This window comes from Phascolarctos cinereus, unplaced genomic scaffold (genome assembly GCF_003287225.1).
Source record: "Phascolarctos cinereus isolate Bilbo 61053 unplaced genomic scaffold, phaCin_HiC Scaffold_726;HRSCAF=1367, whole genome shotgun sequence".
NCBI classification, from domain to species: domain Eukaryota; kingdom Metazoa; phylum Chordata; class Mammalia; order Diprotodontia; family Phascolarctidae; genus Phascolarctos; species Phascolarctos cinereus.
In genome coordinates this window covers 385679755-385809722 of record NW_027556098.1, presented here as the reverse complement: position 1 = coordinate 385809722, position 129968 = coordinate 385679755, and the positions used below count along the sequence as shown (strand labels likewise).

Here is a 129968-nt window from a genome sequence, read left to right as displayed (position 1 = left end):
GTGTGGATACGAAAAACTCCCCAAATCAACCAAAGGCAGTCAACAACTTTTTCCCCCTCCAAAACATTTAGCAAATTTCTTTTCTTTGTGTTGACCCTTTGAAACACAAAAAAAATACTACTATGGAAAGAAGAAGGAGTTGGAGACTTAAGAAAATAGTTATCCACCTGAACATGCTGATTTTGGCAAAGGCGACTTGTTTCCAGTAATACAAAAAGAACACACAATTTCCACCCCCTCTTTCTACCCTCTCACTCCCTTTTAAGTGCACATTGAAAATTCAGTCAGATTGAATTTATTCATAGATTACAAAAATGTTTCTTTCTCGGATTCTCCTCTAAAAAAAAACACAATGAGTTCTTTCATTAGTAGTCACAAAACAAAGAGAAAAATGGCTCAGAGAGGTCCTGCTTAAATGGTACTTCAGAAGAAAACCAAGGGGGCTGAGGGAGGACAGAGCAGAAAGAACAGTGGGGTGGTGGTGGGGGCAGGAGGAGCATTCCTCTATTTCAGCAGGGCACTGGGAAGAAGGCCAGTTTCAAGAGCGGAAGGGGGGGGCAGCCATACCCTTGGCATTGTGACTGAGCGGCCCCTTGCAGAGTGAGGATTTACAGCAGCTGATACCAATCGAATTCTGTTTTTGCCAATTAGTCAACTCTTCTGGTGTGTTTTCCTAAAATGATTAATATCCCTTTGCTCTTAGAGTACTTCAATATTTGTCATGAAGAGACACCAGATTGTTGGAAATTCCTGGATCAGGGCAAGAAGGGAACTTAGAAATCATCGAGTGCAATCCCTTCATTTTACAGAAGAGGAAACAGACTCAGAGAGGAGAAAGGATTTGCTCAAGGTTACACAGCTAGGAAGGAAACAAGTATTTATTAAAAATGCCTACTATGTGGCAGACATTACGCCTAGCACATAATTATCTCCTTTGAGAAAATAATAAAAATATCTTGGATTGTCCTCACGACAATGCTGGGAGGTAATTGCTACTGTGATTCCCATTTTACAGTTGAGGAAATGGAGGCAGACAGAGGTTAAGTGACTTGCCCGGGGTCATACAGCTAGTAAGTATCCGAGTCCAGATTTGAATTCAAGTCTATCCCAATTTCATGTCTAGTGCTTTATCTACTATACCACCTAGCTGCTTCTGAGCTAGTAAGGAATAGCTGGAATTCAAACTCCAAAGACAGTAAGTCTATTTTCTATTTGCCTGTGTTACAGTAAGGTTCATACTGGAATTAGCAGTGACCTGGGTTCCATTCCTGCCTTTGACACTAGCCATATGAGCACTGGAAAGAAATCTAATCTCTTTAAGCCTCAGTTTTCTTCTGCATAAAATGGGGATGATAATACCTGTGCACTAGGTGGGTGAAATAATGTTAGCCTTAAAGTGTTTTGGAAATGTTAGCTACTTTTAGAGGCAGCTAAGTGGTGTGGTGGAGTCAGGAAGACCCAAGTAAATTCAAATGCTGCCTTCTGTATTTATTTATCAGTGGTGCACCAATCACTTAACCTCTGCTCAGCCTCAGTTTCTTCAGCTGTAAAATGATGGGGTTAGACTCAGTGGTCTTCTAAGGTCCTCTGCAGTTCTAAATCTCCTATCCTGTGATTAGTACAGTGTTTAATGAATAAGTGTCAAACACCTACAGTGAGCCAAGTACTCTACTTCTTAGGGCTGGGAATACAGAGACAAACATTAAACAGCCCAGGCCTTTAAAAGTGAAGCAGTTGGGGGCGGCTAGGTGGCGCAGTGGATAGAGCACCGGCCCTGGAGTCAGGAGGACCTGAGTTCAAATACTGCCTCAGACACATAACACTTACTAGCTATGTGACCCTGGGCAAGTCACTTAACCCAGTGCCTAGACCCCCCCCCAAAAAAAGCAAAGGAGTCTCTGCCCTCAAGGACCTTCTGGGAGAGGGGGGAGAGGAGAGACAGCAGCCTATACACATATAAGTATGCACAAAATCAATGCAGTTGATTTGAAATGAGTGCCTACTGTTTGCCCAGTTCTGGGTTAAGTGAGGGGGAAATAAAGTCATAAAAGATGTGGCCATTTTTCTCCAAGAGCTTATATATTCATTTGTGTTGCCATAGAAGGAATTCCTACACCCCACAGTGGGTTAGACTTGACTAGGGGTGGGGAACCTGGGGCCTTAAGGCCACATGTGGCCTTCTAAATCCTTAAGTGCGGCCTTTTGATTGAATCCAAATTTCATAGTCTGTGAATTCTGTAAGGTCTGTAAATTGACTGGATTCAGGTTCCCCACCCCTGATTGACCTTTGAGATTCTTTCCCACCCCGAGGGCCTGCCATTCCTTTTCTATGTCTTCCTGTAGTCATGCCAAATGATACTGTAAGCCCTTCAGTGGCAGGAGCCACGCTTTGTGATTCTTGTGTCTCTGTCCCCCAGAACCTAGCACAGCGCTGGGCCCATTGTAGTCCCTCGATGAACACATAAAACTACTGTTATGGATGCCTTCTTTTTACGACCTAAGTCATTTTGAGATACATTGTCTCCTTTCCCCCATTCCCATACCAAGCCCCTCTCAGTTAAGAAAATCAAACAGTGACCCTGTCTGACAGTTTGTATAACATTCTGGGTTGGGTTTTTTTTTAAAGTTTTATTGATGCCCTTTGCTTACTGTTGGCCCCAGATGACTCACTCTCCCCCAACAGAACTTTTATTTGTAATAAATAAGCTGTTGTTGTTGTTCAGTCATGTCTGACTGTCCGTGACCTCATTTTGGGGTTTTCTTGGCTAAGATACTAGAGTGGTTTGCCATTTCCTTCTCCAACTCATTTTTTAGATGAGGAAACTGAGGCGAACAGGGTGAAGTGACTTGCCCAGGGTCACACAGCTAGTGTCTGAGGCCAGATTAGGAAGCTGAGTCTTCCTGACTTCAGGCCTGGAACTATCCACTACGCCACCCAGCTACCCCATAAATAAGCACACTCACGAATGGTTGACTCAAGTCAAGCAAAACAAAGCAGCGCACTGGTCATGGCTGAAAGTGTATGTCTCATTACAAACCTGGGGTCCACCACATTTCTGCTAACAATTGGTAGACATGTTCCAGTTCCAGTCCTCTGAAGTTATATGATTATGGAACTCCCATCTGGTCATACCCTCTTATCCCAGAGATTCTAAACCCCAGTAGGTCATTTTCAAATCTCATTCTCAATCCCCCGCCACCCATTTTTTTATTTCCATCCTCCTCAATCGACCCACCCATGCCCAAAGACCCATACCCAGTCTTTCCACTGAGCCCTCTGGAAAGCCTACTCTATAGACAACAAATTTATTTTCATCTTAAGGCCTTTCCTTTCCCACTCCTTCAGTCCTCACATTGGGACCTGGCTCCCTCCTAATGACACAGTCTCCCTGGCCACCTTTTCCAGCAGTGGCTGCACTTTCACTTATTTCCCTTGATTGACTGGTCAAGGCAGAGGAGTTGGAATACTTTTTGCTCCCCATTGCCACTTTCAGGTTCTCCCTCTACCATTATCATTCAGTAACCTCTTCTTTGTGGACCATTCAGTTCACATCTACCACCTACTCAAAACCTTGAAATCCTATTATCTATAGACCTCCTGAACAGCTCCCTTCTTTCCTCAATGAGTTCAATGACTGGCTCACAATCTTCTCCCCAGTTCCTTCAAAGCAAGGAAAAGGTCTCTCTCCCCTCTCTATCCCCTCTCTCCTCTCTCTCTCTCTCTGTGTCTCTCTCTCTCTGTCTCTCTTTCTCTCTCTCCTCTCTCTCTCTCTCTGTCTCTCTATCTCTCTGTATCTGTCTCTCTCTCTCTGTCTCTCTGTCTCTGTCTCTCTCTGTCTCTGTCTCTCTCTCTCTCTGTCTGTCTCTCTCACTCTCTCTCTCTCTCTCTCTCTCTCTCTCTCTCTCTCTCTCTCTCTCTCTCTGTCATTGCTGGCAAGATTCTTTCCAGAGTCCTCCTTAATAGGCTGATCCTTCACCTGGAAGATGATCATCTACCCAAGAGCCAGCATGACTTCAGTAGGGCTAAGGAATGGTCAATATGATGTTTGCTTCCCAACAACTTAAGGAGAAATGCCAGGAGCAGAACAGAGGTCTGTACACATTCATTGATCTAACAAAGGCCTTTGACATTGCCAGTTGTGAGGGCTTGTGGGAAATTATTGCAAAATTTGGTTGCCCAGAGAAGCTGTACATCACTTTCATTACAGCATGCTTGCCTGGGTTCTGGATAATGGACAATGCTTTTGAGCTTTCCCAGTCACCAATGGAGTGAAGCAGGGCTGTATGCTTGCTTCCATGCATGTTTTCAGCAATGTTGTCAGAAGCCTTCAATGAGGATGAAAATGGTATCAAGGTCAGCTACTGAACTGATGGTAAATCATTTAACTTGAAAAGGCTACAAGTAAAGACGAAAGTGAAGAGAGAGTTAGTGTGTGACTTTTTGTTTGGAGATGACTGTGCAGTCAATGAAGCCTCTGAAGCCAAGATACAAAAGAGTATGGATCTATTCTCTGCTGCTTATGTTAATTTTCAGCTTTGGCCTAACAATAAATACAGAAAACATAGACACTCCCATCATCTAGCACCATAGTATCCACGTAGAACTATCGGTTATAGAAAATGAAGAAATTTTGAATGCTATGGCTAAGTTCACTTACCTTGGCAATATAATTTCCAGGGGTGTAAACATTGATAATGAGGTTGATGCACACATTGCCAGAGCTAGCTCAGTGTTTGGAAGGCTCCAAAGGAAAGTATGGAAGAAAAAAGGTATTAGACTGACTACCAAACTGAAGGTCTACAGAGCTGTTCTGCTGACCTCATTGTTGTATGCCTGTGAAACCTGGACAGTCTACCAGTACCTTGCCAGGAAACTGAATCACTTCCATTTGAATTGTCTTAGGAAGATTCTGAAGATCACCTTGCAAGATAGGGTACTGGACACTGAGGTCCTTTCTTGGTTAAACTGCCAAGCATTCAAACTCTGCTGCAGAGAGCGCAGCTCTGATGGTCATGTTAGTCAAATGCCAAATACATGTTTGCCTAAAAGACTATTTTATGGAGGACTCACACAAGAAAAGTGCTCACAGGGTGGACAGAAGAAGTGATACAAGGACACACTCAAGGTCTCTCTGGAGAACTTTGGAATCGATTGTGTGACATGGGAGACACTTGCATAGGATCACTCAGCATGGTGTACCCACAACAAAAAAGGTGTTGTCCTCTATGAACAAAGCAGAATTGCAGTAGCTCAAAAGGAATGTGAGACATGCAAACTTAGAGACATCTCCATCCCAAATGTTCCTATGGACTATTTGTGCCCTACCTGTGGTAGAGCCTTTTGGGCTCGTATTGGTCTGATCAACTACATTTGCTGTACCTTGACCCTTTCTTATTTACTAGCATCTTTCTTTCTTTCCTTTCTCATAGAGAACCTAACAAATCATTGATTTCAGTGCAGAGCACACTGACTTTTGTGTCTCCGGACCAGGGTTCACCGCTGTCATCTGACCCTCACTAGATTGGGGTCCTTAGATAAATCACTTCACCTCACTGGCCTCACTTTTGCCATTTGTAAAACAAGGTGGTTGATGGCCCTGAGGTTCCTTCTAGCCCTGTTCTTAGGATCCTTTATCCTTTGATGTACCACAGTGGTTGCTTTGGTCCAGTGGTGCTTTGGGGTGGGTGGGTGGGGAATAGGTCTATGTTTATTTTTAAATTAAATTTCCTTTTTTTTAAATTGTGATATTAACAAACATCACAAACATGAACCTTTCCATATGCAAAGAATGGGGGAAAATTGATTGTCTATGAAACTTTGAGTCTCAGAAATAGGCCTTTTTTCAGAAATGAATGAACAGCTTCTCTTCCAGGTATGAAGCTTCCCACGAGATCACTGGTCCCAGGCTCCCACACCAGCAAGAAAGAAGACCCAGGGGCAGGTTGTAGCACAGGGTATGTATGGCTCAGTTCTTACCTGTGCTCAGTGTAACTTCTCTGTGTCATTAAAATTAATGTTCTTTTTAAAGCATCAAAAGTTTGTTACTCTGGATGAAAATCTTTTCCAACAGATGCCATAATTCCTGGTCTCCTGCTCTGCCTTCTTCTAAAGTTGGCTTTTGTTTTTACATCAGTTTCTGGATGTACTCCTGCTACCCTTCCTCACTAAGCCCCACTTGTAATCAAGGAAAAACACCACAACTAACAGCTTTCTTCACTTTCCTGGCATTTCCTGAGGGAACCTGGGAGTTAGCCTCTTGTCCTGACTTATTCACTTTTGTGGAAGAAAAACTGCACTCTTCATTTTAGCCAAAGTTGGTCAGAGATAATTTATTAATGAATCAGCATTCCTGCTTGGAGAGTGATGCCTACAGACAGTGACCCTGCTAACCGGAATTCTTTTTTTTTTTTAACATGTTTTTAAAACTTTGGGTTACAAATTTTTTCCCTTCCTCCCTCCCCACCCACCCTCATTGAAAAGGCTAGCATTGAGATACAGGTTATGTATGTGTAGTCATGCAAAACACTTCCATAGCAGTCATGTTGTGAAAAATTAAGTATATTTCCCTTCATCCTATCCTTCCCCCCATTTATTCTATTCTCTCTTTTGACCCTGTCCCTCCTCAGAAGTGTTTGCTTCTGTTTATCCCCTCCCCCAATCTGTCCTCCCCTCTATCAACCCCTAGCTCTCCTGTCCTCTTCCCCCCTTATTTTCCTGTAGGGTAAAATAGATTTCCATACCCCATTGTGTATGTTATTCCCTCCTTAAGCCAAATCCTATGAGAAAAAGATTTACTAATTCCCTCTCACCTTCCCCCATTTCCCCTCTACTGTAAAAGCCTTTTCTTTTCTGTTTCATGTGAGATAATTTACCCCATTCTACCTCTCCCTTTTTCCTTCTCCCAGTATAATCCTCTTTTCACCCCTTAATTTTATTTTCCAGATATCACCCCTTCATCTTCAACTCACCCTGTGCCTCTCTATCTATCTATCTATCTATCCATACATGCATATTATTTTTTTCCCTCCACTACCCTAATACCAACAGAGGACTCATGAGTTACAAATACCATCTTTCCATGCAGGAATGTAAACAGTTCAACCTTAATATGTCTCTTATGATTTCTCTTTCCTGTTTACCTCTTCCATGTTTCACTTGAGTCTTGTATTTGAAAGTCAAATTTTCTATTCAGTTCTGGTCTTTTCATTAAGAATGCTTGAAAGTCCCCTATTTCATTGAATGACCATTTTTTACCCTGAAGGATTATACTTAGTTTTGCTAGGTAGGTGATTCTTGCTTGTAACCCTAGCTCCTTTGCCCTCCAGAATATCATACTCCATGCCCTCCAGTCCCTTAATGTAGAAGCGACTAAATCCTGATTGTGTTTCCACAATACTTGAATTGTTTTCTTCTGGCTGCCTGCAATATTTTCTCCTTGACCTGAGAATTCTGAAATTTGGCTACAATATTCCCAGGAGTTTTCCTTTGGGGATCTCTTTCAGGAGGTGATCGGTAGACTCTCTCAATTTCTATTTTGCACTCTGGTTCTAAAATATCAGGGCAGTTTTCCTTGATAATTTCTTGAAAGATGATGTCCAGTCTCTTTTTTTGATCATGGCTTTCAGATAGTCCAATAATTTTTAAAGTTCTCTCTCCTGGATCTATTTTCCAGGTCAGTTGTTTTTCCAATGAGATATTTCACATTCTCTTCCATTTTTTCATTCTTTTAGATTAGTTTTACAGTGCCTTGATTCCTCATATAGTCATTAGCTTCCAATTGCTTCATTCTAATTTTTAAGGAAGCATTTTCTTCAGTAAGCTTTTGGACTTCCTTTTCCATTTGGCCAATTTTGCTTTTTAGGGCATTCTTCTTCTCATTGGCTTTTTGGACCACTTTTGCCATTTGGTTTAGGCTATTTTTTAAGATGTTATTTTCTTCAGTATTTTTTTGGGTCTCCTGCTAACTGGAGTTCTTGATCCCTCAAGTCAATTCCCCCTACATTTGTAATAATCCTAAAACAGAAGACAAAATTCTATGGCAGAGTGAAACAAAGTGTACAATTTAAGCTCAGCTTTTTTGGATGAATGTAAATAGAATAATAATGATATTAATGTTGGCATACCTTTGGAGAAATATCTTCCTGAAACCCTTTTTAACTACTGGCCTTTCAATCTTGTCAAAGGTGAAAAAAGAGATTCTTTTCTAGATTGGAATAAATCAGAGATTATCAAATTTTTTGCTCTCAGGACCCATTTACCCTCTTAAAAATCATTGAAGACCACCAATGGGTTTGATCTATCAATATTTACCATATTAGAAATTAAAACTTAAATATTTGCTTATTAATTCAGTTAAATATAAATGTGTATACCCATTATATGTTAACATGAATACATTTTGATGAAAAATAACTATATTTTTCAAAAAATAGTGAGATGAGTGCATTGTTTTCCATAGTTTTGAAATCTCTTTAATGTCTGGCTTAACAGAAGACAGTGGACTCTCAGATTTGTTTCTGCATTCAGTCTCTTGTAACATGTTGTTTTCATTGAAATATTTCAGGAAAATGTGGCCTCACAGAGAAACAGTTAGAAAAGGGAAGAGAATTTTCAGAGGCAAATAGCATCTTAGTATTATTATGAAAATAATTTGGACCTTGCAGATCTCCTGAAAGGGTACTGGACACCTCCACTGTCAATGGACCACTCTTTGAGAACCTAGATTAAACAATGACACCTCCACCCTTAATCTGAGCACCACAAATAAGCCTGAGTCTCTTAGTTTTAGAGAATCCAGTTCCCTTCTTGGAAGTGAATACATTATTTAAATGAAGACTGATTAGGTCTTTGATCCAAGGGAGACCAAGGCCTTCTGGGACTCTGGCATAATATTATTTCTTGATATTTCAGAACACAGCTGAGGGCTTAGCTTGTAAGCTCCTTAGGAATAGGGTTTGTTTCATTCTTTGCATTTGTACCTCCCAGGGCCTGGCCCTGTGCCCAGCTTAAGAAATTCTTGTTGATTCATATATTTCTTTACCTCCCACCAGGAGGTGTTCCCTTCTCATTTATGCCAGGGTCATTTTGTTTCTAGAACCATCCAAGACCCTGAAAGAAGGAGAGATGTGTAGAGATGCATCCTGGTGTCCTGGAAAGAGTGTTGTGCATACCCTTTGGCCCAATGGTACTGATACTAGCTCTGCATTTACCTCCCTTTTGTTTTGTATGTGTGTGGCTGTTTGCATGTTGTCTCTCCTATTAGAATGTAAGTTCCCTGAGGGTAGGGACCAGGATTTTTACCTTTCTTTGTATGCCCTGGTTTCCTTCGCTACACTGTGTTGATACACTGGTTTAACCCACTCAAAAATGTACATGCTGGGAGTTCTGCTTATGGGAACCAAGATGGCAGAGTAAGAAGAAATGATGAGCTGGTAGACTTCAGAAAAGCCTGAAGGGACTTATATGAACTGATGCTGAGTGAAGTGAGCAGAACCAGGATAACACTGCACACAGTTACAGCCACACTGTGTGATGACTGACTTTGATCGGCTTAGCTCTTCTCCACAATGCAAGGATCTAAGACATCTCCAAAAGACCCATGATGGAAAAAGCTATCCATATCCAGAGAAAGAACTACGGAGTCTGAATGCAGATGGAAGCATACTATTTGCTCTTTTTTTTGGGGGGGTATTTTCTTTCTTCTTTCTCATGGTTCCTCCCATTAGTTCAAATTCTTCTATACATCATGACTAATGTGAAAATATGCTTAATAAGAATGTATATGTAGAGCCTATATCAGATTGCATGCTGTCTTGGGGAGGGGGAAAGAGAGGAGGGGGAAAAAATTAAAAACTCAAAATCTTGTGGAAATGAATGTTGAAAACTAAAAATTAAGAAATAAATTGTGAAAAATAAAATAAAATATTTTTTAAAAATACACGCTGTAGAGTAGCATGAGATAACTGTGAGAGAGCCAGCCTCCGAGCCTCCAAGAGCTGGGTTCAAATCCTGACTCAGCCACTTCCTAGCTGTGTGATCCTGGGCAAGTGACTTTACCTGTCTCAGCCTCTGTTTCCTCATCTGTAAAGTGGGAATGGTAATAATGCCTACCTCCCAGGGCTGCTGAGAGGACCAAGTGAGATCCCCGAGGTAAGGGGCTTTGTGAACCTTTCTACACTGTAGCTGCTGGCTGAGCCATGAAGTCCAACCAAAGCTGAACATGAATCCCTCTGTGACATCCCTCCAAGGGGTCTCCCAGCCTTTTCCCAAAGGCCCCCAATGAGAGGGAGCCCAAGTAGCCCAGCCCATCCTGACCCAGCTCCAGTTGTTAGGAAGTTCTCCCCGACATCCAGCCAGAAGTGACCTTTCACCCACTCTTCCCATCCACACTAGCCCCATGCTCTCAGAGGAGGGCTGAAGTCCTTGGTGGGGTCACTTCCCTCTGGGGCCCCAGCTGTCTCATTAGTAAAACAAAGGTCTGGGCTCAATGGGGTCCGAGGCTCCTTCCAGCTCCAGGTCTCTGCTCCTGGAGGTTTTCCCCTTGGGAAGGGGCTTCACCTCTTACAGGAAGACAACGTGTGGAAGGCAAGGCAGGCAGGTTGCCTTCCTCATGGTCACAGCACAAGTCCACATCCCTGCCCCTGACAGACAGCCCTGCTCCCAATATAAAGGGGAGAAAGGTTCCACTTCTGGGATTGCCTGGCAGGGCAGGGGAGTCCTGGTCCCCTGTACCAAGAACCCTTGTTCTCTGTGAGGCAGCTTGGCCTGGGGGGAGAGAGCACCATACTTGGAGTCAGGAGACCTGGGTTCAGATCCTGTCTCAGGATCCTGTGACCCTGGGCAAGACATTTAACCTCTCAGAGCCTCTGTTTCCTCACCTGTAAAATAGGGACAGTAGTACCTCATGGTGTATTGTGGGAAAGGGCTTTGGAGACCATAAAGTGCCTAGAAAGAAGCATGAGCTGTTAATTTTGTTATTTTTTTGTTATATTTTTTTCTCATTTTCTCAGGCCAGTCATATCCAGTTTCCAGAGCCATCTATGGCGTAGACGGAGCCTCCATTCAGTTGAGACAATTGTGAACATCTTCAGTGGGTCCAGATGCCCCAGCCTGGGAGGGAAACCCAAGCTTTTCTTCATCCAGGTCTGTGGTAGGAGTAAGCACTTTCCCCATTTCACTGCCATTGTCTTTTAGGACCACAGGTATCTGAGGCCTGGGCTGCTAGGTGGCACAATGGATGGAGCACTGCGCCTGAAGTCACAAAGACAACTCTTTGAGTTCAAATCTGCCTTCAGCCACTTCCTAGCTGTGTGACCCTGGGCAAGTCATTTAACCCTGTTTGCTTCAGTTTCCTCATCTGTAAAAAGAGCTGGAAAAGGAAACAGCAAACCACTCCAGTATCTCTGCCAAAAAAACCCAAATGGGGTCACAAAGAGTCGGAGACAACTGCAATGACTGAACAATAACAAACATCTTAACCATCTAGCTCCAGGAAGAGGTATTCAAGTAATCTCACCTCTTCTTGCTCTCAAATCAATTGCACAAGCATTTTCCATACGCACAGTACTCCACCTCTCATCCCCATGTCTTTGCCCTAGCGGTACCCTATGATAGGAGGTTCATCCTTCTCACTGCTACTTCTTAGAATTGCTGGTTTCATTAAGAACTAGGTGGTGCGTAAAGGGACTGCTGGTCTACTTGACCATCTTTTATCTCATTTCATGGTCTCTGTCATCCAAACACATTTATCATGTGTTTATTTCAACAACAATTGAAAACAAAGTTTTCAAAGGGTCTACAGGATAGCTGATAGGTACTGCAGCCTACTATACTTATGAACAAACATAGACATTGTGTTAACTGGTCGTCACATGCTTAGCACCAACACTAGGTATTTAATTGACCACTGAGCACCAGACAGGATTTTTCATAAGACTTATATAGCTTCCAGTTACATCAGAGAAAAAAATACAATTGGAATTTATAGCTACCAAAAGAGAAAGGGGAAAGATGTACACTTCAAAGATAAACTTGTAAAATTTATAGCAGGCTAATGGAGGAAAAAACAGGTCTATGTGTCAAAGATAGCAGAAGGGATATCATGTTAGGCTGTAAGTTGATTAACAAACACTGAGAGGAATTGACAACTAGCTAATCATTATCATAAAACAGAAGCAGAATTTTTTTTGCACCTAACCAGTTAATCATCGGAGTTAAAGTATTGGAATTCTCAGCTAAATTCTGTACTATAAAGAAAGCCTCAGTTAATTACCTGATTTTCCTTACAAATAAAATTACAGTACTGCAGCTAAATAGTCAGTCAACAAACATTTATTAAGTGCCTGTTCTTGTGCCAGGCACTGTGCTAAGTGCTGATAATATGAAAAGAGGTAAAAGACAGTTCCTGGGGCAACTAGATGGCGCAGTAGATAGAGCACCAGCCCTGGATTCAAGAGGACCTGAGTTCACATCCGGCCTCAGACACATAATAACTGTCTGTGACCTTGGGCAAGTCACTTAACCCCACTGCCTAGCCAAAAAAATAAAAAAGCTTATGATCTAATGGGAAAGACAAAAAGTAAGCAAATATGTACAAACAAGTTATATACAGGATAAATAGGGAAAAAATTAAAAGAGGGAAGGTGCTAGAATTAAAGGAAATTAAAAACTGTCGTGACACAGGCTTGCTGTGGGCAAAACACTCTGTAAACCTTCGAGGGTCTTAGAATGCATAATGTGGAATTGAGTAACTACTGTGTGCAGAACATTGTGCCAGGTTCTGAGGAAGATACGAGGATAATATTTTAATAATAATCATTAATGAGAAGTTCAGAAGTCAAGTGACTCCTTTTCCCCCACTCCTTCTCTTAGAAATATTTTTTAAAGCATTTTAATATTATCCTTATCTGAAGGCTTTGGACTACTTTGAAAGCAAAATCTTACCAGTCTTCCTTAAACTATCAGTTCCTAAATAAGGTCCTGCTCCTGTTTCTCCAGATCAGGAAGGATTCCTCCCTAGTTTGTTGTGAAAATCAAATAATATTTATAAAGTGCTTTGCACAATGCCTGGCACACAGTAGACACTTAAAAAATGCTCATTCCCTCCCCCACCCCCTTCTCAACATCACATAATTTCTTTTTGCTTTTGCAATTAAATGCAGTGCTATATAAATACTATATAAATGCTGTTCTTATTACTACTACTACTACTACTACTACTACTACTACTACTACTACTACCACCATTGTTAGGTCACCTTCCTATAGCATCACGAAAGTTTACAAAGCAGCACCTCCCTAATACCACCATGTGGAGTAGGTAATACGAAGGTTGTTATCCCATTTTACAGATAAGGAAACTGAAATTCAGAGAGGCTGAATGATTTTTCTAGAGGCAGCAAGGTGTGTAGTGGATAGAAAGCTGGGGCCTAGAGTCAGGAAGATAAGTTCAAACCTGCTCTCAGATACTTACTAGTTCTGTGACCCTGGATAAGACAGTTAACTTTTGCCTACCTCAGGTTCCTTAACTATAAAATGGAAACAGTAATAACATCTAACTCCAAGTTTGTTGTGAGAATCAAATAACATAATATTAATAAAGTGCTTTGCACAGTGCCTGGCACATAGTAGACACTTAAGAAATGCTCATTCCCTCCCCCACCCCTTTCTCAGCATCACACAATTTCTTTTTGCTTTTGCTTTAATTTTTTTTAAATTTTTAGTTCCAAATTCTCTCCCTCCCAACACCTCCCACACCCACTGAGAAGGCAAGCAATATGACATCAATTACACATGTGAAATCATGCAAAACATATTTCCATATTAGCCATGTTGCAAAAAAAAAAAAAGAAGAAGAAGAAAAATAAAATTAAAAAATAGTGTACTTCAATCTGTATTCAGAGTTCATCAGTTCTCTCTCTGGATGTTGATGGCATTTTTTTTTCATTTTAAGTCCTTTGGAATTGTCTTAGATTATTGTATTGCTGAGAATAGCTAAGTCATTCACAGTTCTTCATCCCACAATGTTGCTGTTACTATGTACAATGTTCTCCTGGTTCTGTTCACTTCACTATGCATCAGTCCATACAAGTCTTACCAGGTTTTTCTGAAATGATCCCACTTGTCATTTCTTATACCACAAAAATATTCCATTACAATCATATACCACAGCTTGTTTAGCCATTCCCCGATTGATAGCATCCCTTTGATTTCTAATTCTTAGCTACCACAAAAAGAGCTGCTGAAAATATCTTTGCACAACTAGGTCTTTTTATCTCTTTCTGCCGGGTTTTATTGGTAGCATATAATATGCTGATGATTTATGTGAGTTTATTTTATGTCCTGCAACTTTGCTAAAGTTGTTGTTTTGACTAGTTTTTCAGTTGATTCTCTCGGATTCCCTAAGTGTGCCATCATATCATCTGCAAAAAGTAATAGTTTTGTTTCATCATTGCCTGTTATTCCTTCAATTTCCTTTTTCTTGTTTTATTGCCATAGCAATATGTTATTAAATAAAACATCATCTAATATATTATTGAATAATACATTATTATCATCCAATACGTTATTGAATAATAGTGGTGATACATCTGTCCTTAAGTATCAGTTTTCTTTGGCCTTCTTTCTTCCCTAGCTATTCCATTTTGCATCTCGTTTCAATTCTTCTAGGTAGTCCTAGAGTCCTTGTGGCAAGCGTCTGGGTTTTTTTCCCCTCAAGTCTTTAATGGGACAAATTGTCAGGTCAGTCTCTTCCTAGCGCTTTGCTCCCCAGGCATCTCTTGATCTAAGGTATTTACTAATATTTGGAGCCTTCTGTGGTTTTCTCACCTCAGCAGGCTCAGTATCTAGGTTGGGAGCCTGTGACTGAGTCAGACTGCATTCCTGCACTCTTGAAGGCGGGGAGGGAGGGACACTAGCATTTATTAAATGTTTACTATGTACCAGACACTATGCTAAGTACATGACAAATATTATCTCATATGATTTCATTTGATCAGACCCTGCCTGATCCTGGGTGTGGTGATCACAACTAGAACCTCCTTCTACTCTAGGCTGCTCCTACTCTAGGGTCTTTCTTGCCACAGGGCACCCGGGCCATCCCTTGTGGTAGGTTTTGCCTAGGGCCTTTCCCCACTACTCAGGTACTGCTGCTACCACTCCTGTGATAGGCTCCCTCTTACTTTAGGCTCCTCCTCCCCACCCCCACTTTAGGCTCTACCTGAGCTTCCTTCCCTCTGTTGCCCCACTCCAGACCTGCTGCAACCTTCACTGGGCTCACACCAGGCTTCAGAACTACCATCTTTACCTCTGAGTCTCCTGCCACTGCGCTTGGGGCCCCCCCTTCATCATTGCTTTCCAGCCCATACTGGACCTTTCCAGGTGCCCTGAGACTGCTTTGTGCCATGCATTTTGATCTGCCGAGGCTTATCCACTTTGAGTCAAGATTCTGGCAGTCCTGCGCATCACTGTGTGTAGCAAAGAACTATATAGATGATTCTCCTTATTTTACCAATTAATTATGCATTTTTGCATTTTCCTGGGGCATTTCCAGGGGATCTGGGTTCCTCTAGCTCCTATCACATGGTCATTTCCCCACAAACCCTTCCTTAGATAATTTCTGACCTGCTCTCCTCTCAGTCTTAATGCAAAATTACATACAGGACAAACCAGTCCTCAAATAACAGTAGGTATTCCAGGAAGCAGTAAGTTTTAGGGGTGGATAGTCTACTAGAATTAACACAACACCTGGAATTAGGTCACATAGGCTCTAGTCCTGACGCTGTCACTAGCAACTAGCTATATAAGCTCAGACATATGTACTTCTTTATGTACAAAGGAGAAGCATGGTATAGTATTAAGAGCACTGGCTTTGGTATAAGAGGATTTCCTTCTCTGCTGGTTGTTATCTGTATGATCCTGAACAAATTAAATCTCTCTGGGCACCTCTAAAATGACTAGGTTATCTCTAAAGTATCTTCTTGTTCTAAGTTCCATGAACTAAAAGAAACACAGGAGTAAGTTGAGTGACCTAGGTTCTGGTCCCAACTCCAACACTTTTGAGCTATGGAACACATAGCTAATAAATATCATATACAAAAGGGAAGAACAAGAGAGAGATCACACGTGTTTGCTTTGGAAAATGTAAGGAGGGAGACAGTACTAACAACTGTAGGCATCAGAGAAGACCTCACAGAAGGGTGGCACATAAACTGAGCCTTAAAGTAGGACAAGGATTCTGAAAGGCAAAGATAAGTGGGCACCGCATCCAAGGCACAGCTTTTACCTTTTGGTGTATTATATTCCAAGCTTTCCTTTTCTTTATAGTACATGCCATATAATCTTGTTTGAACCTGACTGGTTCCTTGGTATTTGATCTCTCTTCCTTGCAGTTTTTTTTTTCCTCTCTGACCTGAAAACTCTGGAATTTGGCTATCATATTTCTGGATGTGTTATATTTGGAACTTCTCTCAGGTAGCGACCTGTGGATAGTTACAATTTTCACTTTGCCCTCAGGATCTAATGATTCAGGGTAGTTTTCTTTCATTGTTGATCAAAATATGGCATCTAGGGTTTTTGTTTGGTAATGGTTTTCCAGGAGTTCAATGATACTTAAATTAGCTGTCTTCATTTTGCTTTACAGATCAACTATTTTTGGTAGTAGATACATCGTGTTTACCAATTTTTCAGTCTTTTGTATTTATTTTCATATTTCTTATATCACTAAACTTTCAAGTTCTTTTCCTCCATCCTATTTTTAGGTATATTCACGACCATGATAAGGTTTTTCTTCTTCTAAACTATTCTCTTTTCAAAGGCTCTAATTTAATTCTTTATCTCTTATTTCAACTCTTTATTCCTTCTACTCTTGGAGTCCTTTTGGCCAACACATTTTTTTTTCTGGAGTCCTATTTATATTGCTGAATTATACTCTTCCAAGATTTTATCTTGGTATTCTTTTAACCTATTTCTTAAAAATCATAGGACCAAAGACTTATAAACTATAGCTGAAATAGACCTCAGAAACCACTAGTCCAATCCCTACATTTTATAGATTAGAAAACTGAAGCACAGGAAATGACTTTTCCAAGGTCACTCAGGTATTAAGCATCTGAGGCAAGATTTGAACTCAAGTCCCCTGACTCCAAAGCCTGTGGTCTTTCCACAGTATCACACTGCCTCTATTACTTATGTCTTCAGTTTCAGTTCCTGTATTGGAAATTTGTGCCAGGCCAGGCTTTGCTCCCTACTAACAGGGATGGGGTAGTTATGGCTTTCCTCTGCCACATCAGTGAAATGAGATGCTATTGTATCTCCCAATTCAGGTCAGATGTCACTGCCCTGGCACAGCTCTAGATTGGAGGCCAAGGGGACGGGGTTGTATTCTGGTTCTGACTTCCCTTCTGTAGTCCATGACTGGGAATCTCTACAGACTCCTTTCACAGTGCCAACCTGGGAGCAGGATCCGAGCCCAGGATCCATCCCTTACCTCCACCCCAAGCTATGAGGTTCTCAATTCCACCTATGCGTCCTGACATGGCCCTGACTAAGAGACTTGCTGGCTTCAAGCCAGGCACAGCCTGTACAAAGGACCTGAGGCAGAAGATAGAATGCTGAGTTCTTGTGCCAGCTCCCCCCATTCTGCCATCTCTTTTCCATTCTGGGTTCCTCTCTTTATCAAATGGAAAGGACAATCCCAGAGGGCAGCTAGGTGGTGCACTGAATAGAGCACCGGCCCTGGAGTCAGGAGGACTTGAGTTCAAATCCATCCTCAGACACATAACACTCAGTAGCTGTGTGACCCTGGCCAAGTCACTTAACCCCAACTGCCTCATCCAAAAAAAAAAAAAAAAGGAAAGGACAATCCCTTCCATTCCCCTTTCACAGTCTTGTAAGGAACAAAAGTCAATTTATGTGAAAGCATCCTGACAACCATAAAAAGTCCAAGTCACTTCATTTCTCTGGAACTTAACTGTCTCATCTGTTAAATGGGGATGAGAACACCCAGCCTGGACATATCCAGAGCTGTTCTAGAAATAAAACAAGATAACAAATACGAGGAAAAGAATTTGTGAAAATTAGCACTGAGGGGAAGGCAAATACTTTTCAGTCCAAATGGCAGAATAAATACACAAAGAATTAGGATTTATAAAAGAATTCTTTTTTATGAAAACCACAAACAGTAGGAAAAAAATAAACAATTTCTAAAGCCTTTTTCAAGCTCAGAGATTTCCACTTTCTAGGATCTGGTGGCACCATCTTACTTATTGAGCAGTTGAGACTTTCTTGAGTGTCTGCAGTCCACAATTCCAAAGAAACCAAGTCACCCAGCTAGCCAGCCACATGAGGGTGGGCACAAACATCTATGGCCCTTCTCTTCCTCCACTCTTTTTAGTCTCTAGCTCTGCCCATCACTGGACCTGCTGCTGCTGGTGGTGGGACAAAGGCCAGGACACCATCTCCAATAGCTCCAGGATCAGTGACATGTAGCAGACCAGAGGGAGTTATTCAGAGCAGGGAGAAGGAGGCTATCTCCTCCCCATTCCTAGGCAGGAAAGCCCAGAGCCCTTGCCTGCAGCTGCTTCCAGGCAGAAAGAAAGGAAAATTTCAGGTAGGAGGAAAGAAGAGCAGTACCCATTCTCACTTGGTTTTAAAGAAAAATCTTTTCCGGAGGAAATTAAAGCAACCAGGAATCTGTTTGTATGTCCCTTTGGCAGACACTGCATTAGACACCTGTGGAAAGAAAAGCACATAGAGGACTGTGAACTAGCCTGACACTGAGGAGAGATAGGCCCTCACCAGGATGGGGACCTTTGTGAAGTCAGTGATCTTCAAAATCAGCAACTAAAGCTCAAGTCCCACCTCTGACCCTTGACCCATACTGGCTATGTGACCCTGGGCAAGTCACTAACTTCTCGGCGGCCCCCAAGCCACTATCACTGGCAAAGACAGTGCCAAACTGCATCGATAGAGGGAATCTCCTCATCAAGAGGAATGGTATACCTAAACCAATTTTAGCACCACAGGTCCAATTCAAATTCAATATATATTCTTTATACATACATGTATACAAATATACATACATGTATGTGTACATGTGGGGAGCTAGGTGGTGCGGTGGATAGAGTACCCAGCCTAGAGTGAGGAAGACCTGAGTTCAAATCTGGGCTCAGACACATACTAGCGGTGTGACCCTAGGCAAGTCATTTAACCTCTGTTTGCCTCAGTTTCCTCATCTGTAAAATGGTGATCATAACAGCACCTACTTCCCACAGTTGTGAGAATCAAATGAAATAATATTTGTAAAGGATTCAGCACAGGGTCTGACACACAGTGGTACTTAAATGCACATGTCATTCCCTATTCCATTTTATTCAGCACCTACTATGTGCAGAGTATATCCACAGACGTCCTTCTCAGAGCAGCTAGGTAGCACAGTGGATAGAGCTCCAGTCTTGAAGTCAGGAGGATCTGAGTTTAAATCTGGCCTCAGACACTTAACACTTACTGGCTGTGTGACCCTGGGCAAGTCACTTAAAAAAGTACAGATATCTTCTCCAAGATCAAAGCACAGCATAATGGTGACCCTGGGTTCCCAATGACTATACCGACATATATAATCAACTATAAATTCTCTTGGTTTGGAGGACCTGTCAAGCTTTACACAGAACTTCTCCAACCTATCAACCTCTGTCACAGATGTTGTGCATCCAATAAAATGACGTTCCTTGTGTCCTTTGCATACACAGTGAAAACCAGCACTGACAAGTCCAGCATTCATCCACCCAAAAAGAAGAACCTATATACCTTTCCTTCCATTTACCTGCAAATTATTTCTGTCTTCTCACTTCCTTACACAGCAAGAATGCGAACAATGACCCCTGAAAATCCAGTTCTGATGATTCACACGGGAACAAAAATACCACCAGAAGAAACCAAGAAAGCAGGGCCAGTGCAGTAGATAGAGCACCAGCCCTGGAGTCAGGAGGACCTGAATTCAAATCTGGCCTCAGACACTTGACACTAGACGGGTGACCCTGGGCAAGTCACTTAACCCAACTGCTTCACAGAATGGAAGGAAGGAAGGAAGGAAGGAAGGAAGGAAGGAAGGAAGGAAGGAAGGAAGGAAGGAAAGGAAGGAAGGAAGGAAGGAAGGAAAAAAGGAAGGAAGGAAGGAAGGAAGGAAGGAAGGAAGGAAGGAAGGAAGGAAGGAAGGAAGGAAGGAAGAAACCAGAAAGCAAGAAAGAAACCAAGAAAACAAGAAACCAAGAAAGAAACCAAGAAAGAATTGCTAAGGATTATGAAGTTGTGAATCAAAACACCAAAGACCTCCAGGGTCCTGGGGATGTTTTCATCAGTACTGCTGATGGAACAGCTGGCTAAGATGATGATGTCCAAGAATAGGATTTGGATTTCTGGAACACGGCTTAAAATACAGGAATAACAAATAGTCTCTTGGTTAGAGATGGCACAACCATGAAAAGGGTTTATAACAACAAAGTGACTTGGAGTCTTGTGAACCTAATTAAGAGAGTTTTAAATTAAAAAGGGATAGGGATGGAGAAAATGGCTCAAATAGATCTGACAAAGTCGGTATCATAGACAGTAGAAAATACAACTTAGGAATGTCACAGCCAAAATTGAGATCTTCTGTGCTGAAGAAAAAGCATGGAGGGCAGAGCCAAGATGGCGGAGAGAAGGCAGGGACTTGCCTGAGCTTTCCCCAAAATCCCTCCAAAGATGTCTAAATAATGCCCGAAAACAAATTCTGGAGTGACAGAACCCACAAAAGGACAGGGTGAAACAGCTTTCCAGCCCAAGACCACTTGGAATTTCAGGAGAAAAGGTCTTTGTACCAGGGTGAGAGCGGAGTCCTATCCAGTGCAGGGCGCACTAGCACAGACCAGGCCCCAGCAAAACAAGGATGGGCCTTGGGAATGACTGAATCAGTAAAAGCACGACAGCCTGGATGGTTGATCGGAAAGGTATATCATACTGAGCAGGGAAAGGAGCGCAGTTTGGCATGCATGCGCAGACCTCAGCGAACCTGGAGCAGGCCTCAGACGACTGAATCACAGGCAGCTGTGGCAGTTTCCAGACTTCTCAACCCACAAACACCAAAGACAACTTAGAGGTCAATAGGAAAAGTCTGTGTCTGTGGTGAGAGAAGTGCAGGGTCCCAGCCCCATTCCCTGAGAGCAGCCCTAGGGCGGTGGCTGCCTCTGGAGCTTCTGGCCCACAGACTGAGAAGGAATTGAGTGGCTGATCAGACATGGATTGCAGGGATCTCTTTGCTGGTGCAGGATTCTCTTGCTTTGCCCATGCTTGGACCTGAGATTACAGGGATCTCTTTGCTGGCACTGAGGCAGGCCTCTGTTGCTTTGCCTATACCCTGATCCAGGTCACAGTCCTGGGTGGCAGTCCCAGGGCAAGGAGGAGCAGTAGCACACTGGAGCTTGCAGATGCAAGGAAATGGGGACCTTTAGCACAGTTCCAGGGCCAAAAAGAGTCCTTGTGGTCTCTCACAGACCAGAGCATAGGCCAGGAGAGTAGTAAATATCTCTCCTTACATCATACCACCTTGTAAGAACTGAAAACTTGCAGGTCCCTAGAAGTATCTCTGAAAACAGCTGCACAAAACCCCTGAAGCTTAGGACAGTGCGCCCTCCGCCCTGGAAGCAGAACCCTACTTTAACAAAGAGTTAAAAGTCAAGAAATAGGCAGGAAAAATGAGCAAACGACAGAAAAAAATTCTGACTGTAGTAAGTTACTATGGTGACAAGGAAGATCAGAAGACAGCAAAGTGAAAACTCCTACATCCAAAGCCTCCATGAAAAATATGAATTTGTCTCAGGCCATGGAAGAAATTAAAAAAGATTTTAAAAATCAAGGAAGAGAGGTGGAAGAAAAATGGGGAAGAGAAATGAGAATAATATGGGAAAATCATGAAAAAGAATGCAGGAAGTTCAAAGACTAATAAACCAGTTAGCTTTGACTATACAGGAGAGGAAAGCACAGGCTACAATATTTAAAGGATCAGGAAGTCTGCCTGGCTTTCAACTATTTTTTACCCTCCTTTTTTAACACTCCTGTTCTTCCACCCCCAACCTTGCTTACATTCCTTACGAATTTGATGTATTTCTAACCCAGACTACATATGTGTGTGAGTTTGTTCAACTCTCCTTCATCATGTTCAGATGGCAGTGAAGCCCCTAACATGAAGGAACTCATATCCATGATGTATAGAAAATTAACATAAAAAGGCCAAAAAACCTTTCCCAATCGATAAGTGGTCAAAGAACATGAATAAATGATTTTCAAAAGAATTACAAACTTTCAGCCTCCATATGAAAGACTAATAAAATCAGTAATAAAAAGAGAAATACAAATTAAGACTATTAAGAGGTTTCACCTCCCACATAGTAATTTGACAAAGATGACAAAAGTCAGAAACAATCAGTGCTGGAGAGAATGTGGGAAGACGCTCAGCATTAGAACTCCTACCCAGGAGCAGAGCTGAATTAGTGAGTGATTAAATAAACAGAAACTCATGTGGTTCACTCTATCTAACTGACCCCAGATTATGCTGCATACCCCATGTGTGGGGGCCATTTTCTTGCTATCTGCTGAGCCACAGAAACCCCCAGAAACCATGCTCTGAGAGACTTAATCAATTGAGTTTTGGAACTTTCACCCTTGGTGAGTGGATCCCTGGACCTCCTCCCACCTTTCTAAACGGAACAGGCAGCAATGTTCCTTCTGAAAGGGGCTTTTAGGGGTAGCTAGGTGGTGCAATGGATAGAGTCAGGAGGACATGAATTCAAATCCAGCCTCAGATACTTACTAGCTATATGACCCTGGACAAGGCACTTAATCCTGATTGCCTCCCAAAAAAAGGGGCTGGGGGAGGTGCTTTTAAAATTTGCCAAGCACTGCTCCACAGAGTCCCTGGGAGAACATTAATTTAACCCTAAAGTGTCCAATTCAGCAGCAAAACTCCCAGATTGGACTTAATTTGCAGTTTTCTAACCCTCAGGGATCTGTTTCCATTTGAGTCTGATACCTCTGCTTCAGGCCATCATCCCACAATTCTCTTCTCCCTCAAGCCCCCACCCACGAAACCCAGAGAAAAAAATCAGACATCACCATGAGAAGAATGCTCAGTAAGTCTTCGTCATCTGCCCACATGTCCAACATTCTATCCAAGGTCTCTATGTACCATGAACCACTCTTGATATCCCTCCAGGAGACAAAACCTTAGGAGAAAAATTGATAGGCTGCATTACCAGGACCATACCTAGGAACTTCTGAGCAATACAAAATATGTCAGACAAATGGAGGGTAGTGGGGTAGGGACCTTATTCAAACTCAACGTCTTGTAGTTTCCTATTTTAATTAATTATTCTTGCTAAGTTAGAGCTAAGTACTGTTGTTTCTTTCTTGATGGAAACTACAAGGGCTATGAGTACGCTGTAAGTCTGATGTCCTGGAACAGAATTCTAGATGCCCCAAGCTCAGTACAACTCCGTCTCTCTGTGGTGTCCAAAGTTCTAACTCTAACTCAGTAAATCTCATTTGAGTATCACTTTCCCACCCTGCTGCTCAAGAGCTGGGAGAATCTGCCCTAAAGTTTTCTCCTTGTCACAGATACTCATTCCTAGACCAGTCTGCAGACAAGGTGGTTAGACTTCTGGCTTGGCCTCAGAAGGAAGACCTAGAACAAACAGGTGGAAGTTACACAGAGGGACATTTGGGCACAATTTAAGGAGGGACTTTGGAGAAAGCTTTAACTCTTAGAGCTGTTAAAAAACACAAAACAAACATGGGGCAGCTAGGTGGTGTAGTGAATGGAGCACCAGCCCTGGATTCAGGAGGACCGAGTTCAAATCCAGCCTCAGACACATAATACTCACTAGCTGTGTGACCCTGGGCAAGTCACTTAAACCCAACTGCCCCACCAAAACAAACAAACAAACAATAAAAACCAGAATGAGTAGCGGTAGTGACGGGTAGTGAGTTCTCCATCATTCAAGTAGAGGCCAGATGACCACTTCTCGGGGGATACTGTTGTGCAAAAGATCCAAGCCTCAAGTCATGCGACAATGCAGAGAGGGAGGGATTTGCCTTTTGGAGACCTGGGCTTTGATCCTAGCTGGGAGGCCACCACTCTGAGCCTCAGTTTCTTTATCAATCATAACTGCAATCCTTACCTCTCAGGGCAAGTGAGAAAAAAGCGTTCTGAAGACTTTAAAGTGTTATAGAAATCTGATCCAAGATTATTTTTATTCTTCATCTCCCACCCAGCTGCCCTCCTTTGGGATTCCCTATCAGGCCCCTGGGATCCGCCTGTCATTACATTATCTTGTGATCAATCCTTGGCCTCACACCTTGTCAGTAGTCTCACCACCCACTGCCCCTGAGCCAGGAACTCCTCCCCAAGCCTCCACTTAAGGAGCACACCCAGGCCAGTTATCCCTTCATTTCCCACCTAGCTACCCTCCTTGGGATTTCGCCATCATCCTCCTGAGCTCGCTACCTTCTCCCATGCCCATTCCTTGCTTTTTCATCTTCCTTTTGTATGTTGTGTTCCCCCATTAGATTCTATGGGCAGGGAGTATCTTTTTTCTTTTTCATACTTATATCCTTAGCACTTAACACAGTGCCTGGCAAACAACACCCACTTAATAAACATGTAAGGCAGCTAGGTGGCACAGTGCATAGAGCACTGGGCCTAGTCAGGAAGATGAGTCTTCCTGAATTCAAATCCAGCCTCAGACAACTTACTAGCTGTGTGACCCTAGGCAAATCATTTACCTCTGTTGGCCTCAGTTTCCTCATCTGTACAATGAGCTGCAGAAGGAAAGGGCAAACCACTCCAGCATCCCTATCAAGAAAACCCCAAATGGGGTCACCAACAGTTGGACACAACTGAAAAACAATTAACTGAAATAAATGCTTATTGACTGGCTGTCTGACCATGGCAAAGGATGGACTCTAACACCTCTAACCCTTCCAACTCTGATATCCTAATTTCTTCCTTCAAGTCAAGTTCCAAAATGATAAAGGAGGGCTGAGATTTCTTCTAACGCTCTCTCACCAGGAAATGTAGAATAGGACACCAAGATATCACTAGGTGTCGGTAGGCTGGCCACAGCATCTGGTTGATCAAAGTTATTTTGGAAAGGGGTAGCATCTGTCTCAGGGTCACTGTCAGGGTCACTGCCAGGGGACTCATCCTCAGGAGTATTAGAAGACACCTGAAATCCATGGTCTCTCTGATCTGCAGAAAGCAAGAAGAAAGAGTCGCATAAAAGAAGTCAGTATATATCAGATTGCATACTGTCTTGGGGAGGGAGGGGGAGAAAAATGTAAAACTCAAAAGCTTATGGAAGTGATCGTTGATAATTCAAAATAAATTAATTTTTAAAAAATTCAGCAGCAGTAAGTGCTGTGCCAGTAAATGATCTGGTAAACATTAGCTCTCTGAGGAAAACAAAAAATGTGCCCAGGACACAATCTGAAGTTTAATTTTAATTTTCTCCAACACCGTCTTAAGCATAGAACATCAACCAGACAATCATCAAACCCTGAAATGTAACATTTGCCAACATCCAAAGTATAAATATTCATATTGGAAATTTAGCAATCAGTTCTCGGGAGCCGATTTGAGCTGGCTCCAGCACACCCACAGTGGCAATGCTCCTCTTAAAAGGAGTACCAAGTTGGCAAAGAATTGGAAATTAAGAAGATGCCCATCACCTGGGGAATGGCTGAACTAGTTATGGCATATGAAGGACATGGAATACTACTGTGCTGTAAGAAGTGATGATGGGAATGGTTTCAGAGAAATCAGAGAAGATTTGTATGAATGGATGCAAAGTAAAATGAGCAGAACCAGGCAAACAATTTATAAAAACAACAATACCGTAAAACAAACAGTTCTGAAAAACCTGGGGATTCTGTTCAATACAAATTCCAGAGGATTCCATGATTCCAGAGGACTCACAATAAAATATGCTACTCACCTCCTGATAAGGATCTGATGCATTCATAGCGCATACTAAGACATTTAGTTTTTGAACATAGCCAATATGAGAATCTATTTTTTGCTTGAATATACATGCTTATAATGGGGATTTTGTTTTACTTTCTTTCTCAATACGGTAGAGAGAAGGTAGGCTTTTATTCATGAAAAAAATTAAAATTTCATTTAAAGTAAATAAAATTTGAATGTTCTCAGGAAAAATATAGTAGGTGGTACAGTGGTTGTTATTTCCATTTTACAGATGAAGAAATTGAGGCTCAGATTTTTTTTTTCTGGAAAAAAAGATTTCTGAGAAAAAAAGTATTTTTTTCAGGGTCCCACAAGCTCATAAGTGTTGGCACTCAGACTGGAAGTTAGCTCTTGTGGTTCTAAGCCCACAGCTGCTCAGTCCCTACCTTTGCGGGGCTTAGAGGCTAGTACGGGCTAGTAGAGACTCCAAGAAAAATAAAATAGGCATCAACATGAATTGGAGGATGGCTAAAGAAATTACAATGCATGAATGTAGTGAAATACTGCTGGGTTGCATGGAACAAGGAATATAAATAACACAGATGCATGAGAAGACTTATCTGAACCGATGCAAATCAAGTAAGCAGAACCAAGAAAACGATTTCCATGAGGAAAGAATAACAACAAAATAATGAAAACGGAAGGCTGTGAAATCATAATGACCAAGCTTGACCTTCAAAGAAAAGCTATAAAAGGTCCCCTCCTTCCTTTGGAAAGGTGGAAGATTCTACGTATGGAACGCTGCCAATAACGTCTGATTATCTCGGTATCTTGGCTAGTTTTGCTGAACTTATTTTTCCCTCTTTTGTTCTTTGTTATAATCACATTTAAAGTTTGCAGAACTCTTTACAAATCTGACATCATTTGATCCTCACAATAACCCCAGGAGGGAAATGCTATCATTATCTCCATTTACAGTTGAGGAAACTGAGGCAGACAGAGGTTAAGCAACTTGCCCATGGTTTCACAGCTGGTTAAGTGTCTGGAGGGGAGGGGAGAAAAAAAGAAAGGAAGAAAAGTAAAGCAAAGGCAGTGAGATTCCAAACAGGTGCAGCAAGTAACACAGAACAAAAACATTTTTCCTAATTTGTTATTTGTTATATATTCATTCGGTTCTACAGTAGCTTGTTAAATGTTAAGGGTTTGCCTAAGATTTTACTCCTTATTCTATGTGTTTATTTGATTATTTCTTTCTGCTAGCAATTATCAAATTTATTGCTTTTTAAAAAAATATTAAGAAAGAGGTCAGAACTTTAGCCTGCTACTTTTTAAAAGCTGCCAACCCCTGGGCTATACCATACCTACCACAGGAGTCCACATAGTGAGGGCCCTTACTAGCCTCCAAGCCCCACATAGGTAGGGACTGAGCAGCCGTGGGTCTAGAATCACAAGAGGTAACTTCCAATCTGAGTGCCAACTCTTTTTTTTTTTAAGGCAATTGGGGTTAAGTGACTTGCCCAGGGTCACATAGCTAGTAAGTGTCAAGTGTTGGTCAAATTGGAACTTGGAACTCAGGTCTTCCTGATTTCAGGGCCAGTGCTCTATCCACTGCACCACATAGCTGCCCAACTCTTATGAGCGTGTGTGACCCTGAGAAAAACTTTTTTCTCAGAAATATTTTTTTCTGGAAAAAAAAAAAGAACTATTCCCAAGCCTCAGTTTCCTCATCTGTAAAATGGAGATAACAACCACTGTACCACATACTACACCATAACAGTGTTAGGAAGGTGCTTTGTAAACATTCATGATGCCATAGAAAAGCGAGTTACCTAGATAGAATAAAAATGGTGTAATATTGTGTGCTTTGTGCTATAGGTACAAGTCTGCCAGAAGAAATATTTATTCCTTTTAGAGAATTTAAAGGCAGCTCAGGGGCAAGTGGATAGAACACTGGGCATAGAGTCAGGAAGCTATGAGTTCAAATCTGGCCTCAGACCCTTAACTAGCTGAGTTACCCTAGGCAAGTCACTTTACCACTATCTAAGTTTCCTCAACTGTAAAATGAGAATAAAAATAGCATCTACCTCCCAGGGTTGTTGTAAGGGTCCAAGGAGTTATTTTTTTAAACACTTAGGGCAGTGCCTTGCATATGTTTAGGTTTTCTGTCACGTCCGACTCTTTACAACTTCATTTGGGGTCTTCCCGGCAGAGATATTTGCCATTTCCTTCTCCAGCTCATTTTACAGATGACAAAACTGAGGCAAACAGAGGGAAGTGACTTGCCCAAGGTCACACAGAGCTAATAAGTGTCTGAGGCCAGATTTGAACTCAGGAAAATGAGTCTTCCAGACTCCAGGCCTGGTGCTTTATTCATTATGGTGCCATCTAACTGCCCCTTGCACATAGTAGGAACTTAATAAATGATTGCTTCCTTCCTTCCATTCTAAATATAAGCATTTTTAAACTTTAGGGAGAAAAATGTCCAAACTGACACAAGTCCCTTCATGCCCCTGGACATCTCTCTAACTCATCGTTAGATGTCCCAAATTCATAGAATTCTCTTTTTAAAGTATATTTCACAGTCTCCACCAAACAAGGGTCCAGAGTTCAGGTAAGAGTAAACACTTAACTTCTGACTCACCTTCACAGGATCATTTTTTCCAAAACCCATTCTACCCCTCTTTCACTCCTCCCTTCAAGTTTTCCCCCCTCCAGCTGGCCACAAGTGAATGGGACAGATACTTCCTTACCTGAAACAAAGAGAATTCTCCCTTCTCTTAGGTGCATCATTAATTGCCCTAATCCCTTCGGGGCATGGGGGAAAGTGGCTACTACTCTTAGGCGGGCCAATCCAGATTACAGGCTACTAGGTAAGTGATATAGTGGATAAAGCCCTTAACTTGGAATTAGGAAAGCCAGAGTTCAAAGGCAGTCTCAGATGCTTTCCCAGCTCTTCTCAGCCTCAGTTTCTTAATCTGAAAAATGGGGGAAAATAATAGCACCTCCCTTACAGGGTTGTTGTAAGGACCAAGTTGTAGTTGCAAATTTCAAAGCACTACAAAAATATTTATTATTATTATTATTATTTCTCTTGTCAGATCACTTCCCTAATTACTTCAGGAAAAAGTCCTTCCTCAACTGATCTGGAGATTTAGGAATTTGATAGGTAAAGGATCAATGAGAGGGTTTTGCCTTCAGATTACTCAGACAAGGATAATATGAAAAATGCTTTCTTCATATTTCTAAAAAAAAAAGGGAGTGGGGGGATAGAGATGAGAGGTTGGAGTGCTATGTGTGAGGCAAAGTCCTGCTGAGTTGATTTGAGAGGAAAGGGAGATCTGAGAAGCTAGTGCCTTCACCTGGGGCTGAATGCTTCCCATGTCCCTGGTCCTAAAAGACAACAGCAGTGGAATGGGAAAAGTGCTTACCCCCACCACAGGCCTGGATGAAGAAAAGCTTGGGTTTCCCTCCCAGGCTGGGGCATCTGGACCCACTGAAGATGTTCACAATTGTCTCAACTGAAATGGAGGCTCCGTCTACGCCATAGATGGCTCCTGGAAACTGGATATGACTGGCCTGAGAAAATAAGAACAAATGTAACAAAAAATAACAAAATTAACAGCTCATGCTTCTTCGTACCTGCTTTATGGTCTCCAAAGCCCTTTCCCAAAATACCCCATGAGGTACTACTGTCCCTATTTTACAGGTGAGGAAACAGAGGCTCTGAGAGGTTAAATGTCTTGCCCAGGGCCACAGGATCCTGAGACAGGATCTGAACTCAGGTCTCCTGACTCCAAGTATGGTGCTCTCTCCCCCCAGGCCAAGCTGCCTCACAGAGAACAAGGGTTCTTGGTACTCAACCCACAAGGGACCAGGACTCCCCTGCCCTGCCAGGTGACCCCAGAAGGGGAACCTTTGTCCTCTTTATCTTGGGAGCAGGGCTGTCTGTCAGGGGCAGGGATGTGGACTTGTGCTGTGACCATGAGGAAGGCAACCTGCCTGCCTTGCCTTCCACACGTTGTCTTCCTGTAAGAGGTGAAGCCCCTTCCCAAGGGGAAAACCTCCAGGAGCAGAGACCTGGAGCTGGAAGGAGCCTCGGACCCCATTGAGCCCAGACCTTTGTTTTACTAATGAGACAGCTGGGGCCCTAGAGGGGAAGTGACCCCACCAAGGACTTCAGCCCTCCTCTGAGAGCATGGGGCTAGTGTGGATGGGAAGAGTGGGTGAAAGGTCACTTCTGGCTGGATGTCGGGGAGAACTTCCTAACAACTGGAGCTGGGTCAGGATGAGCTGGGCTACTTGGGCTCCCTCTCATTAGGGGCCTTTGGGAAAAGGCTGGGAGACCCCTTGGAGGGATGTCACAGAGGGATTCATGTTCAGCTTTGGTTGGACTTCATGGCTCAGCCAGCGGCTACAGTGTAGAAAGGTTTGCAAAGCCCCTTACCTCGGGGATCTCACTTGGTCCTCTCAGCAGCCCTGGGAGGTAGGCATTATTACCATTCCCACTTTACAGATGAGGAAACAGAGGCTGAGACAGGTAAAATCACTTGCCCAGGATCACACAGCCAGGAAGTGGCTGAGTCAGGATTTGAACCCAGCTCTTGGAGGCTCGGAGGCTGGCTCTCTCACAGTTATCTGGTACTGCTGTATGGAGTGTACATTTTTGAGTGGATCAAACCCGGTAAGGAAACAACATCTCCCAGTGCAGATTTACCTCTGCTCCATCATTTCTCTTACCCAGTTGCCAGTGGCCCTGAGGAATTAGTGATTGGCTCAGGATGATGAAGCCAACATGGGTTAGAGGCAAGACTTGAACTCAAGGCTTCCTGGCTCCAAAACCGCCTCTCTGTCCCAGGCACCGCAACTACCTTTGTCAGTCTACGATGAATTAATTTAATTGGGAGGCTCTTATTGATTTCACTTCATCCTCTACCAGCAATGTTGGTACCTGAGCTATGACGCTGTTCAGAATGGCCTTTTGGCAAATACTTCTCATGAGCACTGAAAATTGAGATGATCAAGCTGGGTGACCATGGGAGAGTCAGTCTCCTCACCTGTAAAATGGGATCACTCCTTCAAATAACAACCTTACAGGAGGTTCATGACGAAAGCTGTCTGCCTTAGTAAACTCATCTGTAAAATGGGGATAATCTTTGTAACTGTAAGGTGTCCCAGAAACATAGGCTAAGGATGATGATGATGTAGAAAGACTTTTGGATTTGGATTCAGGGTTTCTGAGCTCAAACCCAACTTTGCTATTTATTAGCTATTAGACTCTGGATGTGTCATTTAATATCTCTGGGCCTCAGTTTCCATACACAGGGTATCCCCAAAGTCTTAATAATAAAAAATCAATAAATAAGCTATTAAGGCTTAAAACTGCCCTAAGACTTCAGAGATACCCTGTATAAACAAAAAAAGGAAAAAAAAACCCAACAAACCAGGGGATTGGACCAGATGACCTCTGAAGGTCCCTTCCAGCTCTAAATCTTAGGACTGGGGGCCATCACCAGTCTTCCTGATCCATATCTGGCCACTGGAACCAGATGGCTGTGGAGGAGACAGTGAGGCTGGTGACTCTGCATAGCCCTCCCTCACTTCTATCCAATTCACGTGCATGACGTGGCACCGGCTTCCGGATTTCATGGTCTTCTTTGAGAATGAAAGACAAACAAATCTTAGGATTATCATTATCTTCAAGAGGTTTGTTCACCCCCCGAGGATCACAGGGTCACTGCTTTAGAACTGGAAGGGAAATTACGAGGCTATCGAGCCCCATCATCTTCCAGAGGAGGGACGAAGGCACAGAGAGGTTAGGGGACTTGCCCAGGGTCATACAGCTGGTAAGCGTCTGAGGCAAGTTCTGAACCCAGGTCTTCCTGACTCCCAGAACAAGTGCCCATCGTCTGGGCCCTGCCATGACAACTCCCAGAGGCCAGAAGGGATGGGATCCATGCCTTCCCTCCCTCCCTCCTAAGGCACACCTGCCTACAAAATCCTTCTCTTTCTTCCAAGCACAGCTCAGGGGCCATGCCCTCCTCAAGGACTTCTCTCATCCCCCTACTCCTTGGTGCTCTCTACCTCTGGGAATGACTCTTTCTCTTTCTCTGTGCTTCCTTATCTGTGGACATTTGTTTCTCTCCGGGAGAAAGGAAGCTCTCTGAGGGCAAGGGACCGTCTCCTCTTTGTATCATCAATGCCCAGCACAGTGCTGGGCCCACAGTAGGAGCTTAATAAATGTGTCTCTTCAAGACTTCAAGCAGACAAGTCAGAAGCCTGAACCAGCCATCTCCAAGGAGTGTTTGTACCTGACAGCCATGAGACAGAATGACCACCACGCAGCAGTCCAGGGCACTGTGGTCCCTCTTGGCCAGCTGCTGCAAGGCTGCTCCCATTGCCTGTGGGCAAGAAGACCCCTGTAAGTCAGAGGGCTGAGCCTGGGCTCCCTTCAACAGCCTCCCCCACAACTCCCAGGCTCAGCTGTCAGAAGAAAGAAGCCAGGACAGCCCAGAGTGTGACCAGCAACAGTGGCAAAAATTTGGAGAGAGGAAAAACCGGAGTGAGGTCCACGGGCCATTTGTCCTGTGCCTGCCCGCGCTAGGACCCACGCGGATCTGACAGAAGCCTCCGAGATGTCATCAAAGGAACTTTTATAGACTCCACTGGCTAGCATTTCACATTCTTCACAAACTGCTACTGCCCTTTCTGGTCTAATAAGAGATTACTCCTCTGTGCTCTCTCGGGACCCATCCGCTGTTCCTCACACATTACCATCTCCCATCTCCCCACCTCCGAGTCTTTGCACAGGCCGTCCCTCACACCTGGAATGCCCTTCCACCACATAGTTCCATTCTTGAAATACCTGGTTTCCTTCAAGACTAGGCTCAAGTGCCTCCCCGCCCCCCCCCCTCCATCATGAGGCCTTCCCTGCCCAACCACCACCACCACCACCACCTCCTCCAGGATTGTTGACCTTGTTTTGGGTGTGTGTATCTTTTGCATACTTATTCAACTATGTGTTATCTTCCCCCTTAGAATGTAAGCTCCTTGAGGGCAAGGGACTGTTTAACTTTTCTCTTTACAAATCCAGCACAATGCCAGACCTTTTGTGGACTGAGTGACTGATTCTTATCATCATCATTTTCAAACACTAGCAAGGTATGACGTCTGGAGATAGGTTGTAGGGATGCACCTGATTTAATTTCGCAAACATTTATTTGTCTTCCCCCTGTCCAGAATGACCTCCCTACTCAGATCTCAAAGCAGCAAGATGGCGAAGAGGACAGGGCGCTGGACCTGGAGTCAGGAAGACTCATCTTCCGAATTCAAATTCATCTTCAGCCATTTACTAGCTGTATGACCCTGGGCAAGTCACTTTACCCTGTTTGCCTCAGTCTCCTCATCTGTAAAAACCAGCTGGAGAAAGAAATGGCAAGCCATTCCAGTATCTCTGCAAACCTCAAATGGGGTCAGGAAGAGTCGAACAACTGAACATCAGAAAATGACCCATCTGTGATTCCCTTATCATGTAATGTCTATAATAAACATCTGTTAGTGCCTTAACCCCCCACTAGACTATAAACTCCTTGAGGGCAGGGCCATTTCTTACCTTAACTTCATTTCTCCCAAAAGGGCTACTAAACAAATGTAAAGAAAATTTTCTAACAATGAGAACCACCCAAATGTGGGATGAGCTACCCAAGGATGGAGTGAGCTACTCATCAGTGGAGATATTCAAGCAAAGGCCAAATGACTACTTGTCAGGGATATTATTTCAATCCTTTTCAGCCATGTCTGACTCTCTGTGACCCCATTTGGGATTTTCTTGGCAAAGATACTGGAGTAGTTTGCCATTTCCTTCTCCAGCTCATTTTTATAGATGAGGAAAACTGAGGCAAACAGGGTGAAGTGACTTGCCCAGAGTCACATAGCTAGGAAGTGTCTGAGGCTGGATTTGAACAGATGAAGATGAGTCTTCCTGATTTCTAAGCCCAGTCCTCTATCCCGTATACCAGCCAGCCACCCAGGAATATTACAGAGTGGATTTTCAACCAGGCAGATGACCCTTGAGGCCCCTTCCAAGTTATTTTTTTTAATGAATTATTTTATGAAGTATTTACTATACACAAGGGCAGCATGGTTCAACTGAACTTGAAGTCAGTAAGACCCGATTTCAAATCTTGGTTGTGAGAGTGACCTCAGACTGTCAAATGGGTACTCCAGTGTCCAGAGACCTCCAGTAGGTTCTGCCAAACTGGAAAAACTTCAAGCCTGGGCCCAACAATTGTATGTCTTTCATCTGAGGATCAGCCCAGCTTAGTGTAGACAAGCCTGTCCTTAGAAGGCTGGTCACCAAGTGACCACTCTTTCTGACCACAGCTGACATTTATATAGTCTTTTTAATAATTAAAAAGCACTTTATGTACACAATCTCATCTGAATATCACAACAGCCCTATAAGAGAGGTATGAACATTCCCATTTACAGATGAGGAAACTGAGGTTTACAAAGGTTAACTGACTTGCTCATGGTCCCACAGATAATAAGTATCAGAGGCAAGATTCAAATCCAGGTCTCCCTGACTTTAAGTCCAGTAATCTATCTATTCTGCCTTTTTTTTTTGTAATTTTTATCTTATTTTTAATGAATGAAATAAAACGAGCATTTCCATAACACAGTACAAAAGATGATTGTACATGAAACTGCAAATTGTGCTATTCCTTTCAAACATACAACAAAATTAACATGTACATTTCTTTTTTCTTCTTTTTTCTTCCCTCTCCCTTCCCCCATCCTAAAGATGGCTACCATTAGACGTAGATAAGTATATGTAAAATTATCCTATACATAGGTCTATTTATTAGTTCTTTCTCCAGACGTAGATAGTGTCTTTCTTCATATGTCCTTTATAGTTAATTTGGGTATTTATAATAGACTCATTCACTCAAAGCCATTCTTTTTTTTTTTTTTTTGCTTTTAGGCAATTGGAGTTAAGTGACTTGCCCAGGGTCACACAGCTAATAAGTGTCAAGTGTTTGGTCTGAGGCCGGATTTGAACTCAGGTCCTCCTGACTTCAGGGCCGGTGCTCTATCCACTGTGCCACCTAGCTGCCCCTCACTCAAAGCCATTCTTAAAACAATATTGCTGTTACTGTTATACAATGTTCTCTTGGTTCTGCTCATTTTGCTCATTATTTCATGTAAGTCTTTCCATGTTTTTCTAAAATCACTGAGCTCATCATTTCTTACAGCACAGTAGCATTCCATCACAATCATATACCACAACTTGTTCAGCCATTCCCCAATTGATGGGCAACCCCACAATTTCCAGTTCTCTGCCACCACAAAGAGGGCTACTATAAACATTTTAGAACATATAACATATAGGTTCTTTTCTTTTTCCCTGATCATCTTTGGAAATAGACCAAGTAGTGGTTCCTAAAAGAAGACTTTGTGGAAAAGGTAGCCTCTGAGCTGAGCATGAATTCAGGAAGACAGGGTCTCTGAGGAGCTGAGATGGGGAGGTCACTCAGTGTCAGAGGTGGAATTTGAACCAGGTCTACCTGATTCCAAGCCCAGGGCTCTATCCACTATTCCAGGCTGCTGCTGCCTCCCAGGCTGACCTGCCCTTAGCTCCTGCTAGGGAGGAGACACAAAAACAAATAAAATACACAGTCCCTCTTCCTAGTGTACCAGGGTCCATATCCCAGACAGTATATTTTTCCCTGTCTCATTCCAGTCCTTCAGCCTTGGATTGATTTAGTGTGTCTGATCTTGGCTGGAGAGAACAGAGGTCAATGAGAAAGTGTGTGGGTTAGCCACCCTGCTCAGGGTGGCCTCTCCCAGGGGAGCTGGACCACCAAGGACATTACCTGCGCGCTCAGATTACACTTGACCTCCACAGCAAAATACAGCGCTTGAAAGCGTTTCTGCATCTTTTCACAGTCAATGTTCGAGCCTGTTCGGACAGAAAGGCCTGAGGAAGCATGGAAGTCCACATTGTTGATGATAAGGCAGTAGCCACATGGGTCTGAGTTCAGAGTATACACCTGTCCAACCTGAAAGAGGCAAAAGGTAAACCCCAGACTGTCTGGAAGAGAAAATGCCCCTTTGGGAGGAGTCATTCTAACTACCCAGGTGAGGTGATGCTAATCAGGGCTGCTATAGGAAGTCTTACACGAACTGAAGTAGAATAAAGCAAGCAGAGCCAGGAAAACAAATCACAAAAGGACTGTGACAGAGTCAGTGAGAAAAACAACAACATCTGATAAAAAAATTTAATTAATTTAAATAAATTAAATTTTAAAACTGAGTTTAAAAACCTATAATGACCCAGTTTAGACCCCAAGAGGAAAGGATAAAATGCACCTCATTCCTTTCTTTGTACAGGTAGCAGACCATGCGTGCGGAACACTGGTCAATTTTGCCAAGCTCATTTTTTTCTTTCAGTCTTATTTTTTGGTGTAATGAATGCCTCTCAAGGGGGTGGAACAAGAGGACATATTTGAGAAAAGGGGGGGGTAGAAAAAATGAAAGACATCAATAAATTTTACATGATGCTAGTGATAATAATAATGGGATCTTAGAGGAAGTTGGCTGCCTTTTCATTAGCCCTACGGGGAAAGGTCTGTGGGCAGGGACTGGTACAATGTTGATGAGGAACACGAAGGGGGAGTGGGCTACCACTTAATGAAGACTCACCACACCAAAGTTTCTCCAACATCTGGCTTGTACAGGCCCCGCAGCACCTAGGTTAAGCATCAAAGAAAACCGGATGTATGAATAGAAAGAATAATCCCACAAGCGCTAACACATTCACAGTAGGACTATTTTGTAAGAGCAAGAAGCTAAAAACAAATCCAGCAGAGTCAGAACCCAAGAATCTCCAAGCAGGAAAGGACATTAGTGACCATCCTCCCCAACCTGTAACTGAAAAAATATCCCCCCCACCCAGCTTCTCCTGCTTATAGCTTGTTTGCATGTTGTCGCCCCCATTAGATTGTGAGTTCCAACACATGCTTTTGCCTTTTCTGTATCCCCAGGGCTTAGCACAGTGCCTGGCACGTAGCAGGTCTTAACAGATGTCTATATTTAACTCTCACTCCCAGTTCTGCCCTCAGAGATCAAACATAACATCTCTCATCTGTCTCAAGCAACACAGTCCTTCAAATATCTGAACACAGTTATCACACATGTCACCATCTCCCCATCACCCTGGTTACTCTCCATGGGATGTTCTCAAGTGTATGTATATCCTTCCTAAAACGTGCTGTCCCCAAAGTGAACACAATACCAAAGATGTGGTCACTGAACAAACTCATGGTCTAGGAATATAATGAAATATCACTGCGCTATAAGAAATAAATGAGCTGGAGAAGGAAATGGCAAACCACTCTAATATTTTTACCAAGAAAACCCCAAATGGGATCATAAAGAGTTGGACACAACTAAAAATGACTGAACAATGACAGTATGAAATAGTGCAGACAAGGAACTCAGAGAAACATGGGAAGATTTGTATGAATGGATAAGGAGCAAAGAAATCAGGACCAAATGAACAATACACATAATGGGGGCCATGATGTAAATGAAGGCGGCAGGGAAAGAGGACAGAGTTCCATCCAATCCCACAGCGGCTGACGTAGGCTCCAGGTGACCATCACTAGCAGACTAGGTGCCTGTGATTCACTTCCTTTTTATTCTTTTTTTTTTTTTTTGCTTTTTTGGTATTCACTTCCTTTCTTTTAAGAAATGGCAAACTTTGTGATGTGGCTGGTTTGAGAAAAGCCTGGGAAGAATTGCATGAACGGATGCAAAGTTGAACCAGAAGAACAACTGATACAGTAACAGCCATATCGTAAAGATAAGCAATCTGAAAGAGTTACCAATGCAATGAGGGCTCATGAGGAAACACACTAACCACCTCCTGAAAGAGACCCTATGGAATCAGAAGGCAGACTGAGGCACAGATCTTCGGACGTGGCCAATGGAGGAATCTGTTTTGCCTGAATACCGACATTTGGGACTGTTTTTGTTTTTCCTGCTTTATGAATAACACGCTGCTGTTGTTGTTTGCCCTTCTTTCTCAAAGAGAACCATGACACGAGGAAGATGATGCCATGACTCGCAAGTACGTTGGATCTACGTGCAAAGTCACCAGCCTCACTTTCTCCTCCAGAGCCATCCAGGTCCAGTGGCAAGATATAGATCAGGATACCTAGAGATGGCTCCCGAATGACATGAAATAGGAACTGAAGTGGGAACAAAGAATGTTTCCTTTGAGGTGCTGGGTTTTGAAGTAAAATCTTCTGGGAACTAGTTCTCTTCTCTGTTCTAGTTTAATGACCCCAAACCCTCAAAATAGTTCATCATTGTTTCATGTCTTTTCCTTGTTGATGGAGTCATAATCAACCAGAAGCCATTAAAGTCTTTCTCCATGCTTTGTGCCACTGGAAAAATGTTCAGAGAAATCTGATTCTGTCTTCTCTTATTAGCTAGCAAAATCTCGCCAGCTCATTTCACGGTTCTGTCTGGCTTACTGGCACCGGTAAATGTCCGAGGTAGAACTGGTACCTGGGTCATCTATTCTCTGGTTCAGCACTCTTTCCAGGATACCAGGATGCATCTCTACACATACATCTGTCCTTCTTTCAGGGCCTTGGATGGTTCTAGCAACAAAATGACCCTGGCATAAATGAGAAAGGAACACAGTCTAGCTTTTTCCTGGTGGGAGGGAAAGAAATACATGAATCAACAAAAATTTCTTAAGCTAGGCACAGGGCCAGGCCCTGGGAGGTATAAATGCAAAGAATGAAACAAACCCTATTCCTAAGGAGCTTACAAGCTAAGCCTCAGCTGTGTTCTGAAATATCAAGAAATAATATTATGCCAGAGTCCCAGAAGGCCTTGGTCTCCCTTGGATCAAAGACCTAATCAGTCTTCATTGAAATAATGTATTCACTTCCAAGAAGGGAACTGGATTCTCTAAAACTAAGAGACTCAGGCTTATTTGTGGTGCTCAGATTAAGGGTGGAGGTGTCATTGTTTAATCTAGGTTCTCAAAGAGTGGTCCATTGACAGTGGAGGTGTCCAGTACCCTTTCAGGAGATCTGCAAGGTCCAAATTATTTTCATAATAATACTAAGATGCTATTTGCCTCTGAAAATTCTCTTCCCTTTTCTAACTGTTTCTCTGTGAGGCCACATTTTCCTGAAATATTTCAATGAAAACAACATGTTACAAGAGACTGAATGCAGAAACAAATCTGAGAGTCCAGCTGTCTTCTGTTAAGCCAGACATTAAAGAGATTTCAAAACTATGGAAAACAATGCACTCATCTCACTATTTTTTGAAAAATATAGTTATTTTTCATCAAAATGTATTCATGTTAACATATAATGGGTATACACATTTATTTTTAACTGAATTAATAAGAAAATATTAAGTTTTAATTTCTAATATGGCAAATATTGACAGATCAAACCCACATCAACAAAAGCTCTTTGGGTGGTGGTCTTCAATAATTTTTAAGAGGGTAAATGGACCCTGAGACCAAAAATTTTGAAAGTCTCTGGTTTATTCCAATCTAGAAAAGAATCTCTTTTTCACCTTTGACAAGATTGAAAGGCCAGTAGCTAAAAAGGGCTTCAGGAAGATATTTCTCCAAAGGATGTGCCAACATTAACATTATTATTATTCTATTTAAATTCATCCAAAAAAGCTGAGCTTAAATTGTACACTTTGTTTCACTCTGCCATAGAATTTTGTCTTCTGTTTTAGAATTATTACAAATGTAAGGGGAATTCACTTGAGGGATCAAGATTTCCATTTAGCAGGGCCACTGCCTACAGGTATTGCTCTCCAAGCAGGAATGCTGATTCATTAATAAATTATCTCTGACCAACTTTGGCTAAAATGAAGAGTGCAGAGTTTTTCTTCTACAGAAGTGAATAAATCAGGACAAGAGGCTAACTCCCAGGTTCCCTCAGGAAATGCCAGGAAAGTGAAGAAAGCTGTTAGTTGTGGTGTTTTTCCTTGATTACAAGGGGAGCTCAGTGAGGAAGGGTAGCAGGAGTACATCCAGAAATTGATGTAAAAACAAAAGCCAACTTTAGAAGAAGGCAGAGCAGGAGACCAGGAACTATGGCATCTATTGGAAAAGATTTTCATCCAGAGTAACAAACTTTTGATGCTTTAAAAAGAACATTAATTTTAATGGCACAGAGAAGTTACACTGAGCACAGGTAAGAACTGAGCCACACATACCCTGCGCTACATCCAAGTATGATGCCTCTGGGTCTTCTTCCTTGCTGGTGTGGGAGCCTGGGACCAGTGATCTCGTGGGAAGCTTCATACCTGGAAGAGAAGCTGTTCATTCATTTCTGAAAAAAGGCCTATTTCTGAGACTCAAAGTTTCATAGACAATCAATTTTCCCCCATTCTTTGCATATGGAAAGGTTCATGTTTGTTGATGTTTGTTAATTTCATAATAAAAAAAGGGAAATTTAATTTAAAAATAAACATAGACCTATTCCCCACCCATCTACCCCAAAGCACCACTGGACCAAAGCAACCATTGTGGTACATCAAAGGATAAAGGATCCTAAGAATAGGGCTAGAAGGAACCTCAGGGCCATCAACCACCTTGTTTTACAAATGGCAAAAGTGAGGCCAGTGAGGTGAAGTGATTTATCTAAGGACCCCAATCTAGTGAGGGTCAGATGACAGCGGTGAACCCTGGTCCGGAGACACAAGAGTCAGTGTGCTCTGCACTGAAATCAATGATTTGGTAGGTCATCCATCAGGAACCAGCAAAATAAAATAAATAAATGGATAAAGTGGATGGGGGATAAAAAGTGAGAAGGGGAGAGGGAGAATGAGGCAGAGGGCCCAAGGATGATGCAAGATGAGAGGGTGAGACCAAAGGATCTCCAAGGTCCCTCTCAGCTCTAAATCTTGTCCTGCCATGAAAACCTGTCAGCATTTCAAACCAAGTCTTGAGAGCTTATACAAAAGTGGAGGTAAAACGTTGAAGAAAAGGACAGAAAACCACCAATTTAAATTCCTGGGTTCTAATTCTGACAGGGTAGATTTCTTTGTTTTAAGCTATATTCTGATGATAAATCCCTTGTCTATCTCTTATAGCTAAGAATATACATTTTTCTCCAACAAATATACTATTCTTTTTTTTTAATCTGTGTTTTAATAGCCATCTTTCTTTTCTTCATTTCACACAATTTTACTTTGAATAATGTTTAACTTATGAATGCTACCCTAAGAATCTATATATAAGGAAACTCTTATGCAGGGGTGGGCAACCTGCAGCCTCAAGGCCACATGTGGCCCTCTAGGTCCTCAAGTGTGGCCCTTTGATGGAATCCAAATTTGGGTTCACAGGGTCACACTTGAGGACCTAGAGGGTCGCAGGTTGCCCACCCCTGCGTCTTATGTTACACTTGAGGTAGACTACTGTCCGCCATGCTACCTGCCTCAGCTGGCCAGAATACAAAGCTATTTGCTTCACTCTTAATTGACTCCTTAATGCTGACCCCAGCCTTAAGAACCCAAATGGGTAAGCAGTGACCCTCTTGAGTCCCTACGAAATTCCACTGCAGTTTCAAGGACACTAGCCAACGAGCCCACAAACATATAGTAAATTCTTCCTCTGTGCTAAGACCTAGTGCTAAGATACTACCCAAATTCTTTAAGGATGCTGAGGGTTTTGGATGGCCAAGCACAAAATCAGGTAACTGTGGAAGGTAATACCTCCAGTTGGCAGGTAACTGTGGAAGACATTCTTAAGGAGGTTGGAATATGTGGTCTGTGAGGGCCCTTTCTACTATGAAGGGGAATAAGCATTTACATAGTACCTACTGTGTGGTACTCAGCGCTTTACAATTACTATCTCAATGGATCCTCACAATAACCCTGGGAGACAGGTATTTTACAGATGAGGAAATTGAGGGAAACAGAGGTCAAGTGACTTGCCCAGGGTCATACAGCTATTTGAACCCAGGGCTTCCAGACTCCAGACCCAGCACTCTTATCTATTAACACCACCTAGCTGCCTGAGATTCTGTGGGTCTGCATTTCATACAACATGGATGAGTCAGGTCAAACTAGTTGACCTCTGAAGTTCTTACCAATTTTTAACATTTATGATTCCACAGGTTTGATAAAAACACTGCATGTTCAAAACCTAACTTCCCTAAGCGTGCTTCACCAGGATCACAGCAAAACAAGGATAGACAACCTTAAAAGTACTCAACGAGGGGCCAGCTAGGATAGATCACCGGCCCTGGAATAAGCAGGACCCACTCAAATCCAGTCTCAGACACTTGACACTTACTAACTGTGTGACTCTGGGCAAGTCACTTAACCCCAACTGCCTCACCAAAAAGCAAAAAGAAAAAAAGTAAACAGGAAAGAGAAATCATAAAGGATTCAATAAGATTAAATTGTTTAAAAAAAAAAAGTACTGAACGGCCATATCCTATTCATTCTCTCTACATCCCAAGATCAAGAGTGTAAGTTATATCGAGTTCTGGATAAGAACAGCTGTTATTTATATAATGCTTCATAGTTTGCAATGGGCTTTACAAATATTATTTCATTTGATCCACTCCAATAACCCTGGGAGGTAGGTGCTATTGTTATCCCCATTAACAGATAAGAAAACTGAGCTGACCAAGGTTAAGTGACTGACAAGGTCATACAGCTATCTGAACTCAGGGTTTCCTGACTCCAGGTCCAGTGCTCGGTGCACTACGGCACCACCTAGTTGCCTCTGGATCTCAGGGAACCCACGGTCCTAACTGGCACGCCCTGATATTAAGCAGCTATACTAGCCCATCTTTCAATACTTACAAGTACTGCTGGATTCTCCAGATCTGACCATTTCAATTGGTTTGATGTCAATTGGGTCCAGTTGCTGGGTTGAATTACTTTCACGGAGGAGAGTTGCCAGAGCCCATTGGCCGGTATCTTCCAGGCAAGAGATGAATATGGGAAGGGCACGCTTCCCTCGTGTCTGAAGATCTGTTATCAACTGCCTAGCCTGGTCTCTCCGAGTACCAGCCTCTATTGGAAAAATGCATAGAAAGGAGACATATCATTCAATTACCTGGTGAGTTCCACTTTTCCTCCCTTTCCCAACTTGCCAGGACTGTGTAAACTGCACTCATTTTTTTAAAATTTTAATAATATTTTATCTTCCTCAATTATGTGGAGTGAGGGGGAGGAATTCAGAATTCAAATCTTATAAAAGTGAATGTCGAAAACTAAAAACAATGAAATAATTGATTGTTTTAAAGAGATAAAACAAATAAAATGTAAAAAACAAATATAAATAAAAATGGCCCAATTCACTAATAATAAGAGAAATTAAAACAACTCTGAGGCTTGTCCTCACCTCATTCAGGCTGGCAAAGATAACAAGACATTTACTATTTAATGGTAAATGCTGGAGAGGCTGTGGAACAACAGATACACTAATGCAGTGTCAGTGGAATTATAGACTGGCCCAACCAGTCTGGAAAAGAATTTGGAATTATGCAAAAAAGGTCACTCATACACATTGTTTGACCCAGCAAAACCATTAATGTGACTATTTCCCAAGGAAGTCAAGACAGAAGGAAAGGCAGTATATACACAAAGATGATTTCTAGCAGCACTTTTATAATGTCAACGAACGAGAAGGAAAAAGAGCATCTGTTAAGTGGGGACCAGCTTAAAAAACTGTAAATGTAATACACGAATGTAACAGAATATTATTACACCATGGAACATGGTGAGTTAGAAGAAATTCATAGACTAGAGAAGACTTGGATGAGCAAAGTAAGCAGAATCAGGAGAATAATTTACAAAATAAACACAATATAATAAAATATAATAGTAATAATGATATATTATACTTTACCATATACTATTATACAATAATCTAAACAATGTGATAAATATAATATAAAATATAAAAGAATAAAAGAAAAGAACCCTGAAAATTTCAGAAAGTTCAGTTGTGACTTCCAAGGGCTTGAGAGTGGCTCGTGCCTTTGGCAACAAGTTGGACATGAGAAGGTGAGAAAGAATACAGGATGTAAACCTGGGGAACCAGGCTCCAACCAATTCAACATCAGAGAAAGAAACTGAGGCTCAAAAAAATTAAATTCTTCCCAATTGTCACATGGCTAGTGTCAGAGGCAGGAATGAACCCAGGTCTCTCCTGATTCCAAAATGAAACTGGTAGTAACACAGCTCAGTATAGTAGTAAGGGCACTCATTGTATTTGGAGTTTGAATCCTAGCTGTGTCCCTTCCCTGTCTCTGAGCCTCAGTTTCCCCCTCTATAAAATGATTTATACTAGATGATATTGAAGGTCCCTTTCAGCTCCGAATCGTGGAATCTCCCACCATATGGTGTCTCTTTGTAACAAATATGAAAGTATTACAGTCTAGGGGTCTTGGGAACACCAAAATGCAAGAGAAAAGGGCATGGGTCTGCCTTGAAAGAATTTGATCCCTCAAGTCTTCTTTCAGTCCAAGTAGTTTATTAAAACACGGACTGGGGTGGGCAAGATTCCTACTGAGTTTGCCATATTTGTGACAAGCAGGCCAGATTTTAAGAATCTGAGCAATTTAATGGGGGCAAGGTCAACCTTTTTATACAGAAAGACTGTGGGAAGATCTAGATGGGATCTAGGTGTGGCAAGTAGCCTGGGGTGATCTGGGAGGTTAACAGAGAAAGGGGTCTAGATGGCATTAAGGAGTAACAAGCAGCCTGGGGTGGGCCAGGTGCAGACAATGAGGGCCACAAGGAAAGGGCAGTTAAAAGGATTATTGACTGGGATGTGTGATGGGCAAACGCCAGGGACTGGGCCATGTGGGGATGTCCAGGGCCTTTTAGGGGTCCATCATTAGTGCCCCATCAAAAGCACCAAAAGAGCATGGGGATAGTAGTAATGACTTTAGGAAAACACACAGTGACGAGTTTATTTACTAGTTAAAGCAATATTTTTTGGAGGAAAAAAAATTGTTTTTGAATGCTAAAGCCTGCATTTGGTTGATATGGAGAAAGTTTTTTCATATATGTGCCCTCAATCATAAGAAAGGGAGGATGGTCTAATGGAAAGCACAATGAACCTTGAATTGGTATCAAGAGTTCCCCAGCTTCTACATTCCAGCCCTCTGAACAGGAAGTCAATCGATTTCTCTGAGCCTCAGTTTCCTTGTCTGTTAAATGATGGGGTTGGTTTCTAAGTCCAGCTCTCTATCTTAGGATCCCAAGTGTCTTTCTTCGCCTCTCTAGGTCTCTTTCCTCATCCATAAAAGGGGAAGGTCAACATTGGCACTACCTGCTCCACACAGTTTTGTGGAGAGTGCCTTAAAGTACCGCTAGTGATGTGGGACTCAGGAAGTCTCAGTCATAGTAGGTGAGGAAAGGGGAAGTGAGAGGACATAGGAAAGGAGCAAAACAAATGTGAGATGCTTATTCTAGGACCTGGGGGATCTGCGTTGGACAAGGCTGGAGCAAGGCAGTGTGACACAGTGGTCTGGGGAGTCAGTGTTCCTCACAAAGATCACTTCCCCTCTCTAAATCTCACTGTGTAAACAAAGAGAGTTGGACTAGATCAGTGGTTTTTCAAGTCTAGAGATCCCAGAGAGCCTTTTAGGGGACTATAAGATCAAAACTCGTTTCATAATTATACTAAGATGTTTTAATTTCTAATATACTAAATATCAATAGATATAACCCACATAAACAAAAGCTCTTAAGGGGATCCTTAATAATTTTTAAGAGTGTACACAGGTCCTGAGACCAAAAAGTTAAGATTAAGAGTCCTTCCAGCTCCCACATTCTGTGTTCTAAGGACCCTCCCAGGTCTGACATTCTGCGTTCTAAGGGCCCTCCCAGCTCTGGCATTCTCTGTTCTAAATCCCTTTCAGCTCCGATAGTCTAAGTTCTAAAGCCCTTTTCAACTGATATTCTGGTTCTAAACTCCTCTGAATTTTTTTTCCAACATTTCAGTTTCCAGACTCCCTCTTGGCTCTCAGTTCTGCGCTCCAACATCCCCTGTTCCAGGCTCCCTCCCAGCTCTCTGTTCTGTGCTCCGGCATCCCCTGTTCCAGGCTCCCTCCCAGCTCCGCTGCTCCCTAGGGGTGCCTAGGAAGGAAAGCCAAAGCTCCTCCCCACCTGTATGTCCTCGATCATGTCGCGAGTGAACAGCTCCTGGGCCAGCATCAGATCCCAGAGCGGCTCTACCCGCAGCTCCCTCACCAGGCGCAAGCGGTTCTGCTGCAAGAGCTCCCGCTGAGCCTCCTCCATGGTCCTTCCCTGGCCGACCCGGGGTGAGAGGCTCACTCCGCTGACCCCGGGGATCAACCCGCCTGTTTCCGGGTCTGGCCCCGCCTAGGGGGCGTTTACACACCCCCGCTCCTCCCCTAGCGGACACCAGTCTCCGCCTCTCCTTTGTAGGACTCGGGCGGCATCCTCCACCGCTTTTCTTATCTCTTCTTAGGGGAGAGTTCCATATTGCACCGCCCAGCCACCCACCTCCTCCTCCAACCAGACTTCTCCCACCCTTCCATCCCTCTTTCCCCTTTACTTCCCCTTCCCCTCCCTTCCCTCCTTCCTCTCTTTTACTTCTCCTCCCCCTCCCCTCTCCCTCTATTCTGCCCTCCCTTTCTCCTCTCCTCTCCCATTACCCCTTCCTACACTCCTTTTCCCTCTCCCCAATTTATCCCTTCCTCTCTTTTTAAAAACTCTTTTCCCCTCCATCCCCCATTCTCTCTCTGTGTCTCGCCCTCGCCCTCCCCCTCCCCCTCTCCCTCTCCTTCTCCCTCCCTTCTTCTTCTCATTTAGGCTTTTCCACACACTTAGGATTCTGGCCACGGTTAAATGTCTGAGCAGCCCTGCTGTCTTCCCTTAATCACAAGGTTTGTTCCCTTCATATTTCTGCTGAGGCTGATATAAAGGCTTACTGCTGCCTTGGAAAGTCACTAATCTGCCCCAGGCCTGTTTACACTTTCCTCTTTTTCCAAAATGCCTCAGAGTCCCCCAGAGTTGGTTGCTGTTGCTATTTTTCATATTTTCTCTTCTTTCTATCTTGTCTCTAGGATGCCAGAAACATCCTGTGACACATTTAACCCTATCACCACACTTCCAGAGCCTTTCTCCATCTTTACCAACAACCACCCACCACTTGTGACACCAAGGACCCATCCTTTTAGCAGTCCCAAATCCTCTCCTCTCATTTAATAGGTATCCATCAATCAATAAGGAATTATTACCCCCTTACTAAACTCCAAGTGCAGCCCTAATCCCTGGGATACAAAGAAAAGCGAAAAGAGCCCTGTCCTCAAAGAGCTTACATTCTAATAAGGAAAACAACACGTAAATAAACAGGATCACAAAAGATAAGTACAGAATGGATTGTTAGCCTTAGAGGGAAGGTTCTAGCAGCTTAGGGGGAGAAGAAAGGTCTACTGAAGAAGGTTGCCCTTGGGTAGAGGAGGAAGTGAGAAGGGATGAGGCCCAGCCAGTGCAAAGGCTTTGAGATGGGAAATGGAGTGTCCTGTGTGAAGAAATGGAAGGAGGTCAGTATGGCTGACTTTAGAGCTTGTGGAAGGGAGCAGAATGTAAGGAGAAAAAGCAGGATAGGTCCAGGATGTGAAGAGCTTTGGATGTCAAATAAAGGATATCATATTTGCCATTGAAACTACTCTTTCATGAAGTGCATAGAGCTCCAGCCTTGGAATTCGGAGGACCTGAGTTCAAATTTGACCTCAGACACTTAACACTTAACTAGCTGTGTAACCCTGGGCAAGTCACTTAACCTCAATTGCCTCACCCAAAAAGAAAAAGAAAAAAGAAACTACTCTTTCCACAATTCCAGTGATCCTTTAATTGCTAAATTTCACAGTCTTTTCTGAGTCTTCATCTTTCTTGACTTCTTTGCAGCCTTTGATGTTGTCAATCACCCCTTGTGAGACACTCTTTTCTCCTGGTTCTCCTCCTACTTGTCTGAAGGCTCCTTAGCCTTCTTTGCTGATCTTCACCCAGGTCACTCCCACCTAACCTTGGGTGACCTCCAAGGCTCTGTCCCGGTCTGTCTTCTCTCTTCTCCTCTCTCTAAACTATACTCCCTCTATATTATTTCAATAGATGATCTCATCCATTCCCATGGATTCAATTATGTGTATACAGAGAATTCTCAGATCTATTTGTCCAGCCTTAATTTGCAGTCTTCCATCTCTAAATGCTTCTTGAACACCATGAATTAACTCCCACAGTCATCTTAAACTTAAAAAATATCCAAAACTGAACTCATTATCTTTCCTTCCAAAACCTTTCCCTCTTCCTGACTTCACGATTACTGTCCACCCTTACAATTACTCAGGCTCACAATATGGATATCATCCTGAATTCCTCACTCTCTCTCACCTTCCCATATTGAACCTATTGCCAGGTCCTATGATTCTACCTTCCTGACATCCCTCCCATTCATCCTCTTCTGTCCTTTGACATTGCCACACCCTTACCTTATTACTGGGCTACTACAACAAGCCAGCTGGTTGGCTTCCACTCCAGTCCAACCTCCACTCAGCTGTCAAACTGATTTTCCTAAAAAACAGGTCTCAGCATATCACCACCACCACCACCACCACCCTTCCCCATTCAATAAACTTCAGTGGCTCCCTATCACCTACAGGATCAAATAGAAAATCATCTGTTTGACATTCAAAGCCCTTCATAACCTGGCCCTCTCCTACTTTTCAAGTCTTCTTACACCTTACTCCTCTAACCCCTACTCTTGAATCCAATGGCTCTGACCTCCTTGCTGTTCCTCACACAAGACATTTCATCTCCCAATTGGACATTTTCACTGCTGTCCCCATGCCTGGAATGCTCTCCCTTCTCATGTCTGCCTCCTGGTTTTCCTGGCTTCCTTCAAGTCCCAACTAAAATTTCACCTCCTACAAGGTCCCCCTTAATACTGATGCCTTCCCTCAGTTATTTGTCTCCAGTTTATCCTGTATATAGCTTGTTTACACATAGTTGTTTCCATGTTGTCTTCTCCATTAGACTGGGAGCTCCTTGAGGGCAGAATCTGGTTGTGGTTGTTGTTATGGGGGAGAAGGAGGGTAGGTAGAAAGTCCTTTCTTTGTATCTCCAGTTATATGTATCCCCTATTATGTGCCTGGCACATAATACGCATTTAATAAATGTTTGTTGACCAATTGATGTAGGGTAACACTGATAGAAAAAAAATCGAAGAGAAGATTTGAACCCAGAGGTTATCCAGAATCTAATCCCAACTTGCTATTCATCATGCCATGCTGTCTTTACTAAGGCATAGAAATGTCCTGATGGCTATCAGTGAAGGGGAACATTCTGAATCTTTGAAAAATGAAATTATTATTTATTATCATCGTGATCCTCTCTATAGATACAGATGCCACTTCTTTATACCTATTTATATATCTATGCCATTTATTCTTATCATTGTATATAATTACGATATAATACTTATATTCCATATCAAGGCAGCTGGTTGCTTGTAGTCAGGAAGTCATGGGTTCAAAACCTACCTGGTGGCTGTGTGACCCAGGGCAAATCACTTAATCTCTCTGTCTCATTTTCCTTATCTGTAAAATGGTGGTAATAATACCTACCTCACAGGGTTGTTGTGAGCTTCATTCAGCGCAGTTTGCAAATCTTAAAGAGCTATAGAAATACCATTATTTTTGTCATTTGAAAATAATTAATTACACAGTATATACCATGTTATTTAACAACATACAATTATAATGTATATAATTATATGATAACCTGTAACAACCTATTTTTACTGGGAAATGCAACACATATTTTGATATCATTTGATGCTTCTAATGACTATTCCTAGGACTTTGTCCTTTGCCTGCCTCCTTTTCATTGTCAAACAATGTCCCATGGAAAGGCAACCCTGTGCAATTGAAAGAGCTCTTAGTGTGAAGTCAGAGTATGACTTCCCTGTATCTGGGCAGCCCTGGGCAAATCACCTCTTTGGGACTCAGTTTCTTCAGATGTAGAATGAGGGAGGTGAGGAAGGGGTGAAAAATTACAAACTCGAAATGACTGAATGAAAATATATTCTACATCCCTAATAATAAAAGAATATAATAAAATAAAAATATGAAAATAAAAAATAAAAGCACATCTGAGGTTTACATACAGAGAGAGAGAGAGAGAGGAGCCATTCAATGCTGGAGGGATATGTGGAAAGGCCAGCTGTTTCTTCTTTCTGATGCTCTCCCACCCTTGCCTCCTCCTTCCAGCTTAGACTCGGCTGCTTTCCCCCCCTCCCCCATTCCCAGGGCTGCGATAGGAGGGAAATCTAGGCAGCGCAGCCACGCCCTCTGATACAGGACCGAGTTCTGCCAATATCATCTCCGCTGCAGTAGGCTGTGGAGGCTGCGCACTGTGCGGGGACTGCGGTAACGGCGGCGGCGGCGGCGGCGGGCAGAAGCTGCAGATGCCGAGAGAATGACCGGGGCAGCGGTGCTGTGGCAGCCTTGCGGCAGCCCTGGGCGTCGGCGGATCAGGTTCCTCCGGGGGCTGCTGCTGCTGCAGTTGCTGCTTCTGGCACCGCGATCGGAAGCCTCGGATCCTCAAGTACCCCTGTTGCTGTGGTCCAGTTCCCCGGGTTTGCGGGCCTCCATGGAAAACCCTTATGAAGGTCACATCTACACCCGTCCTGAACTTTACACCTGCCTGGACCCCATTCTGGAGAAGGGCCCCCAGACTGTACTGCTGATCCTGCAGGAAAAGCTGAGACTGGAGGATTTTACTGCTTTCGGTGAGGTGCTCGGCGACAAGCCCGAGAGTCCCTTCCCCAACCTGCAGGAGGTCCTGGAAAGGGCCCCCTCCTCCTTGGTGCTGCCAGCGGTGGGCTGGTCTGCAGCTGCCACCCTGACCTCTTACCTGACCCAGAAGTTGGGTACCGGACCTCTTCATGTGGACCAGGCATCCCTGAGAGAGCTGACGGTGAACACCACCCACCCTGTACTGCTCCTCGTGTACATACCCTCAGCTGCTGGCAGTGACTTGGGGGCTCACAAGGAAGCCCTCGCTGGCCAAGATAAGATCCTTGGGCAGGTGCTGAGCAGGCTCCAGGCAGAAGGAAAACCCTACACAGCCTTGCTCACTGCTCTTCGGCCTTCCAGGGCAGCCAGAGATCTGTCGGTTGTGTCCAGGGGCCTGGGGCAAGAGTATAAAGCCCAGCCAGCCTGGCCACCAGCCCTGCCACCGGTAAGCTACAGTGACACGGAGCCTCGAATACTGTTCTGGGCCAGGCACTTCTCAGTGAGCTATGACAGCCAGACACAAGACCTCACTTCCCTCACCTTCGGAGCCCCAGAGCTCAATTTGACTGGCTCCAGCTGGAATGACTCCACTGCCCAGCTTGTGATGACCTACAACAACCTCTTTGGTCCGTTCTTGAGGCTGAGGTTCAGTATGATCAATCACTTCTACCCAGGGTCGCACCGCAGCTGGTTCACCATGGAGGGGCTCGAGATCAAGACCCACAACTCGACTGCCTTCTTCAGTTCTGTGCAGGTCATCGCACCCAGCACCTACTCCTATCACTGCCAGTATGTAAGCAGTGACCCCACCAAATGGGGCCTTCTGATGCCTCATGATCTTCGCTCCCCCTGGAGTGTAACTCTCCAGGATTTCCAGATCCAGGCCTTCAACCTGTCCGGTGGCAGCTTTTCAGGTGCCAGCGACTGTGCAGCCTTCTTCTCCCCTGCTATTTGGATGGGACTGGTCTCTTCCCTCTTCATGCTCTTCTGCATTACGTTTGGGGTACATATAATCTTTAAACTCAAGTCCCTGAACCGTTTTGATGAATACAAAGGGGACCCCCTCTTTGAACCCCTTATGGACTGATGCTGTGCAAAGATTATAGGTCTAGTTGTGTGTCTATTTTTCTTGTCCCCTTGTCCTGAAGGCCTGAAAGGAGCCTCTGCTTTCACTTTGTTCTTCCTCAGTATCTAGGGTTCCCCATGCCTAGCTCCTCACCTCTCCCATCTAATTTAGCAAGCATTAATGGGGTGCTTCCTGTGCTCAGCGCTGGGGACATGAAGACAAAAATGAAGGACACACTGCTCTCAAGGAGTGAGAGTTGTTTTATTACCTGCCTGTTGGGGGAGCATGTGTAGACAGGGTTCATAGATCTAGAGGTGAGAGGGATCTTAGAGGCCATCTAATCTGACTCCCTCATTTCACAGGTGAGGAAACAGAGACCCAAAGGAATTAAGTGGCACCCCAAAGTCATATAACTAGTGACAGAGAGAAATGGGGTAGAAACCCATGACCTCTGACTCCAAATTACGAATTTTTCCACTGCACCATTTTGGTTTCAATCTGCCTTCCCTTCGAAATCAGTGCCCATAACAAATACACCCCACTGGAAATCTGGGAGGCCAAAGAAAAACGTAGAAGAGAGCTTAGCTCTGAATCTTGGGAATACTTTAATGCAATGAATCCTTGCTGGTGTGGAGAAGGGAGACACCCGTTTAATACCCTCCTCCAATCCCCACAATCAAATCTAGGTCCAATAAGGACTGTTTTATCAGTATATAAAGAGAAACTCCTCATTTGGGGGGGGGGGTTGAGGAGACACCAAAGCCATTTTAATCCCTTTTCTCTCCATGCTGGCTGCCTGCTCTTAGACATTTCTCCCAATGCTGCAGATCAGGAGGTAATGGGTTTCCACTTGTTGGCTACAGGGTCAGGGGGATAATTGTTCAGGGTATAGGCTTAAACAGATGATATCTCTTTCAACTCTTAAGATCCTATGATACTATCAAGAAGGGTTATACAGGAACAAATATTGTCTGCCTGCATGTGAGAGATTTCTGGGCCTGCTTCTGGCCATATGAGACTCATGAATGAGGACCTTGCATGATAGATGGCTTCTTTCCATAGGACCTATATTTAATCTTGTATGGACTGATTTATATATTTGATCTCCAATAAGGATTAGTATTCCTCCCCCTTCCTTCCAGCACATAGTATAGTGGCTGATAAATAGGGAGAGTTTAATAAATGCTGTCATTAAATAAAAATTCCTCTTCTTGTCTGCTGAGCCATCAGAGCTCAGGAGACTAAGGTAGACACAAAGGGCTTTCTTCCTTCCTGGCTCCGAATCACATAGAGTGGTTCCAGCTGGGTTCCCAGTGTTAGGTGAGAAAGGGGCAAATGCCCTCTCTCTCACCTGGCCCCCATGTGGTCATGATGTGGCCGCCCTTATATTCACTGTTTGTTCTTAACCTTTGGTGAGTGACTATCCCCTGGTGCATGTGTCCAGGACTGAGTATGCTTGAGAATCCCCAAAGTCTGAAGATTACCAGAGGCATGGGAGTGTGGCTGTTAATTTTTTCCACAATGCAGGGGTGGTTCATCACCTGGAAGCTTCTGCATCAGAGAGTACGGGCAAAGATAAAAAAGGTCTGGTCCAATCCTGGCTAGGAATGGTTGGGAAGTGCAGGGTTCTGTGAAGATACTGGTATATGGAGTTAGCACAAAATACTTTCTGTCCTGCTGAAACGTAAATGTTAGTTTACTACAACCAGTTATGACATAAATGCTGTAATTCCTTTTAAACCCATTCTGTGACTGTGTACTGTGGTTCTTTCATGTTCAGCAATTCTTTCAGAGTAGGAATAAACGATTTATTTCAAACCTGATAATTGTTTTTACGTTGAGTATCATTGTTTACCTGCTCCCTCATCTTGGTGAAAATCCTAGATTTGCAAGCCATAAACCGAAGGCTCCCCCAGTAAAAGGGGAGGGGGTGTGTTGAGGGTTGCGACGGCACAGTCTATGAATCGGAGAAGGAAGCGCCCTCTCAAGAGAGTGCAACAAACCACACCCCAATACCTCGCAGACTCTGTAGCCAAGAATGACTAGCGATGATAGAGGGAACATGAAGAGCTCCGCCCATTGAGAGCTGAGGCAGTACGTCACCCCAAAGTCCACGGGAGGGGGGAGGGAACCAGAGAAGTCCCGCCTCTTCGTGACGTCACGGGGCGGTCATTCCCTCGCAGGGCAGCAGATCCTCAGGCACCCCTGAATGCCCACGCTCAGCACCTCTCCTGCGGTCCTACCGGGCCTGGGGGCGTTGCGGGAGTAGTGGTGGGGTGCTGTTGCTAGGCAGAAAAACTGTTCTCAAAGCACCCCGCCCCGGCATGCTCCGCGTTAGCTCCTCCTCGCTAGGAAGCACACAGCCACCGTCTCCTTGGTCTACCCTTGTGTAAGGCCTCAGTACCGCGAGCCGTGTCCATGGCGACGGCGCTTGGGGAGGGCAGTAGGAGGGAGAGAGCGCGGGGCGAGCAGAGCCCCTCCCTGACGGGGCCGAGGACGGCGGCTGGCGAGGCTCAGGCGGCCTCGGCCCTCGGAAGGCTGGTGATGACGAGGCCGGCACCAGCGCTTTAAGGAGTCACGTGCCCCGGAGAGGCCTGCCGCCTCCCTGCTGGGCTTGCGCCTTAGTCCTGCTGCAGAGGCGGGGCGGAGCCCGGAGGTGACCGTGGCTGTAGCACTGTGCTGCCTTAGACGCTGCGGCTGCCCCTGGCGGCGGCAGCCCGTGGGCGATTCTGCTCCGGGGTAAGGAAGGGCGGGCCTCGAGGCGACCGGGCCTGGACGGGCGGGGCGGGGCGGAGGAGCGCTGCGCTTTCTCCTGGGCCGATCCGCGGCCTGCGAGGAAGCCGCGCCCGCTGCCTGCGATGGGGCTGCGGGATCCAGGGGCGAGCAACGACAGCGAGGGAAACTGAGGCCCGGTCCTGGGAGGGGCACCCGCGAGCTCTTTGCTGCGGTCGGGCCCCTTGCCACTCGTCCCTGCGCGCGCTGGGACTTCCCACGGCCGAAGCCGCCCGGACGCTTCCTCCCGCGGGCCTCGGGCCTGGCGGGGAGGGGCGTTGCCGTCATTTTCTGCTGAAAGTGACCCCCTGGGAGCTGCGCCGGGCTCCTTAACGCTTTTCGTCCCTCCAAACGGCTCCGCGGGGAGCCCTAGGAGAATGACGCGGGCGACGTGGGCAACGGGAACCCGCAGAAACGCAGAGTCCCGCCTTGTTGTGGACTGCAGCAAGCTTACTAGCTCCACTTACTGAGGGTGGGCCCGAGGGTGGGAGAGACCACTGTGGCCTCTGTGTTTTTAGTCGTCGGTGCCCCTTTAAATGCCCAGCCCAGTTATGGCGTTTGTTTCTGCCTCCGTGACTCTGGCATGCAGGGTCTGTGACGATGACTGTCTTGGTGCAGGGAAGGAGTGGCAGAATTCTCGGGCCTCTTTCCTTTGTGAGAACTCACCTAGCATCAGCAGAAGAGAAGGAATGCGATTTGGAGCAATCTGCAGCCAGCCATACTAGACTTCAAAGCTAGTTTGCCTTGGTCTCAGAAATCCCACTTTGTTCTCTGGACAGTTTTATCTGTCCTCCCTGCTTGATGTCCACAATTGTGACTCCATAATGTTGTAGGAGGGTTCGTTTCCCTGATCCACTTTTTACTTTTCTGAAAAATGTAAGCACATTTTCACATGGTCTAATGTGGCACCATGACTGCTCTCATAACATACCATTTCTGGGTCTTTTTGCCCCTCTTCATGTCCCTGTAAAGCCGTGTCCATGGATGGGCACTGGTTTGATGGACAGAACACTGAGTTTGGAATCAGAGGATGAATTCCATTATTAAATCCCTGGGGGACCTTGGTCTAGTGTTGCTTCTCCCGTTTGACCTCAGTTTTCTTAGGTTACTCCCCAGCCTTTTGAGAAGATGAGAAAAATAAGAGCCATTATTGATATCTTATAGTCCTTCTGAAAAAATTCATTTTCTCCGTCCAAAAATAATTTAAAAAACATGCTTCCTTCTGCCCTCTTCAGTTCAACAGTTTTCTTACCAGAGGTAAATGGTATGTTTCATCTTAAGTTTTTTGGAATTGTGATTGCTTATTTTGTTGCTTAGAAATACTGTTTTTGAAAGTTCATTATATAGTATTGTGGTTATTGTATGAATTGTTCTCCTGGTTCTCCTTTCATCATTCTGTATTAGTTCCTTCAAGTGTTCCCAGGTTTTCTCTGTAACTATTCCCTTCATCCTTCCTTTCACCAAAGCACCATTCCATCACATTCATGTAACAAAACGTGTTCAGTCATTCCCCAGTTGATGAGCATCTCCTCATTGTTCAGTTCTTTGCCATCAAAAAAAGAGCTACTATAAGTAGTGTTTTACAAAGGGTCTTTTCCCTCCTTTTTTGATTTTTGGGGTTGTGGATGTCAGAAGAACAATTTGAGGTCAAATGCTATGCTCACTTTCAGAGCTTTTTGGCCATATTTCCAATTTTTTTTCCAGAATGGTTGACCAAATTCACAAGTTCGTCAGTTGTTTTCTCACAGTCCCCAGCATTTCTCAGTTTCCCTTTTCTATAATCCTGGCCAATCTCATGTAAAGTGGTACTTGAAAGTTCTTTTCATTCCCATTTCTCTAAGTATTAGGGATATAAGCATTTTTTCCATAAGGTTGATAATAGTTTGGATTTCCTCCACAAAAACCTACCTATTTTTATATATTGATGACTTCTCAATGGGAGGATGGAGCTTATTCTTGGAAATTTCTATATATATCATAGAAATGATACCTTTACCAAGAAAACTTGCTGCTAAATCTTTCTAAATTTCCTAAGTTTCCCCAAAAATCCATGCTGGCTGTTTTTGTTGTTGTTACACATTTTTCAGTTGTATCCACATCTTCATGACCTTTTTGGGGTTTTTTTTAGCAAAGATATTGAAGTGGGCTTCCATTTCCTTCTCCAGGTCATCTTTCAGATAAGGAAGCTGAGGCAAAAAGTGACTGACCCAGGGTCACACACCTAGAGGATCTGAGGCTGCATTTGAACTCAGGTCTTCCTAACTCCAGGCCCAGCTTTCTATGTACTGCAACACCTAGCTGCCCCACATGGCCTGTATATGAGCAAAACTACTTTTCAGGTTGGAGTATCTGACAAAACCATACTGTTGGGACTTAGAGGTGAAGTGTCAGAGGCTAACCTGGGTGACAAAGAGGATCATGCTTCCAGCTGTCAATTACAGGTTTCCTCTTTTCCCCACAATGATCTTGCCTTCCCACCTTGCCCTCTTTCTTAGTGAAATCGTCTTCCACCCTCATGTTTTTCCCCTTCTTACACTTGGTTGCATCCTTCTAAGCTGCATCTGAGATGAGAAGAAAGTCCACGTCGATGGGCACTTCCTGCATAGAAACAAGAGAAAAATTTTGCCACTGTATAACACTCTTTGCAAGCATTACAGAAGAACCCTCTGTAAATAGGATTTATTATCAGAAGGGCAATCTGAAGGAAGCAGTGAAGGAGAAGTGGGGCTCCACAGCTGCCTGGGGACCTCACAGGCCCTGCAGTGCAGAGGCTCTGCCAGGGAGTCTGGAATGTTTTTGTACTTCCTATACCACATGGCATTTGGTGCCTCCCTGCATCCATGGAAGGGTGGGAGGGCACTGCTCAGGTGGGCACTGTGAGGCTCAGAAAACTGAAGAGCCTTGGGCCAGCTCCAGTGTGGGGAAGGCAGGTCTCCAAGCCGCTTCCTCCTCTTGCTCCCACCATTATTCATTGACTTCATGCTCACCCCTATAGGGGGGTTGTGGGCTGCATTTGTTTGAGAGAATTTCCTCTGACAAATAAGAGAAGACTGAGGTTCTGGTACACTATGGAAACATTTGGGGAGTATCCTCTGTGGCGTCAGGAAATCACAGGGGAGCTCTGAGATCCTCACCATTGTGAAGCCTGACACTGACCTTGTGTGAAGTCCTTGCTGACTTAATGTTGACATTTCTTTACAGGCACTCCATTCACTGCCCAGTGTGGGCTTAGGAAGTCTTGGGAAGGCCAGCATCAGGAGATTGACGGTTGGTGATGTTCTCCAGGCCTGGAGACAGCTGGAGAGGCTTTGGAGAGGCCACATCTCTAGGCCAGGTTGGAGAAGAGCCCCCAGACTCAGCTGTCCTTCCTGCAGGACAAGCTGAGCCTTGATTATTTCCCTGCCTATGGCTGGCTCTTTGTCAACGAGGCAGACAGGGCCCCCTGGAAATTGGAGGGTGCCCAAGGCTCCTTGGTGGAGCCTGCTGTGGACTGGTCTGCAGCTGCCACCTTGACCTCTCAGCTGCAGCAGAAGTGGGGAGCCAGCCCTCACCATGTGGAACAGACCACCCTGAGGGAGCTGAGGCTGAACACCCCCACTCTGCCCAGCTGCTGAGGAGAGGGAGCCAGCCACCTTGATGGCACCCCAGCAGTGACACAGAGACATCCCAGGACCAGGGAAACCCAGCTCCAGTCAGAAAAAACAGAACACAGCGCAGCCTTGCAGCCAGTCATTACTGGGCAGCCTCCAGGGTGGCATGGGTGGGTGTCTCTTGTCTGGAGAGCTGGAGGAGTAGCTGCTGGGGGAGACCCTGCCATCCTGGCCATCACCACCACCACAAGTGACATGCAGCACCCTGGAGCTGGGCATCTCCACTCCAAGCAAGGCCTTCCCTGTGACCTAGAACAAGCAGAGAAGAGGCCTGACTGCCCCCTCTACTGTGGAGCTCCAAAGTTCCCTGTGATTGGCTCCAGCTGGATTGACTCCACAGCCCAACTTGTGCTGACCTCGAGCCCCTCTTTAGCTTCTTCCTGGAACTCCTTCTGGTCATTTGCCTTCTCCCCAAGAGCAAGCTGACGTGGATTCACAATGGCTGGGCTTCAGATCCAGAAGGTCAGCTCCCTCCCTGCCTCTATGTAAGAGGCAGGAACACACAAAAGGCTGCCCCCCCTGAAGCTTCCCAGTGTTCCCTCCCCCTGTGGTGGGTGACTCCCAAGGTTTCCAGGCTCAGGCCTTCAGAGTGTCAGTGTCAGAGATGGCTCCTGTGGCAGTGACCCAGATGCCCCTGCCATCTGCCCTTCACTCCCTGTGTCTACAGAGGGAAAGGCCTCAGTTTGAAGGGGACATGACCACCAAAGGTCCCCAGGGCCTGCTGCTAATTGCACTTCTTTGTGGAAGATGCCTTTCTTATTAGGCCCAAAAGAAATGTCCTTGAGGAAGGGAAGGAAGAGGGCTCTGGCTGACATCTAGGTGGGACAGAGGCAGCAGCTAGTGAAGGCCTAGAAGTGAAACTTGGAGCATTGTCCTGGTGTTTGCCAGTTGCAAGATTTTGTTGCTTTGTGACTGGAGTCCAGCAAGCAGTAGTGGAATGGATGGCTTCCAGGGCGCTATCACCTAGACCCGAAGGAAAGAGCAAAGATGGGCGATAGAAAGGGGCTGGGGGAAGAGTTGTTGACAGTGACATGACCCTGAGCTGTATCCCCAGCAGCTGAAAGTCCAGCCACCTCCCCGTGTCTTCCTTTCCTTCCTTTATGTGTCTTATTCCAACCTGACAAAAGAGAAGTCACATAAAGCATCATGGTCCTCAAAACATCCATCAGCCTCTGGCCCATGGAGTCATGGCTCTTAGGGGAGCTTTAGGGGGGCTGCTTGCTCCTGAAAGAGGTGGATTATCCAGGATACAGAGGCAAAGCTAGCATGGATGGCAACAGACCTTCCAATCTGCTGTCCCAACTGATATGGACTGCCTCCCAGAAGGGCTGCAGTATCCTTGTCCAGAGCATGCCCACGGGCTACTGGGTCGTGATGTTTAGAGCGTGTGGTCCTTGGTTCCTTTCCAAAGTGAAGAGTCTTTGGTTCTGCCGTTCCTGATGTGTGTGGACAAGTGGTGTCTGCCTGCATCCCGAGGTGGGAGCTTGGAGGCCCAGCCTCTGGACACTGGATCTCCTGGATGACGGACTGACGCTGTATATATGAGTACCTTCTCTGTAATGATCTTGTTTGTTCATGCAGATCTGTGGTCGAATGCAGGGATTGTTTCTCCTTTTTTCCCCCAAACCTCAGAATATTCCCCAGCGGCTGGCATGTAGTAGCTGCTTTGTAAATGCTTATTTCTTGTAGAGGCAGCTGGCTGTCCCATTCTTGGGTTCAGAGAGACCTGCCTCCAAATCCTGCCCCAGACATGCAGTAGCTGTGCGACCCTGGACAAGTCTCTTAGGCTTTCTCACCTCTGCTTGCTCATCTGTCAGATGGGCAGAAGGCTGGCTCCTCCCTCACAGGGTCAAATGGCATACCATATGTATATTGCTTTGCATACCTTAGGCTGCTGTATAAATGCTAGCTACCATTATCATCTTAACTGTCGCTGGACAGACATTCCCTCAGTTCTCTCCTGAGCCAGAGGAGCTCAGTAGACGCAGATACCTCAAAAGGGTTTTCTTCCTTTCCTTCTGTGAATCATGTAGATTGGTTCCAGATGGGTCCCCAGAGGTGGGAGACAGAAGGGGCAGTGGTCCCCTCTCCTACCTGGCCTTCCCTGGCCATGGCATCATGGCCTCTTCCCCCCGCTCCCATTTTTGTGTCTGACTTTCCTGGTCTTCTTCCACCCAGAATCCCCTGGTGCATCTGTCAAGGCCTGACAGTGAGTGGGACAGCTACCCTGGTCTCAGCAACAGGGGCTGGGGTCAGGGCAAGATTCTGTGTCAGGCAGGGTGGCCAGCAGCTTGATGACCAAGTGGGGACTGCTGTCCCTGGTCCAGTGATGGAGTGGTCCCATACCAGGGTTTTTGGTCTTGATGGTGTTCCCTTTGCCTCCTGCCCTGGACTGCAGGTCTGCCAGGAGGGTCTCAGGCACTTTCTTCTCCTTCTTCTATGTGTAAGGTTTCCTTTGAGTCTTCTCCTGACTATATCGGCTCCCTCTCATTTAATACCATTCCACAAGGCTTTATTCAGGGCCTCTTCTGTGTCCAGTGCTGGAGATACAGAAAATAGTTTTAAAGCCTTCCCTTACCCCAAGGAGCTGGGAGGAGGTTTGTTCTCTTAATCTACTCATTGCCCACGTGGGAGATTTTGAACAGGAAAAGACCTGAGAAGCAAGCTATATAATCTGACTCCTTTATTGTATGCTTGTGGAAATTGAGGCCCCAAGTGGTTAGGCACTTTTCCCAAGGAGAAGCAGGTCAGGCAGTCTTTGAAACCTGTCCTTTGATTCCCAACACAGATTTTGTTCCCTGCAGTAGAATAGGTCTCCCTTGGGGAGGTTGAAGGTAAATGTTATGAGAACTTGGCCCTAGATGACTGGGACTTTCAGCAGCATTCCGTCCCTGCTGCAAGCACCCCAGAAGTCTCTGCTGACTGTCAGAGAAGGGGCAGGAGCTGTTCCTTTTCCATCCCAGACCTCTCTGGTATAGAGGTGTATCTGGGCAATCCAGCAGTACAGAAAAGTCCTCCTTGGGGGAAGGGCCATCACTGCTTCCCAAACCCTTTCCCTCTTCCTGTTGGCTTCCAATTTTATCCCTCTTTCACAACTACCATAGGGCCAAAGAGGGCCCTTCTCCCCCTCCTACTGGAGAGCTTGACCTAGAGACTATGGAACCTTGAGGTCCCTTGTTCTTCCAGAGTTGTGTGATGTTTGCCTTCTGACATAGAAGGGGGCTTGTGCAGAGCATGGGCTGGATGTTCTCAGCCTGTTTCCAGACCTTTGAGGGCCTGCTGCTAGAGAAGGGAGACTCATCTCTGAGGGGTGTGTGTTATAAATGGGGTACTTTCCATTAACCATGTATTTTCCTTTTGTGTACTGAGGTATATATGTGATCACCCAAAAGGAAGGGTTTACTGTTTCTCTGTGTCCCCACCATCTAGCAGCAGGTTTAAAGCTGGGAGGACTTAATCACTCTTTTAATCTCTTGTTAATTGTTTAAAGATTCCTTTTATTGTCTGCTGAAGCAAAAGCTCAGTAGAATTAGTCAGTACAAAAGGGCTATTTTCCTTCCCCACTGTGAATCCTTTAAAGTGGTTCCAGCTGGGTCCCCAGAGTTGGGTGGGAAAGGGGCCAATTGTCCCATCTCCCACCTAGCCTCCATATGGCCACAAGGCCATCCCTATTGTGTGTGTGTGTGTGTGTGTGAGAGAGAGAGAGAGAGAGACCAGTATGTTTGTGGCATCTCTGAGTGGTTATGGCTGCATGGGTGAATCTGAGGCATGTTTGTGTGGGTGTGGATGTGTGACATGTGTTTGTGTGGCGTTGGGTGTGTATCCTTTCTTAATCCTAGGTTACTGAGTATCAAAGTCTCCAGCAATTGGGTGGGTTTATGGAGTGCAAAAGGTGTCAATGTTAGGACAAGCCTGTGGATGGAGCTCTTGTCTTTTCCACAAGATAGCAGTGTTGCCTGGCCAGGAAAGCTTCATTGGAGAATATGGTCCATGGCAACATGTCTCTATAAAGCTTGGCCTTTGGACCAGGAGTGGTTAGACAGGGCCCAGCCAAGGAGAAGTAGAAATGCCTGATGGACTGTCTTGCAAAACCACTTTCCCTTTGGAAGGGGCTTCCCTTTAGCCTCCTCGTGTATTGTAACTCTCGAAATCCTGTTAATCCCGTGATTTTGTGCAGTGATTCTTGTGTCTAAACCTCTTTTCTGCCTTTTTCAGAATAAAGGACTTGTTTCTTACCTGGTTCTTGTGTCTATAGTCTGTAGCCTTGTCCTTTGTCCCCCTCCTTTTTGGGGAGGATGCCTAGACTTGGGAAGCCCCGAGGGAGGAAGGGAGGGAAGGAGGGAATGGGCACTGAGGTCAACAGGCCCTTGACAAAGAGCATCCCTATGAGACAGGAGAGGAAGCTGAGTCACACACAAGTCCCGTGGCTCCCAGGTGTTACGCAGGTCTTCCAGCCTCTGTGCCCACGGCTCGATGTACCACTCCCAAAGAGCTGAGGTGGGCTGGTCCTAGAGCCGCGCCGGGGCAAAGCCGAAGCCTGCCCTTCTCACCTGCCCAGCAGGCAGTCAGTGGCGCCCTGCTGGACCAGCCCTGAGAGACCCCGCCTCGTGACATCACCATGGCGAGGCATTCCCTCAGGGGACCGAAGATCCTCAGGCATCCCAGAATGCCCCTCCGCAAAGTTGAGGGCGGGGAGGGGGTACTGTTGCTAGGTAAAAGATCGTTTCCCCGGGAAACTTCGCCCCCGAAAGTCCAGTGTTAGCGCCTCCTAGATCGGAATAACGGAGCTGCCCTCTCGAGGACCCAGTTAGGGGCCTCTTGATTAAGGCCGCTGTATGCCACACCTCGTCCATGATGCCGGCACTCGGGGAGAACTGGGCTGGAGGTCCGCGCGCGCAAGGCCCTCTCCCTGCCGGGGCCCGAGGACGGCGGCTGGCGAGGCTCAGGCGGCAGCGGGGCCAGAAGGCTGTTGCAGCGCAGGCGGGCGCTGGCCCTTCAAGGAGTCCGCCTCCCAGTTAGGCTCGCGAGTAGGTTCGAGAGGGGAGACGAAGCGGAATCCGGAGGTGACCGCTGCGGTCCCTGTAGCTGCCCCGCGAGGCGGCCGGCCTGTGGGGACCACCACTCTACGCCGGGGTAAGGAAGGACGGGTGGAGCCTGGGCCTGGGCCTGGGCCCATCCGCAGCCTGCAGGGAAGCCGCGCCCGCCTTGTTGTGGACTCGAGCTGTGTCACCAGCAGCAAGCGAGTCAAGGGGCAGCTCCACTTACTGAGGGTGGGCCCGAGGGTGGGAGAGACCACTGGGCCCTCTGTGTTCTAAGTCGTCGGTGCCCCTTTAAATGCCCAGCTCAGTTATGGCCTTTGTTTCTGCCTCCGTGACTCTGGCATGCAGGGCCTGTGACATGACTGTCTTGGTGCAGGGAAGGAGTAGCAGAATTCTCGGGCCTCTTTCCCTTGTGAAAACTCACCTAGCACCAGCAGAAGAGAAGGAATGTCTGATAAGGACCTCATTTCTAAAATACATAGAGAATTAAGTCAAATTTATAAGAATACAAGTCATTCCCCAATTGATATGTGGTCAAAGATATGAACAGGTCGTTCTCAGATGAAGAAATTAAAGCCATCTATAGTCATATGAAAAAATGCCCTAAATCACTATTGATTAGAGAAATGCAAATCAAAACAACTCTGAGGTACCACAGCACACCTATCAGATTGGCCAAGATGACAAAACAAGAAAATGATAAATGTTGAAGATGTGGGAAAATTGGAACACTAATGCCTTGTTGGTGGAGTTGTGAAATGATCCGACCATTTTGGAAAGCAATTTGGAACTATGCCCAAAGGGCTATAAAAGTGTGTGTACCCTTTGACCCAGAAATAACACTTCTAGGGCTGTATCCCAAAAAGATCATACAAATGGAAAAAGGACTGACATGTACAAAAATATTCATAGCAGCTCTTTTTGTGGTGGCAAAGAATTGGAAATTGAGAGGGTGCCCATCAATTGAGGAATGGCTGAGCAAGTTGTGGTATATGAATATAATGGAATACTATTGTGCTATAAAAAATGATGAGCTGGAGGACTTCAGAAAAACCTGGAAAGCCTTGTATGGTCTGATGCTGAGTGAAGTGAGCAGAACCAGGAAAACGTTGTTCACAGTAACAGCCAGGTTGTGGGATAACTAATATTGATAAACTTAACCCTTCCCAGCCATACAAGGATATCTCCAAAGTCCTAGTGATGGAAAATGTTATCCACATCCAAAGAAAGAACTATGGAATTTGAATGCAGATGGAAGCATACTATTTGCTATTTTTTTTCTTTTCTGTTGAGTTTTGTTTCCTCTTTCTGGTGGTTCCTCCTGTTGGTTCTAATTCATACTTACAACATCACTAATGTGAAAATATGGCTTAATAGGAATGTATGTATATAGCCTATATCAGATTGTGCTCTGTCTTGGGGAGGGTGGTAGGGAAAAAGGGGGAGAAAAATTTTAAACTCAAAAGAATATGGAAGTGATTGTTGATATATCAAAATAAATTAATAAAAAAAGAAAAAAAGCAAAATTTAATTTTAATTTAATTAAAAAAAAAAAAGAAGAGACAGAATGCAATTTGGAGCAATCTGCAGCCAGCCATACCAGACTTCAAAGCTAGCTTGCCTTGGTCTCAAATCCCACTCTATTCTCTGGACAGTTTAACTGTCCTCCCTCCTTTATGTCCACAATTGCCATATATGACTCCATAAGGTTGTAGGAGGGTTCATTTTCCTGGTCCACTTTTTACTTTTCTGAGAAATGTAAGCATATTTTCACATGGTCTAATGTGGCACCATGACTGCCCTCATAACATACCATTTCTGGGTCGTTTTGCCCTTCTTAATGTCCCCGTAAAGCCATGTCCATGGATTTCTTTTTTTTTCTTTTTTCTTTTCTCATTTGGGGTTAAGTGACATGCCCAGGGTCACACAGCTAGTAAGTGTCAAGTGTTTGGTGTGAACTCAGATTTGAACTCAGGTCCTCCTGACTTCAGGACCCCTGCTCTATCCACTGCACCATCTAGCTGCCTAAAGCCATGTCCATGAATGGGCACCCAGATATGATGAGTTTGCAATCACAGGATGAATTCTCTGATTAAATCCCTGGGGGACCTTGGTCTAGTGTTGCCTCTACTCTTTGGTCTCAATTTTCCTACCTTACTCCCTAACCTTTTGAGAAGATGAGACAAATAAGAGCCATTATTAATATCTATAGACATTTTAAAAAATCCCTCCATTTTCCATGTCCAAAAAAAAAAAGAAAGAAAGAATACCTCTTTCATTCTGCACACTGAAGTTCAACAGATTTCTTACCAGAGGTAGTCTATTTCATCCTGAGTTTTTTGGGATTGCTATTGCTCATTATGTTGTTTAGAGATACTAAGTTTTTAAACATCAACTGTACAGTATATAATATTTCTGGTATAAATTGTCCTCCTTAGATCACTATTAGTTCTTCCCAGCTTTTCTCTGTAACCATCTCCTATATCACTTCTTCTTACTATTCCATCACATTCAGATGCTTTATTATCCTGTTCAGTCATTCCCCAATTGATGAGAATCCCCTCATTCCTCAGTTCTTTGCCACCACAAAAAGTGCAACTCTAAGTCTCGTTCTACAATGGGTACTTTTCCTCTTTTTTGATTTTTTTGGGGTGCAGGCTTTGGAGCACTCATTCGGTGTCAAGTGCTGTGTTTACTTTCAGGGATTTTGGGGCACATTTCCAAATTTCTTTCCACAGTATTTCACATAACGGGGCAGCTAGGTGGTTTAGTGAGTAGAGTACCAGCTCTGAATTCAGGGGCAACGGAGTTCAAATCTGACCTCAGACCAAATACTTCATACTAGCTGTGTGACCCTGGGCAAGTCACTTAACCCCAATTGCCTTAAAAAAAATTAGTACTCAGAATAATTGACATAATTCAGAAGTTCATCAATACTTTTCTTAGAGCCTTCAGCATTTCTCAGGTTCCTTTTTCTGTAATCCTGGCCAATCTCATGGGTAAGAAGTAGTACTTCAGAGTTCTTTTCATTCCCATTTCTATTAGTAATTTAGAGCATTATTTCCATATAGAAAATGGTATGTTGGATTTCTTCCTCTAAAACCTACCTAATTCTACTCTATTCATTGACAGTTTTCAATGGGAACATGGAAATCTGACTCATTTCTCTATGTATTTTAAAAATTACACCTTAAAAGGAAAAGTGGTTACTAAATTAAATCTTTCTCTCCTGAGTTTCCCCTGAAGGCATTTAGAAGGAAACCATGAAGGAGAAGTGGGGCTCCACAGCTGCCTGGGGACCTCACAGGCCCTGCAGGGCAGAGGCTCTGCCAGGGAGTCTGGAATAGGAACTCCCATGTTTTTGTACTTCCTATACCACATGGCATTTGGTGCCTCCCTGCATCCATGGAAGGGTGGGAGGGCACTGCTCAGGTGGGCGCTGTGAAGCTCAGAAAACTGAAGAGCCTTGGGCCAGCTCCAGTGTGGGGGAAGGCAGGTCTCCAAGCCGCTTCCTCCTCTTGCTCCCACCATTATTCATTGACTTCATGCTCACCCCTATAGGGGGGCTGTGGGCTGCATTTGTTTGAGAGAATTTCCTCTGACAAATAAGAGAAGACTGGGGTTCTGGCACACTATGGAAACATTGGGGAGTATCCTCTGTGGTGTCAGGAAATCACAGGGGAGCTCTGAGATCCTCACCATTGTGAAGCCTGACACTGACCTTGTGTGAAGTCCTTGCTGACTTAATGTTGACATTTCTTTACAGGCACTCCATTCACTGCCCAGTGTGGGCTTAGGAAGTCTTGGGAAGGCCAGCATCAGGAGATTGACGGTTGGTGATGTTCTCCAGGCCTGGAGACAGCTGGAGAGGCTTTGGAGAGGCCACATCTCTAGGCCAGGTTGGAGAAGAGCCCCCAGACTCAGCTGTCCTTCCTGCAGGACAAGCTGAGCCTTGATTATTTCCCTGCCTATGGCTGGCTCTTTGTCAACGAGGCAGACAGGGCCCCCTGGAAATTGGAGGGTGCCCAAGGCTCCTTGGTGGAGCCTGCTGTGGACTGGTCTGCAGCTGCCACCTTGACCTCTCAGCTGCAGCAGAAGTGGGGAGCCAGCCCTCACCATGTGGAACAGACCACCCTGAGGGAGCTGAGGCTGAACACCCCCCACTCTGCTGAGGAGAGGGAGCCGGCCCATCTTGATGGCACCCAGCAGTGACACAGAGACATCCCAGGACCAGGGAAACCCAGCTCCAGTCAGAAAAAACAGCCTCTGCAGCCAGTCATTACTGGGCAACCTCCAGGGTGGCATGGGTGGGTGTCTCTTGTCTGGAGAGCTGGAGGAGTAGCTGCTGGGGGAGACCCTGCCATCCTGGCCATCACCACCACTACAAGTGACATGCAGCACCCTGGAGCTGGGCATCTCCACTCCAAGCAGGGCTTCCCTGTGACCTAGAACAAGCAGAGAAGAGGCCTGACTGCCCCCTCTACTGTGGAGCTCCAAAGTTCCCTGTGATTGGCTCCAGCTGGATTGACTCCACAGCCCAACTTGTGCTGACCTCGAGCCCCTCTTTAGCTTCTTCCTGGAACTCCTTCTGGTCATTTGCCTTCTCCCCAAGAGCAAGCTGATGTGGATTCACAATGGCTGGGCTTCAGATCCAGAAGGTCAGCTCCCTCCCTGCCTCTATGTAAGAGGCAGGAACACACAAAAGGCTGCCCCCCCTGAAGCTTCCCAGTGTTCCCTCCCCCTGTGGTGGGTGATTCCCAAGGTTTCCAGGCTCAGGCCTTCAGAGTGTCAGTGTCAGAGATGGCTCCTGTGGCAGTGACCCAGATGCCCCTGCCATCTGCCCTTCACTCCCTGTGTCTACAGAGGGAAAGGCCTCAGTTTGAAGGGGACATGACCACCAAAGGTCCCCAGGGCCTGCTGCTAATTGCACTTCTTTGTGGAAGATGCCTTTCTTATTAGGCCCAAAAGAAATGTCCTTGAGGAAGGGAAGGAAGAGGGCTCTGGCTGACATCTAGGTGGGACAGAGGCAGCAGCTAGTGAAGGCCTAGAAGTGAAACTTGGAGCATTGTCCTGGTGTTTGCCAGTTGCAAGATTTTGTTGCTTTGTGACTGGAGTCCAGCAAGCAGTAGTGGAATGGAATGGAATGGATGGCTTCCAGGGCGCTATCACCTAGACCCGAAGGAAAGAGCAAAGATGGGCGATAGAAAGGGGCTGGGGGAAGAGTTGTTGACAGTGACATGACCCTGAGCTGTATCCCCAGCAGCTGAAAGTCCAGCCACCTCCCCGTGTCTTCCTTTCCTTCCTTTATGTGTCTTATTCCAACCTGACAAAAGAGAAGTCACATAAAGCATCATGGTCCTCAAAACATCCATCAGCCTCTGGCCCATGGAGTCATGGCTCTTAGGGGAGCTTTAGGGGGGCTGCTTGCTCCTGAAAGAGGTGGATTATCCAGGATACAGAGGCAAAGCTAGCATGGATGGCAACAGACCTTCCAATCTGCTGTCCCAGACTGATATGGACTGCCTCCCAGAAGGGCTGCAGTATCCTTGTCCAGAGCATGCCCACGGGCTACTGGGTCGTGATGTTTAGAGCGTGTGGTCCTTGGTTCCTTTCCAAAGTGAAGAGTCTTTGGTTCTGCCGTTCCTGATGGTGTGTGGACAAGTGGTGTCTGCCTGCATCCCGAGGTGGGAGCTTGGAGGCCCAGCCTCTGGACACTGGATCTCCTGGATGACGGACTGACGCTGTATATATGAGTACCTTCTCTGTAATGATCTTGTTTGTTCATGCAGATCTGTGGTCGAATGCAGGGATTGTTTCTCCTTTTTTCCCCCAAACCTCAGAATATTCCCCAGCGGCTGGCATGTAGTAGCTGCTTTGTAAATGCTTATTTCTTGTAGAGGCAGCTGGCTGTCCCATTCTTGGGTTCAGAGAGACCTGCCTCCAAATCCTGCCCCAGACATGCAGTAGCTGTGCGACCCTGGACAAGTCTCTTAGGCTTTCTCACCTCTGCTTGCTCATCTGTCAGATGGGCAGAAGGCTGGCCCCTCCCTCACAGGGTCAAATGGCATACCATATGTATATTGCTTTGCATGCCTTAGGCTGCTGTATAAATACTAGCTACCATTATCATCTTAACTGTCGCTGGACAGACATTCCCTCAGTTCTCTCCTGAGCCAGAGGAGCTCAGTAGACGCAGATACCTCAAAAGGGTTTTCTTCCTTTCCCTCTGTGAATCATGTAGATTGGTTCCAGATGGGTCCCCAGAGGTGGGAGACAGAAGGGGCAGTGGTCCCCTCTCCTACCTGGCCTTCCCTGGCCATGGCATCATGGCCTCTTCCCCCCGCTCCCATTTTTGTGTCTGACTTTCCTGGTCTTCTTCCACCCAGAATCCCCTGGTGCATCTGTCAAGGCCTGACAGTGAGTGGGACAGCTACCCTGGTCTCAGCAACAGGGGCTGGGGTCAGGGCAAGATTCTGTGTCAGGCAGGGTGGCCAGCAGCTTGATGACCAAGTGGGGACTGCTGTCCCTGGTCCAGTGATGGAGTGGTCCCATACCAGGGTTTTTGGTCTTGATGGTGTTCCCTTTGTCTCCTGCCCTGGACTGCAGGTCTGCCAGGAGGGTCTCAGGCACTTTTTCCCCTTACATATCTAAGGTTCCCTTTGTGTTTTATCTTCTTTATGTCCTCCTCTTAACATTTAATTCAACGAGCCTTTATTAAGTGCCTTTTCTGTGCCAGTGCTAATAACACAATAACAGAAGCCTTCCCTTTTTACAAGGAGCTGGGAGATAGTGTGGTTTTTTTTCTCCTGCATTCACTCATTATTTATGTGGGAGAACCTGTAGGCATGGTTCATAGGTTTGATCTGAACAGAACCTTTTATGAGAACACCTGGACTGACTTTCCTTTTAAAATTGTGGACCTTGAGGTTCAGAATGGGAAATGTCTTTTTCAAGGTGAAGTGGTTCAGTAAATCTTACAGGTGAGATGATACCCATGTCTTCTGACAGTGAATGCATTGATTTTCCCACTGAAGTACAATGTGTCTCTATTTTCTTTCCTGGCCTCTCAACTTCTACTCTCACAAATTAGTTCTTCCATCAGGAGAGATTGGAGAGGCCAAGGTGAATGAGACAGAAAGGTTGGCTGTAAGTCTTTGGATGTCTTGCTTCATCCCCTCTCTGCTGAAAGCATCCCCTGCCCCCCTGCCAACTCTAGGGACACATACGGCTGATGGCACTTCATCCTCTATTCCGGTCCAATTTTCGGGCCCAGCTAGGGGGGAGGGCCTCGCCAGTGAAATGGGTTGTAGAGATATATACATTTGTCCTGTCTACATAGTGAGAAAAATGCCCCTTTGGAACGGAACCACCAATGCTTCCTAAACCCTTTCACTTTTCCTGCCTGGCTTCCCTTATTTTTACTTCCTGTTGTCCATAATTGGGTTAAAATGACGCCTTCTCAACCTCCTCTTTGGGATATTTTTTTTTTTAGAAATTATTGCATAGCTTTGACTACACTTCTACCTTGTATTTGTATGATTGTATGATGCTTGCTTCAGACATGTTACAGTGAGATATACAGAGGGCAGGCAGATGTTCTCACCAGTTTTGTAGAACTTTAGGCGCTGGCTTCTAGCCAAGTGAGACTCTGAGGAGTTTGTGTTGGAAATGACTACTTTCTCATGACTTTGTATTTTTTATTTTTTTGTACTGTCATATATGGAATCACATACAAGAAGGGTTTTAGTATTTCTTTGTGTCCCCAGAATGTAAGACTTGGTTTGAAAAAGAGAAGGCTTAATAACTATTTGTTGAAATTAAAGATACCTCTACTTGTCTCCTGAGCCAAATGGGCTCTGTTGACTCAGATGGAAATTAATGTGCTATTTTCCTTCCCCACTGTAAATGATGTAAAATGATTACAGCTGGGTCCCCAGCGCTGGGTGGGAAAGGGGGCAATTGTCTTATCTCCCACTTGGCCTCCATGCAGCCATGAGTATGTGGCTGTCCTTGTCATTTTTGTGTTTGTATTTTCTTGAGGTTAGGTAAATGAGGATACCCTGGTGCATGTATCCAGGATGTAGGGTAGGCTTGTACATTCCCAAAGATCTTGAGGTTACCTGAGGCCTGTGGATGGGGCACTTGTTTTTTCCACAAAGTAATAGTGTTGTCTGGCCAGGAAGGCTTTATTGAAGAATATGGTCCATGGCAACATGTCTCTATAAAGCTTGGCCCTTGGACCAGGAGTGGTTGGATAGGGCCCAGCCAAGGTGAAGTAGAAATGTCTTATGGGTTGTCTCGAAAAACCACTTTCCCTTTGGAAGTGGCTTCCCTTTAGCCTCCTCGTGTATGATAACTCTCGAAATCCTGTTAATCCCGTGATTTTGTGCAGTGATTCTTGTGTGTCTACACCTCTTTTCTGCCTTCTTCAGAATAAAGGACTTGTTTCTTACCTGGTTCTTGTGTCTATAGTCTGTAGCTTGTCTTTTGCCCTCCCTCTTTTGGGGGGACGCCTAGACTTGGGAAGACCCAAGGGAGGAAGGCAGGGAAGAGGAGAATGGGCACAGCCATCTACAGACCCTTGACAAAGAACATCCCCATGGGACACAGGAGGAAACTGAGGCACACACAGGTCCGGTGGTTTTCGGGTGTTACGCAGCCCTTCCAGCCTCTGTGCCCACGGCTTGATGTAACACTCCCAGGGAGAGCTGGGTTGGGCCGGTCCTAGAGCCGAGCCCGGGCAATGCCACAGCCTGGTCTCTGTGGAGGAAGCCTGCCCTCCCCTGCTCCAGCACTGCATCAGTGATCCTCAGCAGCACGGGCCCGGAGAAACCCCGCCTCCTTGTGACGTCATTGGGTGAGTCACTCCCTTCCAAGCCAGAAGATCCTCATTCCTGAGTGCCCGCCCTCAGCATCTCTCATTCTGAGACTGGGGTTGCTGTTGCTAGGCAGAAGAACCGGCCTGGCGTGCCCCGCGTTCTCTTCTCCTCGGTAGGATGTACGTAGTTACTCTGTCGAACACGCGTACCGCGCGCCGCGTCCATGCCGACGGTGCTCCGGGAAGACAGGCGGAGAGATGCACTGTTTTGCATGCGGGTCGTCTCCCTGACTGAGGCGAGTACGGTGGCTGGCTAGGCTCAGCTGGCAACGCGGTCCGAACGCGGGCGGCACCGAGCCCGGCGCCGGCCCTTTAAGGAGTCACGTGCCGCGTGATACTTCATCCCTCCCTGTTGCGCTCGCGCCTCTGCTCGGCCGCGGACACTGGGCGGAGCCCAGAGGCGGCCATGCTGTAACGCTCTGCCGCCCGGGACGCGGCGGTCCCGGCGGCTGATCGGGGCTGGGGATGATGGGGACCACGACTCTGCTCCCGGGTAAGAAGCTACCGGTGGGGCGGCCAGGCCGGGCCTGGGCGGGCGGGGAGGGGTGGTGCCGCGCCCTGGCCTTGGTCTATCGGTCTTGGCCTAGGCGGCCTGGGCTGATTCCCAGCCTGCAGGGATATGGCGACTGCTGGCTCTGGCCTGGCTGCTGCACAGGCCAGGGCTCCGGCTGCCCACGGACGCTTCCTCCCGCGGGCCTCGGGCCTGGCGGGGAGGGGTGTTGCCGTCATTTTCTGCTGAAAGTGACCCCCTGGAAGCTGCGCGGGCTCCTTACGCTTTTCGTCCCTCCAAACGGCTCCGCGGGGAGCCCTGAGGGAATACCACGGGCGACGTGGGCGACGGGACCCCGCAGAAACGCAGAGCCCCGCCTTGTTGTGGACTCGAGCTGCGTCACCAGCAGCAAGCGAGTTAAGGGGCAGCTCCACTTACTGAGAGTGGGCCCAAGGGTGGGAGAGGCCACTGGGACCTCTGTGTTTTTAGTCGTCGGTGCCCCTTTAAATGCCCAGCTCAGTTATGGCCTTTGTTTCTGCCTCCGTGACTCTGGCATGCAGGGCCTGTGACATGACTGTCTTGGTGCAGGGAAGGAGTGGCAGAATTCTCGGGCCTCTTTCCCTTGTGAGAACTCACCTAGCAGAAGAGAAGGAATGCCATTTGGAGCAATTTGCAGTCAGCCATACTAGACTTCAAAGCTAGTTTGCCTTGGTCTCAAATCCCACTCTTTTCTCTGGACAGTTTTATCTGTCCTCCCTCCTTTATGTCCACAATTGCCATATATGATTCCATAAGGTTGTAGGAGGGTTCGTTTCCCTGGTCCACTTATTACTTTTCTGAGAAATGTAAGCATATTTCATATGGTTTACTGTGGCACCATGACTGCCCTCATAACATACATTTCTGGGTCTTTTTGCCCTTCTTCATGTCCCTGTAAAGCCATGTCCATGGATGGGCACTGGTTTGATGGACAGAACACTGAGTTTGGAATCATGCATTCCATTATTAAATCCCTGGGGGATTTTGGTGTAGTGTCAACTTCTCCCATTTGGCCTCAGTTTTCTTTAACTGTAAAAGGAGTGGGGCTGATGAATTACAGGCTATAAATAGCTAGATGAGAGCATACCCCAGTTCTCTAACTGTAGCAGAAATGCTCCTTTCAAATGGCTAAGGGGCAGCTGTGTGGTGTAGTGGATAGCTGGCCTCAGACTAAACACTTGATACTTACTAGCTATGTGACCCTAGGCAAGTCATTTGCCCCCGATTGCCCCCCCAAAAAAAATTGCCAAAAGTACCTGTCGATGCTGAAGGATATATGGGAAAGAAGGCTCACTAATGCTCACAGGAGCTGTCAGTTGTCAGTTTGCCCAGTCTGGGAAGCTGTATATGGAATTAGGCAAGCCTGCTGGTCAACTGCTCATCCTCTCCACCCAGTGTTCCAAATAAGGTAAAAGATCAAAAAGAAAAAAGAGAACTTGCGAAGTGTCACAAAGCACATTCTTAACAGCAATTTTCAGTTGGTCACAAAGTATAATTTTTTTCTAAAATTCAACTTTATTAAATTTTTAGTTTAGGATTCTTTACCTCCTAACCTACCCTACATATTGAAAAAGTAAGGAAAAGCAAAACCTGTTATAAATATGTATAGTAGTGCTAAACAAATTCTGCGATTAGCCATGTCCGAAAAAAAGGAAATGTGCTTCATACTGTACTCTGAGTCCATCATTTTTCTTGCCAGAGTGACATAAGTGGTGCATCATGAGTTTTTTTTAGAATTGTGGTCAGTTATTGTGTTGATTTGAATTGCTATGTCTCTAAAAGTTCATTACCTATACAATATTTTTATTTTTGCAAAAATTATATTCCTGGTTCTCCTTACCTTTATCTGTATCATTTCATACAAGTCTTCCCAGGTTTCTCTCTCCTTCATCATTTCTTTCAATTCAGTAGTATTTCATCACTTTTATTTGCCATAATCCCTTCAACCACTATGCAATCGATGGGACTCCCCTCAATATTCAATTCTTTGCCACCACAAAAAGAGTTGGTATGAATATTTTCATACATAGTGGTCTCTTTCGTCATTCTTTGATCCATTCCTAGGTCAAATGATATACACAGTTTCAGTGCTTTTTAGCCAGATTTCCAAATTTCTTTCCAGAGTGGTTGATCTAATTCAAAAGTCCATCAAAAGTGAGTGTACCTGTTTTCCCACAACCCCCAGCATTTCTCATTTTCCTTCTCTGTCATCCTGGACAATCTAATGGGTATTAGGTGGTGCCTCAGAGTTCATTTCCTTTCCATTTCTCTGTGTATTAGTGATTTATAGCATTTTTTCATATAGATAATGATAGGTTGGATATTTTCCTCTCAAGACTTCTGGTTTTCTGGTACATTGACAGTTTCTCAATGGGAGCAAGACTTAGAAACTTGATTCATTTCCACGTATATTCTAGAAATGACAGCTTTATCAGAAATACCTGCTTTTGAATGAATTTTTTCTTACTTTTCCAAAAGAACCAGTACTGAATCCATTGCCTATATACAAAAAAAAAGTTGTAGTTTCATACAAAACGATGCTGTTGGGGTTGGAGATGCTGTGTCAGAGCCTAAATTAGGTGACCAATCAGGGTGAGCTTCCAACTTTCAGTCCCTAGTCCCCTGCTCTCTCCCCAAGAATCTTGCCTCCACACATTCACCTCTTTCCTAGTGAAAGGATATTCCACCGCTCACACTTCTCACATGCCTATACTTGCTTGGATCCTTCCAGGATGCAAAGGAGATAGGAAGAAGCTTCATCTCTGTGGGCACTTCCTGCACTGAATGAAGAGATGCTCGGTTAGCTTATCACACTCTTAGGAAGCCTTACAGAAGAACTCTCCATAAATAGGAGCTATTTATTCTCCTGAAGGCATTTAGAAGGAAACCATGAAGGAGAAGTGGGGCTCCACAGCTGCCTGGGGACCTCACAGGCCCTGCAGGGCAGAGGCTCTGCCAGGGAGTCTGGAATAGGAACTCCCATGTTTTTGTACTTCCTATACCACATGGCATTTGGTGCCTCCCTGCATCCATGGGAGGGCACTGCTCAGGTGGGCACTGTGAGGCTCAGAAAACTGAAGAGCCTTGGGCCAGCTCCAGTGTGGGGGAAGGCAGGTCTCCAAGCCGCTTCCTCCTCTTGCTCCCACCATTATTCATTGACTTCATGCTCACCCCTATAGGGGGGCTGTGGGCTGCATTTGTTTGAGAGAATTTCCTCTGACAAATAAGAGAAGACTGGGGTTCTGGCACACTATGGAAACATTGGGGAGTATCCTCTGTGGTGTCAGGAAATCACAGGGGAGCTCTGAGATCCTCACCATTGTGAAGCCTGACACTGACCTTGTGTGAAGTCCTTGCTGACTTAATGTTGACATTTCTTTACAGGCACTCCATTCACTGCCCAGTGTGGGCTTAGGAAGTCTTGGGAAGGCCAGCATCAGGAGACTGACGGTTGGTGATGTTCTCCAGGCCTGGAGACAGCTGGAGAGGCTTTGGAGAGGCCACATCTCTAGGCCAGGTTGGAGAAGAGCCCCCAGACTCAGCTGTCCTTCCTGCAGGACAAGCTGAGCCTTGATTATTTCCCTGCCTATGGCTGGCTCTTTGTCAACGAGGCAGACAGGGCCCCCTGGAAATTGGAGGGTGCCCAAGGCTCCTTGGTGGAGCCTGCTGTGGACTGGTCTGCAGCTGCCACCTTGACCTCTCAGCTGCAGCAGAAGTGGGGAGCCAGCCCTCACCATGTGGAACAGACCACCCTGAGGGAGCTGAGGCTGAACACCCCCCACTCTGCCCAGCTGCTGAGGAGAGGGAGCCAGCCCACCTTGATGGCACCCAGCAGTGACACAGAGACATCCCAGGACCAGGGAAACCCAGCTCCAGTCAGAAAAAACAGCCTCTGCAGCCAGTCATTACTGGGCAACCTCCAGGGTGGCATGGGTGGGTGTCTCTTGTCTGGAGAGCTGGAGGAGTAGCTGCTGGGGGAGACCCTGCCATCCTGGCCATCACCACCACTACAAGTGACATGCAGCACCCTGGAGCTGGGCATCTCCACTCCAAGCAAGGCCTTCCCTGTGACCTAGAACAAGCAGAGAAGAGGCCTGACTGCCCCCTCTACTGTGGAGCTCCAAAGTTCCCTGTGATTGGCTCCAGCTGGATTGACTCCACAGCCCAACTTGTGCTGACCTCGAGCCCCTCTTTAGCTTCTTCCTGGAACTCCTTCTGGTCATTTGCCTTCTCCCCAAGAGCAAGCTGATGTGGATTCACAATGGCTGGGCTTCAGATCCAGAAGGTCAGCTCCCTCCCTGCCTCTATGTAAGAGGCAGGAACACACAAAAGGCTGCCCCCCCTGAAGCTTCCCAGTGTTCCCTCCCCCTGTGGTGGGTGACTCCCAAGGTTTCCAGGCTCAGGCCTTCAGAGTGTCAGTGTCAGAGATGGCTCCTGTGGCAGTGACCCAGATGCCCCTGCCATCTGCCCTTCACTCCCTGTGTCTACAGAGGGAAAGGCCTCAGTTTGAAGGGGACATGACCACCAAAGGTCCCCAGGGCCTGCTGCTAATTGCACTTCTTTGTGGAAGATGCCTTTCTTATTAGGCCCAAAAGAAATGTCCTTGAGGAAGGGAAGGAAGAGGGCTCTGGCTGACATCTAGGTGGGACAGAGGCAGCAGCTAGTGAAGGCCTAGAAGTGAAACTTGGAGCATTGTCCTGGTGTTTGCCAGTTGCAAGATTTTGTTGCTTTGTGACTGGAGTCCAGCAAGCAGTAGTGGAATGGAATGGAATGGATGGCTTCCAGGGCGCTATCACCTAGACCCGAAGGAAAGAGCAAAGATGGGCGATAGAAAGGGGCTGGGGGAAGAGTTGTTGACAGTGACATGACCCTGAGCTGTATCCCCAGCAGCTGAAAGTCCAGCCACCTCCCCGTGTCTTCCTTTCCTTCCTTTATGTGTCTTATTCCAACCTGACAAAAGAGAAGTCACATAAAGCATCATGGTCCTCAAAACATCCATCAGCCTCTGGCCCATGGAGTCATGGCTCTTAGGGGAGCTTTAGGGGGGCTGCTTGCTCCTGAAAGAGGTGGATTATCCAGGATACAGAGGCAAAGCTAGCATGGATGGCAACAGACCTTCCAATCTGCTGTCCCAGACTGATATGGACTGCCTCCCAGAAGGGCTGCAGTATCCTTGTCCAGAGCATGCCCACGGGCTACTGGGTCGTGATGTTTAGAGCGTGTGGTCCTTGGTTCCTTTCCAAAGTGAAGAGTCTTTGGTTCTGCCGTTCCTGATGGTGTGTGGACAAGTGGTGTCTGCCTGCATCCCGAGGTGGGAGCTTGGAGGCCCAGCCTCTGGACACTGGATCTCCTGGATGACGGACTGACGCTGTATATATGAGTACCTTCTCTGTAATGATCTTGTTTGTTCATGCAGATCTGTGGTCGAATGCAGGGATTGTTTCTCCTTTTTTCCCCCAAACCTCAGAATATTCCCCAGCGGCTGGCATGTAGTAGCTGCTTTGTAAATGCTTATTTCTGTAGAGCAGCTGGCTGTCCCATTCTTGGTTCAGAGAGACCTGCCTCCAAATCCTGCCCCAGACATGCAGTAGCTGTGCGACCCTGGACAAGTCTCTTAGGCTTTCTCACCTCTGCTTGCTCATCTGTCAGATGGGCAGAAGGCTGGCCCTCCCTCACAGGGTCAAATGGCATACCATATGTATATTGCTTTGCACCTTAGGCTGCTGTATAAATGCTAGCTACCATTATCATCTTAACTGTCGCTGGACAGACATTCCCTCAGTTCTCTCCTGAGCCAGAGGAGCTCAGTAGACGCAGATACCTCAAAAGGGTTTTCTTCCTTTCCCTCTGTGAATCATGTAGATTGGTTCCAGATGGGTCCCCAGAGGTGGGAGACAGAAGGGGCAGTGGTCCCCTCTCCTACCTGGCCTTCCCTGGCCATGGCATCATGGCCTCTTCCCCCCGCTCCCATTTTTGTGTCTGACTTTCCTGGTCTTCTTCCACCCAGAATCCCCTGGTGCATCTGTCAAGGCCTGACAGTGAGTGGGACAGCTACCCTGGTCTCAGCAACAGGGGCTGGGGTCAGGGCAAGATTCTGTGTCAGGCAGGGTGGCCAGCAGCTTGATGACCAAGTGGGGACTGCTGTCCCTGGTCCAGTGATGGAGTGGTCCCATACCAGGGTTTTTGGTCTTGATGGTGTTCCCTTTGCCTCCTGCCCTGGACTGCAGGTCTGCCAGGAGGGTCTCTGGCACTTTTTTCTTCTCCTTCTTCTATATGTAAGGTTTCCTTTGAGTCTTCTCCTGACTGTATCGGCTCCCTCTCATTTAATACCATTCCACAAGGCTTTATTCAGGGCCTCCTCTGTGTCCAGTGCTGGAGATATAGAAAATAGTTTTAAAGCCTTCCCTTACCCCAAGGAGCTGGGAGGAGGTTTGTTCTCTTAATCTGCTCATTGCCCACGTGGGAGATTTTGAACAGGAAAAGACCTGAGAAGCAAGCTATATAATCTGACTCCTTTATTGTATACTTGTGGAAATTGAGGCCCCAAGTGGTTAGGCACTTTTCCCAAGGAGAAGCAGGTCAGGCAGTCTCTGAAACCTGTCCTTTGATTCCCAACACAGATTTTGTTCCCTGCAGTAGAATAGGTCTCCCTTGGGGAGGTTGAAGGTAAATGTTATGAGAACTTGGCCCTAGATGACTGGGACTTTCAGCAGCATTCCGTCCCTGCTGCAAGCACCCCAGAAGTCTCTGCTGACTGTCAGAGAAGGGGCAGGAGCTGTTCCTTTTCCATCCCAGACCTCTCTGGTATAGAGGTGTATCTGGGCAATCCAGCAGTACAGAAAAGTCCTCCTTGGGGGAAGGGCCATCACTGCTTCCCAAACCCTTTCCCTCTTCCTGTTGGCTTCCAATTTTATCCCTCTTTCACAACTACCATAGGGCCAAAGAGGGCCCTTCTCCCCCTCCTACTGGAGAGCTTGACCTAGAGACTATGGAACCTTGAGGTCCCTTGTTCTTCCAGAGTTGTGTGATGTTTGCCTTCTGACATAGAAGGGGGCTTGTGCAGAGCATGGGCTGGATGTTCTCAGCCTGTTTCCAGACCTTTGAGGGCCTGCTGCTAGAGAAGGGAGACTCATCTCTGAGGGGTGTGTGTTATAAATGGGGTACTTTCCATTAACCATGTATTTTCCTTTTGTGTACTGAGGTATATATGTGATCACCCAAAAGGAAGGGTTTACTGTTTCTCTGTGTCCCCACCATCTAGCAGCAAGTTTAAAGCTGGGAGGACTTAATCACTCTTTTAATCTCTTGTTAATTGTTTAAAGATTCCTTTTATTGTCTGCTGAAGCAAAAGCTCAGTAGAATTAGTCAGTACAAAAGGGCTATTTTCCTTCCCCACTGTGAATCCTTTAAAGTGGTTCCAGCTGGGTCCCCAGAGTTGGGTGGGAAAGGGGGCATTGTCCCTCTCCCACCTAGCCTCCATATGGCTACAAGGCCATCCCTACTGTGTGTGTGTGTGTGTGTGTGTGTGTGTGTGAGAGAGAGAGAAAAAGAGAGCAGTATGTTTGTGGCATCTCTGAGTGGTTATGGCTGCATGGGTGAATCTGAGGCATGTTTGTGTGGGTGTGGATGTGTGACGTGTTTGAGTGGCGTTGGGTGTGTATCCTTTCTTAATCCTAGGTTACTGAGTATCAAAGTCTCCAGCAATTGGTTGGGTTTATGGAGTGCAAAAGGTGTCAATGTTAGGACATGCCTGTGGATGGAGCTCTTGTCTTTTCCACAAGGTAACAGTGTTGCCTGGCCAGGAAAGCTTTATTGGGCAATGTGGTCCATGGCAATATGTCTCTATAAAGCTTGGCCCTTGGACCAGGAGTGGTTAGACAGGGCCCAGCCAAGGAGAAGTCGAAATGCCTGATGGGATGTTTTGCAAAATCACTTCCCCTTTAGCCTCCTCGTGTATTGTAACTCTCGAAATCCTGTTAATCCCGTGATTTTGTGCAGTGATTCTTGTGTGTCTCCACCTGTTTTCTGCCTTCAGAATAAAGGATTTGTTCTTGTGTCTATAGTCTGTAGCCTTGTCCTTTGCCCCACCCTTTTTTTGGGGGGACGCCTAGACTTGGGAAGCCCAAAAGAGTAAGGGGGGGGGGATGTGCATTGCCGTTAACAGGTCCTTGACAAAGAGCATCCCCATGGGACACGGGAGGAAAATGAGGCACACACAGGTTCGATGGCTCTCAGGTGTTACGCAGGCTTTCCAGCCTCTGTGCCCAGGGCTGGATGTGCCGGTCCTAGAGCCCATCCAGAGCAAAGTCGAAGCCTGGTCTCCGTGGATGAAACCTGCCCTTCCCTGCCCCAGCAAGGTGTCCGAGACCCAGAGCTGGACTAGCCTGGAGAAACCTCGCCGCCTCGTGACGTCACGTGGGCGGGGCATTCCCTCGTGAGCCACAAGATGCTCTGGCATCCCTGAGCCCCACCTCAGCGTATCTGGTGGGGTCCTCCCAGGCCTGTGGGGCAGTAGGGGGTGCTGTTGCTATGCCGAAGAACCGGCCCGGCATGCCTCGCGTGCCCTCCTCGGTAGGAAGTACATAGTTGCCGTCTCGATCATCCAGCCTGGGGCCTCTCGGGTAAGGTCGCAGTACCCTGCGCCGCGTCCATGGCGACGGTGCTTGGGGAGAACTGGGGGAGGGACGAAGAGCGGTGTGCGGGCACACTCCCTGATGGGGGTGAGGACGGCGGCCGGCGAGGCTCAGGCGGCTTCGGGGCCTTGTAGGCTGTTTGCGCTGAGCGAGGCGCGGGTCCTTTAAGGCGTCACGTGTCGCTCCGCGCCTGTCCTGGCCGCGCCGCCTCCCTGGTGGGCTCGAGCCGGGGTCCTGCAACGGAGGCGGGGCGGAGCCCGGAGGCGGCCGCTGGTGTGGCTTTTGGCCGCTCAGGACTCTGCGGTACCTGCGGCTGCCCCGGGCGGCGGCCGGCGAGCAGACAGGCGGGCGGGCGGCGGGGACCACCACTCTGCTCTCGGGTAAGGAAGTACGGCCTTCCGAGCTGGGGGGGGGGCCAGGCCTGGGGACGGGGCGGGGCCTGGCCTTGGCCTTGGCCTGGGCAGCCAGGCCGGTTCCCAGCTTGCAGTGATTCGACGCCCTCTGACAGCGGTGGGGCTGTGTAGCCTAAGGGCGAGCGACAGCGGGGGAAACTGAGGAGCACCCCCTGAGCTCTTTGCTGCTGCTGGGCCCCTGCCCGCAGCCCCGGCGCGCCCTTGAACTTCCCTGGGCGGTCGGACGGGCGTGCTGTTCCCTGGGCCCGAGGCCTGAGACGGGGGAGAGCGGTCCCTCCTGGCCGGAGGCCTTCGGGAAGCCTTCCTGGAGGTCGGGGCATTCGGCTGGCCTGGCTGCCCACGGCTGAAGCCTCCCGGACGCTTCCTCCCTTGGGCCACAGAACTCTGGGCTGAGGGTTAGGGGGCCGATGGTGGGGGGGGGGGGAGTTGTTGCTTTCACTTTAGCAAATGGCTTTCGATGCTTTACACCATTCCTCCCCCCAAGGCCAGGCAGCTGGTGTCCTTCCTTTTTTACGGAAAAGGAGAAGGAGGCTCCGGGACTCTTGGCTACTTGCCTTGGAGCTCAGAGCCCTGCCTGAGGTTAGGTTCCTCTGTCACACTTTCCTGGTAGGGTCTTTGCCCTATTGGTCATCTTTTATGCTCCCGTTGTCGTTTTTTCTTTATATAAGTAGTCATATCCGAAATTTTCTGGGGCTTCTCGGTCATATAATGTCTTATTCTGTATTTCAACAATAGTCTTTAAATTCCGAGTCCGCCCTGCCCCCTTTTCTGCTGCTGCCCACACTGTCACAAATTTCCCTGGTCTGCTTCTTATCATCATTGCTCCCATATGGTATGGCAGTTCTATAAGCCAGGTGGAAATCATACTTGCTTCCATTGGAAATAGGTGAAAACTGAGTCTTATCTTGGATAATTGTTTTCACAACTGGCTAATGGTAGCACAAGTGCCATTTTCAGGGCACGGAAGGGTGGCTTTTATGAAGTTAATGACTGAAGTCAGAGAGTGCAATGGATAAGCCAAGCTGAACTCCCAAGTAATACATTTTAACAAGAAATGCTTCTTTAGCACCCACTGTATATGCAAAGCACTCTGCTGGGGATCCGCAGGGAAAAATAGAGAAATAGTTCTTGTTCTCAAGTAGTTACCCTTCTACTGGGGAGAAATTGGTATGCAGCTAAGTTACTATAAAAGTTAGAAGTAGTTTCATGGCATGTTGAGAAGGGAAGAAGGCAGATGATAGCCCAGTTGATAAAAGTGTTGGGACTAGAGTCAGGAAGACCTGAGTTCAGATGTATCCTCAGGTACTTATTAGTAGAGTGACCCTGGCAAGTCACTTAACTTGTTTTCCTCAATTTCCTCACCTGTAAAATGTGGGTGATAATAGCACCTACCTCCCAGCTTTGTGAGATAATATTGCTAAAGCTTAGCACATCGCCTGGTCACGTAGTAGTAACTATAGAAATGCTTACTCCCTTTCCTCTCCCAATCTTATATCATGTGCCTCGGGACAGGCTTTGTCTAAGAAGTGGAGTTTGGGCCATTGCTGGGAAACATATATGCAAAAGATATAGTAGCCTGTTTGTAGATATTCAAAAAGATATTGGAGAACAATATCCATTTGTCTAACATGGGCACTTTCTGATCCATCTTGTTTTCCTATTTGTCATAACTGTTGCCACTAATATTTTCTCTCAGTTCAGTAAAACCTATGGGGATTTGCAACTGGTGGGCTTCCATATCTGCCTTTGGGACATGTTTGTCATCTTCTAAAAGTAACATCCTTGCAGCTGTGATGGCACTTTAGTATTTTCATCCTTCCAAATTGGGTCATTGATGAAGAGTCTGTAGAAATAACAGATGCATCATAGGACAACTTGACTCTAGTTATGTTTCTAAGAAGAAAGTTAAAGGCTTGTCTTGTTCTTAACTCAACCTGGGTCATCTTCAGAAAGGTACTGAATACAGTGATACGATTTACTGAAGATGGGATGCAGTATATTCTTCATCATTGACTCCACCTCTAATAGCAAACTAAATTTTCTCTGGTTTGGATCTTGCCACTGTGTTTCTATCTGCGTGAGTTCTTCCGTGGTCTGACCTGACTATCATAATACAGATGATTAAAATAAAGAGGAAGTTGCAAAATTATCACTCCTTTTCCTTTCAATAAAATTAGCTAGAAGGAAACAAAAGAGAAGGAATGGAATTTGAAGCAATACTAAACCTACTGTTCTAAAATTTAAAATAATTTTACTTTGATCTTTTGGACTTGGAAATGCCCACAAGCACCTCCTATCACCTGCCCTATCTTATTATCCTTAATTTTTCAAGAGCCTCTGGGGCCTCTATGGAAGTGTTCATTGAAACATATTTAGCCCTTGTTAGTAAATTAAATCAAACATATATTTGGAATGTTCTCACCAGAATTTTTTCCTTCTGATTTTTGTACCATATTAATTTGCTATTCTTTGTTCTGCATTAGTGTGAATTAGTCTGATTCTTTTGTTCAACATTTTTAAAAATGTCTACGAGTTCAGTGATCTTTGGACTGTTTCTAAGCCAAGGTTTTTTGACCGCAGGTATTGATTCTCAATACTGTTTTTGTTTTTGTCCTTAATTCATGATGCTGTTTTGTAAAGGCAGAATCATCTACCTTGGGCTAATTTTAAAGATCCATATCTTTTCATCAAAAACTTGATTTTTTTTTCTGCCACAGGTTTTATTAGTTTGGGGGTGGTTTGGTGGAGGGTTTCCGTCCATATGTCTTCTGCTTTTACCTAGACCAGTACTGTCCAGGTTTCTGTTGCTGAAACTCATGCCTATTCAATCATTTCAGCTCTGGGAAGGAAGAGAAATGGGAGTGAGAACGTTGAGCCTTTCCTGGCAGTTCTTGATAGTTCTGGTTTTGATCCTGCAAATCTTGTCCGCGTTGGATTTTGACCCATACAGAGTCCTCAGGGTCAGCCGCACTGCCAGCCAGGCTGATATTAAAAAGGCTTATAAGAAGCTCGCCCGGGAATGGTAGGTGGAACAAATCACAAATAGTTTAATGTGAGCATAGCACTTTGAGAAGGGCCACATACCTAAAATTGGACTGGATAGCATTAATGTTTGTGTCTATCTACATTTATACTATATACCTATATGAAACATTTTCGGATGAATCACTTTTTTTCTTTCTGTATTTTTGAGTAGCCAGGTCTAAAGGTTATGACAACACCTTAGTTTGATCAATAACAGTGAGAGTTTTACAATTCACAATGTCTTTTCCTACACATTTTTTCATTTGATCTTCATAGCTTTCCTTGGAGTTTAGGCAAGTACTATTTTCCCAGTTTGACAAATGAGGCAGTAGACACAGAAGCAAAAGGTGATTTTCCCTCAGTCACACAACCAGGAAGTGTCCGAGGCAGGACTATAATCAGTTCTCTGGCTCCCAGTCTGTCTTCTTGCCACTTTACTGTTTCTGCTTCATTGTTTATTAACAGTTGTTGTTTTTTTTTTAAAAAAGAGTATTGGGGCAGCTAGGTGGTACAGTGGGTAGAGCTCCGGCCTTGGAGTCAGGAGGACTGGAGTTCAAATCCAGCCTCAGACGCTTGACACTTACTAGCTGTGTGACCGACCCTGGGCAAGTCACTTAACCCCGATTGCCTCACAAAAAAGCAAAGAAAAAAAAAGAGTATTTCAGAAATCACTAAAACTGAGAGAGTATTTCTATTTAAAAGGAGATACTTTTAGAGAAAAAATTATGGTTGCAGGTACATAAAGAATATGCACACTTTTAAGTTTCAAGGCAGAGATGATTTTGCCTTTCTGTATATCCCCAGCACTTGCTTAGCCCAGTGCCTGGCACATAGTGGGCACTTAGTAAATATTTGTTGACTAACAGACTAGTGGAGGTGACAAGCTTGATATAGAAATAGAATGGTTTGATGTAATCCACTGATAATCCAAAATTATGTTTGGCCAAATACATGACTGTTCACTGCAGCCTGGCCTAGTGAATAGAACTGGCCTCTGAGTCAGAAAGAATTAGATTAGGGTATTGGCCACTGTGGTGCTGGGCAGGTACTTCACCTCCTGTGAGAAAAGCCTTAGGCGGGGATTAATGGAGGAGCTCCCAGAAACTGCCTTGGGTAAAAGTAGTAGAAGGAGAAAGAAGCAGAATGGTAGAAAGGACCTGGGTCAAATCACCACCACCACCCCCTCCAGCTGCTTACTGCGGACAGGGAGTCATTTGGGGCAAGTCATATCAAGTCCCTTGGCCTCAGTCTCCATTTCTGTCAGATGAGGCCTCTGACATCCCTTCCATTCCTCAGCCTATGGTCTTATGATCTATGTACAAAGCTAGCAGCAGAGGAAAAAGGAGGGGGGAAAAGCCTCAATGAACAGAAATTGATGCCTAGACTCCAAATAGAGAGTGGAGCATCAAGTAAAGTCATGTTACCTTCTGTTCCCAGCTTTCTCATACTATTTTCACAGCATCATGTGACTGTTAATAAATATTATAACAGCTTTGCTAACAGTAGATAAAATGCCTGCCAGACTGACCAGAGGAAGGAGGAGGTTTCATGGCTGGATATCAGAGAACCAGGAAAAGAGGACTGGGTTTGAATCCTGTCTGAAACAGAAGGGCCTGGTTCTGTGGCCCTGACCCAGTCACTAAATCTCTCTTAACCTGAGTTTCCTTATCTGCAAAATGAAGATAGTAATAGCCTCTACAGGGCTGCTGTGAGGGCCTTTGCAGACCTTACAGAAGAACTCTTCTGTCTATTGTCAGGTGATCAGATGTAAGCCGTAAAGGAGGAGTGGGTATCCAGGACTGCCGGGGCCCCTCGAGGGCCCCGCAGTGCAGATGGTCAGCCCCAGTTCTGAAATAAGAACTCCCATGTGCCCGGGGCTTCCTATACCACATGGCATTTGATGCCTCCCTATGTCCATGGAAGGGAGGGAGGGCACTGTGCAGCTGGGCATTGTGAGGCTCAAGAAACTAAAGAGCCGTGGGCCAGGTCCAGTGGGGCAGAAGGGGCAGGTGTCCAAGCCACGTTCCCCCTCTTGTCCCTGCCGTTGTTCATTTACTTCGTGGTCATCCCTATAGGTGAGTGGTGGGCTGCATTTTGGTTGAGAGAAGTTGCTCTGGCAAATAAGAGAAGACTCAGGGTCTGGCAAACTGCATAAACATTTGGGGAGTATCCTCTGTGGTATCAGGAAGACACAGGAGCTCTGAGATCCTTGGCGCTGGTGAAGCCTAACTCAAGTCTGATTTATTCTTGACTTGATATCAACATTTTCTTCCAGGATGCCTCTTCACCCCAAAATGTGATGCTTTTCTGTCAAATGTGCAGTGTTCTGTTTGGCCTTTCATTTTTTAAATCTAAACAGCATTCAATATTAGTAAAGTTATAGTTACTTCAAATGGCAACATCATTCCTTTAGAACTTTAGGGCATCTCCCCCTTTCTAAGGTGTTTCAAGGACTCTTCCTGACTGTTTTCATATCATGAAGGAAGGCAGGGAGATGGCTTGACATTTTCATCTTCCAGAGCTGAACAAGGTTCTGTTGTTTGGGTTCATTGAGTCATGTGCTGTTTTCCCTGGAATTTGTTTTCCTAGGAGTATCCATTCACAGTAGACATAGATCATGAACATCTGTGAAGTTTTTCTTTGCTCTTATATTTCTGTAACACCCTCATGCCCAATTACTGCAGCTATGGGAATGTTTCCCAATGGAAAGAATTGAAGTTTTTGGTACCAAATGGTGTATGCCTCTCATTTTTTACAAGTAGACCTGGAAGTATGAGCTACAGCCAAGGAGAATATGGTAACTTGTGGTCTTTGGTACATCTTGTCTCATTGAGTTCTGGTTCTTGTACTTCTCAAGACTTCGCCCTCACCTTTACAAAGCCGTTTGGGGGAAAACTTTTCCCATGATGTGTCCTCTCCATTTCCTGTCTGCTTGTGTGGTTTTGTGGTGGTCTTAGCCCATTTTTTCTCTCAGGAAGACTGTATTTGCTTCCAGTAGATTAGTCAGTGTTACAGAATTTTTTTTTTCAAACTTTTAGCAAAAAAAAAAAGATATAAAATGAATTGAGGCAGATGAGTACTGTAGCAAATTACATTCTATGTTGTTTTATAAAATTATTTTCTGTTAGAGTTGGTAAGGCCCCCAGAAGTCCTCCAGGCCAACCCTTGTTGGACTTCACCATAGCACTTTTTGTTTTGTTTTGGCTAGGCAGTCGGGGTTACATGACTTGCCCAGGGTCACACAACTGGTAGATGTCAAGTGTCTGAGGTCAGCTTTGAACTCGGGTCCTCCTGACTTCAAGGCTGGAGCTCTATCCACTGCGCCACCTAGCTGCCCCCATAGCACTTTTCTTATTACAGTTCTACTTACTTAGACGTTGCCAGACTAGGAAGAAGTCATAAAATCCATTATTTCTTTCGAGGTACACAGGAAGTTGACCCAGCTTCAGAGGCCATTTGTTGTTATTTTAAAATGGAAAAGGTTCCACTTTGGTTTGTGAAATTCTCTCAGAGAAGTTGAAATGCGCAGTAGGACAGCAGCCCTGTAGAGGGGTGACGCCTAGGTTGTGCCCGCTGTGGTGGGCTCCCCGGATTCCACGGTGAGCAGCTCTGCTTAGTTACCACGCTGACTTCAGTCACTTCTCTTTTGAGCGAGCCTCTTCCGAAGTTCACTTTTCCTTCTTTGTGTAAAGAATTTGGTTGATTACAGCTTTTTTTCCTCTTCAGTTTTTAAAAGTTAAATTTAGACAGCTGGAATATTTTCACTTGACATCCAAAGGCATGATGTCAGAGCCGCTCTCTCTTGTTTCCATGAGGTGGAAGCTTTACCGTAGCTGGTCACATTGTGTTTTTTTTCTAACAAATAGCTCAGCATTCTCTCCATTTCTGCCCCAGATAATGTCATTGATTCTTAACATATATTAAACATTAAATTTTAAGTTGATTTTATTGGTAAATGTTTTGAGTGTTTTGTTTCTGTAAGGCCAAAATATAGATAAGTGGAGAAAAAAAAAAGATCTAGCCAAAGTGCTCCTCTGATATCTATGAGACATTAAAGAAATCCGAACTTTTAAAAAAGTATATAATAGAATCGATTTTGCTCTTCATTCACTTTCTGATGACAGATTGACCAACTTTTAGACTCTTCCTTATCCCAAGAGGTAGTTATTTATATTGCAGAAGAAGCTGATAGAAAAGATTTTGTACAGATTAGAACATATAGCAAATGAGATTTCATTTCTTAAAATGAAGATTGACTCTTTCAGCTGACTAACACAAAATTATTGAACACCTACTAAGTGCAGACTGTAGTGTTAGCCACAGGGTAGATAGCCATAAAAGGTCGTCCCGGCTCCTAGGAAGCTTATAAACCTCTGTGTGAAGAAGAGGACATTAGCACATGAAATCATAACACAAGGCAGTAATAGAAGAAATGTCACAAGGAAGTATATCATTAATTGCCAAATGAGTAACCTAGATTATCAGTACTGTTAGCTCAGATTTATTCTATTTTTTGTTTAGATAAATTTTAATAATCAAAATTTGAAACCTTGTGGGTCCTTTTGCTTTGTAGAGAGCGAGTCTCCTGCTGCGGGCAGCTAACAGCACGGCAGCCCGGGTAGCAGCCTTCCTCAGGAGGTCAGCACCTCGCTGCTGTTCACAGCGTGATGGCTCCTAAGCAGGTTCATTGAGCTGCGGAAGGGCAACCTGAGCCGTCAGATTTACCTAGGGGAAGTGCCTGTGCACACCATCCCGAGGCTGTGGTGATGTTTTCTGTGTGCCCTTGGAGAAAGAAGTAGGTTCTTGCAGACAGGTTCGTTCAGTCATCGGCCAAAGTTAGCACTGGTTTGTTGTCACTAGATGGATTTCCAAACACAGTCATGTCCTCCTTTTTTGTAATGGAATACTAAAAGAGAGACCTGCCAGTAATAGCAGTATGGCGCTCTAAAAGCCTGGCCTTCTGATGTTGTTTCTTATGAAGAAATGACTTTTCTCTTCTAAGGCTCCCCTTGCTTTTTAGCCAGGTGAGACAAACGGACCCTTTGCTAGAAAATATTCTGACCAGGTTTCTTGCTATCTGCCTCTGGCATCGGCAGCTGTGTCCAAGGGCATTAAGGGATGGTGTCTGAGAGAAGGTCTTTTCTCACCATGGGCTTACTGGGGTTTTGTTTTTTTTTCAGGCATCCTGACAAAAATAAAGATCCCGGAGCAGAAGACAAGTTCATTCAGATTAGCAAGGCTTATGAGGTATTGTACCAAGCTTTGTCATTCGTGTATCATCTGTTACTCAATACAAGTCATAGTGAGGATAATAACAATAATGTCTTAATTTGCATACTACTTCATAGTTTTACACACATTCACTTATTTGTGTTTTTAAAGGAAATTTACACCCCACCCCTTGTCGTTAGCCTAGATGCTGTATAATATTTTCAAGTATTATCACATCTCTTATTTCATCATTACAAATCTTCATGAGGTAGTCATTGTCATTGTCATTTTCATTGTAGATCTGAAGAAACTGTCTCGAAGGACTTGCTTGAAGTCACATGGCTAATAGGGGCAGAAATAGGACTGGTAGTACCCATGTCTATCTTTGAGCCTTTCAGTCAATGGATAAACATTTATTAAGTGCCTGCTCTGTGCCAGGCACTGTGCTGAGCATTGGGGATACAAAAAGAGGCAGACCACAGTCCCTGACCCTAAGAAGCTTGCAGTCTAGTAGTTGGAGACAATGTGAAATCAGATACAAAGGAAGTTATACAGAGGATAAAGAGGAAGGAATTAACAGAGGGAAGGCAACAGAATTAAGGAATGACATTTGAGTGCATAACCTAATGCTTGTACCCTAGCCCACAAGGCCATATTAAATAAGCACATGTTGATTGGTATCTACTACATGGCAAGCCATTCTGTGTGATATTCCTTAATTTTCCTAATCAGAGATTTGTTAAAATTACTGCAGCTCAGTTAGGGCAGAATGATGCTGTTGACCATTACTGTCATATTTAATATGTCCTATCCAATCTTGTTGGTGCCAGGAGAGTCACAACCTTTCTGATTCATAAAGCCTGAGTAGCTGCACATAATGTCCTCTTCGATACATGGTGGAGCACATGTAAATTGCCCAGCAGGGTGGCTGTCCACTGTCACACTGTCCGTGGCCAATTCTCTGGGGTGCTTTGATCCTCTTGAACTCTTCAAACTTTGTCTCAACAGATTCTTTCCAGTGAAGAAAAGAGGTCCAACTTTGATCACTATGGAGATGCTGGTGAAAACCCTGGGTACCACCAGCCACAGCAGTCACAGAGTCACCACTTCCACCATTTCCATGACGGCTTTTACTTTGATGAATCCTTTTTTCATTTCCCGTTCCATTCGGAGCGTCGAGACTCATCCGATGAAAAGTATCTGCTGCACTTTTCCCATTATGTCAATGAGGTGGTCCCGGACAGCTTCAGAAAGCCCTACCTCATCAAGATTACTTCGGACTGGTGCTTCAGCTGCATCCACATCGAGCCCGTCTGGAAAGAAGTGGTGCAGGAACTGGAGGGATTAGGTAAGTGATGGTTTCCCATACCAACCTCGGAAAGGGGCCTCACCCCTTGTGAATGCAACACCCCCCCCAAACCCCAGACGGACGAGCTGAAGTGGTTTGGGAGAAATTCAGTGGGCATATTTTGAAAGAAATGTCTACAAGTTTCTTTTATAAACAAAATACTAAAAAAGATACTATTTCATAATAATAATTTACAGTTACACAGCCCATACGCACGTATAAGGAAACCGTACAGTGTAATAGAACACTAACCTTGAAGTCAAAAGACTGAAGTGTGGGTCTTATTTCTGACTCACCATTTTTTTTCCCTTTGAGTCGTAGCATTTGGAGCTGGAAGGAACCTTAGAGAGTCTCTAGTTCAACTTTCTAATGTACAGATGAGAAACTTACTGGCCTTGGAGTCTTGGGTGAGACAGTTTGCTTTTGAGCTTCCATTTTCACATCTGTAAAGTGGGGTTAATAGTGTTTGGACTCTACCTCTACTATAGGATTTTTAAGAGGAAAGTCTTTGGTAAATTTCAAAGCCCTAGAGCAGTGTGAATAAGTATTATTATCTCCTCTGATCCTTCCGTGTAGCATGTAATATAGGTAGTGCAGAAGTTGGTGTTTATCCCTGTTTTGCCAATGAGGGATAATGTGACTTGCCCAGCTCATTCAGGCAGTAAAGGATGAAGTCAAGCCTCTAGCTCCAATCTTCCAGTGTTCTTTCTGTTCCATCAGGCAGCCTTTCTGGAGGCTCGGTGGTGCAGTGGATAGAGTACTGAGCCTGGAGTCAGGAAGACCTGAGTTCACATCCCGCCTCAGACACTTATTAGCTGCGTGACCTTGAGCAAGTCACTTCACGGTTTGCCTCAGTTTCCTCAAAGGAAATGGCAAACCGCTCCAGTATCTCTGCCAAGAAAACCCCAGATGGGGTCACAAAAAGTTGGACGTGACCAAAACGACTGAGCAGCAGGCAGCCTTTGGGTACGCTTGGTCTGCAGAGGCATCCATGGGGATACACACCGTTGAGAGTCAGAGGCCCATGAGTTTTGCAGGTAGTTTGCAAAATAATTTTACCATCTGTAGTGGCCGTGAGGAATTTCTCCTGGTTCAAAATCTATCCTTTGTCGTTGAATTTGCTTCTTCCTCCTCCAGGAAATGTCAGGAAAATCCCAGGTTGATTGATTGATTGATTGATTGAGGTTGAATGTTTAATGACTCCTGGAGGTGCCTTGCTAGTAACTCTTGTTAGTTCATTCTGTGGCCTTCCCCTCTTTGTGGAGGAGGCACTGCGCTGCTCCTCTCCAGTGCTTCTTGGGGCTTTGCACTGTCTTACTCTCTTACTGAATCAAGTGGTCCATTAAAAACTTGATGCTCAACTTGTTTAGGAAGTACTTACATTGGTATGAATAATTTCAACACAACACAGCATAGCTTTCGTCTGTTCCCACTTTGTCCCAATCAGCATTCCCCATCCATCGGTTGTCATTCACCGTTCCTCTCTGTGGCCTTCCTGGGAGCACCATTCTTCTGGTTCATTTTTTTTTACTTTGCATTGGAAGACCTTCCCAGGGATCTTTGCGTGGTATGATTTGAGCTTGCATTGACTTGTGGCTTAGTGATTAAGGAAACTCCCTCCAGCAAAGGAGAGCCGCTCCCTCTCTGCAATCATCGAAGGGATTGAGAGGTGAAGAGACAACTTAGATGTCAGAGTTGGGCCTGGAACCCATGTCTTCCAGACTCTCAGGCCAGCTTCTGTCTACTCCTCTGCTGTGCCTCTCTCTTCATACTTAGCAGTCTTGATTATATCATGGTTTTGCATAATGTAACACAATTTATTTAACTATTCTCCTGATTTGGGACATTAAGATTGTTTCTAGTTTTCTAGAGTCATTTACTATGAAAATCTCTTAGAATATAGCTCTCTTAAAAAATAACATTTTCAGGATGTATTTCCAGTGATACGGTTATTGGTCAGAAAGCAAGAATATTTCTGTAATTTTTACTTCAAAGTTTACTTTGGCATCGCCACAATTAATGGGCCTCTCGCTGCAGTGACTAGAGGAGTGGAGTCCCGACCCACCATGGCAGAGCCCTGAGCTTTGAGGAAGAGCGTCAGCTTCCAGCTGGTCATGTGTCAGCCTGCTGCTGTGCTGCTTCAGCTAAAGACAAGCTCTTCTGATTGAGGGGGTCCTTTGAAGCATTGAGCCAATATCAGAACAAACTGTATCTGTAAGAAAGTCAAGGCTGGGGCAGAACTGCCTATTAGGAGTGGCGAGTCTCTACACCCAAAATGACTGCCAATTCCACTTCAGATTGCAGAAGGAAAAGGCTCTTGGAAGAAGCTGATGTGAGAGGATCTGAGGGTCTCCACGTCATGTCCCTGTTACTAGCTTGCTACAGCAGAGACACTGGGGAGCTTCTCCTGAGGAGATCCAGGACTCTTGCTTGAGGTGTCACCTCACTTCCTTCACTCTGTGTTATCTGGTATATGTTCTCATGTGTGTACTTTCTGTGATTTCAATTTTTTGCTATTTGACTTGGATAATTGTGTTTCTTTGCTAAAAAAAAAAAAGGGGCAACTGCACACACCAAAACCCGGAGGGAATAGAGAGTGTGGAGTTGAGTCAAGCAGAAAACCTTTTTTGTTTACGATTGTTGAAAATATTTATAAAATATGTTAGTCCATTTTCCTGCCTTAGTAAGTACAACACAGTGAGTGTGCTTGGATTTGTCAGTGAGGCCTAAAATTCTTTGAGTGCCTGTAGGTGAGGGGAATGATTGTTTCAAATATACTTGTGTTATCAGATCATAGATTTAGAACTGGAAAAGAAGTATGAGGCCATCTAATTCTGCCTCCTTATTTTACAGATGAGGAAACTGAGATCCAGTAAATATACTACTGTATTCCAGGCACTGTGCTAAGCTTAGGGATACAAAGAAGGCAAAAGATAGTCTCCTGCCCTCAAGGAGCTTACTGCCTAACTGGGGAGCCAACTATGTTCAAGCAAGACATAGACAAGATAAACAGGAGATAATTACCGAGGGATGGTTCTAGAATTAAAAGGGAAGAATTTAAGAATTAAGAGTATTAATTAAGAGGAAAGTCTTTTTTATAGAAGGTAGGATTTTTAATTTTAACTTCCTGAGGGAAGCCAGGAGGTGGAGATATGAAGGGAAAGCATTCCAGGCATGGGGACAGCCAGGGAAAATGCCTGAGGCCCAGAGATGGAAGGTCATGTTCAAGGAACAGCCAGGAGGCCAGTGTCATCACTGGATAGGAGAGGTGATGTTGAAGAGTAAGGTGTAAAAAGACTGGAAAGGTGGGAGGCGGCTAGGCTCTGAAGGATTTTGTGTTCCCTCCTGGAAATGATAGGAGCCACTGGAGTTTATTGAGGAGAGGGGCAGCATGGTCAGACCTGAGCTTTAGGGAGGTCACTTGTGGAGTGGAATAGAGAATAGAATGAGGAGAGACTGGAGGCAGGCAGACTCAGCAGCAGCTACTGCAGTGATGCAGAGGTTAGATGATTGGGGGGGTGGGGGGCCCTGTCAGAGGAGAGAAGGAAGCATATTCAAGAGAGATGCTGCAGAGATGAAATTGTCAGGCCTTGGTACCAGTGCGGATGGAGGCGGGGAGGGAAGAGGGAGAGGCTGAGGATATACCCCAGATTTTGAGCCTGGAGGACTGGGAGGTGGTGCCGCCTTTAACAGCGATAGAGAAGTTTGGAAGAGGAGAAGGTTTGGGAAGAAGATTGAATTGAGCTTTGGACATGTGGAGTTTAAGATGCCTACAGCATGTCCACTCCAAGAAGTCCATTAAGCAGTTGAAGGTGGAAGGCCAGTGGTTGGGGTTAGATATAGATGGATCTGAGAATCTTCAGCATAAAGATGCAACTGACACGTCGGAGCTGATGAGATCACCAAGTGGAGGAGTATAGTGGAAGAAGAGAATAAAAATAATAATAGTTAGCATTTATATAGCATTACTGTGTGCCAGGTACTGTGCTAAGCACTTCACATTTATTATCTCATTTGATTCTCGCCACAGACTTGGAAGGTAAGTGCTGTTATCAGCATCCCCATTTTACAGATGAGGAAACTGAGACAAACAGGTTATGTGGCTTGCCCAGGGTCACATGGTAAGTGTCTGGGGTTGGATTTGAACTTGGGTCTTTCTGACTCCAGGCCTGGCACCCTATCTACTGTGCCACCTAGCTGCCTAGAAGATGGCCCAGTACTGCAGGATTGTAAGACACTGTAGGACAAGAAGGGGAGAAGAGGGAGCTCTCAGTAAATGGTGTCAGTTTTTTCAATAAAACATCAAGCAAGGTTCTCAGCTGAAAGAAGGAGGGAGAGGGAGCCATGGGAGTTGAAGAAAAGATTTGGACCAGCCACTGTGAAGAGTGGGAGAAGGAGTTGGTAAAGGAAGTAGAGAAGGATTGCCGAGCAGCAGTGAGGGCCCAAGTGAGGTTGGGTAGCATCAGTTTGTAGCGGGCCCAGTCAGAAGGGCTGTCTGATCTTCACCACCTTCATTCAGAGCACGTGTGTAAGAGTAAAGGTGGCAGATGGTGGGTGATCCAGGGCTGAACTTGGCAGCGTGCAATCAGGAATATGGTAGGGGGCTAAGAGAAGAGGACGTGGAGAGCTGAACTTGTCTAAGGTCATGGGGATTGTGAATGACAGGACCATGATTCTCATCAATTCTGACAATATAACTAATAGGTAAGATTGAAGGAAAGAATGAGAAACTGAATTCATTTCAACAAGTAATGCTCTAGGAAATCCCTTGGAAGTTTGATTTTTTAAAATCATTTTCCTCTTAAAAGTGAGAGTACTAGGAAAATTCTTTCAGATTGAAGGTTCCTATTGAGTTTCAACTACTCAAGGTTTTGTTGCATTTATGGGAAAGTTGTCAACATCATGTCCACATGAGGCCAGATGTAATGCGAATTTGCCTTCTGATATAAGAAAACAAAGGAGATAGACAGGAAGGGAGTGGGTCACAGTTCAGAGACACATGGGGACCAGGAACAAACAAGTGAGAGCAGGAGGAGGAGCAGGTGGGGGCCAGGGCCTGCCAGAACTGAGACAAAGAACATGTGCACGTGGCCTGGGGAGCAGAGCTGGGGGAATGGGGCAAAGGGCTCCTCTTGGCACCGGAGTCTTGAACTGAGCCCCAAATCCAGGCATCAGGCAGCTGGGGCAGAGGTCTCTCCACTTGTCTATTCACATAGTAGGATTCTTCTTTGGGTTTTTTTGGTGGTGGAGAGAGGCCAAGGGACAGGAGCTGAGAGAGAGAGCACAGTACTTACTGTAAAGTTAACATAGGTGTTTTTTCAGCAGGTGGATTTCTTTCAGAATTCTCCACATAAAGGCACTTTGTGCAGTGCAAATTTATGTTAAAGCAAGATGCCTGTACTTGAAAGAGAAAAAGTGGATATTATTTTTTAACCTAAATCCTTTCTGAGTGTTTGGGTTGGGGTCTGAAGGTTTGGGCTCCCATTCTAGCTCTGCTCTTTATTCTCTCTACAGCTTTGGATAAATCGCTTAGGTCCCTGGGCCTCATTTTCCTCACCTCTAAAATCAAGGGATTGGACTAGATGAGGGGCTCTTAACCTGGGCTCCATGGAGAGATTTCAGGGGGACCATTAATTTTTAAAAATATTTTAATAACTATTTCATTATAATTGGTTTCCTCTATAAGCATATGTATTTTATTTTCCGCATCTAAAAATATGATTCTGAGAAAGGGTCCATCCCTAGACTTCACTGGACACTGCCCAAGGAATTTAGGACCCCTAAAATGTGAAAACTCCTCAACTTTGACCAGATCCTCCCTTCCTTTTTCAGACTCTGTAAAGCCCTTAGGCCTCATTCAAAGTTCTGCTTGCCTCCTGCCCCTGCTACTGTTAAGTGGTTAACAGTGTAACTTTGTCCCTCTCCATACACACTCCCCCCGAAAGAGAGAGCCGCTGTTGTGTAGGCCATCTGTCTTTATCAGCTGGTCCACATCCTTATCACAGTCATTGACCATCCCCGGCTCATTCTCCCTCCTTTTTCAAGGAGCTCAGAGCCTGCCTTACAGTCTTCCTCTCACTTCAACCTCTACTCTGATGTTTGAGGACTTAAATACGCACATTGTTGTCACCTCAGACTTTCCTCCATCCTCGTCACCCATCAGTACACTGCTTCCATGGTGCAGACCTCTGAAATTCTCTCCAATCTCGACTTCCTGTCCCTCCCTCTCTCTCTGCCCTACTTGTCCTAACCTCCAGTCCCACCACCCTCACTTCTCTCCTTTTACAGCTTGGGCCCTGGGGTTGACCAGTTCAACCCTGCACCAAATTACCCATGAATCCCTTACGCCTTTGCCCTCTCACCTCTTGTGCTTTGCCACAACATCCCCAGGTTACCCACGGCATTTGCCTTCTGTGTTCCACTGCCAAAAGAGACCACTACAAATGTAGATTATCTCTTCTCAGATGGGTCCTCAGTACTGTGTGTTAATCACTTTATTCTTCTACGATTGGCTCTGTCTTATTCCTAAGCAACTCTTCCAAACTGTTTTTCTCTTCAGTCCCCCCACATCACCTGCCAGAGTGTCAGCAAAAGTCCTCACCTCCTACTTTCCTGAGAACATGACAAGTCTCTGTTGTTAGTCCTCTTGGCCTGTCAACCTCACTTTCCTCCCTTGCTCCAAGCTCTGGGGAAGGATTGCTCTTCTCTTTCTGCCTTTGATCTCAGTTCCACTTGGAGCTTGCCCCTTCTATAATTTCCTCCTTTTTCTGCCATTTTCCATCTTGCCTTTACCATTGACTCCTCCGCAACTGCCTACAATGTGTCCGAAGCTCCGTCCTTAAAAACCTTCACTCCCCTCAAGCTACTGCTGTATGTCTCTTCTTTATCTGCCAAACTCAGGGAGTAGTTTTTCCACGTAATCTCCATGTGCTCACCCCTCATTGAGTTCTCAGTTCCTTGCAATCTCCATTCTAACCCAAGTACCCTCCTAAACTACTCCAAGGATACTAGCCATGTCTTAAGTCCCAAATCTAAGGACCTTTTCTTAGTCCTCCTTCTCCATGACCGCTTTGGAGCATTTGACAGTGCTGCTCACTGCTTCCTTATGGATAGTCTCTCTTCCCTGTATTTGCATGATCCTACTCCTTCCTGGCTCTCCCATGACTTTATTCCTTCTTGTACTCTTCCTAGATCACCATCCATCTCCCACGCAATAAGCATTGATGTCGCCCAATGATCTCTCCTGTGTTTTGTCTTCTTTTCTCCTTCCATGCTTTCACTCATTATTCTTATCAGCTCAGTTGTCTCTGTGAACATGATGCCCAAATCTGTACATAGCCCTCTTCACATCTCCTAAACATCAGCCCTGTGTTACCAAGTTTCTGCCAAACATCATGGACTCAGCATGTCTGCAGTAAAACTCATTATCTTTCCCAGAAAGCTTAGCCATCTCTACACTTCCCATTTTTGTTAAGGGCACCACCATCCTTCTAGTAATCCAGATCCACACCTCAGAGTTAACCTTGACTTTTCTCCCTCCTCACCTTCTGTAGTTGCCAAGGCTTCCAGATTCTACTTCCACAACGTCTCTCACATCCACACCTTTCTTCCATTCCCGCAGCACATGCCCTAATCACCTCTCAACTGAACTATTACAACAGCTTCCTAATTGGTCTCCGTACTTCCCACCTCTCTCCCATCCAGTCTGTTGTTCACTCTGCCTCCAAAATAATCTTTGTAAGGCAGAGCGCTGACCATTTCATTTCACTGCTTATACATCTTCAGGGGCGCCTCTGGGAGAAAATAGGCATTCTTACCATTTAAGCCTTTCACAATTTGGCCTTCACCTGTCTTTCACTAAAATGTGAGCTCCTTCAGGGCAAGGACTGACTTTTTCCCTTTCTATTTTTTAATCCTCAGCACATTGCCTGGCATATAGTAAGTGCTTAATAAATGGTTATTGACTTTTGTAGCTACTTTCATGCTGTGCACACTGCAGCCATTCTGGCCTGCTTTCCTCTCTCTGCTATGGCAGAGGCTCTTTCCCAGCAGTCCTTTGCAGGATGGATATGGCCAGAAACATCTACAAGAATGAAGTCAAACAACTTTAAAGTCTGCTACTTTATTTCATTTATCCCCTCAGTAAGGGAATTATAGAGAATAACTACAAAGCTAGTAACAAAGCATACATCTGAAAAGCATGTGCGTGTAACTGCTCTTAGTTACTTTCTCTTCCTACATGTGTTTGCTTGTGGGGGGTGTTCAAGGCCCTCTGCAATTTGCCTGCAATCCTATCTTTGCAACCTTCTTTCAACCTGTTCTGTTCCTGTCCTTCACTATACCAGCTGCCCCATCCCTGCTTTTTCCTGTGCCTAGAATAGACTTCCTCTGTGTGCCATCTCCATTTGCAAAGTCTTCCCTTCCTTGAAGACTCGGCTCCAGTGCACTTTCTCTGTGAAACTTTCTCTGACCCATGCCTTCCGCTGCCAAGATAAAAACCGATCTCTCCTTCCTCACATCTCAGCATTTTGCCTGGTTTTTTCTCCATGTTTATCCCACTCTTCCTTGTACATAGTTATTTGTGTTTCTTTCTCTTTACTAGATTTTAAGTTCCTTGAAAGCAGGCACTGCCTCATATCCATATTTTAATCATCAATGCCTAACCTATAGTAGGTTTTTAATAAGGGGGGGGAGATTCTAAATTTTAGAAATCAGAACTTTCAAAATCATTGATGATTTGGTATTGTTTCTCAATACCAAAGGTTGAGTTTCAAAGAGAGGAAACTGAGGAAAAAGATATACCAAGTGTTCTCATGCCTTCCTCCTAGGTAGAAAAAGTTCCAAATTATTTATGAAAAAGGGGGCTCTGCTTCTTGTCACTGCCTCATTACCCTAGGAAGTCTTCATGTAGTGTCCCTCCCTTTTCAGGTGTGGGAATTGGTGTTGTCCACGCTGGTTATGAAAGACGGCTGGCCCATCACCTGGGAGCCCACAGCACGCCCTCTATCCTAGGCATTATAAATGGGAAAATCTCGTTCTTTCACAATGCGGTTGTTCGAGAGAATCTTCGACAGTTTGTGGAGAGCCTCATTCCAGGAAACTTGGTGGAGAAGGTGGGTTTCACCAGGGATTGATCCCAAAGAAGATGCAAGCTGGAGAAGCCTTTCTTTGGGGTCTAAGTCCATTTGTTGCCTGGGCCTTTGCAGATTGAAGTTTGGGTTGGGTTGGGCAATAAACAAAGTAATTAGTTAAGCGAAGTCACTTGAGTGTGAAGGGAAGCTAGCTAAGCACAGGTGTGGAAAATGAACTAATTAATGATATTAGCTACTTTTCAAATGCATGTTATACCAAATTGAATTGACCCTATAATGGATGATCAGATTGTGGGATCCACACTGTTGGGTTAGAAACAGTGATTGTTGAGGCATGATTACTGTGTGGAAGGACCAGAATTCTCTCTGCATCAGATGAAGCCACTTTGACAGAACTGACCCCATTCCGTTGCCTGGGCGTCATTCAGCTCACATGCTGAACAGCTTACAGATTTCCCCAACTCTGTGCCTTTGATTGAACTCTTCACTCCCTGCACACAGATCGTGTTCCTCCTCATCTCCTCCCGTTCACATCCTGCCTATTTTTCAAGGTCACCCAGTTTTTGCCCTCTCTTTCATGACAGCCTTCACCTTCCACTAAACCATCCAGACCTTTCCTATACACTTACCCACACTATCTTGTATTACCATTTTTTGTGTCCTGTGCTGTCTGTCCTTGGAGAATGCAAACTCCTCAAGGACAAGAACCTTATCTTCCTTCTCTCTCTCTCTCTCAGCTCCTGGTCCAGTGACTGTTCTACAGTAGTCCCTTATTCATTATTTGTTTCATTCAATTAAGAACTTTTGACAAGTGGGAAAATTCCCATTTTCTTTTGAAGTGTTTGTCCTTTATATTAACAAAAGAAAATGCAGTAGGTGGATCCTAGTGTTTTTGTTACACTCTCTCAACACAGTTCTCAGGGAATTGGGTCATGCCTGGAAGGAATAAGTGGAAGGAAGCATTTTTTGAAGGAATATGATGAGAAAAATGTCAGTTCAAAAATGTTGATTCAGCACCTACTCTGTATATGTCAGTCCCAAGAGTTGCTGAAGGAATTATCTAGATGAGGTAGACTTCCAATGTCCAGACAGTCAGAGGAGCACAGCCCGAGGTCAGCATCACTGTGGGTTCTTAGACTGAGGCTGCACACCCTTTGTCTGTCACATTGTTATGTGACGGAGCTCATGGTCCCTTACCTAGCTGACATCTGGAGGCAGATATGACTCTACTCTTGCCTTCATGTTACAGGCCAGTTGAGGTCTAGCGCTCACGGTGTGTGCGCACAAACACACACACACACACACACACACACACACACACACACACACACACGCCCCTGTCTTACTGTGTCCATAGGTAATGGAAGAGAAGAGATCCTGGCATGTAAACTGCTTAAAGACTGGGCAGACTTTCGAATCTGGAACCTCACTTTGTTCAGGTTTTTTAATCCCTGTGGGAGGCTTTTTGGGCACAAGCCATTTAGACTGCAGTTTACATGATTGTATTGTATAGAGTATGTGTGTGGGGATCACAGGGTATAGGAGGGCTGAAATTTTTTTAAAGTATTGTTAAAATGTCACCTTTTTAAAAAAGCAAAATATTACCTTTTAAAAGAGGAGCCAGATATTATCTCGCACAGGGATTAGTTTGAAAAGATGGGATGTTTAGCCTGAAGAGGAAGAAACTAGAGGGGAGGAGCTTCTTAAAGAACTGTCACTTGGGACCAGACTTGCTCAGCTCCACCCCAGGGGACACACCTAAGCACAGTAAGGCTGGGAGTTGGGGGTGGGGAGACATGACATTTAGTTGCAGAGAGGTACTTTTTGACTCAGTCTAAAGAAAAACTCTGAGAAATCTTTAGAAGCCCTTCATTGGAAGCTGAATGAGCACTTGTCTGGGACAGCAGAGAAGGAGGGCCTTTTCAGAGCTGGGCTGGACTCCGGGGCCTCTTCAGTCCCTTCTAACTTTGGGTTTCTGAGTGAGCATCAAATATTGCTCATTATAACACACTTGTCAGGTTTTTCTCAGACGCTCTAGAGGGGTATAGAGGAAGGTCTGTCTGGAGGTGTGAAGCTTGGCTCTTCATTCCTATCACCCCTCCCACCAAACTCTGAAGTGCTTTATTTCAGAAACATTCTTGTCACTGATCAGGTTCCCTTTCCCTGTTTTTAGCTTTAGGGAATTTTGTGCATATAGAATAAATGCCTTGATAGAAAAGTAGTTACAGAAAGAACCACATTTGGGGATCTTGTTTTTTGGTGACATGGCTAGCAATTGCTGTGGAAAGGATTGTGATTTCAAGTAAAGAGTGATAATCAGAAGCAAATGACTTTATGAGATCCCAGCTCCTTTAGCTGTAGTAGTGAAAGGAAAAGATCTGATGGCTGCATTTTCACAAAAATTTTAAACATACTTATGACTTTTTCTCCTTTTAAGACCATTGAAGATTAAAGATCAAAACAAACATTTAATTTTCTTTTTTTTCTTTAATTATAAGGTCACCGATAAAAATTACATCCGATTTCTCTCTGGCTGGCAGCAAGAGAACAAGCCTCATGTACTTCTGTTTGACCACACGCCACTGGCGCCATTGCTATACAAGGTACATTACAGGCTACCATCTGGCTTAGTGGAAGGAGGAGTCTCTGTAGTGAGACCAAGCCAGGGTGTCCTGATCCCTGGGGAGGGTGGAAGATCAGAGATCTGCTATTTCCAGATCACTTCCTTTTCTTCTGATTGTCTATTTAAATGAGTTGTAGGTCCATTCGAAGATTTTCAAGTTGAAAAATATGACTGTACTCAGTTGGTCACTGGTATTCCTAACTCTGTTCTGGTTTTGCTTGATTTGTGCACCGTACATATGGACACGTTTTCTTTACACAGATGCTAAGAAACTGAGCTTTAGGGCTGGCTAGGTCAAAACATCATGACCTGGGAAAGATGGGAAGAAAACTAACAAAAGAGTTAGCAAGGTTACAGTCTCCTCAAAGAAGCCACAGGCCTAAATCTGGAGTAATAAAAATGAATAGAAAATTCTTCAGAGGTTACTTGCTCCCCAGGCCAAAAGAAAGCAAGATGCCTCTCTGCCTTGTTGGTGAACAGGAGTTAAATTTGCCCTTGTTTCTGTATCTGGCATATTGAGGTAATGAGGGCTTTAAATGCTGTACACAAAAGGGAGCGATTCCAGTTCTGATTTCAGATGTAGAACTTACTGTTCATTTCCACTTTTTCCTGTTGTACCCCACCAGTTGATTGCTTTTGCCTACAAGATTACTTGTCATTTGGATATGTGTATGTCGGCTTGAGAGGGGCTCAAGAGATGACAAGTCAGTACAATGTCAACATCTACACTCCTACCATGTTGGTCTTCAAGGAACATATAGACAAGCCAGCTGATGTTGTACAGGTATATGTTGTTATTGTTGTTGTTGAGTTGTGGCCAACTTTTCATGACCCCATTTGGGGTTTCTTGGCAAAGATCCTGGAGTGGTTTGCCATTTCCTTCTCCAGCTCATTTTACAGATGAAGAAACTGAGGCAAACAGGGTGAAGTGACTTGCCCAGGGTCATACAAGTGTCCAGGGCCAGATTTGAACTCAGGAAGATGAGTCTTCCTGACTCCAGGACCAGTGCTCTATCCTTCACACCACCTAGCTGCATATGTATAGGTACATAGTGGTTTCTTTTTATCCAGAGGCTCTTTCTAAATTGTCACCTAGACACTCAGGTGATGTGAATATTGAAACTAGACATAGTATGTGAGAAGGAGAGAGCAAACCTCTTTGAAATGTTGCCTTTATAAGTAAAGAAAGATTTAATCATAGTCTAACTTCTCAGTTACCTGTATTTAATCTGGCTTAATATTTAGTCCTTAAGAAAAGTTATACTACATCAGAAATTCTCCTGCTAGAGAACTAGCTAGATCCTTGGACAGCCTGTGTCCTCTCCCTTCATTCCCTCTGGCCTCTTAAAGGAGATTAATCTGGGCAGTCCTGTACATGATTTCTAATTCCGTTACTAATTCTCAACAATTATGAAGATTGCCCTGCTTTACTTTTTGCTGGTATCTCATAAATACCATAAATACCTTGTATAATACCTATATAAACATGAATTGTGGTTAATGTTTATATCTAGTGATGCTGAAGTGAAACTTTAAAACAGCCTTTTGTATAACCCATTTACCAGCTCATTCAAGTGTTGTGTTCGAGAGCTTGCTTCTGCTTTGCAGAAAATACAGTGAACGACATCCTCCATCCTTATACTGTATGTGTGGTTTAGTGGGATCCAGAATCGAGAGCAAATCTAGCAAGGCCATGTTCCCAAAGATCCAGTATTCATGGAGACCACAGAAGCCCAGACTGGTATTCCTTAGACTTGGACCAATACCCTCCTTGCTGTATTCACCGATGTGGCAGGAGGACATTTGCTCTGGTGGGCCGTGTGTCACTCAGAGCCTCCACTGCCCTGAGCCGGTCTTTCAGCCTCTCTGCCCTTGCGACCCCTTGCCTGTGAATGGACAGGGCTTGACAGGTCTCTTTGAACTGGTGCAGGAGAGTGGAATAAAAGCCGACTTACTGCTCTGTGGTTTGTTTCTAGGCTCGGGGTTTGAAGAAACAGACCATTGAAGACTTCGTCTCCCAAAACAAGTACCTCCTAGCAGCCAGGCTCTCCAGCCAGAAGATGTTCCATGAGCTATGCCCTGTGAAGAGGTCTCATCGCCAAAGAAAGTAAGATCTGGAATCCCTTCTTCTCCCGACCCTAACAGCTGAGGACTCAGGGAAGGGACTGAGGCAGTCTCATACCTACTCGCCCTTCACGCTGTTCCTGGCATGGGGTGCTGGGGCTCCATAGCTTTCACAAGATGTGTGTGGGGTTCAAAAGCCAGGCATATAGACAAAAGCTGAAACAGTTGTGCGCACTTAGCCTGAAGGCTGAGGTGGGGTCACTTCTATTGTCTCAAATTTGTGACTGATTGAACTGGAGCAGGACTGAAGATAGGCTAAGGAAGAAGGTAGTATTCTGCAAGCAGTGAGCACTTACTAAATGTTGGTCTAATTAAATTGGCTTTAATTACCCAACTAGGATTTAGTGATTTGAAGAAAATTATTAAATGTTGCATTGGCTTTTGGCTCAAAGGAATGACTTGACTTTGGAAAAAATAGAACCTCTCTGGGAAAGCAGTGGGGAGTTAATAATCTTTTTTCATCAGTGTGAAATTTCCTGAATACAACCTGGATTCCTACTGCAAAACCTGTCGACTTATTTGAGTGGGAAATTCATTTATTCAGCAAATTTTTATTAAGTATCTACTGTGTGCTGGGCCCTGGGGCTACAAAGACAAAAGTCAGACCATCCCTGTCCTTAAGGAGCTTAGATTCTATTGAGAACTGCAGGTAAACTGATAAATCAGTGCAAATATAGTTACTGAAGTCTCGGGGGAAGGTTTTCTGACCATGAGGGGCTCCTATCAGTGGTAGCCATTGGGCTGGGCCCCAGGCCCTCTTGGATTCTGTAATTCAGGTGTGGTCTGCTTTCCTCACTGGGCATGGGCTCCTGGGCTTGAGACTCACCTCCTGGGAGGTGGTTTTGCACATTGATTCCAGGACTGACCTTGTCCTGCCTTCTCTTGGTGTGGTGTAGGTACTGTGTGCTCTTGTTGATTCGGGAAGGAACAAAGTCAAATCCAGATTTTGAAGCTTTCTTGTCCTTTGCGTTGGCGAACAGCCAGGACACAGTGAGGTTCGTGCATGTCTACAGCAACCGGCAGCAGGAATTTGCCAACACTCTGCTACCCAGCAGTGAAACGTTTCAGGGGAAATCTGCGGTGAGTCCAGTGGGGAGTTGCCTAGTCAGAGGTGTGCTGGGCTCTCGCAGTTTAGGGATCGTATTTTAGGCCTCTGCCTTCGTCATCTCATCATCCTCTCTTACTACCCCAAGCCTTAGTTACAGGGGCCCTAGCCCACAAGAAACATTTTTCATAGCAATAGGAAAGAAGGGGCATTAGTCCCTCTCTGCATGGAGCATCATCACCACTCTTCTTGATAAAACCTCCCTTCTGCCACTAGGCTTTAGAGATTTTCTCCCAACGTCCCTTCTGCTCTCCTCACTCTTCATTAGCAGTGAGCTCCTGCCGTAGAGTCCTAGAAACCCAGAGCTGGAGTAGACATTGGACGGGAGCGTCACATCCAGCCTGCCACATGCACTAGAATCCTAGCAAGGGTTAGAGCCTCTCTTTCCAGAGCTTGAGAAGGTGGAAACCCTCTCCATTGTGGGCAGCACCCCTCTCCATGTTCCCAGTTCTGCCCTCCCATGTCAAGCAAAGGGAGGAGCCCCTCTTTCCACATGGGAGCTGTGTGAGTGCCTTATTGTGGTACTTGTGTTAAATCCTTTCCCAAATCCTGGGCTTTCCTGCTGTTGTATCAGAGGCCACAGAAATGGCATTTCATGGACAGACAGAACAGAGCAGCTGGGTCTTGTCTGATCCCGCCCATGTTCTTGACAGAAAGATGAGGAAAGATTTTTCTTTTGCCTTCTACCTTTTGAAAACCCATATGACATAATTGCCCTTAGCTGGTGTTTTCTGCACTTCCCCAAAGAAGCAGGTTGTTATCATAGCTGAGACTTCCTTTTTTCTTTGTGTTGTGGCTCAGGTCTGTATCTTAGAAAGGCGTAACACAGCTGGGAAGGTGGTATACAAAGCCCTGGAAAATCCCTGGACTGGAAGTGAGGAGGATAAGTTCATCCTTCTGGGCTATCTGGATCAGCTACGGAGAGACCCCGCTCTTCTTTCCTCCGAGGCCATCTTACTTGATCTGGTTGATGAGCTTGCTCCTGTAAGTATCTTTGGCCCATAATAGTTTATGTGGAATAACTCTTGGTGCTTTAGCACTGTGAAGATTTCCAAAATACTCTCCCTGCAGCAACCCTGTTAGGTAGCTAGTGTGAAGATTATTGTCCTCATTTCATCAATGGGGAAGCAGTGTCAGAGCCAGGTTTCCAATAGTCTTCTCTACCCTACTGCTTCTCAGAGTTCACAGAAGATTGGACCCCTACTGTTTGCATAATCTTATAGCAGGGGTGAGTGGGAAGGTTAAGCAAGGGCACCATATTAGGAAAGGAGACTGTTAACGTAGTAGGAATTTGTTGACAGTTGGTGGCCACTGTGCTGAGGCAAAAGAACCTTTGGCTTCTTTCTGAGGTTAGAATATGGAAGAACAACTCCGTACTAGGCATTTGGGCTACAATCTATATACAAACATTGCTCAGAGAGAGGTCCAATCAGGCAGTTTCTCTTGCCCATTGGAATTCTCTCTTCCAAGCAGTTTCCACTTAGATTTTCTAGTAACCCTAAAACAAAAGAAAAAATTCCATAGCAAAATAAAAGTACCTATCTCAAGTTTAGATTTTGCTGGTTTTTTATTTTGTTTTGTTTACCACACAGAATAATAATAATGTTATGGTTGATATACCTTTGGAGAAACAGCTTCCTTAAACCAATCATTTCCTCTTTAACTATTCCCCTTTGCCTCTGGTCAGAGGTGAGCAGAGAGATACTTCTTAATTGAACTAAATAGACATTTTCACTCTTAACTAACCTAGCAAACTGTTAGCCATAAATAACAAAGTCTCGTTTCAGAAAATAGAAATCCCTCCCTAGATGAAATTGGATCTTCTGTTCAAGGAATGCTGATTAGGTCTTTAACTTACGTGAGACCAAGGACTGCCAACTACAACGCCATCCTCAATGTTGTTCCATGACATCTGCCACAAATGAGGCCTTCTCACTGTGATTCCACGGGAAGGAGCAGGGTCACCATCTGAGTCCTTGTTCTTTGTCTTGAAATTAGGTGTTTTTCCTTCGATGGATATACTCCACTTTTGAATACTTCTCAGACTTCTGGGACAGTGTACTTCACAACAATTGGTAGGAAAATTGTTTGTGTTGAATGGTTGTTTCTGTGCTAATACCAACATTGCTTTTTTTAGGAAGAAATATTCCATCTTGCCATGGTTTCTGAGAAGTACTTGTTGACATGGACAAGTGAGAGAATACTCAGGAGTTTTCAAGGGAAAGGCCTTTCCTCTGGATCTCTTTCTCAGTAGCCTAGGGTATATAGTTCTTTAAACAAATAGGCACCCAAATGTTTGTTGAATGATAAATTTCTATTCTTGAGTGATTATGGACAAATCATGTTATCTAAAGATTGGAAAGAAATATGCAAGGCCACTTCTACTTAGTCTAATCCCCAGCTTTCACAGAGGACTCTACTGAAGTTGCTCTAGCCATGGGTTTATAGAAAACCAGTCGTACGGCCCATTCGTTAACCTTTTTCAGTGTCTAAACAGACCATCTTCATTGTAGGAAAGTTGATCCTGATGTTTAATTTAATCCTTTATTGCCTATTTCCTTTGATAGGTTTATACTTAATATTCTGCATATTGCCCCCGAGATCCAGAGTTCATGCCATGGCTACCTTCGAGTTAGGGGTTTGGGAGGGAAAATAAAGTTTACCTCTTTGGAGACAAAAGAGACAAATGCATTAGAAATGGAAAAAGCAGTCCCATGTTGGTTGTTAGAAAGAAAAAAACACTCAGTATAACCTGTTTTTCCCATCTGTTAATCTTGTTTCAGGCGAGAAATGATGCCCCTTCTATCCCTGATCTTTTCTGCTCTCTTCATTCTTTTTGGAACAGTCATTGTTCAAGCTTTCAGGCAAGTGTCTGGATGTTTACTGCCCCTGCCTTTGAAGTGTTTCTACGGCCAATCTCTACTTAATCTGAAAGCCCTTTTCTTCATTTGTTCAGTGATTCCAATGAGGATCAAGAGTCACGGCCTCCTGAGAAAGAAGTCAGTGAGAAGACTGAGAAGACTGAGACCTGCTTGAGCAAAGAGAACAGCAGGTAGCAGCGTAAAGAAAGGCATCCGTGGTCAGGAGCTGCCATTGGCGTGGCACCTTGAGACTGATGAAGCACTGGCCGGATGGCAGCTCTGAAAAACGTCCTGAACCTGTGGTTTGATTGGTGTAGGGACCTCTGTAGCACCTGCAGCTTCCCATCTTGGGAGCAGCTTTGAGCTAAACTAAAGCAGTGCAGTGTACATACAGACACATGATACATGTACACTTGTGTACATAAATGTGTGTGTGCGTGCACACATAAACTGGTATAACCTTTTTGAGGGGGCATTTTATTCAAATCCTCCCATTCATGGAAGTTATACCTTACTTGAAAGGAATTGCTGGCTAATTAATTAGCATTCAAACCTGTTTTCATTCGTTTCTTTTAAACCAGTCTTACTTAAGCTAATTTGTTTTTTATCACCTACATTTCCCAGAGTATCACACTTCCCCTCCCAGAAAACCATCCTGTAAAACAGAATAGGAAAAGAAGAAAAGCAGCACGCCAAACTCAAGTCTGATATGATATAAAGAGATTTAGCCCAGTGACCCAATGACTAGGCCAAGAAGGGGCTTTCTCATAGCTTTTCTCTGGGGTCAAGCTTAGTGGTTATATTTTTGCAGTGTTTGGATTTTCTGTTTGTTTTTCATTTTGTCATATTGTTGTTGCCACTGTGTATGTTGTTTTCCTGGTTCTGTTTATTTCACTTTGCATCAGTTCATATAAGCCTTCTCATACTTCTCTGTGTTCATCATATTCATTGTCTTTTTACAGCATAGTAACATTCAATACATCCCCATTCTATGGCATGTTTAGCCATTCCCCAACCAGTGGGCATCCTACTTCATTTCCAGTTCTTTGCTACAACAAAAAATGTTGCTACAAATATTTTAAAGTATATATAGAGCCCCTTTTTAAAGGGGCTCCTTAACCCCCTTGGTGTTTATGCCTATCAGTGGGTTCTCTGGGTCAGAAAGTATGGATATTTTAGTCCCTTTATTTGCATAATTATCCAAGCTGCTTTCCAAAATAGTTATACTGCTTCACTGCTCCACCAACAATGTACCAGTGTGCCTGTCTTCCCAGTGTTGCAGTTTCATGGTGTGTTGTGGGCTCATCTCAAAAGAATTCACAGATTCAGACCATCTCCAAACCAAGTAAAGGCATTTATTGAGAATTATAGATCTCAGAAAGCCAGCTGAGCTCCAAGAAGGAGCTGGCAATTTCAGTAGGACCAGACAGGCAATTTTATAGAGTATATGATGCTGACTACACAGTAGAAAATATGAATATTAGAAAGACAGGAGAGGTCTGTCAAGGGATTAGGTAATAGGGGAGGGGTCTCAGCCTCAGTGGAATTACACGTGCAGTTTCTCATAATGCATACAGAAAAACCAATTTGGAGGAGCACTAATATATGATAATGGTATTATAATAAGCCTCTCTATGTCATAAGTTTACTTTAAGTCAGTTCTTCACTATTACTCTGCAGGTGCCATCTTAGGGAAAGCCCCTTCTATAGTTTGGTGGGCAGGCATCCTGGTGGTGTTGCTTTCTGATTGGCTGGCTTTTGTGGTCCTGTCTGAGGCTAGATGGATGTGGTTGTGCTTGAGTACATTGACACACCTGCTGTTTCTGTGAAGAATATGAGGAAGTTGAGATCTTGGGGGTGGGGGCAGTGGCTAGATTGGGGCTAGAGGCAGCTTTATTAGGATTCCATCACCAGAACTCCTCCAACAACGATTATTCCCATCTTTTGTCATATTTGTCAATTTGCTGGATAGGATGTGACACCCGAATTGTTTTTATTTGCATTTCTGTTGTTATTAATGATATGTAATAATGTTTTATGTGGCTATAATTTGCTACTATTCTTTTGAAACTGTTCATATCCTATGACTACTTAGTCCCTTGGGGAATAGCTTTTAGTCTTATATCTTTCTGTCAGTTGCCTATAGGTTTCTCCCCCAGTTGACGGCTTCCCTTGTTGCTATTCTCCTTGTTCTAGGTGCTTTAATTTTGTTTATACAAAACTTTTTCAAATTGTTGTGATCAAAGTTAAATATTTTATTTCTTGTGGTCAGCTTTATCCCTCATTTTGATAAGAACTCACTTCCTACCTGTGGCTCTTTGGGCTCTTTTCTGATTGTTTTTATGGTTTCACCTTCTGTAGTCGAGTCAGGCATCCATTTTGAGTTTATTGTGGAAGACGACACGGAAAAGTTGGTCCAAACCTCATTTCTGCCATGCTGCTTTTCAGTTTTCCCCATTGTTTCTTGTTAAATAGAGAATTCCTCCCCAGGTAATTTGTGTTTTAGGGTTTATCAAATACTGAGTTTGATTTTTAATGATTTTCCTTGCCCCATCTATTTTACTGGTCTACTTTTCTGGTTTTTAAGTGATACCAAGTAATTTTGGTGAGTACTGCCTTGTAGTATAATTTGAGGTCTAGAAGTGCTTATCCCTCCTTCAATTCCCACTTATTTCCACTGTTTATCGTGCTACTGTGGATCTTTCGTACTATTAGTTTTTACTGGAACACTTTGGGCTTACCATGGTCGCCTCTACAATATGACAAGTCATCAGAGGGCTACTCTAGTACAGGTCCAGTGAGGCACCAACTTTGTCCCAGCACCAACTTTGCTAAGTTCAGAAAGACTCAGAACAAAGGGTAAGGAATTTGGGGGGAAGTGCAACCCCAAAGTCTACTGTTTTGGAATATTTATGAGGTACATCAGTCATCACACAAGGGAGTACCCACCCTTGGCCTGTGAGATCTCTAAATCATTGAAGTGTTAGCCATGGCCTCCTCCTGCCCACCTTTTCACATTTTGATATTTCTCCACAGCAGAATTCCCAAGAAGGGTTTTGTGGAGGTGACTGAGCTTACAGATGTCACATACATGAGTAACCTAGTTCGACTGAGGCCAGGCCACATGAATGTCGTCCTTATTCTGTCTGACTCCACCAAGACCAGCCTGCTTCAGAAGTTTGCTTTTGAAGTGTACACATTCACTGGGTAAGCGTTGGGGTGTGTGGCAAAAGGCCGGGAGAGAGAGCTCTAAGCTCACATTGGAGCAAGGGTTAGCTTTGTTGGGCTTTCCCCCCCTTTTATGCCTTTAACTTGGGGGGCCTTGGGTAATTCAAGCCAGGCACGAATGCAAAGCCTGGATTTGGAGTGGAATATGCAAGATGTAAAGAATCCCTGTCATGTGTCCCTAAGACTCATGGGTACAATCAGACATAGAAGAAAAAGCATTTGCTTTCAGCCTTGGCCTTAGATTCTTTTGCTTTGATTGAAGCAAGAGATTGAAAAGATTCCAATTTCTGGGCCCTTCAGTAGAAACTTTCCCCTTGGTTTCTTGTGAAAGTGAGCCAGGGAGAGGTTTGCAGTGGAGGGGGCCAGCCTGGGTGGGGGCCCTCTGAGCCCCTCTCGCAGCCCATTCTCTGCCCGGGTCCAGAAGGCATTTGTCCACAGGGGAGTCTGACTAGATCCTGGCTCACGTGGCTGCTGTTCTTCCCACAGGAGCAGCTGCCTTCACTTCTCCTTCCTGAGTCTTGATAAGCACCGAGAGTGGCTGGAATATCTCTTAGAGTTTGCCCAGGATGCTGCTCCCATTCCAAACCAGTATGATAGGCATTTCTTGGAGCGTGACTACACTGGCTACGTCCTGGCTTTGAATGGACACAAGAAATACTTCTGCCTCTTCAAGCCCCAGAAAACAGCGGATGACGAGGAAACCATAGGCCCGAGTGGTGACCTTGACTCTTCCCTCCATTTGGGCGAGACCCGAGGGAAACCTTTCTGTAATTCTGGATCCAAATCCGTCAGAGGCAAACTGAGCAAGCTGTCCTTGTGGATGGAACGCCTTTTGGAAGGCTCTTTACAGAGATTCTATATCCCATCGTGGCCTGAACTAGACTGAGAGGATTCTCTAGAAAGAGACTCAGCCCCTGCAGACTTTGTAGGAAGACAAGCAGGACTGTCCAGACCACCGCACCAGACAGACTCTTCTAGGGCACTGACTAGGAGAATCTTCCCTTTGTCTCGCTCTAACCTAAGAGTGAAATATACAAGTTGAATTCTGTGTACCAAAATGTTTGGGGGTTTTTCCTCATTTGGATGCCGCACTATTTAAAGCAGACATTCTCTCTTCCTCTCATGTCCTCACCACATGGTCTTCCCATATTTTGTCCTGTCTCTTCCACGGAGAGACCCCGTGACTCAGAGAGGACTGAGCCTTATGAAGCGCGTGGGCAGAGGCAGTCACCCCCGTCCCCTTCTTCATCCCTCTCTGTCCTTCTCCCACTGTGCTCCTGCCTCGGTGCCTGCAGTAATTCTGGGGTGAGGGTGGAGGGGGGGCACCCTGGAAGTGGCCAGGAGTGTATTTGGGGGCATCCCCCTTTGGCAGACTGTGAGCTGTCTTTCCTGCACTGACAGGCTGAGCAGGGGCCCTGCATGCGCATTCATTTTTTTTTCCAGGGGAAGGGAAGAGCAAAAGTGTCTGAGACTTTGCAGTTCCATGTTCTTGTTGTTGTGGCCTAAGGCATCCGGACAAGCCTCCCCTGCTCAGCCCATAGCCCAGGTGAGGGGGACACCAAGGGAGCGCTGCGGCCACTCTGAGCCGTTGCAATGTCTATTGTCTTCAGATGCCTTTCTGTCTCAGCCAGCTGTAGGGTATTCTCTTAACTAGGAGCCATAACCTCTGGTTGGGTTCTCAGATGTAGGGAGAAGCTGCCACGAGCCAGTAGATGCGTAGAACCCAAGTCAAGTGCTTCTCCCTTGTCTCTAGTCAACCTGAAGGAACCTTTTCAACCCCCAGGGCACAGCTTTAGGACAACAGACATTTCTTTGTATCAAGGAACTTAAAATTTTTCAGTGATCTTCCCCCACAGTGCTGTCAAATCCTGTCACCAGTGGAACCACTCTAGTTGTAGCAGCCCATTTAGAGGATGCTTGGTTTCAGCCTCTGGCCCATTCTGACAGGTCATCGTAGCTGTTTTCCATATTGACTTACCATCACCCTCAGCAGCTTCAGGGTCAAACTGAAATTGCCAGCTGTTTCAGCTTGGTTGGCTCCAGATGGGACAGTGCCAACCTGTTAGAGCTGACCCCTTCTTTAAGAACAGAGCTACCAGGAGATAGTAAAGGCTGACTGCCTTCGAAAATGTCAGCATGACCTACTCATTTCTAAAGCAGGAGGCAGAAGCCAGAGACAGGACTCATAGGAAAATGACGTGGGTTTTTTAAATCATAATTGCTTTAGACTATATCATTTGACTGCAAAATAACCCAGAAGTAGTTAGTTACATTGTGAGTGCCTGCAGGGGTAAAGTGGTGAATGATTTAAACCAAGATTCTTCCAATATTATTCATTAAGGGAGGAAAAAAAAACGGTGCCAGGCTTCCCTCTTCCCTTGATCCTCCAAGAAATGCTTGAGTAGCCTTGGCAGCCCAGGTCTCGGGACCCACCTGACAGGGCTAGAGCCAGTACTGGAACCAGCCGAGTCAGCATTTTGACTTTGTAGTCGAGTGACGCACAGCCTTGTGCCTGGGCTCTACCTGGTTAGGGTGAGTGGGGCTGCCGAAGAGAATGGGCTCGTGCATTCGCCTGGGCTTCCGGTGCAGCCTTGAGCTTTTCTTTTTAATTCCTATTCGCATGGGCTTCCTCACCTTAGGTTCTGAAAACCAAAAACCTCGTCCTAAATTGCTGCTTCTTTTTTTGCACTTTGCCTTGTGTAGACAATGCAAATCAACTGGCCAGATGTACTTTCAGCCCCCCTCCTACTACCACAAGGCCACTGTGTTTGAACTGGAGCCACTGCTGGGGAAGGTACTAGTCCTGACAACTCCCCCAGAAGTTTTTTGGGGAGAGGGGTTTTTGTCAAGTTAAAAGAAAAATTTTAAATGAGGGACTTGGTAAATGATCTCTAAGATCCCTCCCAACTCTGACACTGTGTTCTAAGGTCTATTAGAATGGTGCAACCATTCTGTGGTTATGGGTTTGTGATTCCTTTTGTACAATACTGATTTTGCTTTTTTCTTTTCAAACTGAACCCCTCAATAATCTAAGCCTTTCCTCCAAAGATAGTCTCAACTGATATTATTTGCCCTTATGTCAGAGGCACCTGCATAAAGGATGAATTGTTTATTCAAACCAGCTTTCTAATTTAAGGTGAATTTTGAGGTATGACCAAGTTGATGAAGCAGCTTGCAAAGCTGGGTTCTTTCTTGCTGATTGGTAAGGACTCTATGTAAGTGTGTTCACTGCTGAGAAGAGACACATAAAAGCATGACACTGAGCCAAAACAAGTTTGTGAGAACATTGCTTCATTTCAAAAGGAAAATGCCTGTTTTCCTTTGTGCTCCCAGTCTTCAAAGCTGTGACCTTCGTCAGAGCAATAATAGCATAATAGCCCAAGCCCAGCTCCCCTGTCCTTAAACACCCTCCCCACCCTCAGCCCCACACTGGGAGAGGTTACCCAGCAACAGCAGCCTCTGCTTCATCATGCTCATCTCACCAATGCCTTCTGGACCCATCTACCACACATGTGTGCAGGGGCTCCCAGTCAAAAAGCAGTAGGCTTGTGTGGGTAGGAATTAGGGATGGGGAACACACACAGAGATCCTGCTTTTATTTTATTTTATTTGTTAGTAAAAAATCTCAGAAACTGAAGCAAAGCATCTTTGCAACAAAAGGAAATGTAGCTGATAGCCAAACCCTTATGTTCCTGCTTGAGAGCAGCCTGACTGGGCTACAGTCAACAGCATCCCACAGTTGCTGGGGGGGGGGGGGGGGGAGAAGGCTGTCAGTTCAATGCAGTTCTGGAGAGGGAGTGGTCATACCTTAGATAGAGGTCTGAAAAGAAGGTGAATATTTTGCACTTTTGATACTCTTAGCAACAAATAACTTATTTAGCAAATTATCTTTTTTTATGTTTGTTTTTTGTATTGTGAACAGGCATTGATGTTATTTTTGTTTTAAGACTTACAGACTGGAAACTGAAATAAACTATTTTAATGTGTGACTATGATGGGTCAGCTCTTGGATTATAAGGACGGCAGCCTAGGTCACAATGGCTGTGATAGAGTGGCCGTGAAGTGAGCATGAGGGCAGAATGGAGTGGGCATGACACTGTTTCCTGGCTCCACTCGCCATGCTCACAGAGGTCAGATGTACCCCGCTGTGTGAGCTAGTTTCACGGATGACTCTTCCTTTCCTTGTCAGCCCGACGTTTCTCCATATCTTAAGTCCGAGATGCAATTGCAAAGTCCCAGTTTCCTAACCACCTAGTGCAAGTAGGTGTTGATAGAGTCATCTTTACTATATCTTCTGTGTCACCCTTTTCAGCACTGACATCCTAGGATACTATGGGTGATCAGAATTCCTGGTTCTGGTCGGGGGAATGGGCTTTTGTTTGGGGCATGATTTTTTTGGCTGTTTAATATTTATTTAATTGTAACTATGTCCTTGGAAAAGAATTAGCTTATATTGATGATCGTTTTATTTTTCCATTTCTAGAAGTCAGACAAGACACTTAAGACGCATTTAGCAGAAAATCGTTATTTGGTTTGGCAAAAACTTGTCCAGTGTGCTTAATCCTCTGGGTGCTTCAGCTAGGCCACTTGCCTGTAGACTCTTCCTAAGACCTGTCTGCCCTGTGACCAGTCCATCCTTGTAAGGAGATTTCCCTTTGAGAAGCACCGAGGCCAGGGAACAGCTCAGACAGTTTTCACTTTGGGGAGAACACACAGCATCTCGAACAGCAGATTGGCTGCCAGGAGAGCTGTGTTTCCTGAAAAGGAAGAAGGCCCCCGAGAGTTTGCTGAGGAGCTCCTCTCACAAAAGCTTAAGAACGAGAATGTGACCACATGCCCAAGAGGAGTTTTTCCCACTGTCCATCCCTCCCTTAGGACTCCCAACACGACATCCATCTTCCTGAGACTGGATTTAGTCATTCTACGCCTTTGTTCAGCATCAGTACTTAAAAGTTCAATTGGAATATCCTTTTTTTTAATCCAGAAAAAGAAATTTCCCAAGGAAAACTCATCATAAGTATTTTATGTAATATCAGTTCTCTCAGGTAAGCCAGACCCTAAACCTATAGGCCTTTCTGGCCTAAAATCAGTGGCTCAGCATCTGTCATGAACATCTGCTGTTGAAGCAGCCTGCTCAGTAAAGCAGGTCACTACTCCAAGTGTTCACTTTTCAGTGAAATATTAAAGCATAAATATAAAATATCAGAGCCGGTTGACACCTCTGTCACAAAACTGCAGGCCTAGCTTTTTCTTCAGCAGACAAGTGGGAAAGGCTAATAATATTTAACTCTCTCTCAGGGGTTTTGTTATGGTTAATGAGCTTGCGTTGGCAAGGAGCAGAACCAGAAGCTGATTTGCCTCACTATTAGAAACGTTCCCTTTGCTGAATGAAGGGAACTTCACGTCTCCCTGGCGACTGACCAAATTAAGCCCTCCTCTGGCTCGGCCATTACTTACAACTTTGTTCCCTGTACTCACCAGAAGGATCATACATAGGCGCGACTTCCACAAGATCACAGCCCACCACGTTCAGGCCTTGACATCCACGGATAATCTCCAAGGCCTAAGCAAGGTATATGGTCACGTTAGCTAAATAAATGGAAAGGTAGCCCATCCAGCACAGTGACCTCCCATGGTGAACCTCATGCTGTGACGTCTGAAGTCCAACTTGCAGCTTCCTAACAGGCCAACAGATGAAGCTAGACGTAGGAAAGTCCCAAATGAATCTTGGTCCCTGAACTCCCCACCTAGTGTTAGAGATCAAAGGATTCTGAACCGGAGGGATGTCCAGGATAATTCAGGATCCACTAGGTGCCCTGGAGAGAATACAAGAATCCCTGCCCTCAAGAAGCTTGTGCCTTACCAGGGTGCAATGTACACGCAGCAATTTGGAGAGACTCACACCTGGGGAAATCAGAGCAGGTGTGAAGGTCAGGCACCTGAACTGTGCTGTGAAGGAGGCTAGAGAGGAAGGAGCATTCCAGACATCGGAAGCTCCTCTGTAAAGGCATGGAGGTGGCTGGGTTAGAACAGTGCGTGAAGGGAACTGATGAGAAAGACTGGGAACACAGGAGCCGTATTTGAGAGGGCTTTGAGTGTGCTAGGCTCAGGATTTTGCATTTTCTGCTAGCAGCAGCCCCCTCGTTTTACAGCTAAATGAGCCTGGAGAGGTGGTTATTTGCCCAAGGTTGCATATTACTGCAGCAAGTGAAAGAGCCACAAATTGAACCCAGGTCCCCATGCTTTGACTCAAAGCCGAGTGGGTCTGCAGCCATCCACTGACGCTGAGAATTCAGACACTTGTTCTTTCAGAACTTTCTTACTTGGCTTGGTGTGAGGCCAGCAATCTCAGGAGTCCCCGTCCCTGGGGCATAGGCTGGATCCAAGGCATCAATATCAAAGCTGATATAAATAGGCTTGTCTCCCATCTGCTGCCTCACTTCCCCCATCAACGGAACTAGCGACTTCAGCCAGCAATCTTCAGCCAGGACCACACGGAAGCCCTACAGGATGTGAAGTTAAAGATCTCTAGAGAACAGAAAAGTTTCCCAAACCAGAGAAGGGAAAACGACCTTCTCTGCTGCTGTTATGAAGAGAGAGACAGACAGACAGACAGAGGAGTTTTTCCAACCCCTTTCTGCTTTATCACTATTCCCTTCTGTCCTCACTCAAAAATCAGTTACTGTTGAAGACTGAGTGCCCCTAACGGCATCCAAAGACCACCCTGGGCAGCTCTTCATCCTCTGAATGGCTCTTGATTTTTTCCTCAAGCATGTATTAAATACTTGCTGTATGCCAAGCTCTGTGCTAGGTGCTGGGGACACAGACCAAAATATAACACGTGTGTGTGTGTGTGTGTGTGTGTGTGTGTGTGTGTGTAGTATATGTGTATATACACACACGTATGTATATACATGTGTGTGCACACATATATATACCCTTAAGTAGCTTATATTCTACCAGATCACAGGTTCTTAACTTTTTTGTGCGTCATGGGCTTTCTGGCCACCTGGTGAAGGCAAGCACTACAGAGGTCCTTTGCCTCCCTTCTTAACTGAAGGAAATGAAATGCTACGTTTCAGTTACTTGTTGGTGAAAATAAAGACCTTTTTTCCCCATCTAAGCTAAACCTCTTCTAATCTATTCACAGTCTTAAGCATCAATGGACCCCAGGTCAAGAGCTCCTGAGTAGATGGATACATTGGATCGGACCTGTGAATTAATTGGTATAGAAAACTCACTTTACCAGTGCAGATTGGTATATGCTTTGCAACTTTTAGGGAATTAACTGGGGCCCTGAAAAGCTAAAAGGCTTGGCCCTGGTCCCACAGCCAGCATGTGGGAGGTGGCATGTGGAGGAGGGAACTTGAACCCAGGGCTTCCTGTTTTCCAAGCTGTCTTTTGATAAATATAATTTGAGGTGGGAGAGAGCACCAACGCCAGGGATCAGCAGAGGGGCTTCCTGGAAGAGAGCACATGTGACCTCGTCCTGGCAGAATGTGTTGAGGCACTAATAAAGCTGTCATGGTCGGGCTACTGTCTTCTTGTACGTAAGAAATGTTCTTTCTGTGTCTGGGGTCCCTGCATCCCTGTCAGACATTGCTCAGCTCCTTCCTGGGAGCAGCTGGAAATATTCTTGGTACCATTCCAGTAACACCCACTTCCCTTCTTACTTCCTCGCCCCCAGAATGGGGTTTCTCATCCCCTAGGCCAGCATCCTTGTCTTTGTCTCGTGTAACACTTCTGGTAAAAACAGAGTCTGTCACCCCCAGCATTCCCAGCTTCGTGACTGCCACCTTACATAAGCGTTAGGGAGAGGAGGGGAGAAGGACTCTTCTTGCCCAGTCTGTCACCTGGTCTCGATTGTATTTGTAGGGATTCAGGGTCATGGAAGATCCCCGGATGCCTATCTGTACCACTCGTCTGCAGTCCAGGAGTCCTTCTTCTACACAGCGACGAAAGGGGGTCCCATGGTAGAGCTTCTCTCCCAAGGCTTTGTCAGCTGTATCAGTGTGGGCATCGACATGCAACAGCCCAACAGGACCATGCCTAGTGACAGCAGAGGGACCAGAGGGGAGAGTCAGGTGTCTCTGGAGGGCCAACAAGCAGTGGCTGGGGGTGACAGCAAATTTAGACAAGAACATAGTGCCTGCCTTCATGGAGCTTATGGTCTAGTAGGATAATATGACATACAGATGCCTTTGATAAAATAAATGTATGATAAACATATTCAAACATGGTGAATGAAGTATCCTGTGGGAGGGCTAAAGTAGAAAAAGATGATTAAAGGGACTGGGTTCAGGTCCTAGGCTCAACTACTTTCTAGCTCTGTAATTCTGGGCAAGTCACTGAAGATCCCTCTCTGCCTCTGTTTCCTGTTCTATTAAATGAAGGGTTTAGACCAGCTGGTGTCAAACTCTAATAGAAACAGGGGCCACTAAACTGTAAGCCGGCCACATATTGGCTGAGTTTTAAAATGGAATGTTATCTATGTATTTTTATTTGCTTTGTCAAATATTTCCCAATTACCTTTTAATCTGGTTCAGGTCAAACTTGAGAGTATGGTGGGCCCTGTGCTCATGTCTGACACCTCTGGATTAGACAACCTTTAAGGCACTTTCCTACTTTTAATTCTATGACTGACTGACTAACTAGGATGGGTCAGAGAAGGCTCCCTGGAGAAGGAGGCATTCTGAGTTGGGCTTAAAAGGATGTGTAGGAATTCAAGAGGGAGAGGCAATGGGTGAGCATGGCAGGCATGAAGAACAACATGAACGAAGAATAGCCTGCACACACACACACACACACACACACACACACACACACACACACACCCCATAAATGCCCTTCTCCCTGGGAGCACATGGAAGGGAATAAGTCATATGATATCTGTCTAGAAAGAGCATGGCAGTAAATTGTGGGTAGCCTTCAATGCCAGGGCAGAAGAATCTCAACCTCACTCAGGAGTAAGTAGGTAGTCCTATTCTCAAGATTTTCCCCAAGATTCCAGGATCATTTTGGTTTTCTTCAGCTGGCCTTTTGGTCCCAAACTTTAATCAGAAGGGATCAAATCACATGGTTGGGAGCAGCGGCAAGCTTGCAGAAATGAGTCTAGACATCTTGATTGCCACCTGGAATATTTCTGTTTCTTAGGGCTGTATTGTGAGAGCTGTTTGGAAATGGATTTAGAGATGAAAGGGGACCCTTGAGATTATCTAGTCTAACTCCCTTATTTTATAAAGGAGAAAATGGGAGGCCTCCAGAGGTTAAGTGACTTGTTGAAGGTCAACCCAGGCTCCCTGGCTCCCAATCCATTTTTTCACCATACCATGCCACCCCCACGGTGGCCATGGGCACACCACAGGACTACACTTCATCAAATACGGACCAAACCCAAATGGCCCCCTTGTTCTCTGTTCTCCATCGAGGCGACAATGGAGCATTTCCTTGCTCAACTTTTCCTGGGAAACACCCTGTCTGTTGTCTGGGGATCTTCTGGGTAGGAAAGAGCCCCTGCCTCCAAGCTCACCCTTATCTAAACTCTCTCAGTCTTTCCTTTGTCACTGAATGCTGAAACCAAACCAAATGAAACTCACTGTTATCTAGAGATTGAGTACTTCATTGGGTACCAGCTTTCACAAAACCAGAAGGAAAGTTTAAAATGCTGAGCACGCTGGTCAGAACAAGATGGAAGCCGGCACCAGAGGGTGAATGTGCTCTGGAGACCAAAAGATTCTGACTTGTGCCTGGCAAATGACAGATACTCATGGAGTCTTTCTTCAGTCATCCTAGATGCACACCACCAGCCCAGCCCTTTGGCTAGGCAACCTCCTAACCCTCCCCCACCCCCAACCAATGACCTGAGCTCACAGAACCTCAGAGCCAACAGTGCCCGGATTGTTAAAAACTAATTTGTTTTAGATCTCCCGAAACTCACTTTTCCGCCAACGCCTGCAGTATGGGGTAAGTGATTGTGTGATCTCCTCCTGTAATGAAAGAAAAAGAAAAAAAATCACCCTCCTTCAGAATTACAGGGAGGAGTGATGACTCTGCCTAGAACATAGATATAACAAGTTAAAATGCATCTAATTTGGAGCTCCTTTCCATTAAGATGAAAGAACTGGAGCCAGACCTGAAAAAAGAGTGGGTTCCATGAGGGGGTGGCAAGGATTGAGGAAGGGGAATAGCCCCCATCTGAACATTCACTTTTGAAGCACATTAGAGAAACTGAGGCACACACCAAACCATGTTCAAGAAAATTTTTAAAAGTGGTGCTGATACAAGTATTGGGGTTGTGTCCTCATTGCCTAAAGCCATCAGGATGGCTCATCTCTCTACCAATGAAGCTTAATGTAGACAGTTTCGTGGCACCTCAGAGCCCACGTTAAAGTGAGAAGCTTGAGGGCATTTCCTAAGAAGGGACACACACATAGCCTATGGGGGGGGGAATTGTTGACTCAAAGTCTTCCCAGTCTGGGAGCATCTGCTGGGATAACCCCACTCCTCCCACTCCCACCCACCCACTCAAGGTTGTCTCCATGTCATCTTGAAGAGCCTAAAAGGGGCTTTTGTCTCCCCAGTCCAAAAAAAGAAAATGTACTTGGACCTTCAGTAGCTCATAATATATGGGGCAAATGTTATATTAAGCACTATTTTATATATATATATATATATATATATATATATATATATATATATATATATGTTATGTAAGCACTACATATGTATTAAATGTTATATTAAGCACTTATAAATCCAGCAGGCAGTTGAGAGGAAGGGGAGGTGAGCAATAGACCAGGGAACTTCAGCAGGCATGCCAGTCAGCCCTGGCTCTACAGGTTTGTGGTATCTGCCTTCTGAAGCCTTCACATTGGCCCAGATCTGTCTGTGTGAAAGATCTTGACCAATCTGAGTTTCTTTTAATTTTGTCATCTTCCCCACAGGGGATGCCCAGGTAGGACAATGAATGACATTTCTCTTTCTTTCTCAATCCCAATTCTGATTGCTCCTGGGCTCCCCATCTTGGTGCCAGACTTAGTATGAAAACTCAATCAGCTGCAGCCCAGGACTTCCCAACTCAAGTGATCCATCACTGAGTTAAGATCTGGCCCCGACACTTAGCTGTGTGACTCTGGGCAAGTCCACCTAATCTCTGCCTGCCTCAGTTTCCTCAACAGTAAAATGGGGATCATAATAGCACCTAACTCCCAGGGTTGTTGGGAAGATACAATGAAATAACTATTTTTAAAGGACTTAGCACAGTGCCTTAAACAAAGTCGGAGCTTAATACATGCTTTTTTTCTTCCTTCCACCAGCTGCAAGGACTACAAATGTGGGCCTTCACTATGTCTGCAAAATGAGTGAAACAGTAATCCATACTTGCCCTGGGCAAGCACTAGGCTTAAACCTATAATAAAAAAATTAGCTAGGGATACTAGCATTTACATAGCACTAAGCACTTTACACATATGACCTCATTGGATCATTACAACAACCCTGGGAGGTAGATGCTATTACTCTCCGCCTTTTACAGTTGAGGAAACTGAGGCAGACAGAGGTGACATAACTCACCCAGGGTCACACAGCTAGTTGGTGTCTGAGGCCAAATCTGAGGTCAGGACCTCCAGGGCTCTCTATCCCCTGCACTACCTAGCTGCCTCATGATATGAAAATAGACTGCCGTGGTCCCTTACCTAAGGTGAGAGGAATACAGCTGGTCGCCGCAATTCTCTGATAGCCTTCTCGAATGAGCCGGCAGCTGTCCGCGAGGTTGTACAGGTTGACATCCACATCACCGATGTCAGCCACTGAGAGGGACTGGAAGGGGACAGCACCCGTGCTTGGGTTAACTGCCCTCAGCAACACAGATTCCTCCCGAATCCGTCGAGGTCCAAACCTGGGAGATGAGGAGCATCACAGTGACTCACCTGCAAAAGGGGAGGAAGGGCCCTGTGTGGCCTTGGGCAAGGTGCAGAGCCTCTGGGAGCAGTCAGCCAGCTGTTAACAGAAGCAGTGTGGAGGAGCCCTTCTCTCCAGATAATAATAATAATTTCTATTATTAATAACAACAGCTAGCATCTATTAAGTGCCTGCTATGTGCCAGACACTATGCTCAGCACTTCATAATCATTATCTCATTTGACTCTTGCGACAAACCCAAAAGGCAGGGGCTAATGTTATCCCCAATTTATAGTTGAGGAAACAGGCAGGCAGAGGGTAAGTGACTTATCCAAGGTCACATAGCTAGTAACTGTCTGAGGTCAGATTTGAACTCAGGACTACCTGACTCCAGGCCCACTGTGCCACCTAGCTGCCCAATGAGCCATGTGTGTAGGACAAAAGAATTTTCTTTTAAATGGCAATTTAAGCATAGCTTGTTAGTTTTTCAGAAATAAGAATTTTTAGGAGAAATATAAAAGCAGCTCCACCTCCAAGAGCTTTGAGGGAGGCTAGGTGGCACAATGGATAGAGTACAAGGCCTGCAGTGAGGAAGACTCAGCTCTCTGAGTTCAAATCTGACCTCAGATACTTACTAGCTGTATGACCCTAGGCAAGTCACTTTACCCTGTATGCCTCAGTTTCCTCACCTGTCAAATGAGCTGGAGAAGGAAACAACAAATCGCTCCAGTGTCTTTGCCAAGAAAGCCCCAGATGAGGCCAAGAAGAGGCAGACACGACTGAAATGACTGAACAATTTTTTCCCCCAGAAGTACAAGGCATAAACAAGCCTAATGCTGGTCAATGGTCTGGTTTGATAAAGTCAGAGAACCCTGGTCTACCTCCCTCCTGCCTCCTGGTTAGCAGCCCCCTCAGCTCATCCCTCTCAGCACATTCATGGCAGCGGCTATGCTTCTGCAGAGGCCACAGCCCCCCCCGCCCCGTGTCAGCTGCTCAGGCTGCGCTACGAGCATCAGCTTCGGTACATCGGGTTCCCAGGATCTGGCCCTCCTTCCACCGGTGCAGACTACAGCCTCCAATGACTTAATGGCTGGTCTTTAGTCGCTTCAGTCGACTCCGACTCTCCATGACCATTGGGGGTTTTCTTGGCAAACATACTGGAGTGGCTTGCCATTTCTTCTCCAGCTCATTTTACAGATGAGGAAACTGAGGCAAGCAGGGTGAAGTGACTTGCCCAGAATCCCACAGCTAGGAAGTGTGTGAGGCTGGATTTGAACTGATGAAGATGAGTCTTCCTGACTCCAGGCCCAGTGTTCTATCTGCTCCCCCTTGGTAGCTCTAGCCACCAAAAAAAATCACCCTGCAACCAACCCGGTGCCCAGGTTAGTCCTCCAAAAAGAGACATTTTGTCAGTCACTCACAGAGCCCATGTTCTAAGCCTATGCAACCTGGCGGGGCCTGCTAATCTGGCACTCTGCTGGCATAGCCTCTGATAACCCAGAGATGCCTCTACATCCATAATAATTAATTAGCGAACCCACTCTCCATTAAAATCCTGATCCAAATGAAGTATGCTGTGGAGAGGGGGCCAGACCTAGAGTCAAGAAGACCTTGTTCGAATCCAATTCAGACACCAACTTGATGTAACTCTGGGCAAGGCACTGAACCCTTCTGTGCCTCAGTTTCCTCATCTGAAAAATGGAGAAACTAACAGCACCTACACCTCCCAGATTTGTTGTGAGGATCAAATGAGTTAACAAATGTTTAATACCTTGCAAACCTTAACATACTATATAAATGAGAGGTAGCATTTGTATAAGTGAGCCAAGTTCTGTTCATTCATTTGGTCCTCACAACAACCCTGGGAGTAGGTGCTGTCATCATCCCCCTTTTACAGAGGAGAAAACTGAACCCAGAGGGGTTAAGTGGCTTACCTCAGGCCGTACAACTACTCAGTATTTGAGGCCAGATTTAAACCCAGGTCCTCCTGACTCCATGTCTCTCTCCACTGCCCCATAGAGTGCAGTAAGCAGTTAATAGTTTTTCTCTAATTCATTCACAGCACCCCTATGAGGGAAGTACAATAGTGGATTATTACTGCCTATTTTACAGATGAGAATGATGAAAGGCCTTGCCCAAAGTCACATAACTAAGAAATTATGAAGGCTGGAATACAAGCCAGGACTCCAAACTCCATGTCTGGGGGGCACTGGGTGCTCTGTTGTCAAGAGAGAGAGAGAGAGGGAGAGAGAGAGAGAGAGAGAGAGGAGAGAGAGAGAGAGAGAGAGAGAGGAGAGAGAGAGAAGAGAGGGAGAGAGACAGAGGGAGAGAGACAGAGAGAGAGAGAGAGAGAGAGAGAGAGAGAGAGAGAGAGAGAGAGGGAGAGAGAGGGAGAGAGAGGGAGAGAGACAGAGAGAGAGAGAGAGAGAGAGAGAGAGAGAGAGAGAGAGAGAGAGGGAGAGAGGGAGAGAGCTTACCTTGTCCCAGGTCGGTTGGAAGTGCCAATATCTAGAGGAACGCCCACAAATGCAGCATCCAGCCCTTCAGGGGAGCCCTGCAAGGGCAGTCTCATCATGGTGCAGACACCCACTGGTCGGGCTACAATCTCAGAGCTGGGAGGTGAGTTACATGTGGCGCCTGAGGCCCATCGGCTTGGGATGTCTGACTGTTGGAGGTGGTTCTCAAGAAGCCTGGGAGCAGAGCCAGCTAGGCAGCCAGAGTGGGCCCCCCGGAGCATGGCAAAGGTCCTTGTCAAAGGCCTTTGACAGGCCCCCGACTTTCGTAACATGCTGACTCCTGAGGAGGCCCTAAGATGGACGCCATTCTTCCACAAACTGGCTTGGAGAAGTCTTCGGCCATGGCAGGAAAAGAGCTGCTCCATGCTGCCCTAGGGCTGGTGAAATCCCTCCTGGCCTTTGGCTTTCCTCTAAAGCAGCCAAGTTGATTGATCAGTAACTTAGTTCTGGCTCAAAGGGCAAAGGGACAGAGAATATCTTCTGGGGCATCATTAGTTAAAAGGTAGTAGGGGAGGGGATTCCAAGGCCAACAGAAAGGCTTATTCATTCCACCTCTCCCACCCCAGGTCTTTTAGAAGCAAAGCTAGGCCTGAGAATGAAGAACATGGTGGCAAGTTCCTCTGGCCCCTGTCCAGTATGGAGATAACAATAAATCAAATTTCTCCAGCACACATGTTCTTAACCTACAGATAGATTCACACACAGGTGTACGGACCAGCATAGGGAAAAAGTTCCACCTTGATTTAGTATTTCTTTAGTTATGAGTTATTTTTTTATTTTAGTTATATTTTTTAAATTATCCTGAGAAAGGGTGGCAAAGTGGATAGAGCTCCAAGCCTGAAGTCAGGAAGACCTGAGTTCAAATCCAGCCTTAGACACTTACTAGCTTGTGACCCTAGGCAAGTCACTTCACCTTCTCTGCCTCGGTTTCTTCATCTGTAAAATGAGCTGGAGGAGGAAAGGACAAACTACTTCAGCATCTTTGTCAAGAAAACCCCAAATGGGGTCAGAAGAAACAGGCATGACTTAAAGAATGCATTCTGTTCGTGGCTGTCCTTGGGTTCAAGTTTTAGCTCAATACCTTTCTCCCTGATTTAGGTAAATCACTGAATATCTCTGGGCCTTTGAACTTTGCCAGCATGACTGAGTTGCCCTCTCACCCTGGCCCTTCCCTCAGTTCCTGTGGCCTACAATATCTCTCTGCTCCCACCCTCTATCAGAATAAAGTTCCTTTCAAGGCTTCTATTATGGGGAAGGGCCTAGTGTGGCCATGCTTCATTCTCCTCCCAGCTGTGCTCCTAACTCTAAGAAGTTTGCCCTCATAATCCTGCACCAGGTACCCCTTATTCCTCCCACCCTCTCTAGCTCCCTTGTATATGTTGTCTTCCCCCACTAGAATGTAAGCTCTTTGGGCATCTTCCTCAAGTGGAAAGTGTCCCCCTTAAGCTCGGGTCTTTCTTAAAGAGCCAGCTCCCTTAAGCCCCCTCTCTCTTGGGAGGCTGCCACCCCCCTTAAGCTGGGTCTCCCTTAAGGAACCTATTTGGTGTGTTATGTCATCCCCAATAAATGCCTATATTTGAAAAAAAAGAATGTAAAGCTCCTTGAGGGCAGGGACTATTTTTAATTTTGCTTGAATTTATATCCCTAATGCTAAAGTACAAGGCCTGGTTCCTAGTCAGCCCTTAATAAATGTGTTATCTACCTACTTAAATAAATAAAAAAAACTTTGAACTAATAAATAAAACTAGGAGCTGGTTTTATGGAAAAAATAAAATAGATAAACCACTGGTCAATTTGTTTTTTTAAAAAAGGAAGAAGAAAACTAAATTACCTGTATCAAAAATGAAAAGGGTGAATATATCACCAGTGAAAATGAAATCAAAGCAGCTATTAAGAACTATTTAGCCCAATTATATGCTAATAAAACTGACAATCTAAGTAAAATTGATAAATATTTATACAAATATAAATTGCCCAGATTAACAGAAGAGGAAATAGAATACTTAAATAACTGTATCTTAATAAAAGAAATTGAACAAGCCATAAATGAACTCCCTAAGAAAATTCCCCAGGACCAGATGGATTTACAAGTAAATTCTACTAAACATTTAAGGAACAATTAATTCCAATACTATGTAAACTATGTGAAAAAAAGGTAAAGAAGAAATCCTACCAAATTCCTTTTATGACACATATATGGTTTTGATACCTAAAGCAGGGAGAATAAAAGCAGAGAAAGAAAACTATAGACCAATTTCCCTAATATTGCTTCAAAAATTTTAAACAAAATACTAGCAAGGAGACTATAGTATTATATCACAAAGATCATACACTATGACCAGGTAGGATTTCTACCAGGAGTGCAGGGCTGTTTTTATATCAGGGAAACTCTAAGTATAAATGACCACATCAATAACAAAACCAACAGAAATCATATTATTAAATCAATAAGGCAGAAAAAGCTTTGGACAAAATACAACACCCATTTCTATTTAAAAAACATTAGAAAGTATAAGAATAAACGGAGCCTTTCATAAAATGGTAGGTAGTATCTATGTAAAGTCAAGAGCAAGCACTATGTGTAATGAGGATAAAGTAGAAGCCTTCCCAATAAGCTCAGGGGTGAAGCAAGGATGTCCATTGTTACCACTATTATTCACTATTGTACTAGAAACTCTAGCTATAGCAATAAAACAAGAAAAAGAAATTGAAGGAATGAAAATAGACAATGAGGAAACAAAACAATCACTCTTTGCAGGTGATATGATGGTATACTTACAGAATCCTAGAGAATCAATTAAAAAAACTAGTTGAGCCAATGAGTAAGTTTAGCAAAATTACAGGATATAAAATAAACCCATATAGGTCATCAATATTTCTATATATTACCAACAAAACCCAAGAGGAAAAGATAGAAAGAGAAATTACATTTAAAATAATTGTAGAAAATATAAAATACTTGTCTACCTGCTGAAACAAACCCAGGAACTATATGAATACAATTACTAAACACTTTTCACACAAATATAAATCTAAACAATTGGAGAAATATTAATTGCTCATGGATGGCCTAAGCCAAGATAATGAAAATGACATCTCCACCTAAGTTAATTTGCTTATTCCGT

The 129968-nt window shown here is 45.1% G+C and overlaps 4 protein-coding genes, 1 long non-coding RNA gene and 1 pseudogene across 5 annotated transcripts; 4 read left to right on the top strand and 2 right to left on the bottom strand.

Moving 5' to 3' along the window:
• Nucleotides 1–18136: 18136 nt before the first annotated feature.
• On the bottom strand, nt 18137–46392 carry CASP9 (caspase 9). Its single transcript, XM_020973324.2, has 10 exons — nt 46179–46392; nt 42858–43068; nt 40257–40346; nt 36693–36739; nt 35864–36049; nt 32300–32389; nt 29420–29567; nt 25095–25277; nt 23144–23253; nt 18137–18730 (listed from the first exon to the last, which is right to left on the bottom strand). Exons 1-10 carry the CDS (start codon nt 46308–46310, stop codon nt 18638–18640), a joined length of 1290 nt encoding a protein of 429 aa, XP_020828983.1. The 5' UTR covers nt 46311–46392; the 3' UTR covers nt 18137–18637.
• A 4045-nt stretch (nt 46393–50437) lies between these two features.
• On the top strand, nt 50438–53725 carry LOC110198806 (V-type proton ATPase subunit S1 pseudogene; annotated as a pseudogene).
• A 4672-nt stretch (nt 53726–58397) lies between these two features.
• Nucleotides 58398–71817, top strand: LOC110198817 (uncharacterized). The gene is made up of 2 exons (XM_078145669.1): nt 58398–63454; nt 67127–71817. The coding sequence occupies exons 1-2, from the start codon at nt 63157–63159 to the stop codon at nt 67198–67200; spliced, it is 372 nt and encodes a 123-aa protein (XP_078001795.1). The 5' UTR covers nt 58398–63156; the 3' UTR covers nt 67201–71817.
• A 410-nt stretch (nt 71818–72227) lies between these two features.
• Nucleotides 72228–78196, top strand: LOC144454223 (uncharacterized). Its single transcript, XR_013482550.1, has 2 exons — nt 72228–72731; nt 76152–78196. It is a non-coding gene; the product is annotated as an uncharacterized LOC144454223 (long non-coding RNA).
• Nucleotides 78197–81561: 3365 nt separating this feature from the next.
• DNAJC16 (DnaJ heat shock protein family (Hsp40) member C16) lies at nt 81562–116418 on the top strand. The gene is given in 16 exon segments (XM_020973264.2): nt 81562–81780; nt 84651–84835; nt 90018–90084; nt 91057–91396; nt 100325–100509; nt 102987–103091; nt 103738–103753; nt 103756–103895; nt 105088–105218; nt 106132–106315; nt 107142–107324; nt 108339–108415; nt 109124–109204; nt 109297–109392; nt 112238–112408; nt 112916–116418. Coding segments are annotated over 15 exon segments (2343 nt in total). The 5' UTR covers nt 81562–81780; nt 84651–84668; the 3' UTR covers nt 113316–116418.
• AGMAT (agmatinase (putative)) lies at nt 116017–127253 on the bottom strand. The gene is made up of 7 exons (XM_020973278.2): nt 126805–127253; nt 124123–124325; nt 122367–122415; nt 120283–120478; nt 118753–118932; nt 117908–117992; nt 116017–117186 (listed from the first exon to the last, which is right to left on the bottom strand). Exons 1-7 carry the CDS (start codon nt 127206–127208, stop codon nt 117113–117115), a joined length of 1191 nt encoding a protein of 396 aa, XP_020828937.1. The 5' UTR covers nt 127209–127253; the 3' UTR covers nt 116017–117112.
• Nucleotides 127254–129968: the final 2715 nt, after the last annotated feature.

Coding starts and splice junctions, on each gene's coding strand:
- CASP9 (XM_020973324.2), bottom strand. CDS start 46,310: ATGGAGGAGGCTCAGCGGGAGCTCTTGCAGCAGAACCGCTTGCGCCTG. Junction 32,390..35,863: donor AGTGTAATCTGAGCGCGCAG/GTAATGTCCTTG, acceptor TCTTGCCCACAG/GCAATGGGAGCAGCCTTGCA. Junction 18,731..23,143: donor TACTGAGCATTCTTCTCATG/GTGATGTCTGAT, acceptor TTCTTTCCACAG/GTGTCTAATGCAGTGTCTGC.
- LOC110198817 (XM_078145669.1), top strand. CDS start 63,157: ATGCCACACCTCGTCCATGATGCCGGCACTCGGGGAGAACTGGGCTGG. Junction 63,455..67,126: donor GACCACCACTCTACGCCGGG/GTAAGGAAGGAC, acceptor ATTTCTTTACAG/GCACTCCATTCACTGCCCAG.
- AGMAT (XM_020973278.2), bottom strand. CDS start 127,208: ATGGAGCAGCTCTTTTCCTGCCATGGCCGAAGACTTCTCCAAGCCAGT. Junction 118,933..120,282: donor ACAAATACAATCGAGACCAG/GTGACAGACTGG, acceptor CACATCCTGTAG/GGCTTCCGTGTGGTCCTGGC. Junction 117,187..117,907: donor GCCTATGTATGATCCTTCTG/GTGAGTACAGGG, acceptor CTTCCTTTTCAG/GAAACACAGCTCTCCTGGCA.